This window comes from Lepisosteus oculatus, chromosome 2 (assembly GCF_040954835.1).
Source record: "Lepisosteus oculatus isolate fLepOcu1 chromosome 2, fLepOcu1.hap2, whole genome shotgun sequence".
Classification (NCBI taxonomy): domain Eukaryota; kingdom Metazoa; phylum Chordata; class Actinopteri; order Semionotiformes; family Lepisosteidae; genus Lepisosteus; species Lepisosteus oculatus.
Genome location: NC_090697.1, coordinates 49,396,849 through 49,541,027, shown reverse-complemented (window position 1 = coordinate 49,541,027; position 144,179 = coordinate 49,396,849). Strand labels below are relative to the sequence as shown.

The 144,179-nt window shown below is 36.2% G+C and overlaps 2 protein-coding genes and 2 non-coding genes across 28 annotated transcripts; 1 reads left to right on the top strand and 3 right to left on the bottom strand.

The window, feature by feature from the left end:
• Window positions 1–39,825: 39,825 nt before the first annotated feature.
• Window positions 39,826–133,823, top strand: eya4 (EYA transcriptional coactivator and phosphatase 4). 25 transcript variants are annotated; one of them, XM_015347406.2, is made up of 20 exons: window positions 39,826–40,187; window positions 45,030–45,107; window positions 78,334–78,383; window positions 83,169–83,290; window positions 90,984–91,067; window positions 92,450–92,542; window positions 101,380–101,446; window positions 104,632–104,774; window positions 104,891–105,034; window positions 105,396–105,478; window positions 106,107–106,287; window positions 109,545–109,681; window positions 110,771–110,854; window positions 119,435–119,524; window positions 121,685–121,743; window positions 122,080–122,240; window positions 122,842–122,956; window positions 123,287–123,408; window positions 126,483–126,583; window positions 130,160–133,823. In XM_015347406.2, the coding sequence occupies exons 2-20, from the start codon at window positions 45,075–45,077 to the stop codon at window positions 130,238–130,240; spliced, it is 1,950 nt and encodes a 649-aa protein (XP_015202892.1). In that variant the 5' UTR covers window positions 39,826–40,187; window positions 45,030–45,074; the 3' UTR covers window positions 130,241–133,823. The 25 variants fall into 25 exon arrangements, with proteins under 25 accessions (XP_015202892.1, XP_015202924.1, XP_015202931.1 ...); XM_015347411.2 differs by lacking the exon at window positions 39,826–40,187 and adding an exon at window positions 41,246–41,352; XM_015347438.2 differs by lacking the exon at window positions 78,334–78,383.
• A 1,475-nt stretch (window positions 133,824–135,298) lies between these two features.
• Window positions 135,299–138,993, bottom strand: rps12 (ribosomal protein S12). Its single transcript, XM_006625834.3, has 6 exons — window positions 138,936–138,993; window positions 138,764–138,810; window positions 138,215–138,331; window positions 137,544–137,646; window positions 136,510–136,611; window positions 135,299–135,390 (listed from the first exon to the last, which is right to left on the bottom strand). The coding sequence occupies exons 2-6, from the start codon at window positions 138,775–138,777 to the stop codon at window positions 135,328–135,330; spliced, it is 399 nt and encodes a 132-aa protein (XP_006625897.1). The 5' UTR covers window positions 138,778–138,810; window positions 138,936–138,993; the 3' UTR covers window positions 135,299–135,327.
• LOC138226834 (small nucleolar RNA SNORD100) lies at window positions 137,906–137,988 on the bottom strand. The gene has a single exon (XR_011184714.1). It is a non-coding gene; the product is annotated as a small nucleolar RNA SNORD100 (small nucleolar RNA).
• Window positions 138,432–138,505, bottom strand: LOC138226779 (small nucleolar RNA SNORD101). Its single transcript, XR_011184687.1, has one exon. It is a non-coding gene; the product is annotated as a small nucleolar RNA SNORD101 (small nucleolar RNA).
• Window positions 138,994–144,179: the final 5,186 nt, after the last annotated feature.

Here is a 144,179-nt window from a genome sequence, read left to right as displayed (position 1 = left end):
AACCAATTGGTAGAATAGGAGGATCCTTATGCGGAACTGTGAATCCCACAGAATGTACAATAGAACAGGCAAATTCCAAAAGACGAAATCCAGGGGCTTGGTCAATTAGGGAGGCAATGAACCCGGTAACCAGGGAAATCCAATAGACAATCCAAAGACAAAATCCAAAAGGCATGGTCAAAAGGCAGGAGCAAAGATTTGGTACCTAGAAATCAATCAAAAGGCTTAGAATTGCGCACAAGAGAATTCTACTGGAGGCTTCTCAATAGTGAGCATGGGTTGCTGTGTGAGGGAACTTTAAATACTGAAGGAAAAGGGATGTGTTTGGATAATTGTTCTGAGAGTGAGAAATGTGATGGGTTAAATTAGGAATGAGATTGTGAAACAGTGGGTATGCAAGGGAGTTTGCAAGGGAGAGTGTGGGGCATGACAAGTAGGCTTGTTTTCTTTTTCCGTTACATCCCTCAGCCTGATGCATCTTCTATTTGGTCATTAGGGCCGAAGATTTTTCACCAGGGTTGCTCTTATTTTTCTCCTCATGAGGAGCTCCTGTAGTGGCACATAGTGATGACCTATACCACATGAGGGTGAGCAAAGGGTCATCCTGTATAAGGATCCTCTTTGTAATCTGTACTGCCCTCTCGGCTTGACCATTACTTCAAGGGTTGTGAAGGTTGGATGTATTATGTTTAAATTGCCACTTTCTCACCGGTTCCTTAAATTCAGTGCTGGAGAGCTGGGGCCCATTGTCACTCACAACCTCCTCTGAAATCCCAAATATAACAAAAGTTATTATTAAATTCAGGGCTACTTGTGTGGTTGAGGTTGAGGCTAAATGTAATATCTCAATGAACCTTGAGTAATAATCTGATATAACTAGTTAGTTCTGTTGGTTATTTTCACAGAGATCCATTGCAATTCTCTTCCAGGGCCAGTCAGGGTGTGGAGTGGAGGTTAAAGGCTCCTTTTCTTGTGCCCTTTTCAGCTCACAACATGACTGACATGATATGACTTTGTTCTTGATCTCTGATAAAATACCTGGTCACCATTCTGAGGCATTGAGCCTTTCTGTGCACTTAGTCAGTCCTAGGTGCCCATCATGTATCCTTTCTAAAGGTGTGCTCTCAAGGTTTGCAGTATTCTGCTTCCCGTAATGACTATGTCGTTGTTCTCTGACAGCTCAGTTCTCATCAGGAAGAACTCTCTGACTGAGACTGGGGTTTTACTCATGTGCTCCGGCCACCCAGACCTGGTTAACCTAATCATGGCCTCTAGCTGTCATCTGCTGCTGTGGCTGCTCTAGTACAGTCCTACTGCAGATTTGCAAGCATGCCCTACATGCTTGCAAAGTAACAGTACCACAGCTGCTGGCGTCTACTGAAATTGCTGTGCCTCTGTTGAAATCATAGTAGGTGAGAGCTGGTGCCTTTATCAACAGCTCATTGAGGTGCTTGAATTTTGCCTGCTGGGTATGGACCCATGTCCATGCAAGTTTGTTCTTCAGGAGCTGGAAAAGTGATTGGCTCACTGTGGAAAAGTTAGGGTTATACTTCCCCTGGTAATTCACCATACCTTAAACTCTCTTCAGTTCTTGGAGGTTTTCGGATGGGTATAGTTGCTTGATCGCCTCCTTTTTGTCTGGATCTGGTCATACCCCCTAACTGGTCAATCAACTGGCCCAGGAAGTGAAGCTGTCTCTGTCAGATAACACAGTTCTCTTTTTCTGTTTAAGGCCAGTTGACTGAATCTTTTGCCGGACCCTTTTGAGACGTATGTCGTGCTCCTCCATGGTGCTCCCATATACCAGGATGCTGTCCATGAACACTGCCACTCCAACCAGACCTTGCAGTGTCTCTGCCGTTTTTCTTTGAAAGGCTTCCAGGGTGCTCGTTATTCCAGATGGCAACCTCCAGAAACAACATCTCACAAATGGGATAATAAATGTGGTCATTTACTATACTACTCTTGGGGTGCAGTGGTATCTGTCAGAAACCACATGCAGCATCCAATGAAGAGAATACAGTAGCTCCACTTAGCTTGGCAATGATCTCCTCGGCAGTGGGAAGAATAACTTTTACCTTCTTGTCAGCCTTTTTTAAAATTTTCAAGTCTACACAAATTCATACATTCCTAATTTTTTTTAGAACAGACACTATGGGTGCACACCAATCTGTTGGCTGTGTCACTCGTGAAATTATGCCATTGTCCTCCATCCTGCAGAGCTTCTCTTTAACCTTTTGCAATAGCGGTGAGGGAACTCGGCGCGCTGTGTGTGCTGCATAGGGTTTTGCCTGATCTTTTAACATTAATTTTCATGGGCTCTGTTTTGAGTGTACCATGCGCTCCGAATGCATGGTCCTCTTCAACCCTTTTCACAAGGCCGTTTCAGCTGCTGCAGAATCTGAGTACATTGTTCATGCTGCGTCTCTGAATAATGGTGCTCTTTCTTGTGAAGGAGTTATGATTATGAGTTATGATTATCTTTGTACTGTGTGCGGACCTGGAATTTCCCTAAGTGATCTTCTGCAGAGTTCTCTCTGGATGTTGACAATCTCTTCGCTCTTTATGCTAGCATCAGACCCTTTCAGATTAAATCTCACTGGAGTGACACCAATGAAAAGCTGTAACTGTCCATCTCTTTTCACTCCAGTCTGAATTGCACGCTGGCCCCAGGAAGTATGTAGCCTGTTCTACAAATTCTATGACTTTGCTCACCGTTTTCCTGTGACACATTCTAGCCCAATGCCCAATTTCATTACATTTGTTGCAAGTTTGTCATATTTCCTTTTGTTTCGTTTGATTTCTGTTGTAATTCTTTTATCTTTTGGCTTCACAGGCCATTTTTTACTTTTCTTTTGCATGGCCATGCAATTTCATCTGCAGCACCAAAAGCTTCCCCTTGCAGGTAAACATGATATGTGACCTCCTCCGATTGCTAAACTGTCTGTATTGCTTGAGCCAAAGTTGGATTAAATGTAATTGCAAGATAGCTCTTTAATCTAAATGTCCACTACAATGTGATCATGGATATTCTCATCCTAACTCTCCCCCATTGTGCAGGTATCAGCACAGAAATGAAGAAGCACTTTGATGAAAGCAGGCACGTTCATGGATTACATTTTGTTTCAAATTTTCATAGCGCTACACCAAAGTCCTCTTTCTAACTGTCCTCAGCAAGTGTGAAAGATTTGAAAATATTCTGTGCCTCTTGTTTAGTAGCAGTTCTGAATTTCACAAAGCGCAGTTTCCAAACCATACAGTTCTGACCATTTATCAAAAGGAAAGCTGAGAGGTGAGTTAAATCTCACCATGTTTTTTTTTACTTTCTAAGTAGAAGGTCATGCACAATTCTGACTCCTGACTTACTTTTGACACCATATAATGTTAAAAAAATGGATGTCTAGTCGGAGAAATTAATCTTAACCTTAATTTTATTGAACTGTACAAAAGAAATCCAAACTAACCATTTGGGTACCCCTTAGTTACTATTAGTTACAATTGGTTATTACAGCAAACAGTGTTGTAACTAAAACACAATACTACTGTTGTACCATTACATGTCAAGCAGTATTCAAAAATGAGATTGGTTCAAACTGTTTTTCAGATTGTTTTAGGTATCCACTATTGTGTCCATTGTGAATAATCAACTGAAATCAAATCAAATTAAAGTTTATTTATCCAATGCACAACAATACAGCGTGCAGCAATAGTTGCTGGCAATGAAATGTCTTTTCCGCAAGCTCACAAAAATCACAAGAATAAAAAAATCACAAAAACACAAAAATCACAAAATTGAGGTTATGAAAATAAGGTTACATAATAATAGATGTAATAGAAATTGAATAAAACTCAATATGAGTAGAGCTGCTATGTGTCCATGGTGTATGCAATATATACAAGTAGTGCAGTTATGCTGAATACAGTGAAGACTGTGTGTCCATGTAGCCATTACAGGTGATTTGCTAAAGGAGCTGTAGGTTGGCTATTTAGCAGTCTTATTGCCTGGAGGTAGAAGCTGTTCCATGGTTTGTTGGACTTGAACCGAATGCTTCGGTACCATTTACCAGACAGTAGGAGGGAAAACAGTTTGTGACTGGGATGACTGGGGTCCTTGAGAATGGACTTGGCCTTCTTCAGACATGTTCAGACATCAGAATAACACAGGATTACAGAATATAAGTATATAACATTTAATAGATATAATATCATATCATGCTTTTACTGACATTAAATTCAGAAGCAGTTGAAGTCCATACTTGACTACTGACTTTTTAAAATAAATATAGTTCAGACCCAAACAAAAACCTTATTTGCTGTGACAGTGCATGTTGTTTTACATCCTATAACGTATAATGAACTCATCACAATTTCTGTATTCCACCATCTCTGTTGTAATGTCAGTACAAATAATGTAACAAATATGGAGTTCGACATTCAAGGACCTTTATTGTACATCAATTATAGCAGATTTTATGTTCTGTTCCCAGTGCCTGTTTGCTTGTTTCCCACCTGTGTCTGTAACAGAGTAGATACAGGCGAGTGTGGTCATGGATCATGCATGAAGGAGAGAGCACGTTAATGTAAGGACCCCTGTGAGCCTGATGGACATCTGCCAAGTCTCTGTTATACAGGCTCCCCCAGAGGAAAGATTTTTAACAGCAGTTTTTATCTTCAGTTGCTCCAGAGGTGGTGTGTGCAGGTGCTCTTTCTTGCTGAGCTCAGTAATATCTTTCCCTTTCTTACCAGCAAATAAATCTGGCACACTATGCTACGTTAACTCAGGGCTGTGTCTTAAAGTGTTTCTGTCTTAAAAACCCACTGAAACTGTGACAGTGGAATAGGAGAAGAAGCCAACTCTGAGTATTGTACATTATGATGGCTGTGAGAATGTTCTGATGGTGTCGCTGCATTGATGCTCCACAAGGAGACAGCAAGGCTCTCACCACATCTGTCAAAGTTTCAACACCTTTAAAAATTCAAATCACTCCTGAACAATTGTCTTTTATCTTTCTGTAATGTCACCAAAGGAAATTTTTGGGGTCTAAAAGTCAAGTAAACATAGCAGGCTGAACACCAACGTTCCCCAAACGTGTTAGGCCCAAGCAAGGTTTCCTTCTCACTTTCTGAAAGATGTGTAATAAGTTTCAAGTTGGGATTCTATAAAAAAAATATTTGTCAAGTCAGAAATTCAGCTCGCTGGCCTATCACAAAAAACAAAATCGGTGCCAATGAGGGCTTTGTGTTAACCAGATGTTTCCTCCTTGTACCCAGTGAAAACCAACCACTAAAAGGTTTTCAGTCTATAAGAGAATCAAACCTTTGATTCAGTGAAGACCAGCTAATGTTTTTTTTTAATCAAGGAATTTTATCATTTTAGTTTGGAAATATAAAAAAAAACTTCTGCATCGGTAAGAAAAAGTGTGTGAAATATGATGCTGTGACTGATATGTTTAACTAGTGTTTCAGTGTAATTTTTCATCCTGTTGATCTCTGACCTTTGAATTGATTAATCTATTAGAACTAATTTCATGGGCAACAAGTACAAGAAAGCGAAGAAGTACTTTGGCACACACAAATAGATACATTTGTCTCTATCCTTTAATGAATGCTGAAAGCATAACCACAAGCTGAAATATTTTATTTTTGTCACTTGAATTAAAAGCAAATCTAGTAGCATACAAATGTCTTTTGAAATTTTGCTGCAGCAAAAAAATATTTTTAGAGCACCCTTTTACCCACATTGGTTTTTCTTGGTGCTTTACTGAATGCAAAAACTGATAATAAATAAAACATTAAATTAAAAGGCTGCAACAGTAATAATACAGCAGTTTGTTGTAAAAATCAAGCCATGCAACACCAAAAATGATAAAAATAGGCAAATCATTTATTGACTAATTTTATTGACGAGGTCAGTACTGTATATTACCCATACTGTATGTTTGAGTTTTAACCAGTGAAAGGAAAGAAGTATGATAAGGTATATGGGACTTTTTTAAAAAGGAACTGTTGTTGGTATTCTCTTCAAACCTGATATAAATGCAATATATAAAATTAAGTATAAGTTCTGGAGGAGGAGAAAATTATAATCTAACCCACTTAGGCTACCTATGCAATAAATAACTCGCCTGCTAAGCGCCCCCTTTCACTCAGCCACAGCACTGTTACACCATTACACTCCACCACCACCTCCAAAGCACAGCTCTGGCCCTGAGTTTGACACACTGTTTGAGTACTGTTATTGGAAGCAATTGAAAAAAAACACAAGTTCCCAGAGGAACTTTACCCCACTGTCACGATTGTAGTCCCTCCCCCTTAAGGGCGCTCCGGCTCTTCCACTTCGGACTTGATTTTGTGCACCTGCCCCCTGTTCCAGCCTCCTTCCAGCCCACCTTAAAAGCCAGACGCCCACTCTGTTCCGGGCTCTGCTCTGGTTTCCGTACCAGGTGAGTCCGGGACCTGGAAGCGCCTGGCCCTGTTAAGGTTTCCTGTTTCTGTTTCTGTTTCTGTTTCTGTTTCTGTTCCGGTCCCGACCCGGTTCCTGTTTTTATCCTGTTCGTCTTGGATGGACCGCCCGGCTTTGGACTTTTGCTCCGTCGTGGATTTCCCTTTTTGATTCCTCTCTGGATTGTTCGCCTTTACCACACCTCCCCCGACCACCAGCACACCATGGACACGCCATCCTGTCTTCATTCCTGACTCCCGCATGCTCTTTCCCCTGTGTTTTCCCCACTCTACCCCGGATCATGTCGTCTGCATAGGGTCCAGAAAGAACATCCACATATTGAATGTTGAAAACTGTTGATTCTTATCATCTCAAGTGAATCAAGAAAGTCAATGTCATGACAGTATACTGTATAACCTGTGTCACCAAGCTTGCCTTCTGTCAAAACTCTCAAACAGAGAACAAATGGAACAGATTCAAGGCAGAGATTTTGTTATTCTAGAGCTATATCTTATATTTTTGCCTGTAGTGGGCAATAGCTGTGAACAAATTTAAAATTGTATAGTTATTTGTACATTTTGGGCTTACATGGACACTTTTTGTTCCTTGGCTACCAAGGTATCTATGTAAACGGCTTTGCAAATTATTCATCCCATTCCAACAATGTTGCAATTGGTTCAATTACAAAGCTGTAATTGCCCCTAAAAGTGCTTTTCCCAAGTATTAACTTGGGGGTGAAATTTCTTTGCGTATAAAACTAAATGTTCGTTCTGACATTTAGTTTTATTAATCCATAAAAGTGTACATTTTGAGTGTTAAAATAAAAATAAAAATATGAATGCTAAAAATGTAAAAAATACCATCATTTATAATTCAACAAAATGAGAGATCATCATTCACCCTGAGCATGCTTCTCCCAAAAAAATGTATGCTTATGCCAGATTTTTGAGGCAATCTATAATCAGCATAATGCAATGGCCTGCTGTATTTCGGGATCTTAACCCAAATGAGCAAATGTGAAATGAGATGGTCGTCTTCAACAGCATCTACCACCAAAAAAATCACTTTTCTGGAAGCTTGTTTATGATATTTAACGGTGAAACATCCTTGTGATGTGTACAGTATGTAAGATCCCTGCCACTGTACTTTATGCTGTAGCTACAGTATACGCTCATACTGTACCTGTACATCCTAATGAAGAACAAATTAGGTATCAAACATCTACACATACAGATCACATACAAGGTACAGAATCTGAAAGTACCAGAAACTTTTATGAAGAAGATGGCAAGATAATTATCTAAAATAACTAGAGGAATAAGTTCTTTATCCTGCTTGGTCCTATCTAATGTTTATCTTAAAGATTCCATTTCCAAGTAGCTTCACGCACCCTGGGTGCTAAAAAACATTATCATGAGCTGATGCATTTTCTATTAAAAAAATTGATGTGTCTGTCTATAATGGTACAGTATACAAGCTTATTAAGGCCATCAGTCGAAAATACAGACTACACCTAACAAGATTTTGTTGTGTACATAATATTGTTGTGCTGCAGCTTAGTGCTGCTTTCCCATAAGTCCAATTGACACACCACTACTAAGGCAAAGGTTAATACTACATAAATGTTTCTGGTTTGAATACAGTATGATTTGAGTAAATTTATTTGCATTGTTGCACAGGAGCTAAGGTGGTGACTTGAATGAGTTATATCAGGAAGACCATTAATGAAATTAAACATCAACAACTCAATACATTTTAAGTGAATTCGGTCCCCTTGTGTACCCTTTTTATTGCATTATTAAAAACGTATAAAACTATTGTCACCTTTTCATATTACATATTTTAAAAATAAGGATATTTTTTCTTAGCCAGCCATCATGGAGTCACTGAAACCTCCCTACTTCAGACTGTGTGATTCGTACCTTTTGTTTTCAGTACTAATGCAATCCGTTTTGAAGGAACTGCCTTCTGAATCCTTAAACGGAAAGTTAAATAAAGACTTTTTTGGACACTTGCCCCATGCTGGGATCTACCCACTCAAGAGCACAGGAAGATTGATGGCTGGACATGTGGAGAGAGCTGCCTCTGATTGAAATCAGACAACTGCAAGCTGTGCAGGGAATCCACGGGAAACCATTGCAACCACAGCAGCCTGGCCTCCATATTCTTGGACAGGGGCTAAGAGTTTCTGCAGTCTCAACTGCAGGTCAGAGGGTAATGAGGCAATATGATTTATCACCCCTTTCTAAAGCAGTCCTAAAGCACCTCTGCATTTTATATACAGTATGCTTGCAAAATATTACTACTGCATTTGAATCATAATGTGCTGCAGTGTGTGCAATACAGAACGTGAATTTACGTAATTTAAAAGAGATGATTGACTATCCTATCCTATTCTACATTCCTAAATAAGAAGTCTTTTTCTTCTGTTTTTGCATAAATACTTCTGCACTTTTGAGAAGGAGGTCACCTTTGTTATCATTTGCTGTGCTAATTTATACTTGCTTAGTGTGGTGCTTAAAGGGGAACTGCAACACATATTCTACATTTCGGGCATTGATGAGTGTATTTCACATCACAATTAAAAAATAAATGTACACAGTAACAAGTAAAACCTCCAATTAACATTACAAAATAGATTAAATTTTCAGGTATGCTCAGCACCACATTATGAGATGAAGAACGAGGCAACAAAACACTCTAAATAAGCAGGTTTGTACAGTAAATATGTTTCTTTTAGTCAAATAGAAATCTCTGGATTTCGAGACGGATTTGGCAACCAATACAATTTACTTGTTAACTTTGCATGCAGATCACATTGCAACATGTCTGCTGTGAAATATCTGCTGCACAACCTGTACTTATTTGGTATCTATTATTAGTCATTACAGTGACTAGTGAGCAGGAAGGGTCATTCACGTTGCAATTTGTGGGAACTCTTACTATCACTCGTGGTCAGGGCTTTTTGACAACATGACAACTTACGATACCTTCACAAAGTTCACGATTTGGGTGCAATTTACAATTTGAAAAAAAATTTCTATACCATTAATTAATTTATTTTGTTACTGAGATGCAATAACCAATCTGTGAAACTGGGACTGTACCGTAGTCCCTCTTTAAATTCTCAGTATTATGGTAGATAAACTAGACTTTGTGACTTCTTAACAATGTTTCATCATTCTGAACCATAAAATAATTATTGCAAATATGTGAAGAACATTACAATATTAAGATTGTTTGTACTAGTATTTCAAAAACCAATACATGTTTTTATCTGGATGTTATTTTTCATAGTTTTAGACTGTCAAAGATACTTTTGTTAGCCAATGACCCACATATATCAGGAAATACCAGTGCAATGTTTCTATCATCCAGACAGGATCCCTGAATTGCCTTTGTATGTTTGCTAAGCCACCAACTGAGATAATAGCCTCATCTTGACAGGCAGGAAGCATTAAATGGTGCTGAAATTGTCAGATGAATTATGATTTTGTAATACTACTGATTTGCCCTACAAATCCCCCCCACAAATCCAAAGACAAAGAGTGATCTCACTCAGACAAAACACTGGGAGCAAGTTTCAGCCACTGAAATAACAGGAAGACTGCTAAATTCAATTGGAACATAATTGTTTCATTTTTTAAAATGGAAAAACCTCATGTGAAGAATGTTAGCCTGTTATTTTGCACCCTTCCTACGTAGAGCAATGGAGAGTACAAACAGAGTTCAGTGTTGGTAACAATTGTGCAGCTATGTGCTCGCGCTGAAACATTTTTATTTCATTAGGGGTGTCAGTTTACAGCCATTAACTAAGCAGATTGACCGGGCCCAGAATGTCTTTTTGTACCTTATCGTTAAATCTCTCTTCCATTATTCAAGTCTTTGAAAAAAAAATCCCTTAACTGCATTATGTTTGTGGCTTGTCTCTGTCCTCTAGTCAGAACAGTCTGAAATGGGTTTTATTGGAAATCGTTATTCAAATTCCAGCACAGCAGAGAATATTGATCTCCTGAGTGTAATGCTTCCCAGACTGCTAAAATCTACTCACAGAGGGAAGCATGATGTCAGTGGCAGTTCCTTTTTTTCACCGGTTACGTTGGTGGTTTAATATCCTGAAAAGGCACTTAAACACTGACCTCTGCCTAACATCTGTCAAGACTTTTCCAGTTGAGTGATGTGTTACTCTGAGACCAGAAAGGCAGATGAGGCCTTCTCCACACAGAAGTGTCTCTGACACACTCTTGAGCTCTCAAATACCTTAAATCTCAAAGTACCCCACCCTTGTGCACACAGAGCAGCTGTTGCTCACGTAATTCACTGCTGCATTTTCCACACATGACAACAGAGACGGAAAACCCAATGGTGCTGAAGTCCTCATTTAAGGAGCTTTTGTTGTGTACAACACCCACAACTGGCGGTTACTTTCCCAGCCTAGATAAAATTCACTTCTTTCTACACATTGACTTCTGTGCAATTACCCAATCCACAAAACAAGGCTGATGGCTTTTATTTAAAAAAAAACACTATCTCTACTATTAGCTTTGATTCAGATTTACTTTTGCATTCAACGGCACTTTTAAGGTCAAAGCCCAAGTAATATTATAAAATGTAATATATTTTGTTTTTCAAACCTTCACAGAGAAGCTGATTGCAGCTGTACCTCTGCTCTGGCAATGACAATGGCAATAGTCCACAATGACACACACCTTGAATTGCTGTAAAGTAATTTTACATATAAAGAGGACAAATGCAGATTTAGAGAGTATTTTTCTAAAGAATGTTAAGGAAATCATTTTGTTTGCCACCCAAAAATCAACACTTTGTTGGTACATAAATGGCTACGTGATCATCTTACAAATGCAAACATCTCATACCTACTACATAAGTTTTAAAACTTTCACAGAAATTCACAATTTCTAAAAAATTCAAATTACTAAAATACCTGATCTAGTCATTATGAAGAGCAATATACTGTAGCAATGAAGTTCCTATTATCTCAGAGTAATATTACTATTAGAAACCCAGATTTAATCATCACACTTCTACCTCCAGTAAATCACTATGGTGTAAACTCACCAGAAATTATTGTGAGTATGACCCTTGGCATTGCGTTATGTAATATAACATACTGTATATATAGCATACCTGTACATTTTCAAACCACTTTATCCAATACATGGTCGCAGGGGAGATGCAGCTTATCCTGGCACACAATCCTGGAGGGGCACCAGTCCATCGCAGGGCACTAACAGACACAAACACACCAGAGCTAATTTTCCTGGAAGCCCATCAACTGATGTACAGTATGTCTTTGGATTGTGGAAGGAAAATTGAAACACACACAGGAAACCAGAACACAGGAAGAAAATACAAACTTCACACAGATAGCACCCCAGAAATTGAACCCAAGGCCCCAGTATTTTGAGAGAGCCCTGCTAATCGCTGTCCCACTGTGCCACCCTATTGTTACAGGCTGAAGTACTGTAGGAGGCAATGACTCGAGATAAAGTGTGTTATACACATGTACAGGTATAAACAATTCCAGCTTCAAAGCACAGTGGATGTTTTCAGAGATCAAAGCAATCATAACGTATATCTTGGTTAACCTTAATTAAATTTTGGGTAAATGATTAAGTGTCAATCAACAGTCCAGAATCTTGAATCTTGCTTAAACAGCTTGTTTTCTGTAGCAGTCACGGAACGTGGAGTTCCTGAGTGAAGAATCCCTCAGTTTAATACTGCCTCTCCTGCTAGTGGATGCATTTTAGAATAGGGAGATGGGTTCCCATTTATTTTGTGGCATCGGGTTAGTGAGATTTTTTAATGGAAGGTTGTATTGCTTTTACTTTAGAAAACAGCTCATCTCTTCTATGGGATCTGTGGGCATTACTTAAGAGTCAAATACTTGGTAGCAGCCTGGGGTTTTCTGGGTGGACTAGAGATAGGACTCTGAAATGTCTTGTCTGTAAACCTGTAAATACAGTGACTAGTATATGTTTATGTTTTGTGTAGTATTTATGTTGTGTTTAGTGTGATGTTTGTCAATGTCATTATTAATAAATATTTGTAGAACCAAGTGTGCCTGAATTATTATTATTTTCACCAAAACCGTGCCAGAGAACAATTAATTCTCATGTCTCTAACTATACCAACTGCTTGGGTATATTCTGGCAGAAATCACTTACAAGTTGGGGGTTATGATTATTTATTTTATTATTGACTAATCTGCTCCATCAATTCCTGATTTTCTTGATCTTCGTAACCCCCCATTTATAACAATATGATGTACTGTACATGAATGACAGTACATTACTTACAAGTCAAAGAAAATTTGTATAAGAGTATCAGTATTTTCCCATACTCAAGATAACATAGTGTACAATTACAGGATGTAATTCTTGATAAATAAATCTTTACTATCCCTGACCTAAGAGTTTTTCCAGTGGGCCAGGAGGGATCTTGAGACAGGCTCTATCATGCAGAATGCAGCACTGTAAAGTCCAGTTAAAGAACAAAGGTAAATTAAGATCCATCCAGGCACACATCCAACCAAATGTACAGTAATTGGCATTATTTTCTTCAGTCTTTTTTTTAACTGAAAAATCTCACTTTTGGAAAACGTATGGAAAACAAGCTGGGCATCTTGTTCTAAACTCTTTGCTGTGGCAAACCTAAATTAATTTAGCTGCAAAATTAAATTAATTACCTTAATAATTCACACAATTAGCTGAGTTGCAACAATAGTGGTTCAAATGGATTCAAAATAAATACACCTGTTTATGTAAAGCCCATCAGTCAGGTGGTGAATTTCAAGCAAAGATTGAACCATGAAGGAACTCTCAGAACAACTCAAGAGTAAAGTTGTATAAATGCACAGGTCAGGAGAAAGATAACAATATTTAAAGACCTTTAATACTGTATGTCTTTGAGCATAATGAACATGACCATCAAGAAGTGGAAGCCCAGAGGTTACCGAGACGTGACTGTCCTTCAAAAATGAACAGCCAATCAAAGAAGAAAACGGTGGGTTCAGTGACTCTAATGGGAGAATATGTCCATTGGTCAATCATATCCTGGTCAGTCCATAAAGGGGGCTAGTATGGACCTAAATAAAATAATCAAGTTCTACATGGGATTGACAACAAAACACCTACGTGATACTACAGACATGTGGCAAATTGATTTGTAGTCAGACGTGACAAAATTGGAACTTTTTGTCTAAATATACTGTAAAGCATTACATTTACATGGGAAAATCTAAGGTTACTGCTGGAAGAGGTGCTAGTGGGGCCAGCAGGGTGTGGTCCTGACTCTCTGTGGTCATTAAAAATACCAGGGTGTTTCTCGTAAAGAGTAGGAGTGTAATCCCGGCGTCCTGGCCAAATTTCCCATTGGCCCTTACCAATCATGGCCTCCTAATAATCCCCATCTATAAATTGGCTTCATTACTCTGCTCTCCTCCCCACTGATAGCTGATAGGTGAGCGTTCTGGCGCACTATGGCTGCCGTCGCATCATCCAGGTAGATGCTGCACATTGGTGGTGGTGGAAGGAAGTCCCCATTACCTGTAAAGTGCTTTGAGTGGAGTGTCCAGAAAAGCGCTATATAAGTGTAAGCAATTATTATTATTATCTGATGCAAACCCATTGTAGTGCATCACTCAGTCAACATCTTCACTGCTTCAAGTGTAGCGGCAATGCTTGTTAATAAGACAGAATTAAGTGTTGCGGTGCTTTCCCAAATGAGGCCCCATCTCTCTCTTCATCTCTGTGGTGCAGCCACAGAGAAGCTATTCATGCAGGCTGATTTAAAAATGTTTTCTTTTGATAAGGGACAGCTCCCAAATGGGGATGTACTTAGCTAAGCCTGGCTATCATGATCAATGGTCATCCATTAGCGCCTATCTGTCTAGGGAGTGCCAGATGGACATCTGTACTGCATTCCTAAGTGTCAGGAGTAAGTGACTCATATCTCACCTTGATCAACCAATCAGGGACTGGTAGGGCCGAGTAACCCACGTGGGACTCTGATGCCCATGGAACTTTCAGCCAATGAACGAGCTGAAATTCCTCCAGGTAAAAACAGGCAACACAGAGGGCCTGGGAGAATTCTGTGGACTTTTTGGGACAATTCTAAAGGGAATTCAAAGGAGAATTCCAGGGCAGGACGGCCCAGGAGCAGAAGGCTCCCAAGGGCAGGACATTCTCACAGTGCGCCTTTTGTCCATCCTGAGACTCAGCCCGGACAACCACGGAATGGCCAGTGTGTCCGAGTGCGAGAACTTTCCTTTTTTCTAAGAGTCGAGAGCGGAGGTTGCCAGAGAGTAACCAGAGGATCCACCCGAGGTTAGCATCCGCAGCAAGCCTCGTGAACAGGTCGGAACTGTGGACAGCTGAATCACTATTCAGAACTAGCGCTTCATCAGGAACGAACCGGTCTTCTTCCTGACCTGCTGGGACCCACAGTCATCTTTTCTCCTGTGCACAAACTGTGCTAGTTAAAGCCAACACTAACTAGCCAGTCAGTGAGCGTCAGCAGCGCACCGTCGCAAGCCACACAGCACAGCCTGCCACGGAGCCAGAGAGCACGCAGGAGATCGGAATCCCCAGAGATTGGATGAGTATTCAACTTCAATGCATTACAGCTCGAGAATTCAATTGTTATCCCAACCAGTTGATATCAATTTAATTCCTAAGAGTTATGTACTTGTTTTGAGTATCTAATGTAGGAGTTGTAACCAAGTTCAATTACGAAACGGTCTAAATGAATGATATACTGAACGTATGTCCTCTTGATATATGTAACTCTTTGTAACTGATTGAATATATATCTTTTGTATTCTGATAACCCTCTCGATAAGATCTGTTAGGTTTACATGCAAATTCTATGTATTAATAAATGTATCCTCGTGTATTAGTGTGTGTCCGTTGTTTGAGTTATATCGCATGGTTGGATTCTAAAGCCATCAAAAGAATCAATTTTGTGATTTACTGCTACAATTAATAATTGTCCCAGTAAATGCCCAAATCCTACAGAACTGGTGCCTTCAGAGAGCACACTACACAAGCATGATGGTGCCAACATTATGTTATTGTTCTGCTTCCCATCAGCTGGGACTGGGAAGCTTGTCAAGACAATGATAGGAAAATAAATGGAGCAAAGAACTGGCAAAGTTTAGATCTAAAAAGGTTGATAAAATTTCACCTTTCAACGGGAAGATGATCCAATTCACAGAGCCAGTACTGGTGTCCATAAGTGTTCCCCAAGTAACCTGCAAGAGCTTAAGCAAATCTGTCCAAGTCAAATAGGCAAGAATTGCACCAAGCCAGAGTTCAAAGTTGGTAAAGACTTACCCAGAAAAACATTGTGATTATCAGTGCTGCCAAAGGTACTTCCACTAAATATTGTGTTCATGGGTATGTATACTTTTGCAATCAACATTTTTCTTTATTTCTCTTTAGTTTTTTTTTAAACTCTTTCCCTTAGACGTCTTCAGTTGTAGCATTCAGGTTTCGAATAGAATGTCAAGTTTAAAAATATGTAATTGCACAAAATGTGACACCATAGGAAGTGTCAGAAATTATTGTCTGCAATTTGAGAATTAATCTGACGGTCCAAATATACCATATTTTATGCTCTATCTGTATCTATTACTGTTGTTTTCTCAAAAGAAAATCCAACACAACAGTTAAGAAAATCTTACCTTTCATTAAACTACAGTATGTAAACTACCCTCTAGTATTTATTTCCAAATAAATAATCCTCTAGTTTAGTTCACTTGAATTTTTCCATAACCTTAATGTAACAGAATGTAGACTAAAGATACTACCCCTGTTTTGAGTGACTGTTGGAAGAGTTTTGTTAATGGCCTCTGAATAGCATCTCTTGTTTCCTTAATTACAATTGATGGAATACCATCTGGGCAGTTTGTTACTCTTAAATGCTCCTAGTAGCTGTGGGACATCTCTCTTCTGTATTAATACTGTTTAATGTAGATCTTCCACAGCTTGTGGCATGTTTTTGATTCCTTCTTTGATAAATACTTCAGTGAAATATTAATTTAATACAACAGCAATTTGAATTACCTTGTTTAAAATTTTCCCATTGTAAGATACCTCAACCATTTATTCTTTTTTTTTTGCTATTGTAGTACTGAAATAACTTACACGTTTGAGAATAAAAACATCTTTCCAATTTGGCCTCTAATCAGATAATTACATACCAGGTTATTGAATTAACAAATTAAAAAAGATTCCTTTGAACTTCTTTCAAGTTTTCTGTCACAATTCATTTTTTGTGATTTTCCCCCAATATGTAGAATTCCCAACAGGACAAGTGGAGTACTAGACACAGGATATTTGATATACATTTGGTTCAAGACCTTGCAGTAACAAGCAATCTGACTCACTGTCCCATTTTAGCTTTACTACACACTTATTGGTTTGGGTGGTGTAACTGCTGACGTTGTGCCCAGTGGGATCAGACTATAAACCAAACTAAACTCATTTGTGTCTGTAGTTAAACAGAATCCAGTGCAGATGAAGTTTACTACTAAACTTACAGTGAAGAACAGGCCAATGAGCATGATACTCAGTAATGCCCAGTCTCCTATTTTACAAGTTCATTGGTAAAAAAGTCATAATTAAATAAAAAACAGTGCACGTTCCCATAGACATCTTACTTGTTACTGCTGAAAAAAACAAGGCTTTCATTAAAATTGGAAAATAAACAAAGGCACTTTGCCAACTCAAAAAATAAATTGGACACTATTTCTGTAAAAAGAAAAAACTGCAGAACTCCCTTAATAAACATCTTTCTTGCTATGAAGTCACTCCTTTGAAATTTTTCCCCTTGGGATTTGTGAAAAATGATGTACAATGGTTGCAAAATCCAGCCAGACTTTATATTTGTATATAATGATCTTTTGATTTTTGTTTTCAACTATGTATTTTGAGCCAAAAAAATGAGCACAAAAATAGCAAAAAATATCTGTCTTCCACATATACAAAATATATGTCTGCCACGTACCCAAAAATGTTTTATTATCTGAAGCACATTTCTCAATATAAAATGGATATAAAATCTCAATATAAAATCTGTTGTTGATCAGAAACTTAAAAAATCTGTTTTCTGAGGATATCAGTTTTATATGTAAATTCCATATAAAGATATATATCATATATCATATATCATATAAAATCTCATGTAAATCTTCAAACTGCACACTAAACCTACTGCAAAGTGATTTTTTTTTAGATTTTGAAAAATGTAGTAATACAGAAAGAATAACATATTATTAGGAAAGTGGCATAAGTATAATTAAATTCCTTGATAGTACAAGAAATATACTTTTTATGTGTTAAGATGAGTAAATTCTCATTCTACAGTAATCATTTGGCCTTCCAAGTTCATCATGACATTAAAAATTGTAAACAAAAACTAACTGTAAAAAAGTACTTGCACAAACGTAGTTTGAGATCATTTTACAAAACACTATACAAAGATAGACTTTTGTTCAGCAGCGAGAATATGAAATTGCTGGTAATGAGATGTTTACAGTATGTCTCCATTACTATTACTAATCATCATCATCATCATTATTATTTGAATGCCACTGCTAATACCACTAGTACTAAAATGTATGCTTTTATCACTACTGTTACTAATGCTACTAATAGAGTTTATAAGCAGAAGTTCAGGGGGAGATCAAGCTATAACGTTGTCTATTTCTGCTACCCTGTGCATAAAAATCTGCACACAAATGGCACATATTTCTTGCAACCTTGCTCCACCCCTTCTGCACCCTTGCTGCAGCTCCCTGGCTCATTCTCAGTTAGGCGTGGAGTTCACCTCATTCTCAGTTGGACATAGAGTTCACCTCATTCTCAGTTCTCACCTTGCTGTCAGGTTGCCATTTCCTCAGCCCAGTGAATTGTATAAATACACTTTACTTTTTTATCTAGAAATGTTGTTGCCTCGTTGCATCAATTAGAATTTAGTCAAACTACCGAACTGCTAATAATAATTACAGATCATAGTAATTAATGTCAGAATAATAACAGGGGTAGACACGGGGAAATGATAACCATATTGGTGGTATTAAAAATACTAAAAAGTAGAAAAAATTCACATGAATGTGCATTTGCATGCAAGACCGTTGTGCCAAGAAAATATTCATCACTATCTGATGTAGAAGCCAGGTGTGAAATCTTTATTGAAAGAACAATTTTTTAAGAACTTAATAAAGGTTACAAATGAGAGCAAGCCATTTTGCCCATCTAGCTTGTTAGATAGTTATGAGTTAATTGATCCAATGATCTGATCCAGCTTTTCCTTGAAGGAAGCCAGGGTATCAGATTTAACAGCATGGCTGAGCTGCTTGTTTGTACTTCTACAACCATTTAGGTACCTGTTTTCGGCCTTTCCACTTCCTTTTGGCCACTGAATAATTCCACTAGGTTGCTTTTGATGATTTGAGATACTTGTATCTGATCCCCTTATAGTGTTCAATCAAGTGTAAGCAAAACACATGAAGCTGCTCGACCTACAGAGAAGAAGTGGTTGTGCAGCCTAGTCCTCAAGTAAATGAAAGATACTTCGAGCATAAGGACACAATTAAATAACCACGTCCGTTTCAGGTTGATAAATTGTTTGTATGGCTTTTTGTGTTTTCATTTTCATAAAAATTCACTATTATATACAGAGATTTTTTAAATAAATCACCTATATTGTGATTTTTGTATGTTGTTTCTAGCTTTGTTATGTTTGACTGAATGTGACTCGACAGAAACTGTCAGATGCTTCACATTGGCTCTCTTTTTTATGACAACATTGAAAGGTTCTTGAAAGCTTCAGACTGGTACAAGAAGAACTACTAATGCATAGAAATTTACTAGTAGAAGAAAGTAGAGTGTGTTCGGTTTTCTTCTGTGGCCAGTTATGTGTCTGCATTCTTTCCACAAGGAAGGGAGCCTCAGGTCACTGTCATCACAGCTGTAACTGGTCTGGACAGCATAACTTCTAGTAATTAGCAAAGAACTCATGAACAAGAAGCTCTGTGTTGACATTATTTGTTGGCCACATGTGGAGATGATAAACTTGACCAGTGAGGACGATTAGGTTTAACCCTTGCCCTGCCATTCTAATTGCTTGTCATTAAGGTTCTGAGCTCATTGAGAAGGAAATGAAAAAGAAGCTTGTGGAGCACTTGTATCCCAAAATGCTACCATCCACAAACATGTACAATGACTTCTGTGTGGTGTGCAAGCTTAAATATAAACGTACAGTCCAGGAGTTGATTTGCTTATGTTTTAATGATGTTCAAAGTTCAAAATTCTTTACTTATTAAAATAATGCAGAATTTGATTTAACTTTAAGTGTGAAAACACTTATCATCTGGGTACTAAGTGGATATACAATGTGTTGAATGGACGTACTGTAGATAAGTATGAATAATAAGTTGCTCACATTGAAGATAAAGGACCAGACATATCTAAATTATTTCATTGCCATGGTGGTTTTTTAAACTTTTTTACATTTTGATTTTAGATACCACATAAAATACTCAGAAGTGAGTACCTGAGGGTAGACGATTAAATCAAAGCAGTTAGCTATGCTTGCAGTACTCTTCAGTTATATCTTATGTTCAGTAAGTAGCAATTGTAAAAAATGCTGTTTTTGCAGAAGTGCCCTGTGTCATATTCTTCATGTTCTGGAATACTTCAGTCATGGTGTCTACCATCAGAAGTTTCAGTTTCTATGTCCTCTGTTGGATGACGTGTAAACGCAGGAAGTGGGAAACACACAAAATCAATGTCAAATTGGAATAAGCATTTTCCATTTTGACCTCTTACCCAGGAACTGTCAGACCCTATTACAGCTCTCATATCTGACAGTCCAAAGGTTAAAAGACACTTTGATGTTTGTCTTTGTACTACTGTTACTTTTCAGGGTTTGGGAAAAACTGACAAAATTATGCTGACTTTGATGAGGAATACTATTTAATCTTAGAGGAGGGAAATAATAAAATTGAAAACATACCAAGTTCTGTTAAAATGACTTGGTATTTTTGTATCCTTTTGCAATGTCAAAAGACTGCCTTACTCTCTATTTCAATGTTGAGATGTCTGTGGTTGACCGGCTTTCAGGAAGTTAGCATTTTAGTCATATACACCAGTGAGAAGAGGAATGTCAGTCATTAAATTCTGATCAAAACAAGTCTTTTCAAAGGATTCTGGAGCAAAAACAATCAATTCTTATCACTCTTCATGTCATATAAAATTATTAAAGACACAGTTGAGAACTGTTTTAAAATAAAAGTATGTTTGTGAATGGTCATGCCTGAAGCTTACACATTTTTATTTCAAACAAGATTCAGCAAGAAAACAAGTTTTAAAAGTTTCTCTCATAGTAGTATTTTTGTCTAAACCATTCATTAAGTGCACACAGGCAGCACGACTAATGATTCAATCAATAATTAAGTCTTATGATTAGATTTAACCTGTCCATTCAAACACATTGTTTAGCTGATTCTTGATTCTTGAATTCTACACGACTTAAAGACTTGTAGTACAATCATTATCAGTTCACGGTTACTAATTATAAAAAATAAAGGTACAGAGGAGGAAAAACTCTGCTTGAACAAGTAAACTACATAAGTTCCTCATTATTTTATACTTTATACTGTATGTACTTAATCAATTAAATGATATTAACGATAAGTTTTTTCCTACATAACTGGGTCAAGTGAGAATTTCTAACTTAGTGCTTCATCCACTCTCCTTGTTAAAATGACAGTAACACAATCCAAAGGTCTGGGTATGGACAAAAAGGTGACCTACAAAGACTTGGATAAGTGAGATTTCCTTTTATACATTTCATGTAAGATTGATATACACTTCATTTTCCCCTTTGGTGTTCAATACTCTCAGACATGAATTACATGAATAGTTTTTAATTCAACTTTTATTACCAAGCTAAATTGAAAACTGTTGTTATTGGGGGTTGTATACATACTGGCTTATTAAACAAATCCTAATGAGGGAACATTCGTATTTTTCAAACTGTTAAAATACCCAGAGGACCGACAAAGTGGTCAATGGAAATGGCTAATGGAAATTTCACATCTGCATATTAGATCAGAGGCAACAGCCAGACCTTATAAGATGCTCTTGGAGCACTGGGGGACATTTGCTGGACCCAGGGGACCATTAGGAACAGGAGTTGTGTACATTATCTACAGAACTGTGATATACAGCAAGCAGTGTTTTCCTACTAGAGGGAAAATCACACTCCAGGCTTCTCAAACCCCTCACAAATCCTATTAGACACAAGAAAGTTGTTTCAGTGAAAGTCACAAACGCTTTGACCTTTACTCTTCAGAGCACTGTTATCAAAGCATAAATGTTATTTTTTATGTTTCCAGTGGTATGCCACACAAGTAGGCTGCTTTAGACCATCAGCTGGGTATAAGAAAGAAAAGTGGAAATTAACCTAGTTAGTAATGTCGTCTAAGCTGGTCCACATTTGGTAACTTTTTTATGTGCTTTTCAAAGCTCTATATTTATTCATTAATCAACCATTCAGGTGACTGGAACATGAATATACTGTACATCAACATACACAGTATAAATTAATAATAACGATAACAATAGTAATAATTTATATTAATAAATGCTAAAAATAATAATATAGTATAATTTAAGTATATAATTAATTATTTATAATGTTTATAAATAAGGAACAAGTAAAGGTTTATTCCATGCTGAAAAGAGAAGAAAAGAAACATGTTTTGGCTGTGGAGCCTTCTTCAGGTGTGAATAAACCTTTACTTGTTCCCATGCAGCCCACACATGCTACCTACTTGATGTTTAGAAATGTATAATAATTTATACATTTACAATAAAATAAACATATTTAGAAATCAAGAATATAATGCAGCAAAAATGACTAAATGACCAATGACGCACATTTTTATTATTATTACTCAGTCTTAGAAATGTGTTTATATGTTTGCATTCAATTACACAGACTGTCAGCTTTTTAATTTAAAAAGCATAATTGATCATTTAGAGTAACACCATAGATACAATAAGCTAAAGCTTTCAGTATATGGAACCTTCTGCAGTTTTAGATTAAATAGATTATATATTCAGCACTGGATCTGTATGATGTACTAAACCTGCAAGCAATTTTATCTTCATTATTTATTTGTAAATATTGTGCAAAAGCAGACTAAAAATGATGTCTTATTGAGGCTAATTGTGTTGTCTCAGCTGAGAGACTGGTGGAAACCAGCATGATAACTGTTTCATACATGGAACTTTAAAATTCTTAACTGAGCTTTGAAATTAACACAACCTTTCTCTTTCACCTTCAATTTACTGAAAACGAGAAATTCTTTAAACTAGTGGTGTGATTATGAAGTCATTATACAACATAAAACTGAAATGTTGTGTAGGTCACATACCCTAGAATATATCTCTAGAAATGTACTTTGATAAAATGTAATATATAACTGGAAAAAGTTTTTTTATGTTTTACATAAGGTTTAAATATATAAAATCATTTGTTTCAGGACATTTGAGACAAAAGCACTTCAGCTGTTATGTGTATGTACTGTATATATATACTGTATGAAACCATAAAACATTCAAATACAATACAGTAAAATTTTGAACTTCAGTAGTTTCATGTGAGCTCTGTTATAAAAGACATCTTTAACTAGTATTACTTCTAGGAAAGCAAAAAAAAAGAACAAATGCCTGGTAAACCAATTTATTGGCAGAAGTTTAAAAGCCCTGCCATACAACTCTGTTTTTTTTTCAATTTCATGAAAAGCATCTGCCTACAACATAATGTTTAAAGACATTGAACAGCATATCTTACATCATCTTCTAAGGGGACAAAAGGTTCAGAAATTCCTCTCTGAGCAAAACATTGCTAAGGGCTGGTAAAGTCATATAAATTTAGGGCCAGACATACAGTAACATTAAGCTGTACTTTGAGTGCTCCAGACTTCAAACGCCGCCTGCTTGGTCAAAGCCAGACAAGACAGGGTGCACACTAAAATTTGCCTGATCTGTATAATCGTTCCCTTTTCAGTAGAAAAAAATAATGTAAAATGAGACTTTGATATACACTTACAACATATAGCATTTACTGTATATATACAGATGTTATCAATATAACATATATTCTATATATATCTATCATATGCCAGCATTATACAATACATATATAATGTACTGTATACAGTACATATAAACCATTTACTGTATTTGTATAAAACTATAATGCAACGGTCTTTTTAATAAACCTTCACCCTGGATCATTCCAGATGATGCAGAGCCTCCTTCAAAAGGCAGTAGGGTGAGCACATAGACAGGTGTCTGCTACTGCTAATTGCTGGCAAGACTTTAAAATGACCTCAACTCTCCTACTAAACAGAAGCCCCAGGGACAGGACACCCCTTAACTGTGAAGGGGAGTAATTTTTAGAGGGTGTTATGAGCAGGAGGAGTGTTTTGTGTGCTGTGTTATGGTCATATGATGAGTTGTTTTTTTCTTTTTGTGCTTGTTCCAGCTTCTGTATTTTAAAGTTACCATTCTTTGTGCAGATCTGCTGGAAAGAGACACCTTTATTTTTTCCTTCTGATTTTATTAACTGTTCACTGTTTGTACATTTGTTATAAGTAAACTGTATGAGAGATCAGCTTGCTGATATGATTTACTCTGGTTCACTTTTGATTGATTTTTAACTTTCTTTGAGATATTTCTAAAAGACCTCTTGCAGGAGTGTTTCACAGCACTTATTTCACGCCCTTTCTTATTTTCTCTTAGAACTTTTAGTGTTCTATTTATTTTCTGGCTAATATGAAAGCTTTTTATAATTCCCAAATTTCTGTTAAAATATTAGATTTTGTTCCACGCCTGTTTTGCCTTTTGTTCAGTTTAATACCTTGCCAAAATCCCCTTTTGCATTTTCTTCATTGGTTGAGATGACATGAAAGTGATAAAATTATCTGCTTTCGAAATTGTTTGTCTAAATTAACTATCTTTCCTTAGCAATAATTTAGAATTCTATATCCCTGGATTACTTTTGTAGATGTAATTATCTAAATTATTTGAAATAACATGCCATTAATTATTAGAAACGTATGGTGACTACAGCTAGAACACACAATAGCCAGTATCCACTCATGCCAAATACAATGAAAGTCCATGTCTAAATAAACTAGCATAATTCCAAATAACCACAACCTCTTTGGATATTCAAAAACGGATCTACAGTACCAGGGTACTGTATGTGTTCTTCTCATGTCTCTTTTGTCGGATGTTCCATCCATTTTCATTGACCACTTTGTCCTTAGAGGACCACAGGGAGCTTAACCTTGGACATAATTTTCACATGTCCATTACACATGCAGAATAGCAAAACACACACCCAACTATACTGTATAATGAGGATAACATAGACTTTAGTTAAACAAAATAGAACATCTTTAGACTGAAAATGGAGTACCCAGAAAAAATCTGCAAATACACTACACAGAAAAAAACAAGAATTGAACCCAGGACAAATGAACTGTGAGGCAGGAACATACAGTAAAAACATATAACATAAAATGGTTAAAACCAAGAGGAAGCCTTTTGGTCCACCTAGCCTGTTTGGTAGTTAATATTTAATTGGTCCAAGAATCTCATCCAGTTGTTTCTTGAAAGAAGCCAGAAACATGGATAATTTGTTCCATACTCATGCAACTCTTTGAGTAAAGAAATGTATCGTGTTCTTGGTTTTAAATGCACTAAACACTAAATGCCATGCCACTGTGCCACCCAGTGTTTGTTTTATATTGTGGGCAAAACAGCAGCAAGTACAAAAACTGTCCTGTTGTATTCATCTTGAGGTCCAGAGAATTCTGCATTCTGGTTTTACTCAATGTAATCTATTCCCACACTCTCCAAAGTGTAAAGACTGCTGTAAAAAAATACCACAAACAGTGTGGCATATTGAAACAGTTTTCCCCTTTGAATCTCAGCAAAGAAAGTAGCAGGAGCTAATTGGTTATCGGCTTGTGTGACACGTTTCTTCTGTCACTCAACAACCTTAGGCCATGCTTCCAATAGTTAATCTACCGCCTTACTTGTGAGCAAAGCAGAAATCACTTGAAAATACCAGTTAGAAAAGTGTAATGTGAACTCGAGCCACTCTGCAGGACATTAGAAGAATTTACGATGTGCTAAATATTTCCTTTGTTCCTCCCTGTGGTAGCCTGCTGTAGCAATTAGAAAGCCACTGGCTGCATGTGTTCATTACAACTTTCTTTCACAGGGCATTTTTTTTTCTGTTTTCAAGGGAATGGTGTTTCCTTTGCAATGTGCTGTTTCAAACTGAGAAGCAGAACCATAGAACTGTTTCTCTCTATTGATCTCAGCTGCTTTTTTCCAAGCAGAAGATTCTCCTTCTTTCACTGAAGACCATAGGGTACAAAAACAATCTAAGTGTGGTAAACAATGTTAGATTAGCCTGATACAACAAATGCATATACAGTACAGTATAACACAACACCAGGTAATTACAGATTTCACGTTATTTTAAATATTGTTTAGTATAAATAATAGTTGAATAATACATATTCTGGACTCTTTTTTTTAACTAAAGGCAGACTTAACTTGAATGTAAAGTTGGTCTCTTCAAATCTCAAGTTGTAAGTTTCTATCTTTGAAGGTGAAGGCCCAAAGGTATCTGAATGCAAGGTCTGTAAAAACAGGGGAATTTCTGAGCTAGACAAAGCTAGACGAAGACCATTTTCTATTTGGGTAAGAAAGTGAATTGCCAGATAGATAGTTTTAGTCAATTATATACCTACAGTATCTCAAAAGGGCATAAAATTAAAATTGCATGTTAGGAATTTAATGTTAGGGTCTGTGTGTATAATCAAGACAGTTTGACCAACACTAATGACTAGTTTGCAGGTCAAAGTGTCACAAGCAGAGCAAAAAAAAAAAGTCAGTTGTAGACAGATAAGGCGATTACATTTAGATAACTATATGGAAAGTGCTGTTTCTCGTCTTAAAAAAACAACAACAATTATATGCACCAACATAGGACCAAATACTATCTAATACTGTTACAAGAATCGAATTGTCTTTAAGCCTTTGATCTGCAGTTTATGCAACACATGGAGAATCCTAGATGAACTCCAACAACCAAACTATATCTGTGATACCAGCTACAAACTAATGTGCCTGTTTGAAAAAACTAAGCGGCTGAAAGAACTCAAAGGGATACATGACACTGAAAAACTCGCCGAACCATTTGAAATCTCACTTAACAGACTGAAGAACAGGACCAAATCAGGGGTCTTCTCAGGAATCCTAATAGCCCCATGCAAAGCGGGACAAAGTGTTAATCCACATGGCTGCGGACATGGTGTGCTGAAGAAGGCTTCAGCTTTCTCTGCCACTGGAAAGCTTTCAAATGGAATGGATTGCATATAGGAAAGAGATGGGCATCCCTGACACAATGATCCAGAGATAACTTCAAAAGCAATTAACCTACCCACCCATTTTTTTAACCACCTCACTCCACACAGATACAGTAGGAATCGAACCAGCACTGGAAGATAATGCTAACCACTGCATCACCATGCTGCACAGCACTTAAGAAAACCCATACAAAGATAGATATACAGTGTCTATATATACAGTATACGCTGTATACAGCATATAGTCTATACTACATGGAGAGGTGAAGTTTAGATTAGGGTTTGACCACATCCTTAATGTTTGTTTAAATCTTCATTTAAGTAGTTCAGGTAAACTCTCTGATATAATGAGCTGGTCTCCTAGCTTTCACTACTACAGTATGTTAGTTCATCATTTACCTAATTCCCCAAGTACTTGTCCCTCCCACTCAGAGAAGGGCTCTCCTTCAGTGTATATAACTAACTGTTCCACCACTTCACAGGTCTCCTTTGCCTGTATTGAACTGAATGGTGACTAGAATACTCAGGATCTATACAATAAACTAATTAAGTGTCCTTAATACTGGTGGCTTCATAGTGCTACATACAGTAACAGTGCAACTACCCAAAGTATAGCTTTAAACCTCATTAATAGTATGAGCTGTCAAGGCATCAATGTCTGCTCAGAATGAACAGCACTTGGTGGTAAGAGCTCGAGACAGCTGACCCACTTCAACCAACCCACTCCTTTGTCACACAGTTGCACAAACTCCCATGGAAACTCCCAAACAAGTGGAGCCTTTTAGCAAAATGTGTCTTAATGTTTCTTAATTTCTGAGGCATGAAACCTGCACAAACACATGGATTCTTTCATAGAGTTTTATTATTAAATACTGTATACTTTTATGATCATTTAACAAGCAAATGTTGGATGCAGGATATGCAGTAAACGACAACAGTCTTTTTGCTTTGATCCCATTTCAACACATTCCCGGACGAATACGCTTAGGTATAATTTGGAATCCAGCTGATAGCTTTTTTAAAAGTCAGAACATAATCAAAGTAACAACAGTAACATGCGGTACTTCAGGTATGCCCTGAAGAAAAGAAAACTCAGTTTTCTGCTTCAGTTTTCACACATCATTAAAAGTGTTGCATCAATTTAAAGAATGTTATGTAAAGAAATTAAATAGGTAAATCAGGATGGCGTGGTGGTTAACACTACTACATCACTGCTGTGAGATCCAGGGTTCAGCAAGCTTAAGTGCTTTTTTGGTGTTTGTATGCTCTCTCTGTGTTTGAGTGGATTTACTTTGTTACAGTTCTCTGTACAGCTCTATAGTCCCTCATATATATAGTTAACATATCTTCCACTACTCTTCCCGTTTCTAGACATAAACCTATCCATTAACCATCCCCGACTCTCTACTTTAGTCTATTACAAACCCACGGATTCACACCACAAGCTCCCATATAGCTCCTGTACAACTCATTTCACCCCAAACACACTAAAAACTCTCTTTTCACAGTTCCTTTGGCTACGATGACTCGGCAGTGATGATATGGATTTCCAGAACCAAGCACTCAAAATGCACTCCTTTTTCATCAACAGAGGATTCCCCACCCATTTTATTGACAGGCCCTCATCCGAGCCAAAAACAGCCCCCGGACCATCAACTCGATCAGGAACCCCAGGCCTAAAAACCGCATTCCTTTGGTGCTTCCCTTCCACCCTAACACATTTCCTATCCCCAGGACCATTAACGACAACTCTTCCATCCTACAGGCTGATCCCTCCACTGGGGCCCTCTTTTCTGACCACCCCATAATCTCATATCTCTGACCACCTAATCTGCATAACCTTTTTGTTCACAGCTCCCTTGACCACCCTCAACAATCATCCACACCAGACACTTTCCACTGCAACAGAACTCACTGCATCTACGTTAGGGAAACCGGAAGGAGACTAGGAGACTGCTTCAGACAACATGTTAGGGCTGTGAAGATTAAAGATTTCTCCAAGCCCATAGTTTCTAATTTCACCTCAGACAGCCATGATCACACTGATCTCTCTGTCTGGATTCTCAAAGAAGGGTTTCTTAACTCCCATAGCAGAAAGACATCAGAAAGAAAAATTATGCTGAATAAACCTTCCCCCTTCTCTCAATGACAGACTTGTTTTTGTGTAATCTTCTCTATTCACATGCAGGTTTCACCCCTCTCTTCACCTCTCCTGAGTGGCCTCTCTGCCTCTCCCCTGCTTCTGCCTCCTCCACTCTCCCAGCTTTTGTTCTCCTAGGGTATATAATCTTTGCTGTCTGCCCTGTTTTTATCACACCCGAAGAAGTCTTCACAGCCTAAACATTATGTTTTCTTTCTTCTCTTTTCAGCATGGAATGCCTATGCAGCTACCCACCTGAACTACATGTGTAAATAGTGTTCTGTTCTTCAGGTGGAATTTACAAAACAAATGTCATATACTGTACTCTCACACTAATCATAATTAGGAATGTTCAATGACCCCACTTCAATCTGATAAAAAATATGAATTTCCTAATGAAGAAAAGATATTATCAGAAAACTCAAAAAGAAGGTACTGTTTTTAATCTTGTTAATTGTTGGTTTCTGGTAAGTAATTGATCCAGCCTTTTCTTTAAAGAAGCCTGGGTATCAGCTTCAGCCACATGATTGGAGAGCTCGTTCTGATCACCCACAACTCTTTGTGTAAAATCATAGCCTCTTGTTCTCTACTTAAAGGCACTTCCTCAATATACATTCCACTTGTGCCCTCAGACAGCCCTCTGTGTTGATTCTAAAGATGTTAATTGGACTTTCTTTGTAAGTACCTTTGAGGATTTTGAATATTCTTGTCTTTTGAAAACAAAACAAAGTTCAGTCCTTTAAGCTTGTCAGCATAGGACATTCCTTTATAAACAGGCCAAATAATTGCTTTTGTATGCTTTTTGTAACATAATGTTCAATATACTAAATGAGGTCTTACTTGTGCAATGTATCATTGTAATATAGCATCCCTTAATTTACCTTCAGTGTCTCAAAAACTAAATACACATAAAAAATAGAATCACAACTTTAATCGAATGAAAAGAAGAAAGAAATCTGTAGGTAAAATGATGAATATATTTTGGCCAAAACCACTGTTCCATCTGAGTTAGTTAAAAATGATTAAGCCCATAGCAACAACCTTTAATAAAAGCTATTGCATTTCCATTTGGAAAAGAAATTGAACTGGACTGGAAAAGGAAAGCAGTAGTGACTTAGAGAGAGATTGTAGTAATAATAATAAATCACTTCTTAAATTCCTTAATGTCACATGCCTACTGTGGTACAAATGACTTGGCCCATCTTACCCTGATTATTTTTATACTTTGTTTGACAGACACTTCTGGAAACGTCTTCTTGTTTTACGCCGTCAGCACAGCTCCCAGGCAAAAGTTCCTTACATATCTATAAATACTGCTAAGCTAAATGGCATTTACTCACCCCTCTATAAGAATCATGGGGTCTGACTTGGCAATATACTGTATTTTTCAAGCAACAGCTGTCTTAAAAAATAGATCCACCTGGCCCTGCCTTCCAAAAATTTTGGAGAAAAAAAAACTTTCTGATGAGTTCTCACTAATTAGACGAAAGACAAATGTCAACAATTGAAAGATCCTTTCGTTCCTACAGACTGACATTTCCACCCCTAGTTTAATTGCTTGTGTAGGCCTTAAGCGTGAGGTTCTTTTTTTAAGTTCTCTGCACTCACTGCCAAATACTAGCATGGGCATGCTGTGAGAGATTGTTGGATCAACAGCAGCCCTAGCTATTTTGAGCTCTGTCACAGCTTGAAGTTTTAATATATTTGAGAGACCTGTCAGTCATCTCACTAAAGTTTTTGTTTCAGGACGAAAGATTCAAGAGTGTCTTTTGTACCTGACACAGAAGTTATAGGCCCAAGGAGTAGAACTGTGGCATGCATCTCATAACCGCTGTCACTCATACTGTACATCTTCCACATCAGCTAGTGAACATACACTTACAAAGGGTTAAACTTGGACAACAGGAACTATACTTATGTGTGAATATGCATAAATGTATTCATTTAAAAACTACAAGAAAGTTTTTGTGTTTGGCTGAAACATTCATTCCCTACGTTGTTGACTTTATTGTCATTGTTGTTGTTGTTGTTGTTTATTCACCTGGCTTATGCCTTTCTCCAAGACAACTTTCAGCAATGCTATTAGTAATTAGCAAGTGCATTTCAAATTAATCTTCCTCATCACATTTTCATTAAATGCAAAAGAACTCCCGAGTATTGTATTGAACTGCTCTTTTTCTAATATGAGATTGAGATAATTGCATTTCTGCTATAAATGTGGTTCCATTCCTACAATTATGTCAGCATTTACATGTGACATAACCCCTCTTCCTTCCAACAACACCCCCTCATGCCTGGCAATGTAATTTTAGGTAAAACCTACACGGGGAAATATAACACATTTTTGAAATACTGTATAAAGGGAACATAGAAAAAAACAGAGCATATGCAGGACATCCTCCAAGGACAAGATGTGGTCACACTATGAAGAAATTAGACTATAGTGACTGCTTCCTAAGATGACACTAATCCTGTCATTATTGTCCATAGAATGAATGTAGATTTGGGTAAAATACAAAGGAATCACATGATTTGTTGAGGTAATTCACCAAGATCACCAGATGGATCTTGAATTGCTAATAATCTCTACATGTAGTGTAGCTGTTTCTGGACCAGTAACATCACTTTTCTTGATATTGCAGCGGCTGCTGTTATAATGCAGCACCTGTACTATCATGAAAGCTGCTATTGTTCATGTTTTTAGTTTTTGCATTATTTCTGGTACATTCCTCAACACTGCTTCGTTGTCTTCTGTCTACGTAGTAAATTTAGTCTGCATCTCTTGTCAATTGTTGATTGAATTCATAACATTTCATGGCCTTGCCACTTTTATTATTATCTTAAATTATTTATTAATCACGGGAAAAAAAAGGGGTACATAGAATTTGATTAATTATATTTGAATAGTGCCATGGTTGCACAGTTTTAAGCATTGCTTCCTCACTATACAGGTGCCCTGGGTTCAATTCCCTAACTGCTACTGTACCTGTATGGAGTTTGTATTTTCTCCCCATGTTCATGTGGGTTTTCTCCAAGTGGTCTGTTTTCCTCCCACAGTCCAAAGTAGGTTAATTAGCTTCTGGGAAAATTGGCCCTGGTGTGTGAATGTTTGTGCCTTGTCATTGACTGGCATTTTACCCAGGGTTTATCCTGCCTTGTGCCCATGAATAGTCTCTGGCTCCCCTGAAATCCTGTATTGGATAAAGTGGTTAGAAAATGGATGAATACAAATATTTGGGTTTCTTGTTTATTGAGAGGCAATTCAACATTGGACATTGTTTGTAGTTTTAGTCTGAAAAGAACACTTTGCAACTAGTACAGGTATATTCAGTTACAAAGCAGCAATGTACAGAGCTCATATGGGTTTTTCCAGTTGTGTTATACTGTACTAAATGTATAATGGCACTTCAAACAATATGGTTACAAAACAAATTATGTTTACTGTGTTTGTCTTAAATAATAAATAATTATGATCCCTGTGTAAAATAGTTTAGGTTAGAAATGTAAACTACAAGCGTCATGGGATCATGATATTTGGCAAAACATATTCATGCTGAGTTACTTGGCGTGAATATCAGCAAACCCATATATAATGAAAGCCAGAGAAAGCTGAAGAGATAAAAATGAAAGGCAGAATAAAAAACAATATTTGACCAGCAATTGATTGGAAAATCCAGAGAACATTCAAGAAGTGAACATTCATAGAAGTTAATATGAACTGATATTCTGGGATGACGTCATTGAGCCCAATTTCTTATTTGTCTCCTCTAAACAGACTGAAAAAATGATTATTGATTATACTGCATATTGCATATGAAAATTGGAAGATTAATTAAAGATGAATGCAAAACTATTTACTGTGTAATTACTTACAATAAATACTTTCTAACTGCTTATGCATCATTTCCTTTTGTTTGCATCTCTGTGTTGTATGATGTGAGTCTTAAATGACTAAGCAACAGGGGGATGTCTCTTCTAATGCCTCACTTAATTTCCTCTCAATTTAATCAGGATTCATTACCTTCGTTATGCATTATTCTTAATGCCTACAAAATTCCCCTCTGTGGTACTTTATTCACTGCTAGCCTACAAGATTGAGTGTGAATTCCCAATCAAGATAATCTGCTATACCACTATTTGCCTGATTTATACAAAAGGCAGAGAAGTCAATCATTGCGTCCTGAGGACATGTGCAGCCCAGCTGACCACAGTGTTTACGGACATCTTTAACTTCTCCCTGTCACAGTCCATGGTCCCCACCTGCTTTAAAAAAAACACTATTGTTCCAACCCCCAAAAAGACAAAAGTGACATGCCTGAATGATTACTGCCTAGTAGCATTAACATCTGTGGTGATGAAATGCCTGGAGAAGCTGGTGTTGTCACACATCAACTCCTCCATCACAGAGTCCCTGGACCCCTTGCAGTTCGCCTACCAGAACAACAGATCAGTGGATGATGCTGTCTCCCTGGCTCTGCATATAGCCTTGGAACACCTGGACACTAAGAACTCGCATGTGAGAATGCTGTTTGTGGACTACAGTTCAGCATTCAATTCCATCATACCCAGTCAACTGGTGACAAAGCTCAGGGGATTAGGTCTGTGCAACTCTGTCTGCAACTGGCTGCTGGACTTTCTTATCGAGAGACCACAGGTGGTGCGGATAGGCAATAACACATCAACACCACTCACCCTGAGCCCTGGAACCCCACAAGGCTGCTGTCTGAGTCCAAGGTTGTACTCACTATTTACTCACGACTGCACAGCAAGACACAGCAACAACCGCATCATTAAGTTTGCCGATGACACCACTATAATAGGACTGATCAGTGATGATGATGAGTCCACTTACAGGGATGAAGTTGTACAGCTGCTTAGGTGGTGTCATAGCAATAACCTGGACTTGAACATAAAGAAAACGAAAGAGCTAATAGTGGACTTTCGAAGGCCATACACTCACTGCCCACTCAGTATTGATGGAACGGAAGTGGAAACAGTCACCAGCTTTAGGTTTTTGGGAGTTCACATCTCTAAAGATCTAATCTGGACTGTGAACACTGACTCTATCATGAAGAAGGCTCAGCTGCGCCTTTATTTCTTGAGGTGCCTCAAGCGATGGGGGATACCAATACATGTGTTGGTGAACTTCTATCACTGCACCATCGAGAGCGTCCTCACCAACGGGATCACCGTGTGGTATGGCAACACCTCTTCGCGAGAAAGAAAGGCACTGCAGAGAATGGTCAATATGGCCCAGAACATCATCGGCTGCGGTCTCACCGAGATTAAACAGCTCTATGAGGACTGCTCCCGTGGTAGAATTCTGGCCATCACAGAGGACAGTCACCACCCCGGGCATGAGCTCTTCACCCCCACTGCCCTCAGGAAAGAGATATAAGAGCATACGGACACTTACCACTAGATTCTTCAATAGCTTCTATCCACAAGCAGTGAGACTGGCAAACACATTTAGCCATCCCCCTCGGACCACACCTACACCATCACCATCTACCTCTACCTCTTTATGATTTCTCATCTATTGCACATCTCCAGTCATTGTTTACACGTCTGTATTGTTTACATTCAAACTGTCTACATGTTTACTTGCACATTACTTGTCTATTGTTTGTTTGTACATTGTCTTGATGCACTGTTTGCACTTTGTCTTGTTTTTTACACTTGTTTTACAATCGAGAGACTTTCTGTAAGTAAGAATTCCATTGTACTAGTACCGGTTACATATGGCAATAAAGTTCAAGTTCAAGTTCAAGTTCATATTAACATCTTTAGCTTAAAAAGAATTGGGCAGTTAAGTGTCTGGGTAATTATGTGGTTTCACGTGATGTAGAAAAGATTTCAAAACCTTGTTCAATACAGTGAGTTTGACACTGTGAACTAATGTCCTGTGAATACAATTATAAAAATGTTCAAATGTTATTAATTAAGCCACATTCACTCATTAAATAAAAAAAACATATGATTTGAGGCATCCATCATATATACAATGTACAGTATATGATCAAACGCAGTCTTAAACATAACTGTACTGTATTATGATCGGGGGATAACAAGCTTAAAACCCTCATCTGGTCCAAAGTCTACTAGGCGACATCCATACCGCAAAATGGAGACATTTCAGATACATTTGGGTTTCACTGTTTTGAATAGGAAAAATTTGGCTTATATTTGAGAACATTCCAATGAGCACACAATGTGCCCAGGAGAACTTTAAACAAAGCCCATAAAAGCCAAAAACATCATGTGATTTGTAAACCAAGGTGAACAACTAGTGTCACAGCTTTTAATCAGTTATAAGATACAACAAAAAAACTTCCCACAAAACTGCACTTATACATAACAACATCAGTTTAATATTTCAGTAAAAAATACAATAACAAAATAACAGTTTACTCAGTAAAATGTACTTTCCTTCAAAACTGCAGTATCTATATTTGTCTACATAACACAGAACATGCCTACAAAGTAAATAAACTCAACTCTTTGGTTAGATTAGGTCACAAGGTGCATATTGTATATTTGTATGCACTTTTACTTTTTATTTTAAGCGTACATATTATAAACTGCCTGTCTATTGATTAAAGGGGGACGTAGTATGATTTCACGTTTTCTGTTATTTTACAGTATTGACATATTTATTTTCAAACTGAATGTGATCTTATATATTTTAAACTATTATATATTTCTCCCAGAAAAGTGAGCTACAATGCAGCAGAAAATGTTACAAAACAATAGAATTTCTAACCCTTTTCTAACTTTCTCTGTGTTTTTCTTTTAAAATACATAAGTGGATATAATGATATCTTAAAAGCCTATTTGAATAACCTCCACTATGCTTTGTTTTAGTTAAGTGAAATGTTACAGTATGTGCAAGCTCTAAGCTGTTTCTTAAAAGTATGTGTGAATCTGTACTGTACGAGTCTTTCTCAACTCTTGGTTTAACTTTTGTTTTAAAGTTGACAGATTCTGCAGAATGTCTTCCCCTTTTAAAGACAATTAAGACATCCAAATGAATTTCCAAAATATATCTATCAATCATAGTTGCTTTTAAGGGAAATACTTCAGCATTCAGGCACATTTTAAAAGCCAGTCTGTTGGTTGTCAGTACTTCAATTTTATGCAGCCTTGTGTCTATTAGAATGTCATTTTACATTTCCAGCTATACTAACAAAAAGCTAGTAAGAAAGGATTTTTTATTCAATCATGGAGTCTTCTAAATTGTTTTTCGCAACTTAAAGATTTTCTTAGTTGTTTATTCGTTGCAAACATTTCATTGTTTGAGTTGTTCTTGCAGACAAAAATATGTACTAGAAATGAGCAAACATCATGAATGTCTTGTTTTATGTCATTGAAACTAGACATTGGAACCATTCATTACTGCACATTCATTTTGTACTTGTTTATTACAGTTAGAGGATGTGCTTATTGGAAACAGGCTAACAGGAAGATATGGGAAAGTTAAAGAGTAACTCCACTTTTCCCTATAACCATCGATAAGAAAATGTAAAAATAATGAGCTAGTTACACAGTAAGGCTATACACATACTGTAGATATAAAAACATGGCGCTATTGAAAATATCATCTGTTGTGCATTTCCTAACAAATTAACAATGAACTTTAAATTAGCCTTGTCAAATTCAGTTAGGTCAGTAAGTTAAGGATTAGTGCTAATCAAGCTTTGTGAAACCAGTCCTTGAGTCCTTGAGTGTTTTTTCTCTTTTGATGGAATAAATAGTTATAGTAGGAAATAATAATTTACACTAGGGAGAAAGAAACAAAGATGCTTATAATGAATAGATTTTGGTTGACTTCTTTTATAAACTTGAATAAATATCTTCAGCAGAATTTAATTATCTTTCCTGAAAGTGTTGTCTGCTAAAATAGTGGTTCCATTTTATTGATTTTTGTTAACCATGGAGTGGCTGTAATCATATTTTTTGTATATTAATATTTGATTTTTAAATAAATTAACATCACCCATATGTACTTTCTGGTTGTCATAAAAGACTAAACTTTAGTGTTGAGCTCAGCCTCAAACAATAAAATAAAAAACATTACATTGACTCATTCCATATGCCTATTTGAATTATTATTCCAATAACAATACACTTTTAGTGTTTATCTGTAAATATAGATGCTAAACGTTAACATACGGTCGTGTTTAACACATTAGAATGAGCTTATTTACAAGATGCCTTAACTGATGTCGTTTTAAGAGAAGTTTGGAAGAGTCTCTGCTGGGAATGTATACAGATCACTAAAAGTGTAAATATTTTCTCAAAGAAAGTGTGGAATGCCAAGACATTGTGCTTTTGAATACACTCATTTAGAGAAAAATATGCTTACAGTAAAACTTTGATCAAAGAAAGTCTTGAGAACTTTCAGGGCATTACAAAACAACTTTCATTGTCTTAATCAGAACAACAGGTTTGCGAGTAAATATAATTGTTCCAATAGAAAAATAAATGTTCAAATTTACAATCATGGTTATAACTTGCTCTAAATCAAATATAATGCCAACAATAATAATAAACAAGTGATAGTATCATCCTAACAAAGTATGAACTACAGTATATATCTTAAGGCATACTTTTTAATGGCGACATGTGGCTGCAGATTTACGTTCAAAATACAAGATTCAAAACAACATGAAAGTATGACTTGGCCAGTTTATGGATTTATTTTCCAGGTTCAGCTTTGTATCGACTCAATTGCATTCACCACACGATGTATGCAATTTGTCACTGGAGGTCATTGAATGAAAGCACTAGGAAGTGGGAAGGAAAAGGACGTTTTCTGGATACAGCACAGATAGACACAGCCCGACAGGTTTTCTCACAGGGGATGATAATGAACTTTAAGAGGAAATTTCATTACAGCTCAGGATCAGCCTTAATGAACATGACATTTGTTTCCCTATACATACAAGTGTATACATTCCTCCATTTTCAATAGCTGCTTAGTCCAATATAGGTTCACAGTCACAGGCGTACATGCAGTTTAAAATATATTGGTTTGTCCAACCTTGGTACTTGAGTGAAACAATCCAGCAGGCTTTGTACAGTAGATCCCCCTTAAATATGCCATTTCTAAACCCAACCTTCCTTTGATCACTTAAGCAAGTTATTAGTTCAATTCAGTAGTTAAACTAATTTGAAATAAAAGCAAGAATCAATAACCATTAAGGAAAACTGTTGGCCTTTCCTGACTTTATTGAACTAATTAGTTACTATATTAATGAAAACACACAGGTGTTCCAGGTTTGTACAAATGGATGATGCTGTATAAGGGTGACCTGACAAATCTGCTGGATGTCAGCTCTTCAGGACCAAGATTGGCCACACCTGTTACATATGTTACAGGTTCTTTTAAGGTTTTTTTAGTGACATGATCCCATAGGAACCTGGACAGCATCAAATTCTTCCCTGATGGGAAATCTCAAGTCTTTGGCATACAAGAATTCACCGCTGTCAGGAGTTGTGCTGTGTGGCTCTGAGGGCAGCGAATTCTCGTAAAACAGATGATCAAATCTCTACAGAGGCAGAAATGCACACTGTACATATCTAAGGTATAAGGTGTAAAACACTTTCAGCTTTTAGAACAATCTTGTCAAGAACAACCCCTGATCACTACAAGACAGCACACAAATCAGGGCCAGAGGGCATACTGTACTTGCAGATACAGTTTATTAAGGACAAGTGTAGGAGAAGGCCTGTTTTGTCCAGATAGAGGTGGTTGTATGGAGCAAATTATTAGACAATGATATACTGATTTTCTAGCATCATCAAAAACATAATGTGAGGCCATCCTTGAAAGAATAATTTTGTTACTAGTCTGTCTTATTCAGAAATGTTCATATTAAGTGCTGTCATAAACTCTGCTTATATTATATTTTTGGCATAGGGTTGCAAAAGGTTTAATGACTTACAAATATTGGTTTCAAGATTATGCACCAAATTTAATTTTAGGCTTATTTGCTGGAAATGTTTATTTTAAATAATCCTATGTGTAAATTACAGGGTGGCAACATTGATGCCTTGCAAAGCTGAGGCCTATCTGTGTGGAGTTTGCATGTTTTTGTTGTGTTCACATACAGTAGGATACCTCTGAGTGTACTGGCTTGCTCCCACAGTTCAAAGATATAGTGGTAGGCTCATTGGCTTTTGGGAAAATTAATCCTGATATGAGTGTGTGTGTGTGTGTGTGTTTGTGCCAGTGTGTGACCTCTGATGGACTGCTGTCCCATTAGGGTGTGTCCTGTTTTGCAACTGTGGCCTGCTAGAATAGATTTTGGCATCCCCTGTGTAAAGCAGTTAGTAAGTGGATAGATGTGTGAACTATACATTACAGTGTAAACCATAGGTATAAAACAAAGGTTATTGTGATTAATAATATATTTTTTCTAAGGCACATTTATCTACAATGTGTGCAGCAGCAATGGTGAAAGATGCAATGCATTCTCACTTGTCATTGTGTCACTTGAGGACGAAGTCCAAAAAAGTCCTGCTTGCCTAGCTGAGCCACCTTGCCTAAGCATGAGTGAAATTGCGGGGTCTGGATTAAAGCATGAAACAAAATAATCAGAACAAGCTCTGCAGTTCCTTTCGACCTAACTATTAATAAGAAATTAATTTTGGAATCCCGCTCCTCTCCCCTGCCGTATCCCACTTAACGTTTTGAGTTCCTGCCAAGTGGGCTCCACATGGCAGCTGCCGCGCATGCGTCTAGGTCTGTGGCTGAAGTTGGTTACTCGCGCCAGGGCTTTAATAATGAAGTGAGGGGTGTTAATACTGTATTTTGTAAAGCCTCTAACTTTTAAGAAGGGGACGAAGTCGTTCAAAAATACGTAATAGCAGTTGTTTTGCTCCCTTTTTTTCTCCACGCCATTATTTTTGTTGTTGTTTTTGTCCGGTATCTGTTGAGGTTAAGTAGCGGAGAACATCTGTTGTGAACTGACAGCGTAAGGAAAAATACAGCTGCTATAATTTAAGATCGCAAACCAATATGCATGTGTGTACATTTTTGATGGAGTAAATATATGAAGATAAGCAGAAACTAAGACGTTTCTCTGAAGATCTAAAGCATCCTTGGCAGGGTACGTATATCTCAACGTATTGCCGTTGCATTAAAATATTATTACATGTGTTTGTTTTTGGCTGAATTCTGAAAATGCCAAAAAAGATACAGCAGATGAAATGGGTGCAGTTCAGTTGAAGTGTAGATATCGGCTGGTGATAAAGCAAAATGATGACTGTGTGCGAGTCACTGTGAGTAGTTCATAATCGATTTAAAGGGAGAGCAAAGCTACTGTCTCAAACGCTGGAAACCTGCGTGTAGCCCGAGGGCTTACGAGCTCGCTTTATTCAGGTACTTCGGTCCGGAATCGGGTCATTTTTTGTGTTTTTTAAGCCGACTTTTAGTTGTTGGGGGAGGGGGTGATGTAGGTCAGGGTATCATCAACAGTTCCTCTTCTCCCACCATTATTATTATTTATAGGTGTATATTATAAATATAAATAACAGTATGTATTCAAAGCTTTTAAGTGTCGCTCATTGCAAGTAAAGTTAAATAGCTACGGGTAGTTATCTAAATTATGGACTTATTTAACATTTGCTTCTTAACGGTTTGTCTAACGTTGTTTACCGGCAACGGTATTGGGCAGTAATAATGGTCGTGGCCTCCGTGTTGATGTCTTGTCTGTATTTAAATTCGTTTAAATATATATTTTTTTTCAGCTTTCATAAGTAGTGCAGCGCACCGATAGCATAATTAGCTAATTTAATTCGCGTCTGTGCACTGGAAGTGTGGGAAGGCACCTAGTTTAAATTTGCTACATACACGAGAGCAAAAGTCCATATTTGTTTGTTTTCAGCAGGTACTTTTATTTTTCTTTTAAAATACGGTATCTTGTTCTGAGACTAAATCAGATCCACGTGGAGTCTGTGTTTATATTTGAGATGTTGAAGGAAATAGGATTCTCTTCCTGACACTAGGATCCCTCCGTTGAAGCCCAATGGGCTCTTGGCTATTAGCCTGTCTTTCCTGGTGACTTTACAGACACTTAGAAAATCTGATACCTTAGAAAACATAACGGTTGGATTTCACATTAAGGACTCATGCTTAACGGTTAATTTCTTCACAACATAAGTTTTAAGGGAAGTCGGGCAGCATGATTGTGCGAAGATGCGAGACTCAGTGGATATGCTTTTGCTAGGGGAAAGTGGCAACTGTCGCAGAAGTTGTCTTTTAAATACATCTAGGTAAACATTGCGTAAAAATATATCATTGCTGTGGTCGTTAACTTTAAAGTTCTAGATATGTAGCTGTCATTGAATTAAGCGCTTAGTCCAGAGCGGCTTTGTCATCGTATATTATTTCCTAGGAGTAGCATGTAAAAGATGCTTGAATGATATTTGAATATAATATCCTTATCTTGAAAATGTTCCTTGCGTCTGAGGAATTTATGGCACATTATGTGTCCGATGCCTTATGAAGGTCAAAATCCTTCGTTGTGCTTTTAAATAGGAAATTTGATTATATTTTCCTGCTTTCCGTTTTTATGTTACAGTAGTGCTTTTACCTAACATTCTTGATTTTTAAAACTTAATTACTGATTTTCTTAATTTACAAAGCTTGGACACTGTTTTATTTTCGAAAACGGGACTGTGAAACCGTGTCATTTTAACTTTGCAACATTTGTGTAACCACAGTTACGCTGAGATTACTAGTTTAGAAAAATAATTTCCGTCTTGAGTTCTTAAATTTGTTTTGTCTTGAATTTTAAGTGTTAAATATTTGTAAAGTTTTTTAATTGTCTTTGTTTAAAAGTTTAAACACTACTCATAATAAATTATGAATTGTATATCATGTAAATTTTTATTAAAGTTATATGAAATCCTATGTTATAAAGCTAAACGACAGAATGTTAATAAGTCTTGTCTTAACGGTAAGTGCTTCATAATGAATAAATACATTGTACATTTGGAAGTGTTTGGTATTTTTTACATGTATATACTGTCGAATGACTTGTTTATTGAATATGAAAATATACATCATTTCATGTTATTCTAGATATAAAAATACAATGCGCAGTTGTTCAATAGAACATTCTACAATTAAGATTTTACTGATAAAGAAATGTTGTTATTACATATCTGTTTCATCGGTGCAATCAATATACATGTATTAGCAAATAATTCACTAGGAACTTATATGAAAACAGAAATGTTAAAAAAAAATTTTACGGCAAATGCACCGTAGTATTTAATAAAGTGCTGTTCTTAGTGTTTCAGGAATAGAATGTGTTTATTTTACATAGTTCTGACAGCTGTTCTCATTTCGTAGGACTGCTAGAGTACTTAAAACCTAAGTTTAGGATTTGCCATGATAGTAAATGCTTGAAATGTCTTCAAGGCAATAGTAATAAAATATTGGAGCGCGTTTACGATGAAGACTTATTTTGAAATCTAATTTAATATGGTTAACATAATCGAAAGTGGAAAAAACAATATAGTTTAATGTTTATTTTCGGGGTTTTTTTCCTGGCTACTTTTATTCAAATGTATTCAAATACTGTACGTATACTTTTGACAGCAGTGGGGTGTCTGCTTAGTGTTAAAAAAGACATTCGGGTTTTAACCTGACGTATGACACTATATCTATTTTTATATATGGTTGCTACCGGAGTTAGTGCCAATAGGAAATTTATCTTAGAGTAACCACTCTTTACTTCCACTAGCGGTTACTGAAAGGAAGGCGATAAAATTATTATTATGGATTATTGTTGACCTCAGTCTAGGATGTGTTATATTATTAAAAAACAAACAAAAAAGTTATGTGAGATAACCATGAGCAATTCAGGGTTTCCGTCATGGATCATAAATTGGAAATACGTATTGTGAAGTCTGGACAGAAGTGAAGAGTAAACGTCAATATCCAGGTGTCACTGAAAATTCTGAAAATCACAAACTCTTTTTATTATTATTACGAGATAATACAGTGAATGTTCTGTCCTTTGGATAGGTTACAGACAACTCAAGAGAAAATCAATTAATCATGTCTGACTTTGAGGGTGTAGCATTTCCTTGTCTTCAGTTTCAGATAAAAATGAGCTGAAAACCTTATGAAATAAAAATAGATCTTCCCTAGGATACAGTTCGAAGACGAGTAGTTTTTAAGGCATACTGATTAAAAGAAATAGAAAGCTGTATACACTGTGTCATTAATGCCTTTCATTATGGAAACATATTTGGCACAATCTTGTTTATTTTTAAAAATACTATGAATGACATGACATTGGTATGTAACTTGGTCTTGTTCATCATATATACATATATGATATTACATAAGGCTCAAATCTTAATACTTAAATTAAAGATTTAATATTATCTTTTCTAAACAGCAAAATGTTAACCTGTCACTGTACTGTACATCAACATGAGCAGGATCACACCTGTTATGAAACTGTGGCTGAAAATGAGTCTGGCTCTTTCTGTGTTGCCCAGAGTTCATAGGCAACCTATGTACAAAGGAAAGGCGCGTTAGAATCTGGGGCTATTTTTTTTGTTCAAATGGCCAAGATCTATTGGCACGGGGATTCATTTCATATTTCATCCAAAGCCGGCACAGTTGAGAATAATTTGTGAAGCAGTGTGGAGAAACCTGTATGGTTTTAGTCAATGCTGTAGTTAAAATGAGAGAAGCAGATAACTTCAGTTTAGTGAAGTCTCTTGACTTTAAATATATTTCTTATCTACAGTGGCCATAATAGGAATAACCAATAGTTCTTTTGTGAGTGATCATTCATATTTTGCTTTTTAAAAGGGAATTTTGAATGTCCATTTCCAGTTTTACTTTTCAGTTAATCTCTATCTGTTCCCCACTCATCAGTGAGAAAAACTAGTCGTACACGAGTTTCCCTCTTTGCCATCATCTTTGATTGTCTGTCTTTCCAATGCAATGAAGAACTTCAGTTTGAACCTTCTTTTAAGCTTCTGTTTTTATGATACACCAAATTGTTGTTCGAAATAAAAGTCAAGGCTTTGTTTCTGCTTACTGACAAATGCCAAGGCCTCTCGGTGATGCTGTTACTTTTGCCGTTGGGTGAAAACTCACAGCTAAAACACACATTAATTTCTCATCACATTTTCTAAAGTGTACCAGTAAGAGCCTAATATCATTTGTATTTTTTTATTCGTGGATTTCTCTTCCCATGTGTTCAGTCATTTCTGCATTTCTAACTTTCCATCTGACAAACAATATATTGTACGTCCGTGTAAGGTTTTTTTTTTGCATGATGTTTAAACAAAGTGGCTCCATTTGTTGCTAATCCAAATGCAAACACAAATTTGTGGAACTCTCAAATGAACACGGCTGAGTTTTAGCTTTCTCTACATTACATGCAGAAAGTAGAGTAATATGTTTTATAGGAGCAGGCATGATCTGTTGAAAGACCATCGTACAGTGTTTGCCCTTGCAAGACTGCAATAAGACATAACTGTAATAAACATTTCACAACTATAACACCAGTATTGCACTTCCTCATAGAAAGCTGTTTTAATTCAATATTTCACATCATTCTGAAGGCATGTACTGTACCTGACCTTAGAAAAAGACTGTGCTCAGGTAACTGAATGTGTTTTATTTACTTGTAAACTTTAAATGACATAATAGTCATAAGCCATACTGAAAGTACTGTAGTCAGTTTTCTCATAAAAGCTGGTAAGTTACTTTTTTAAACACCCCTATTAAACTGTTGTGAACTTCCTGTACATAATGTAACTTATATTGTGATCAGTTTCTTTAAAGATAGAATGAGGGTATATTAATCAGAGCAGTTAACTTGCATGTAATTCCAAGAACAAATGTTAATGCAGAGGGGAAACACCAGCCTTGTGTTTCCCAGCTGTTAATAGGAATTTTGTTTGCATTGTTGTAGATATTATAGTGCATCACACTGGAAGAGTACAGTAGCAGAAGCCCCATGGAAAGCTCACAAGATCTCAATGAACAATCGGTGAGTATAAATTGTCTCTGTTTATCTCCATATGTGTATGTGGTGGTACCTTATGTGATAAATATGATATGACATTTAATATGATAAGATGGCAGTGTTATTTATCAGACTGAGATGGGAACTGCAAAATATAAATAGTCTGAATGTGTTTTTTTAATTGAGGCATAATTATGGCAACATTGACAGCTACTGTAAGTGCATTTTACAACTACTATAAAATACAAATATGATAAAAATCACAATTATTCATTCTCCACTTCATGAAATAAAATTATCCAGCATTAAAAAGGAGCAAAAAGCAGTCCTGTAGCTTATGTACAGAGGCTATGTATGCAGAGGTTATTATACATTCTGGACAATACATTTTCTGTGTTTAATAATATGTTGGATTCCTAGATTCTGGGTGTCATATTTAATAAAACACATATTTTTATTTAATAAAATAATTATTTGGATTTGTACATCTTGATATATTTTATATGTAGATTTAAGATACTGGGTTTATTCAAAGTGAATCACAAAATGAGACAAAAATTAAATCAAACTGGATGTTTTCCCATTTCCAGTATATACAATAGGAATGAAAACACATTGTGCTAAAATTTTAGACCCCACCTTTTTCTGTATGATTAATACAACCCATGCATTTGATGAGTTTGTGATGCTTTTAATCACTAGTGTAAAAAACAAAGCATTGCAAACTCACTGAGATCTAGAGGAAAACTGTAGAAAAAAGTATTAAGATTGGACCCCTGAACTGCACTGTGCTCATTGTTTTGGTCTGAAGGCCACCCAAGCTTCAAAGTGTTTGGTGAGCAAAGTCAGTATAGCAGTGGCCATAATAAGAAGCAGATGTGGTTTAAAAAGCTTCTGCACAGTAGCCGCATGGCAATTTCAGGACTAACAAGCTCTCTCCTGGAAACGTTAGTGAACCTTGTATATTTCAGTCATTTTGTGATGATTTTGTATCACGTTAAAGTTGCAAAGATTTTTTAAATTGGAATGCATAAAATCCATACATGTATAGATTGATCCGCACTGTGAGATGTGACATTGTCGCTACTTGTGATACATTTCCAGAGACAGAGAACAAGGGAAGACAAGGGAAGACAAAGAGTTCTGATTGACTGCTCATTTCAAATGCAGTAGATTTGTACTTTCCTGTTAATTGCTTAGCAGCAGTACAAGTTTCCATTTAAAAATATTGGGCTTTTAAATACATCAGCTATGACTACTGTATAATTATGAATACTGCAGTATAAAGGGGGGGGCATCTTAAAAATAAAAAAAGATTTAGGATATTTAAGAGCTTATAAATGCGAACCTTTCTGCCATTATAATGTGGTTGTTAATAAAGCCTATGATGCTTGTTTTGAAAAGAATAAATCAATGGCCTGAATATTTGTTAGTTTATAGACACCCCGCTATTATAGACCCATTTTTGTTTGTTTAAAGATCAGCCTCTATTGTTAAGAAAATAATTTGGCTGCTAGCTCACTAGTTTCGTATTTCAAAGACGTTCGTAAAGAACAGGTGTAATTTCATCCTAGAGCCCTGTTTTATATAACAGCAAAGATTTTTCGTCCTAGCTATGCCAACCCAGAAAGTAACAATGGTTTTAAGTAGGGCAAGGACTATTAAATATGTTGTTTTTAAAGTTACTAAGGTGTAATGGGATAGGAGTGCAAGCCGATTCTGGCCAGGCTTAATATTTTAATTCTTAGACTTGAACGTAAACATAGTAAGTCCTGTGGATGTGTTTTTGCACAGTGTTTATTTTTTCAGTTAGTTGTTAGATTTAAATTCCCACACATCTTTAATTAATGACATGATAAACACAGCGTGGTTAATTTTGTATACTGTACCAATAGGATATGGTTTAATTAACAGGCTATTTCTGTTTGTTCTATCTTAGTACCTTCTCAAAAGATAAGCAAATTAAGGAGCATGTTTCAGAAACATTTGCCTGCTGATTTATTTAATTTTTCTTACTTTGTAATGTTCTAAATGGGGGAATAAAATCCCTAAAAATCTACACACAACCCATTAGTTACAGTAAGGTTTTGCTGATAGTACAAGCTGTTTCACATGTTCATGTTCATTGGAATTGACTGCGTGTTTTTTTCCTGTTTTATGTCTTTCTATTTGTTTGCTTTTTTTTTTCTTATCTCTACATGGCTTGTCCCAGCACAGTATAATTTTTGTTACAGTATTTGGAAGGGGTGTAGCAGGTGGAAATGGCAGTCTGTTCCCATGGACTATTTTTACTTTTCATAGCGCATTTGAATTTCTCTTTTGTAAGGGATGTGTCTTATTGCAGTGCTCTGGATGCTCGAAGAAGCACAAAAGGTATCTTGCTGCTAACAGTACTGTATATTGAGCTCCAAAGAAAATAATTAGAAAAGTGAAAGTTTAAAAAAGGTAGAAAATAAGTCTGTCATTGGCAAATGTAACTTAGACAGTGGTTTGAAGATGAAAGACCACAGTCATTTAGAAGAATAAACATGTTTTTTCCAGGGCTGCATAGTAAAACATTTTACAATCCAGAAAACCTTAGAACAACCTTGTTGATAGTAATTTTATTTGGTTTTTGGCACATTTGGCTTGCACATGTTCTACCTGTGCTTACCATTTTGGAAATTTAGACCCACTCAGTATTTTCAGAAAATTGCACTTTTGAGTGAAATGATAAGGCACAGGCTTCTGTAGGCTGGAATGGTGCTGTTGCGTTGAGAACTACATGGTATAATGACAGAGAACTATATGATGGGAACTGCAGAATTCTGGTGATTTTTTCAGTAGGGTGCTTTTATGTTCCTTAATTTCAACCACAATTTCCAGCTTTAATTTAACTCTAACATATCGATTTTATCAAACAATGGGAAACATACAATAAATCCATAAAAACTAGAGTTAGGTTATTTAGAAGAATAATAAGAACAGATAAACGAATGTTCAGTAACACAAATACATGTTAATGGGCCCAAGCCCAGAACCTAAACCCAGTCTATTACAAGATGATTCTACTGAATCTTATTCAGTTTATAATGTTTGATTGGCAGTGCAATTCATTGTCCACCTGAATTGTGACCGGAGTATACTTTATGTAAAATATTCCAATTTCATTCATAGAAAATATTTTAAAAATATTGCATAAAACAAATCTTAAGATATTTCTGTGAAGTTCTGTTGGAAAAATACAGAGGTTTTAGGAAAATAGCTGTTTGGACATTCAGTTTTAAACTGAATAAAGTATAAAGTAAAATCAGTTAAAAACTAAAGGCAAGTAATTGTGTCGCACAATACTTTGTTTATTCAGTTTGAGGAGAAGACTGAGTTATTGCATGCACATTTCTTTCTCTGAAATAAGAATTCTAGTATAAGTACAGTAATATTTAATTTCCTCATTTATTTTTCTTTTTCATTATAATGAAAAAAGCTGCTTAGTGTGAACACATTAATCCGGGCACTTGACTTTCTCACACTTACTTTTTTTCAAACTCTAACTGTTCGTAGTAATTGCTTGTTTTGCAATGCATACCAGCTGTAGTGCAGCTGTAAATGGAATACCAGTTACTGGCTAGTGTAATTTGATCAAGAATTAAATATCCTCTGATTTGACTCATATTTTTTTCAGTTTCTCACCCATGAATTTCAACTGTACTCAAACCTCGACACTTACTATTCTAGGAATAAAAGCAAAAACACACCAGCTTTGCAGCCATTATTGTGAAATGAGTTCTGGCTTGTAATCTTTTTTTAATGTCTTCCCTTCTCGTTTTTATGTTAAAAGAATGGATAGTAATGACAAATGGTGACAAAAAAATGGATTCTGAAGTAAAACTACCCTTTGAGGCTGACGGAACACTTGCACCGAGAATGCAATTCATAGGTCATAATACCGAGGATGCAAAACTCCATCTATCGATGATAGCCTTAATATTGCCTTAATATTCCCTGCTGGGACACATCGTGACATAAGTGTTAAAGATAATCATGGTCTGTCTTGTGAGAATGCATTCAGTAGAAGTACAAGGACAATATCTGAACAAAGGAGACATTTTTGAAAGTCTTGGGTTCCATCGTACTGTACCTGCCAGTCCCAGAGAGTCATCTTGGTCTCTCAGTGATCCAATCAGATGGGTTGGCATGACATGGAGCCCAGTCTGCCTGTAAGAAGAACCCTTCACTTCATTAGTCTATAATGAGACTGACAGCCACTATTGTAGGGCTTTTGTTTTTTTTATTCCAGTGACCTGTATTTACTTAATTATATTGATTTCCCTATAAATCTGAGCAGATTGTTAAGGCACTGGGTGAATCTTGCTTCAAGTATTAATAAAAGTAGTCCATTTGCTTTTTTAGATGCCTAGTCAAACGTCTGTTATATAAAGCTTCTTTCTTTCATATCTAATATACTGTAGGTGACACTATAACATTATTATAGTACAAATATATAGTATATAGTATATACTATATACTATATATAATGTATAATATAATATTATATAATATACTGTAATAGTATACAGTATAATACTATTACATATAATATTACATAAATAGTATATGTAATATATAGTATTGTAGTACAAATCAGCAATCAGATGAGTATGTTATCATTAAAGTATCAATAAACCTAGCAACTTCTAGCATAAACTCTTTGTTTCTGAACAGCATTTGTACCAGTTTTTCAAGCTTCAAATCTAGTCTTTCTAGATTTGCAATTTTTTTTTTGAAGTTACAAACACTACAAATATGTGATAATTCATATGTAGGCAGATAAGCATGACACACACCTTATCAATAATACAGCACATAGTAAATAAAATAGGTATAACATACTTAGCCCTAGAGTGCTTTAGTAAAAGTCTGTGAGCTGGAAGCACTAGAAGATGGACCAATTAGTATTTTTTGTGTTGATGGCCATAGTCTTACATAGCATATAATGTAAGGTGTATTTGAACTGAAACCATTTCAAACCATAGTCTCAGAGATAAACCTCCACTAAGAATTTGATTTTGACTCTAAAGATTGTGAATGCCGGTACTATAATTTGGACGTTAAGCTTTCAGTTCTAATCCACGCACTCTTAACAGCCAGGTTTGCTTAACAGAACATGGCTCTTTCATTCTCTGCTCAAATTGCCTACTTTTTTTTTGTTAGTGTTGAAAAAAAGAAGAATACTGGCGAATACACCAGCCCCTCTTGGGCAATGCAAGCTGCAGTGGTAGTGGAGCCAAGCAGGGCTCGCGTTTGAAGTTTGCAGTGTTTTGACTAAGCCGGGGAAGGTATATAGAGTGAAAGGAGGGAGGTGGGGGAGGTGATCTGTGACCTGGGAGGGCTGCACAGGGTTTTAATGTAATGCAAAAAAAATCTTTTAGCTTTTCCGTTGGTGCTGGAATGTACCCAGAGCACCAAATTGAGTGTTGCAGGTCTCTTTGCCAGGACCACAGACCGAGAGAGTCATGAAGGGTTTAGTGTAAAAAACCTAAGTTAATTTAAAACTGTTTAGGAACTGTATGCATAGTTTATATAATATATAAGGAGACATCGCTTGAGTACTGATTCCATTAAAACCAATGTTAGAAAATTGTTTAACAAAAATTGTTTTTTTATTGATTGTTCAGTAAAATTATTAGTAAGGGTGGCTAATTTATGATGATGGACATTTATATTTGTATCTTCCTTGCTCAAACTTTTACTTAATTTTTCTAAGTGAACTGGCATGGTGACAAGCATTTTGCATTTTTCCGATCCATGTATTCAGGATTTATGTATCTAACAACAGCAACCGTTTCATTTCCGACTTGCAAAACTATAAATATTGGTTTACTGCAGTTTCCTTTGCAGATGTTTATAGAATTTTTTTTCTTTACTGAATAATGATATTGTAAAATAGAAAATAGAAAACACCTACTTTATGTCACTGTGTCATAAAAATGACTGGAAGTCCTGTAAAAAAACTGTTTTTATTGCTGTGAAATTGCACATTCATTGTGGATTTTGGTTTTTGCAGTGTTTAAAACATACAGCCTTAGTAAAATGTTTTAGTAACTGTGGTGGAGATTTCCACCACATCAACTTTTTAGGAGAACAGTGGAAATATCCATAGTACCTAGAAGTCAAATGAGATGAGTCAAATGAAATGCACTGCTTTTATCTTGTTATTAGTATGTAGTGGGTCTCCCTGTTGTATAAGTAACCTTGCTTTCGCTAAGCAGCTGCATGTACATATCTACTGGACCACTAATAGACTGAGCCGAGAGAAACTCCCTTTTGTTCTACAGATAGAGCAAATATGCATGCACATCATCATTTTGATGGTTGGTGGACTTGTTGTACACCCAGTGACAGCTCTGTACTCGGATTCTGAAAGGTATCTTCAGTATGGGAGGTACTGCTCATTTCTTCTAGAGATCAATTCGTGTATGTGGCTGACAGGCTGCCCTTTCATATACAGTACCTTCCACTTATCCATATTTTATCAGTCATAGGCGAAAGATGTATTTCTCTATCTACAAGGTAAGAAATATGTGAATCCTGACTGTGATGAATATAGCATTTCCGAAGAATGCGACCTGTTTTGCTTTTGCTTATTGTGCACTTTTAGATAAAACGAAATCGCACCACTTTAAAATTTAATACCATTACATACCATACTGTGCCAAACGTACTAGTGATTGAACATAAAATGTAAGCTAAATCATTTCACTGCTTTAGAATTTGCAATGCATGGTTTAGATGACCTGATTTATTGTATTATTTATTGGAGATTGCATTAGCTTTAAAATGATTCATACAGAGAAGTGGGAAAGGTGATTTATATTTAAAAACCGATGCAGTGATACAATAAAATTAACCCATGAAATGTTCCCTTTGGAAGGATCTGTAGTAATAGAACATAAGATTCTGACATGTGCTATGTTTTCTCCTTCCACTGACCTTTTACCATTCTTTCTGTTGTGAAACTGCACTTGATTTATTTTTACTTTAAGGAACCTATTCTGAAAACTGTTTTCTTCTTTTTGGCAACATGTTCAGCTAGAGCGGAATAATAATTCATAATAATCCTAATAATAAATAAATTAAAATCACTGCTGACAGAGGCCACACACGGAGCAGAACCTCAAAGTTAAATTACAGCTAAACTGCAGCAGCAGAAGTGCTATTCACAAAAACACTGTTAAAAACCTGCTGAAATAATTGCTAAATCACTTCAGAAATTGTGGAGATGTACAGTAAGTACACAGAAAATGCACTGTCGTGTTTTTGTTCTTTTTTCAATAGGATGAACCTCTTAAGGACATTCATTTTATTCTTAAACCACCCCAGTGTACTTGGGTCTTGGGCTTCGATCTTTATCCTGCTAAAAAGATCTTTGCTATCAAACTTTCTGTCAATTTCTATCAGCTTACCTGGTGACGAGAAGATGAACAATAAGATAATGGTGCCACCATCCTGCTTGACAGTGGGGATGGTGTTGTCATGTGCATACAAGCTCTTTTAAATATTTTCTCCTGTCTCAGCCACTGAACTCTGTAACTTCTTCAACATTACCATTGGCCTCACAGTGGCATTCCCAAGCAGTTTCCTCTTTGCAGTTCCTGGTGTCTGCCACCTCTTAATGATCAGCCTCACCATGCGCAGAGAGATGTTAACTGTCTTTTAAATGTTTTATACTCTGACATGAGCCTTTAAACGACTTCATCCCTGTTTGTTTTGAAAATATTTTAGCCTTCACAGTTGAATCTCTGCTTGAAATTCACCCCCTGACTGGGAGGCCTGGGAGAGATTGGTGTATCTATTCTGAAACAATGGGAACCAATTTCATCGCACACAGACACAAACAGTAGCCACTCAACTAATTCTGTGGCTTGTTAAGGTGCTTTTGTTTACCTAAATTAATTTTAGGGTAGGATTTGAATTTTCATGCAAACATTACATTTTTTTTATATGAACTGTTTTCTTCTTTTTTTTTGCTTTGAATTGTGGGGAGTAGTATACTTACAAAACATATGAATATACTGCAACAATTAGAAGAAAGTAATTCATGTCTTCTTCATAATGTTCATAAGCTTTAAAGCAACAACATCTGGAAACTGTGCAAGGGTCTGAATACTTTTGCAAGGCAATGTTTATACATGTAGTATTATGCATTTGGTTCAATTATTGTATGTTCTGAATGAGCATTCCTTATGATAAAATCCAAGAATGAATAATCCATGTTTAGTTGTTGAAATACAAAGCTAATGTGTTCCACTAAATTTACAGACATATAATCAAAACAATACACAGGGCATTCATTATTTTCATGTTAATGAAGACCTGATTAAGAGATTAATCAGACTTTAACAAACCAAAGACAAAAATTGGGAAAACATTATGTAAAGTTATTAAATTCAACAAAGTTTTCACTTCACAAGAGGGTAAGTGGGAATTATATTCAATAAAAGCTGCATTTGTATTTTGCCAGTCCTGATTTATATATACATATAATGGAGAGTTTATTTAATAAAGCAATTACTTTTATTCTCTGAAGGAATAGGTTCTGAGTATGATTCAGTTAATGGCAGGTTTTTAAAGTAATTTGTTGAAATGTATTCAATTTGTTTGTGAACCTTCTCTAGGTGTAAATTGCTTTTTGTTGTATTATATTCGATTACAGGACAGTATACTTTCAGAGAATAAGACTAAATGTTTACCGTAACTAAGTTATTATGCAGCGATTACATTTGATGGAGAGCAAGTTGGTTTTTTTATGGAGTTCTAATTTGAAACACTTCACTTTATTTTAGGAAATGGTTCTCTGTATTTCTTTAACCACCTATTGCTTACTTGGCAACAGGAAGGAGCCCAGTACTAATATGATTTTTAGTAATGGTGGTGCATATGAGTTGGCTCTGATTGATAAGAAAGTTAAGCAAACTTGACAGGTTTCTGTGACACATGCAGTACTTGTGCCCAAATATTGCAGAGGCTGGAATCGTATTAACATTATGGAGTTCATCAATGAGCACATTTAACTTAAGGGGTTGAGCCCCTAGTGACATTATGATTGCTGTAATTTGGAAATTTTACTTGTGGGAAGACCTATGTTGAAAACAAATTTAGACTTGTAAATTGCCTTAATACAATTCTTATTTGCATGTCAGGATTTAAAATGAAGTATACAGAATGGGAAAGGTAACTTAGAAATGGCAGTTACCTAATAAATTAGGTAATACTTTAGACTGGGAGTTTCAAGTGTAATTTGTAGTTTCATATGGAAAGAAGAGACTTGCTACTAACTTAATGACAAGTCTGGTAGTACCTAGCTTCAACAAATGACAAATTGGTTGTGCATTGTCAGGTTATTTTAATTTATGAACACTTTATTGATGCATATTTAAGTGATAGTTGCTTGTTTGTCATGCACTTATAAACACTTAAATGTGTTTGCTTAAAAGGTGTCATACAGATGGCAGAGGGGTATCTGAATCTACATGGATATGCATGTTATTGACTTACAGTAAGTGTCCTGAAGCATTAAAAACAGTTAGGATCTTTACTGACATGTATGTATGTATTTTTCTACTTAATGGTTTACAGTATTTTATAGTGCTTTGAGATTATGCATCATGAAAAGTGCTATATACAATAAGGATTATTATTATAATGTCATCTTGCTGGGGCTACAGTTAGGTAGGTGGCAAGAGCAGCACAGCTCGTCAGTTTTAAAATGTGTTGATTTTCTGTCTCATTTCAGTAATTTAATTTCAATTAGGCCTTGCGTTTCCATTGATAATAAGATTGAAAAACAAAACCTTGCTCTTTAAATTCCTGAGGGTAATTCATATTGCTGGATGATAAAACTACAGTATATCCTGCCTTTACTATATCTCATGCTACAAAGCCTTACAGCAACCTCAGTGCTTTATTGTGAACAAATGAAGGTGAACTTTTCAACCATTTGTTTTTTCACATTTGCCTAACAGTCTTCTCCATTGTTCTCTTGAAGCCATTGTCTTCATGGTTTAATTTTTCTGAGAGTTTTTAACATTCATCTCAGCAGAGGGTAACAGATGAATCTGTAGCTCTGAAAGACCTGACTTCCATTTTACCTGAAACGACAGATTTCATTTTCACTGATATGTTTAAGTAATGTGTAGGCACTCACCCCAACATAGGTTATGCTGTATGACTGTGGGTTAGAGCTCAGGTCATGCCAGTCTCCAACTGTGCCAGTTGTTCACCCACGCTTTGGGAATCCCGGTCACAGTGGGCACAGAGTAGGATGGGGTTAGTAAAGCAGGACTCTCTCCGCTCCCAGCAACACCATGACCTCTGCAGCCTACTGGGTGCTTGCAGGCTAGTGGCGTGGTTGAGGAACATGCACCTCCCAATGGGTGCTGAGCCTCTGGTAAGGAAGAAAAAGAAAGTATGGATACATGATCATCATCATATTTCAGCACCTTCCTGGAAGCTTTTGTAAGCATTAGCCATTGTTATACAAAACAATCTGCTGGCATCATAATTAATAGCATTCTGTTGCCTGTGACTTCATCATGGTGGATTTCTCTAGATATACCTCATAACAAACTGACAACTGAGCAACGTCCAATCATATTTTGAGAGGTAAGTCATGTGAAATTACAAACGCAAAGAGCAAGAGGAAGAGCAATGGCCCTTTTCTACATTTTCTCTTTATGTTAGAAAGTCATAATGATCTTAATAATTATGGGTAAGTTATTTATATTCATAAAGAAATATACAGTAATTCTCCTATCGATTATTACTGGTATAAATGAAATATGCAAAAATGCAAAATGGTCACTGTCATCAAACTCGGCAGCAATATCAGGTGGCTGTGGACTTCATGGTCTTCTTTTTTAACCATGACTCTGGTAGAGTCATGTGACACAACAGGACGCTGACTGGATATTGCATGGAACTTGTCGCTTGGAATAGGATTGCTGTCTGCTTTGATGGATTGTGCTGTCAGCTGTTTACTTGAGCAATGACAGTAGATTCCTGGGTGTGTCATCCAGGGCAGTCTGTGTGGGATATTGTCGTATTGGATAGAAGTTTGCCGAGTAACTGCCTCAAGTATAAAGGGTCTAGCACAAGAATTCACTCTGGCTTCTAAAAGACTACTCTTTTTTTTTCAAAAATATCAGTATTTCAGTTTGAGCATCTGTTAAATGTACGCCCAGGTTAAATAAAAACTTTGTCTCGCATGCTTGTCAGAAATTTCAAACCGGTGCTTCTTCTTCCTACCCAATGGAAATGCTCCATCAGGTAGTAGGTTTGTAACTTCTAGCTAACAGGTGGGTTGAAGTCTGAGTTTAATTTGAGCCTTAGCCCACATCATTACGAGCTGTAGATTACTTTATTAACTCAGTAACACTTTGTTATACTGTGTACATGTTTTAGTTATTTACAGTATATTTCACCACAGCTCATATAATTATGTTTATAGAGATATTTATGATCATCGATCTTTCCTTACAAGCAAAATCTGAATTGTGTATGAATGCAAAGTTGATTATAATTCTAAGTTATCATAAAATTATAAGTTATAAGTTTATTTTGCAATCTGCCACAAAACACCAGAGAAGCTGGAATAGCTATTGAACTATACAACAACTAAATTACCTTCCTACTTTCCTGTGCTTTTGAAAATGTTTTTACTCAAAAAAGAAGCACAGAAAAAAAACAGTATAAAGCTCTATGTTGCAAAACTACCTTGCACAATATAAGTCTTCACTAACACATTGCTCTCTTGTTATGGATCAACTGAGCTTCAGAATAAAACAGGAATCACAAGAGATCAAGAAAACAGAGATCAGTGCATCTGCTTTATTTGAAAAAGAAGTGTTGTGTAAATTTAGTATAGAATAGTGGTTCCGTAAAAATATCATTATTTCAGTTTTCATTTAATAGCAGCACTGTTCACCATTCTAACTGGTGTTGTAAGAAAAGCAGGTTGCTTAACAGGAATGCAGGAATCTTTAGCTTGAAAAATTATTTGTATATAATTATTATTTGTATATATACAAGGTAAAAGTTGTACATATTTTTACATGTTCACATTATATATCTGAGGTACAATCTTCTTATTTGGCTTAATGCAGTATGTTTATGAAAATACCCAGGATGAAAAGTCAACATTATTTTGCCAACCATTTTAATTTTGCTCTGCCATGTTTTGTGTTGTAAAACACATCTACTCAGGCATTCTTGTGGTTAATTATCTTCTTGGATCTATTATAAAGGGGTGTAAGAAATTATTTCCACTACGGTACAAAAAAGGTTAGAATAGCATTTGAAAAACTCATGTTTTTTCACATAATAATGCTTGAAGAATTAAAGAAGATCTGAAAAATTATGAAGATGATAATGAAGATCACAATGTTTGAAGAATAAAATAATTAAATTTGGCAGAATTAATTAACTTAGTACTAGATTATCAAATCTGCTCTTCTCTATGACTGTATGCCATGCTCTAATGAGATGCTGTAGGTTTTACTGTGTAGAATGTAAACTGATACTACCTTGATGAAAATATTAGTCATTACGTGAAATGTTGGGTTCAACAAATCTTATTTTTTCATATCAGTATCACAGACTTGCATTTCATTTAATGAAAAGGAATGATGATTCATTCTCTTTGTTGTGCATGCTATCTGATACTGTGTGGAGGTGTCTTTCAGAACTGTGACTGCTGCCTTTTCAAGAGAAGGTGCACTTTGTGGAAGTATAGAGCAGATATGGCCATTGGCCTTTTCAAAAGCAGGACTCTGTGCCTTTGAAGTGTCAAAGATAAAGTCACACAGGAAGTATAGCAACAACTTCATAATTTAAATACTCTTCGTTAAATGTGTTAAAAATTATGTTTTTCATTAGCTAGTCTTACAAGTACATTATTTAATGTATAATGTATTCTTATGCTGCAGAATATTTGAATTTCAAAAGTACAAAAGTTACATAATTGATTTTTGTGACATTGGATGAAATGTTAAGATCATGTTAAACGCCATTGTTCACATTTCATTCTCCACAGTATTTAAATATGAATGGTACATTGACAGACTCATATCTAACTGCTGCTTATCTTCAGGAATTACATAATGTTGCATTTTTTCCAGCTCAATAAACATCTAAAATCAATGAGACAAAACCAATGTTGGATTTCATTTTATGTGCTTGCATGTATTATAAAGGAAAGAAAGAATTGTACATTTCACTGTGTGAATGACTGAACTAAGAATAACATTTTTTGTCTCTGACTGTGTTAAACTTTCTTCAACACAGTTTTTCTAAATTGATATAATAGAAATGATCACGATACATAAATCATATACAGTACAGTAAACACAAGAGAAAGATACAATACATTGTCTTGATTATTGTTTAAAGTTCGTAAATCATTTTTAACGTTTTTCATTTTGTGAAATGGATCTTTAACACTGTTCATGTGAAGATTTGTTTTTCTTTTCTTCTTTTAACATGTCTAGTATTTGCCTGTTTTTCTTCTAACACAGAGTCTTTGTTTTTTGTACTGTGATTAGATTTTGCTTCCCTTTTGAACTAAAAGGAGCAATACTTAAAAGCTTATTTTCAGAACACTACAAGCACTCGATTCTGACATGGGCCTCTTTTCTTGGAATCTTTGTTATGTTTTATAACTCTCTGTGAGGGGCATATAGGGCTAAAACATCCAGTCATTGCTTATTGAGAAATAGGAACATTATTTCTTGTCTCCTCTTTTCCTGGTGGATTTAATTTATGTTGCAGGTTTTTCCACCTCTTATGTTTATTTCTGCCATAATGTATGTGGTTGCAACACTGGGGCAGCCCCAGTATTTCCAAAATGTCAACTTGATGGGGAAGCATAGATTTCTTTCGAATTTAGAGGAGCACTCCTTGTGGCTTTGTTGAAGATATACAATAGAGTACGTCAGGAGCATAATAACTGCACTACTGCCTAATCCAAATTTCTGGACTACAAACATTTATTTACATTTATGTTATATTTAAATTTTTAATGACCACCAAAAGCATCTTCCACAAAGTATGAACACTTTTAACAAGCTAACTCACTATGCCTAATAAACAGAAATGAAGAATCTTTAGATATGCTCCATATATTTTGAATGTGTACCACAATTTATGTACCAAAAAACAGCAAAGTAAGGTATTCCTCGGGGGAACAAAGAGATACTTTGTGTTTAGTGTGAGTCAAAGATGACCTTTTCCAAGCAGTCACCTTTCTTGTTAATATGAAGGGAGAAGGTGCTAAATAATGCACATCCCACAGTCTGGACTGAAACCCCAAAAAGTCCGATGTCATCATCAGCATTATTTAAAAGATGGCACGCACGTTGACATCTGGGAGCCAATTCATCATTTAATTAAATTATCCTGTAATGAATATCTCCAGTAATGAGATTAATTTTAATTATTAATCAGGCGCTGACACAGGCACAAGACACCATGAATTAATAATGAGGGTTTTGTCTGTTCCATTCTAAGGAAGGACCTCCTTTAATGCAAGAGTGCTTTTTTATATAAAGTTACTTTGGGTTATTGAAGCTATAATCTATGTATCTGAATTGATTTTACTTCAGAATTATTAGAAAAGAAAGAAAAATAAACTCTTAATGCTGTTAGTGCTGCTGTTCATTATTGTGTTCGGATGTAGAGTAAGGCCTGGGTCATATTTCCATCTGTCAGAGAGAGACTCTTTCTTGTTAGCAGAGAACCTCAATGGAATATATGTTACTTTGCCCACAGAAGCCAAGTTGTCATGGAAACAGAGAGCTGAAAAAAATGAAAAGCAGAGTCAAAAACTTAAACTGACGAAAAAGCTATTTTTGTGTCTCTGCATGATTTTTGTGAACGTAACATTTGAAAATAATTCAGACAAAATGTAGTATACTGAAATTCTTTTCTCCTTCCTTTACAACACTTCTTCATACAGCTTGTACAATTACGGATGACTATTATTGCAGGAGTTTATAGGAATTCTCCTCAGATGAAGGAAAGCATAGGTTACACTCCAGACAGGGCTTTTATAGCTATGATCAGATTAGACTAACCAAGGGCAGAGGAGGCCAAATGGTTTACAATTAACAACATATGTTGAGGAATACGTTTCACAGCCAATCTAGAAGAAAAATCCTACATTTGTATCCATCAGTGAACTTTAACTTGTCAACTGAAATAAGGTATGGACCATAAATAGCAAACATGCAGTCATGCTCTCTATAAATGCTGAAAAAAAGTTGGACTGGCAACACATTTTTCAATATCCATTTTCTTTTAGTGTAATCCAAACAAGTAAATATATAACTGTTAGTAAAGTTGTAATTTACTAATCTGTACAAAAGTTTCCATTTAGAGCTTTTTATTATATACTGTACCTGTTATGCAGCTCTTCAGACATACTGTATGAATTTGATTATTCATTAACCAGTGAAAAATAATTTTTGAATGATAGGTGCAGATGTAACATAGGCGTGTAACAAAAATTGTGTGCAGGTCCATACGTATTCCTCTAAAGCGAAAGTTAAAATAATTTGTCCATAAGGATATACTGTAGCAAATAAGATGTGTTGCTGCTTTTCTGTATGACTGTTTTTATAAAGGTAAGCAGCTGTATGAAAAATTGGATCAATGTTGAAAATGTTATTTGCGTCATAGATGCAGTTTTCTGAGAACCAAACACAAAAATCAGACTTTGAAAAGCAATGTTATTTAAGAAGAAAATAAAAAAATACTAAGTGTAAGATATTGGTTTCATGCATTTGTCTTATTCTGTGAATGTAAGTAATTGTTCAAGACATGAAACTCAAAGCGGTGGAGTATTTGGGTTAAGTGTCCTGTCTTTCGCATTCTTCGTCTAGATGTTGCTCAGGCACGCATTGGTTTGCGCGAACTTCCTACTACGAAAATAAAAGGGAAATTTTTTGTAAAGAATAATAGTGGGGATAGTTTTACACCACCATAGGCATGTTCAAATGCAGGGGGTGTAACAATGTATTTTACATGAAAGGAAGCAGATTAAATTACCTTGCTGACAACAATTAAAACAAATGATGCTGAAGGCACAGGATGAGGTGGTAAATAGGACTAAGCGATTGCACAAGAACATTCTTGGCAAAAAGTTGGAGGGGTTATGATTGCAGTGAAGCTAAAAATGGGGAAATTACCTGCAAAGCAAAAGAAGGTTATGCCTATAATGATGACTGGATCTAATCACGTTTTGTTAGTGTAGGGCTGTCTTTCAAAATGTAATCATTTGAAACTTTTAATATGAATTAAGTTTGCTCTGCAGTGTTTTTAATCATTAAAAATATTAAACATGTACTGATATTATTTAATTTAGTCTTTTCTTTTAAGCTTTCTAATGAAAACTGTCCAAAAAAGTATTTCAATAAAATATTTAATGCTGTGCTTTCCTTTCTTGGCAAATTTGTGCCCATGGTTTACCTTACGAATATTAAGGTTATAAGAAACAGGGATGTACTGTACTCAGCCGTTTGGTCGCTTCATACTCGTCTGGTTGTTGGTAGTTTATTGATACAAGAACTTTATTATGTATGGTATTTGAGTTCACCAACAAATCACAGCCTTATGGAAGTTTATTTCACACTGTATATGTTTCCCAGATTATATTTCCTTTCGTTCCTTGTCAGTCTCTTGATGGAGTGTGTAGAGCACACTCTTAAACAAAACCAAATAGCCTACATTTGCTGCAACCAAAAAGAAAAATAACTGTGGAAATAAAACAAAGACAGAAAGCATTTTGCTTTCATTTGTTTCATCATGCTCATGGTCAGAGTCTGAAGAGGGTTCATATAAAGTGGAACGTTTCCAAACTAAACACCACACATCTAAAACTGGGAATATGATTTTGGCTTCATGGAAGTGAATTCCATTAATGTTTTTGCCTGTATTCCATTAGGCCTCTGGCCTCTGCTTTAAGTCTTGGCCAGTGATGCTGTTTACCTTTGAGAAATTCAATAAGAAAGACGGAGGTTCTGCTGTTAATACTTTTTCAGCCCTAATTGTTTGTTGATTTAGAGACAGTTGTGCCATTCTTCCTGTTTTGCCCTGCACAGTCCTTACAATTCTTGAATTTTTTAATACAACCATTTGACAGAAGGTGTGCAAGTTTTTTTTTTATATCCCACAAATTAATTCACTTTATTATGGTTCATTTATTTGTCTGATGCTTGCATCCAAAGTGACTTACAGTACATATGTATACATTTATATATGCATACATGAGTACACATTTTCCTGAAACAATTTAAGCGAAGCACCATGCTCAGAATTACAACAGCAGTGCCTCACTTGGGATTGGGTTTTAACCCACAACCTTTCAGTTATGAGGCCAGAATTCCATTACTCCACACTGCTGTATCTAATGAAGTAGGATACTTGGAATACCAATAGTATGTCTGATTTTTAAGTACCATTCTAACATATTATTGCTATAGCTTTCAACAGACTTCTTACAGAGTATAAATATTTTAATAAAGATTTTCGTAAGGCACTTAGGTTTTTGTACTACTTGGGAAGCTCGTACATCTGTCATCCTCATAGATTTACATGAAAATTTTAAATGAAATTTGATTCCATTAGGAATATTTTTTCTTGAAAAGCGGCTTTGCACTTAAAAGGGGGGAGAGACCATTTCAATGAATAGGCTTGCACAGCCTTTTTTTTTTGTCCAGGAACTAAAAAAAAAAAGGTTTCACTGACCTTCTGTACTGCGTTTAATGTCTCAAGTAACATGCAAATTATAACTTTGTTAAAACACCCAGATTCAAGAACATCAGAAGGTATTGTTTAAAAATATAATAGAATTGTTTCTCCTGATTTTTCTTACTTAAGGAAGGCATTTCTGTGCTGTCAATCCAGATCAGAAATCTAGTTGGTATTAAAAAGTGAAAGATTTTCATGATATTTGCATGATATTAAGATTTGTTCAGTATGCGGGGGGGGGTAACAAGTATAACAAGAGTTTTTACGGAATAGCGAAAGCTGCAGGAATATAGTAATTACCACACAGAGTCTGCGTAGCTAAACTACGGTTCTTAAGCCTAGACAACTGCATGAAGCACCTGTTTTACACGGAAATGAAGGATCTGAAAAAAAAAAATTATAATATAATGGGGGTGTTCTTTATAAAGGAAGTAATTTGGTTCTCAATGATCCTGTAAGACAAAAATGTGTTTTGCCCATGTTGGTCAATCTTAAATTGAAACGTTTTTTCCTCTTCTCTTTATTAAATGAATAGAGTGCACAGAAAATATATACTTTGGTATAACCTTGCATTAGAGACATAATATATAAGGAAAGCATTGCTAGCAGTGTAAAGCGACACTGAACATTTTGGTTATTTGACAGATATGTACAGTGTGTTTAGGTTTTCAGTATTAACGTGCACACAAAAATGAAGCCCCTCTAATTGTTTATTCTGTTCTTTACCTTTCATATCAGTTGTTTATCGGTAGAGAAAGAAAATATAAACGTTTGAAATTACAGTATCTAAAATATAATGGTCATTATTTTGGGCTGCTGGAATATTTTATTTCAGTACTTTCTTATTAGGTGTTCATTTTAAAGTTAATGTTTCTGGAACAGCACATTTGACTTAAATGTGGTTATAAATAATAAAGTTGTGTGTTCCTAACTTTGGGGAAACCTCGAAAGCATCCTGTATACAAATCTTTAAATTAGCTTTTTTTCTCTTAAAAGTTAATAGAACTAAGTTTTTACTTTGGAAAAATGCCATATATGGAGGTTTTCTTCCGTTTTTCCTGTTTTCAGATGGAAATTGCAAAAGTATGTACAACAAAACCTTGTCAGGGATATTGGTCTTTGGATGGTTTCCATTTCTCTTAAAAAAGCTGAAACAGAGCACTGTAATAATGTAAATTACAGGGTGTTTCAAAGTCACTTAGCCTGACCAGTTCGCATGTACCAGAGGGAAAGTTATTTGCTGTAGAGCTTTAAAACTTGGCAAGAGGAAACAGCAAGGGACAGGGAAGTACTGGAATAGTTGGCATCATACATGAGGGGTTCTACCATTTCATGTCTGTCCACTCGGCTACCTTCTTCTCCTTTATAGCTGCTTCCTGCCAAGTTTCATTGCTCCGTGTCAGACACTTTTTTTTTCTCAGAATAGCTGAGGTAACTTCTGAAGTAAGTACCCAGTATATTTATATGTTACATGCTTTGTTCTAACATGTTTCACAAGAGCAGAGAGCTTTTGCGTATCTCCTCATGTTTTTGCCAACGGATATAAAAAAATCGCTTTCGTACAGGGTTTGTTTGGTTCATTTTCTTTGCTGATTATTTTACTTATCATGTTTTGGTATAAGTGTTCATCCTTTTAGTGTGCATAACCTTTGTTTATGCCTGTAAAGGTAAAATACCAATTTTAATAATTTCAACACTCACATTCATATGTCTAGATGATGTGTGTTTGTTTTGGTAGGAATGGAACAATAAGATTGGCTGCCAACACAGCTATCATGTTAAGTACTGTACTAAGCTGGGTAACCACTCTTGCAGAGAAGCCCATTGTTTGTGGTGATAAAGAAAGGATAAGTAACACCGTGATACATTCTCAATTTGTTATTGAGGCTTCAAACTCCCTAGTATTTAATGTTTATAATTACATGCAAGTACTCACATAACTGTGTGGTGCAGGCCTTTATATAATATACTGGTCTATATACACAAAAGTCAAAGGTCTTGTGACAGAAGCATAGCAGGGAGAAATCTGTAGTTCAGTTGTTGGGAAGGTTCTTCTTGTTAGGTTGAGCAGTATGTTAAATTAGGTTTGGTTGGGATGATTAAATTGTGTTAATGACTAGGCTGGTACAATTAAGCAATTTCTGAGTTGTTGATGATGATGGTCGTTAGTCCAGCTTTACAGAAACAAATACTGTATTTGGTTATTGTGTTATTTTTTAAAATGTGTTTTACATTTTAAAAAATGAACCTTATACTCTCAGTTGGCATTCCTTGCAGTAAGTTATTTTGAGAGGTCAAAACTGGCTTGCAGTTTCATATAACTCCCATGTAAAGATAATGATCATATTTAAACATTTGGTTGAAAGTAGTTAGGTCATTTCTTTGTCTTTGTTAAGTACTTTTATGAATTAGAATATATTAAAGGGAATCTGTGTGTATCATTGTAGGATGCAGAGTTGTTTTGTACAGAGTGTTTACATACATTATTTCCTTAAATGAAAACCTTTAACATTTTGTAACAATTTAGCCACTGAGTAGACACATTCAGTGTACAATCTGTTGCAGGTGACCCTAATTAATTTATGTTAAGTCTTAAATTAAACAGCATTGCCTTAAGAGGTCTTGCTTCTTTATATTGTGTTACACTGTGACTAAATTAAAGCTATAGTTTGTGAAGAGGGCCGTCTCGTAAATTTATTGAGTCTGCATCATTTTTATGCCCAGGGTGTTTTCTAATTCCTCCCTGGTGCCTTCTCTATTGCTGAGAAAATATTTTGGTGTGGATGTTTATTAATGACCCTTGCAGCCTTCAAGATCCCATCTAATAATAAAGTGCTTGAGTTGTCAAGTGATGCCGTAAATGTCCTAATCTACACTGACAAGGGTTTCTCACCCGAATCATCAATCACATTTTATTAGCATTAATACAGACAGGACACAATTTGTCATTTAAATGGCGCAGTGGTGACAAAAACTGGTGCCGGCTATTTGTTGCAGGTGTAACTTTCACTCAAAGATGGTCTGATTGACACTTAATTGCTCGTACAGAGAAAGAGTGCCATCTTCAGTTCCACTTCTGCCTAAAATTATAACCCACACAGTCTGTTCTTGTCTCAGTCTTGTACTGTTCAACTTAGAGTCCCTCAGAGACCTTGCTTTCAGTTACTTCAGTGCCGGTCAGCTCCCCAGCTGCGGCGTGATACACTTTCCTTCTGCTTTGCTACTATCTTTTGTTTTATAACTGATAAGCAATATAAATGGTTTTTGTCGAAAGAAAATGGCATTACGTTTTGGGGAATGGCCAATGAGAAAATGTTTAGATAGTTTAGATCAATATAGGCTGTGTAACTGAATCACCAGTTACGACCAGAACGCATGAAGTGCAATGCGAGGAAGAATGTTTCTGGCTATAGTATCTGTTACCGACAAAACTATCCTAAACTTTTTTATATTTGCATTATATTGAAAGAATGGAACATACAGTATGTATGTATTTTCGAATGATATACGGTCTTAAACGTTTGTCTTATAATTGGTTACACTGGAAGGTATTTATAGTATAGCATAGGGTAAAGTTTTCCTTATAATTAGAATTAAGTACAAGTTCCACTCGGACCAATGGAATTAAGTACAGCTGTGGTTGAGATTGTGTTAGTCCACTTAATTTACACATAGGAAAGCCTAAGTAAGTTCCTTTAGTATGGTATACGGCAGTGATATCTTTTTTAAAAAAAAAACATGTTGCAAGAATATCAATTATACCACACTCATATCTATATCTAGTCCATCAGATAAATGCATAATTCTGTTTTCATGCAGGCTTATACCAATTATTGCATTCTATTTTTTTCATTTACTCTGTTGCGTTATAATAGACTAATTAAATTCTGAATTTGTTTCACTCTTTGAAGGACATCAAAGCACAAGTTGCTTTTATGAAAGTCAATTTCATGGTGAGTTCAAATGTGGTAACAAAGTTCATTCTAATTATGTAATCTCTTCTGCAAGCTTAGTTGACTGCTGCAGTTCTTGTGTCTTTGGGAAGCTCTCTTTTTTTGAACATGTAAAGGCTGTGATCTCTGTGTAATTTGCCAGCTGTGTGTTGTTTTATAATTAAACTTGTTATCTTACATCTTGATTACATTCATAAGTGCTGTTTTCACATTTCTCTGCCATGTTGCAGTTACTAAACAAAAACAGCTTGTACAGTTCTGTTTAATTTCTGTCAGTTAATTTCTGTACGTATTGCTGCCTCTTACTTTTAAGACCACAGATGATCACCACATGTTTCATATGTGTTTTTAATTAAAGTGCTAGATTAACAACAGTCTCACAGGCTAATTGCATGAGGTTCATACTGCACACTCAAAACAGAAAAAGAAAATAATGCATTCATTACATTTTAAAAATATTTAAAATAATTTTGGTTGTAAATTTTCATTCATACTGAAAGAAGGAAAGAATTGCTTATACTGTATACCTTGTATCCCCATAGTATAAATTGAGGGTTACCGTATGTTTGTGCAGTCTTCTAACCTGTAAGAGCAACTTGCTTAATGTCATTCTAATGTCATGGAACTACTTGATCATTTCGGGAAGCTGTCCTGCGCACAGTGAATTCAAATGTATCATTTCCATAGCTTTACTCATGAAACTTTTCAAGCCACAGAGGATTTTCTTTAAGAATGTCCTCAGTCAATTGCCAAAATTATGAATATTTTCATCATCTTTTTTAGAGATTTTTAAAAGCTAAGGAAGAAACAATGACAGTTTGCTATTCAGGTTTCTGTAACTGATTAGGCCTGTAATCTATAGTCTAGAAGGCAGCTCTGCATCTTGGAAGATTGAGTCATTTTTGCAGTTGTGCAAATTTTCAATTTAATTTAGTTGAGACCAAGAAAAAAAGAGAATAAAATGGTAGACTTATTTATGTAACTTCATTATTTATATTGTTTTTATATTCACAATCCTGGGTCGTACAAAGTGGATAAATAGTGTTATAAGTTAAAGGAAGATTTGTTTCTTTTCTTTTATTTGGTTTCATTGTTTTACTTAAGTAATTTTAATGTTAATCTCACCATTTTAAGAATTATTGTTTCACAACAGATGTAAACTGTCATTTTAATCCTAAAAAAGGGATAATGATAATTGTTTTAGAAAACCGCTATTTCTACCAAACATAAAGGAAAGGAGAAACAACTTTCTTTTGTAAGATTATCGTAATTTCTCATAATTTCAGAAAGCTTTTTTCGTTTTTTGCTCCCAAACAGGATCTTTGTTTTCACATCTCTTCTTTTTTAGGGGTTTATTCCCAGCTGAGTGGAGTCTTGTTATAGGAAAAAAAAGTGGGCTCGAGGGGTTTCAGTCCCTGGATCGTAATGGTTTGTTTAGTTTAGCCTTGATTGAACAAGCCTCGCCAGAATATTGTGTTTCGCATATACTAAAGTACTGTATATCAAAACACATCCTTTTTAAAACATGCTTCGGTGGTACAACCTGCATTTTATTTTCTATATTATATGTTATCTGTAGGATTTTTTTTGTTCCTTTTATTGAGTTCTGTATGTTTTGTCATTTAAGCTAAATAAGCTATAATAAAATAAAGCTTTATTTGTTTTCTCGAACTAGACTGTTCACACCTGTTTTTTATGAAAAATGAGTTGTATTTTAAGTGCATTATAGCTGCACTCGTCCACAAGAAATAAAAGAAAGGTGAACAGAAAATCTCCCCAGGATGATCCTATTGCACGGAGCTTTGAGTTACTCTTGGATTTCAGAGCATTGTGGTGAATTCTCAGTTCTTAGTGGGCTCGCACATGCGTCAGCCAGTGACAGCAGGCTAGCTGGAGCTGGGGAGGAGGAGGAGAAGGAGGAGGCTCGACTAAAAGAGCCCTGGGATAAATGCGACACATTAGATACCCACTGAAAGACAGGAGCTGTTGACGGGGTGACCTCTGAATGCAAGTCATCTTGCTATAAACAGAAAGGTGTGGAAAGCCATTGGTCCGAGTGGAACTTGTTTACTAACCTCCCCTCCTGGTTTACTTAAATAAACTTTCATGAGCTGGAAGTGCTTCTGCTGGGGCTGTTGTAGCGGGTGCTGCTGCCGCCGCCGCCGCCGCCACCGGACGCTGTGACAGTTGCGAACAGAGAGAAGGGTTTGAGCGCTACCTGACGCCGAGCAAAACACTGGCCGAGGAAAGAGGCTGGGCTTGTGGCACGCTTCAAAAATCAACTTGGAGGACTTCTAGCACTTTTTGTAGCTGCTGCATATCCCTTCAGAAAATACAAACTCTGTTTAAAGGATATTTGTTTTTCTGCCACTACATGCTGGAACAGTAAAGGTGAGGTGGTGCTTTTTTTATTACTGAATTTACTGATAAAGCCCTTCTTGTATAAAGCAGGGAACTTAGGTAAGTTTTTTTGTTTGACTGGAAAGGAAGAACACAATATTGTTTTGTTTGCTGTGGTGGTGAAAAGTCTGGAGATCTATAATTTCCTATTTTTTGAGATAGCTGTCTTGTGGCTTTAACGGCATTTAAAAGCAGGATAATATTTCTAGGTAGCATTGTTTTCAGTCATATAGCAAAGGTTTGTCCTAGTGGTTCACTGTGAATTTATAGTGAGTTTCATTATTATATAATTTGTTAATGTGTAATCGAATGTATATATTTGATGGCAATTGGTTGTTTGCTAATTGATTAATTTTATTTACTGTATTACAAATCGTGCCGTAATGCTAGTGTCAGTTAATGTTGATGTTCAGAGATGCATTCTGTAGAAGAAAAATTAGTGGAAATGATATTAAAGGGGCAATCATTTTCAAGGACCACAAATGGCAAAAAATAAAAAGAACCTGACTTTAGTCCCTAAAAACTCAACAGAGGCATCTTCTAGTCTTATAGTAAGAAAAATATCAATTTACTTCATAATAGTCCTGTTGTTATACATTACTCTACTATTTTCATGTCTGCTTTTGAAATTTCTTAATTAAGAATTCTTCTTTGCAGTATCTTACCTTTGCACAAAAACATTTAGCAAACACAAATTAACACAAATGAACGCAAAAACATTGCTAATGAATAAATGCATGTGAAGAATACTTATAAGTCAAAACCATTATTTATTCCATTGTCCACTATTTGTGACTTCATCATCGAGGATTTAAATGTGAATTTTTTAAATTATTATTGAAAATTCTATCCAATAGGTGCCAACTTTAATTGAACAACAGCTTAATAAGCATCTATTACCAGCTTGTTTTTCGATAAATAAATATTTCTCACTATGTTATTAAACTTTATAGACATTAAGCTCTTAAATCTATTTTATTAAAAATAATAAAATAGAGTAGAGTAATTTTTGTAATTAACTTTTAAAATACAGTAAAGTTTCACATCCTTTCATGTCACATTAATAAAAATACATTTTTTAGTTCAATAATCTCTGATACATGTGGACATCTGTTACAGTCAGAGGTAAAGGGAGACTTTTAACAGACACTGGAATATATTTTTGGTGAGTTTACCAGTGGCACAATGGCAGCTAAACATATGAAGCGTATTGCTGTAGTTCAAGGCACTTGTATAAGTCGGCTTGGGTATGGACTTACTAAATGTCTGTTTGACAGAAGCCAATAGAGATACTGTTGTAAAAACCGTATGTCTTTAAACAGAATTCGGGGTATACAGCATTACATAATTCAAAGGGTAATTTCACTATCCTTGCCTCTCTAGATGTGAAGGTGGAAAACATGCTGACTATGGCAAGAATCTGCATTGTTTTAGGTGCTCGAGCTAGTGTGAAAAATGATTACCCTTAACGAGAGTCTGTTACGTTTCTGTGTCCTGTCTGTTGTCTAAAAGGTCAGGTTTTAGGCTTTTCTTTTTCACAGCTAAATTCAGTACTTTTTCCTTTTACTCATCCATTCATACATTGGGTGTTTCCTCGTATTATTTCTAACACGTATAAATAAAATAAATATAAATGGCTGGTTATATAAGTATAAAAATAATAATCAATGTGAAGTTAAATTATACCTGGATAGGTAGATGAATCAATATTTATAAATCATATTGCTTTATTTATTGTTTTTATGGCTCTGACTGTTCTTTAATAAGAGACTGGTGTTTAATATTTTATTTTACAATAAAAAGAACTGTTGTTATTTTAGAATAAATTAATTAATTCAATTAATCCTAGTCACTTATTGCAGATGTAAATTTTTACAGGGCTCTTCTTTAGTGTCCGGGTAAGTTGCTAAAAGTAGCAAAATATTAAGTGCTTTTTTATTTCAGTTTCTAAATTCACAATCTGCAGTCCAAACTTCAAAGCTGTGCAGCTGGAATTTGACTGATACAATTTCTGACAAACTAAACAGCTTTTAAATTTTGTACTTAACCAGATCTGCATTACATCATTGCTGAAATTTAAGGAAGCAAAATGTTTTATGTTGTGCAATAAACTGTGACGCTGTGCCTTCGGTGCGTATATGCTGTACTGCTGGCTGAGCAGCTAGCAGACTGTTCCACTTGAGCTGCTACGCAGCTATAGGACGCTGTAGTCTGTCGTCCAATGTGCAGTTTATTAAAGTGTAACTCTAGCCTTACACTTTGCTATAGGGAAATGATACTGGGATGTCTGTTGAGAAGGCACTGCAGCTGCCTGTGAAATAATGGGGAAGCCAGAATGACTTCATATCAGAGTGCTGAGTGGGATTTGATCAATTGTATGCACTTCAAGGAAGAATGGAGTCAGATAATAATGGAAGGAGGATTCTGTGTGGTATGTCATTTGTGTATGTCATTTGCTTTCAGTTAAGCACCTTGTTTTTTTTTTCCGTGTAAGGCAACTGTTTAATTAAATTTGATTGTATGTTCTCTTCAGATTTGTATTCCCTTATAACCTAATTTTATACATTTGTTTTTCAAAGTTGATCATAAGTAGTGAGCATTTGTGCTTCAGACTATAACAATTATAAATGTGTTTTACACACTTAAGAATGTGTTATTATAATTATGCAGAATCAAATTAAAAGTTATATAGTTATAAATTATGATGTTCACTTCAAATCCATATGAAGTTCTAATAATCACTCTATGAATTCTATATAGAATGCTTAAGAATATTTTAATCATATAAAACATGTTGTATTAGCCAAATTCTGTTAAAAAGTAATAACAGATGTGTAATGCATTATACACAAAAGTACTTTAAACAATTAAATAAATATTAAAGAACCTACTGGATATTCAAAACAGTTAATTGCCTAGACAGGAATAAATGTCTTACGCCTCCGGCATTTATTCTTGATTTGAAACTAGGGTACTCAATGTACAATACAAATATTTCCATCTAATAGTTTTATATTGTTTATTTAACTTTTCGTTTGAAAAATAACACTACACTTAACAGCAGTAGTCAAACGCCTAATTGCAGCTAGTCTCCTGTGAATAAAAACTAAACTGAAGATGTAGAACAGCTTAATGAAAAGCCCAACTACTTTGATTGGCCTGTTTTTGTATTTTGAAATAACAGAAGTACAGAACTCCCAGATAATACCATTAAATACATCAGGGTTTACCTATTATCAGCATTCATGTGTGTTACACTTATCTTTTTAATCACGTTTTGTTTTTAAAAAATCCTTCTTCAAATGTGTGCATAGATATTTTGGTTTCCTTTTTTTAGCTGTCAGTGCTACTGAATGCAAGCAGCTTTTATTCAAGCATTTAGAAAGCTGAGTGACAGCTTGTTTAACAGTAAATCAGATACTAATCTGTGCCTCTGGCAAAAAATATAAAGAACTGGATTAGAAGAATAGTGGAGCACTGGGTACAAGGATGACCGCTGGGTTTTGCAGGTCAAAGTTAATGGAGCCGCCTTCTTAACCTTGTGGCCAGAACATTCCAGGAGCTCTCCTGTGATGGGACAGGGGGGCTCGCACGCCCGATATCAGAGGAAGGAAATCTGGAGCTCACTTAAACTTCAGGGCCTGAGGATGATGGTACACCGAGATAGCTGGGCTCCATAAAAATCTTCTGTCCTTATGAGAGGAGCCCTGGTGATGTGTAGAAGTGAAAAACAATGGAAAAAAAAACTGAAGTGATTTTTAAAATTAAAGCCATTATGTTGACAACTACTTCAGTTACTATATTCATTTTAAAACTGTCGCCTTAAATAAAACGGTATCAACAAATTTAATTTAACCGAGTAATTTACCATCATTATTATAGTTTGTATCTTGAGGTCTTTCATTTTCTTTATGTTATCTCTCGTTGATCATACACAGTGAAGTGAAACTGAAATGTGCTTCAAGCACCGCTCGTCTTTGTTTCACATTTATGATAGCTGTTACAAACTGATAACTTGCACTGTACATCTTTGCCTAGTTCTTTTCTCCTAAAAATCCAATCATACTTAACTGACGAAGAAATGAAACAATATCCTTGGCTGCATGTTTTCATTTTTAGGCATCGTTTTTTATTGTTTACTTAAAGTTTAAGAGCTCTTTCTTATTACGACTTGTTGAATTTAGGCAGCAGCAAAGATTTAGCGATGAAAATATTGCAAGTGGCAGGTCATAGACGTTCACTGGCAGTGCAGTTTAAATGGTTTTGAAATTGTGAGATTTAATCTTATCAAATTTATTTTGCTTTTAACATGTCCTGACAAAGATTTCAGAAATATACCCTTGCTGTGACAGCCTTGTATGTTTTCTTTTCCTCCAGACTATAACAGAAGTTGTAGGGGTTTCGCTGATTTCGTTCTGAGACTGAGAGAGCGAACAGGGTCTGCGCACGAGGGAAAGAGTTAAACAAGATCAAAGAGATGTGTTTGACAATTCATACGGCTGTATCTTGTTGAGACAGACTTGTGAGGGATTCTAAAGCCTGCACTGATAATGATATAAGTGACAAGCTTGTAAAATTTCAAAAAAGCATGAAACACCTACATAAAAGTACTGTTTGTAATTTGAGCTTTAGCGGGGCATCATGTGACCCACGCCCTGACACTTTAACAGTTAAGTACTGCTTCTGATGTGGTCCCAGTAGGGCGATTGTAATCAAAAACACAACTGCACAAAGAGGCGAAAAATCACTTTCAAACCAGCCATCCCTCTTTAAACTCCATATTGCACTGCACATTTTTGAAGCTTTCTGTGTAGATGCTGGCTGGTTAAAGCCATGCACACAAGGATTATTTTGAAGAGCGTGTTTAAGATTTGTATTTACAGCAAAGACGCCGCTAAGAAACATTCTGGAACTCATAAACTGAGCTGTAAAGTTTCACTGAATTGTTCTAACAATGACTGCTGTTTTCATCATGTGAATTTGAAACCCCAAAGATACAAAAGACACCAACCGTACACCATTATGCCTCTGCCAGACTCAAAATTTCAGAGGTAATCCTGCTGGAAACAATTTGCAGATCACTCTGCCTGAATTTACACACTACCAAGAGCACACTATATATTTAATTAGAAAACACCCTATGATTCAACTATTGTTATATTCAGAGAGATTTTTTTCCAACATCAAAAATAGTTTAACATGTAAAAATCATTGATGTTAAAAGACTATTTCGCCAGGTATTTTTACTGCCTTTCAGAGTGGGCTGTGATTGTATTCTTTATTTTGGAGAAAACATAAGCTGCTTTTCTAATTTCTCAAGTAAATAAAGACCGCTGTACCATATTGGAATGTGGTGGTTTAATCGTATGTTGATTGAAAATGCAGTACACGTGTTCAACGCGAAAAGGGTTTGTTTGCGTAGCTATTACACACCAGCTGCGTAAATTTTCAAACCTGTTGAAGATTTACTGTTATAATTAGGTGCTCAAAAATAGAGCAGGAATTTTAATAAGTACCTGCTGTCACCCCTCAGCATATGGTTAATCAAATGCTCTGCCTGAAAGCCGTTGCCTGGCGCAGAGCAAGAACACGGGACAGATGTACAGTTTGTGTGGGGGGTAAAGTTCTTTAAGGGCCATGTGCAGGAGCAGTTTTGATACAGGCATGGCCAAAAGGTTTAAATGATCTTTATGATTCACTATTTTAATATACTTTTCATGGGGGGAAAACAAACAAACAAACAAACATGATACACCAGACACAATGTTTTTTTGCAACCAGTGCAGAAGACACAACACAACACAACAATCGAGTCAAACATAAGGTGAAACTGAGTGAATCATTTTGTTTTCTTATTTGAGTTTGGTAGATTAACAAGCTAATCTTGGATTTTTGGGATGAGAAAAATAATATTTGATGTGCAGTAGTGTATAAGTCTGCTGCAGAGGGATACTATGTGCCTAAGAGGATTTTACAAGGCTTTCTGGGAGCTTCAGTTTTTCTTTCTTAATGCTTTTCTTCATTTTGTATAAGAGAATGCCAGGTATTTTTCTGGTACTGTAACCACATGAAAAAAGGCTGTGTATTGATGCAGCAACACTGAAAGAACCAGAATGAAATGTCGATGATATAGGTTCTCATTGTCTCAGCTCAGTGAGTGCACTTAACCCGGCTGTAAGCTGATCTAGGCCCTCACAAGCTCAGTGGTTTTTGACCTGGCTGTGCAAGGCTACCAATCCTGTGTGGGAACCCACAAGGATCACCACAGTGCCCTTCATGGTTCCACTGGTAGATGTGGCAAAATTGGTTGGGTTTGTTTTGCCTAGCTGGGATACTGCATCCACTGCTGAGAAATTGCCAAGTAAGGCAATTGGCAGAGATTAACTACTGTATTTGATGTTGTTTTTTATTCTGCAGGTAGACAGCAGTTAATTGTTCTTGTAGAATAAAAATATCTTCTGCTACACTGTGATTAATTATTCTTAACCCTTCCATGTGAGCCTTTGCAGCAGTGGTGGGAAATAAGAGGTTGGTTGTGTAAATGATTTTACAGTATTTAATGGATTTCATACAACAGTAACAGTGTTAATACAGGTCTCACAGGAAGATGCATTTATTTTCAAATTTGAATTTGCTGGAGTTATCTTGTAATATGTACAGTAAATTCGAACTGCTGGAAAATGCATTTTTTGTATCGCACACTTTTAGTTCAAAACTTATGAAAATGAAATCTTTTCTGCCTCTCTCTATAAATTTTCCTGTGGTTTTTCAGTCTTCTGTGGTTTTAAAATGGGTTATATATAATGTGAGCGCACATATTTCTTCTGCTTTCTTCAAATTTGGCACAGAAAACAAGTGTTTCGATTGTTTTTGAAATAACCAACTCTGATTTTCAAGCTTTAGGCGATGGAAAGAATACAACTATGTGTGCACCAATCAGTATAGAAAATTAGACCTCCTGTAGCAGTGATCCCTCTGAACTGTTTCTGGCACTGAAAATGATGGCCTCACCATAAGAATAGGAAGTTATCACTAGGGGCGCTTTGTAGCCTTGCTCTGCTGAGGTTTGCTTGTACAGCATACAGTACAGTACATGCATAACACTAAAAATGTGTTTTAAATTAGAAGCAAAAAGTTAAACATCTACCCCCCCCCTCCCCAAATAGTCATATGAAGATTTTAATAATTATACACACAAATAAGGAAAGGACTTTGGATTGTAGATATCGGTCGTATTCCATCCAAAGGCTGAAATCAGTAAAACTTGTAATCATCAAAAGGAGGCACTTTGAAACAGCTGATGTGAATTTAAAACCCAGCTGTAACAAACTCCCTACAAAGCAGGAGTGAACCCCTGCCTGTCACTGCTGGTGTGATGGAAAGACTATGAGATGTTTTTTGTTTTGTTTTTATTAAGCAGTGATGTAATGTGGTTTCTGTAGGGTATTCCTTGATGGAGGGCCCTCTGTAATAATGCCAACAGACGAGGACCTTAAAACTGCCACAGTTAAAGTACGTTAATCAAGATGATGACAGAAGCTTAAAGAAAGTAGTATCACTTCACATCCGCTTGGAAGTGGACTTTTAGTCACATTATGCCCATCTGTGGAAAGCATATCCAGACATTTAGTTGTCTGAAACTGCACAAGCATACCTCTGCATATTGGTGGACAGAGAAGACGTATTTATTTTTTTTAAGAGGTCTGGTAAACTAAAGTACAAGTAACTTTAACTGTATCCAAAATCACACTTAAACTCTGCAAAATGCCAGAATAATATTACTGTTTGTAGGTGGTGTTGAAGGCTATTTTACTTTACTTTTCTTAATTTTTACCTTGCATATGCAGTATGGGGCCTGATGATCCTATAGCTGTTCAAGCAAAGACTTGACCGAGGATCCCTTAAAACAAGAAGGGCTCAGTTGTGCTGCCAGAGGTCAGGAGAGACAATTTGGAAAAAAGTTGAAGATGGCATGTGATTTGCATCTTATTTCCTTGCTAGTTTTCAATCCCTCTAAATGCCAGGAAACGAGTGAAGAGCAAAACGAAAACCTTAGTTTGAGTAAGGTGAGCAATACTATGAAAAGAGATGAACCGGTGTCAGAACGCGGTATAGAGTATTATTTCTTATCATTCCCACATTTATTATGGCCTTGTAATTTGACTCAAGCAAAATTAGATTAAAACATAGTTCAGACAGAATAAACAGTGTAGTGAATACTTCCAAATGCCACAGATCATAAGAACATGTACGGTATTTCTTAAACACCATAATTGTTGAGAGGACTTGTTAGTCTGCATTACTTTGAGTTTCATCAGTGCTCAGTCTCTTTATAACCCTGTAATCTTGGTTGAAGCGAAGATTAATTAATTAAACCTAGACTTGGTTTAATTTTGTTTTCAATCCTAACATTGTCTCAGTACAGATTCAAAACATGACCTTGTACTGTAGGTGGGTTGTGTAGCAGCAGTATTGATATTTGTTTATTAAAAAGCAGTAAAAGTAGATACTTAACATTTAATCATGTTAATGAGTACAAAGAGACAAGGTTGTTAATTATGTGAACTGCTATCCCTTTTGTGTTTTTGGTCTCTGAGGTGCAGTAGCATCATGTGACAAATGATTTTCTTGGGAAATTGCTTTTTATCACAAGACATATTTCAGGTCATTTACAAGCTTTCTTTAATGTTTTCAGCTTAGAAAGAGCTGGTACCACGTCCCAAAGCCCCCTTATTTCACAGACTTAAAGGAGGAAATGGAGGCTGTAGAAATTTGGGTTCATAAATGCACTTTTTTGAATGGAGAACAGCAGCTTGTAGGGCCCAGCTCTTTGGTGTCTTTGTTCTTTTTCCCATGCTGATAGAGCCAGAGTATTTTACATGCTAATGGGTCTGTGGAAGTGCATTTGGCTGCTGTTCATGGAGACAATAATGGAAGGTACTGTTCAGTGAGTTCACACTGCTACTGCAAAGTATTGGGAAGTGTTTTATAAAGATCATGGCATGTTGAACTGGATACATATGAAGGACTGCACGAGTGGTGTGTCTGGACTCGGCTAGAAGAAGTCATTTTCAATATTTTTTGTTTTCTTTTGTTGTTTTTTTCCCCCATCACAGGTAAAGAAAACGCACAACGAATCACATGTTTCAGAGCCTTCCAATACCAGGTAACTAATATTGTCATACTACATTGGCATGCAAACAGAATAAATGAAGGGGCATTCTGTTGTGAAACCCCTAGCAAAAAGAGGAAATTCATAATTTTCATTTATTATTTTAGTTGCTGCTTATTGGCCGAATTCCAGCAATAACAGCTATGAAAGTAATTATAGCCTCCCGAGATGTCTGTATGTGGCTTCCAACCTGTATTTAGACTCCAGTTTTTGTTATTGTTTTACTTTGTAATTTGGCTTAAGAACCTTTATTGGAGAAACTGTTTATATATATATATTTAGCCCCTTCTGTTTATCAACTTACTCTCAAATATGCTAAAAAGGAGAATATTTCTATGGTGGTTTTGTAAACCATTGACATTTTAATAAGAAATCCCCCATTTCAATTAATAATGTCTAAGACAATGTGCATCCATTGGGCATGTACCTTTATGCCCATTATAACCACATTCTTATTTCGGAAAACGTTTAATTTCTAAATTGTAGTACTATGCAGAAAATGGGAGCCTAACAGTTGACTGAAACTGGGTGCTGAAGCATTTTTAAGCATTTTTGCGATTAAGTAAGTGTCTCCTCTGGCTTGAGTTTTTTGTTTAATATCCTTTGTTTATTCAGTAGGTTCTCATGTGTTGCTTTTGGATTCCAGTGCATTATAATAAATGTGGATGGAATGAGTTTTGTACAGTGGGAACTTTGTCAGGAGAATTCTTGGAGTGCCATTTATGTATCGGCAAATTCTTTGTCTTGCTTCACCCTCTTTCCTCTTTAGGGAAAAATTTTGGTTGTAAATGTGACGGGTAAGTTTGTTGAGGCAGAGATAACTAACCTCTATCATATGGAATATTAAATACTCCCTGCGCACGCACACAATTTCCTAATAAAGAAAAAAGCAAGTTACACTAAGTTTTAATATATACTAGCCATGACAGACTGCTGTAACAGATTGTTAATCTAAAAATAAAACATAACAGAATACAATCAAAGCCAAATTTAGTATTTTTTAATCTGTTCAGAAAACTGAACTAGAGAATTATTGAAATACAAGGCTGTTTTACTGCCTTGCATATTTTTACAGATTTACATATTTAATGAGGGTGATAAGATATTGAATATAAGTATATAACATGCTACAGAATTGTATAGATAAATCTATCTGTTTTCCATCAATGCTAGCTGGAGTCTTATTTACTATATGTCAATGCTAAATCTGGCAGTCGTGAACAAAAGTAGATTTTTATTTCTAATGACATTTCTGATGACTTTCGTAAGTCATATGAAAGCAGCCATATCACCCTGCAACTCACAACTAGCAACCCACTGAAGCTAAGCAGCTGTGAGCCTGGTCAGTACCTGGATAGGAGACCTCCTGGGAAAAACTAAGGTTGCTGCTGGAAGAGGTCTTATGAGTCCAACAGGGGGTGCTCACCCTGTGGTCTGTGTGGGTCCTAATGCTCCAGTGTAGTGACTGTATACTGTAAAAAGGTGTTGTCCTTTGGATGAGACATAAATTTGAGGTCCTGACTCTCCATGGTCATTAAAAATCACAGGGCGTTTCTTGAAAAGAGTATGGGTGTAACCCTGGTTTTTCCCATTGGCCCTTACTACTCATTGCCTCCTTATAATCCCCATCTGTGAATTGGCTTCATTACTCTGTTCTCCTCGCATCATCCAGGTGGGGCTACACCCATTACCTGTAAAGTGCTTTGAATGGAGTGTCCAGAAAAGTGCTATATAAGTATTAGTAATTATTATTAGTTATAAGATTATGAAATGCTATTCCAGTATCGCTGGGTTCCCTCTACCATTTTGTTCTGTCAGATTCAGGTTTTCATTCTTTACAAGGATTATACTGTAGAGTTAGTGCCTCAGTCATGATCAAGTTATTCAACAAGCATAACATCCAAAATGTCTGCATTTGGAAGAAAAATCATAAATCATAAAGGAAGATTCCATTCTGTATTTTATATTTTCAGATTTATCTTATTTTTCAAGCAAATCAATTGAAAAACAAAAACTTACAAAAATCATGATTCCAGCTTTAAAAGATCCTTATATACGCCAATCTAAAAATCAGTAGTTATGTTCAAATCCATAGAACGTGAACTGAATGTAAACCAAGGTGTGATTGGAATACCAGATTATACCAATCTGGAATACCAGATTATGAATATACAAAAAATTTTTTAGTGCAAATTCTTACTGTCTTCTCACCCAATACATTGTACATCAACAGCCAATAATTACCTAATTTTCACTTAAATGACATCCTGATATCATTATAATCCTGATAATTTGGTAGAAATAAAAATTAAGGGATAATTTTCCAGTAAGTAAACATGTTAAACTTAAACAAGTAGAGTTTTTTTAAATTTATCACCTGTAATTCTTTGGGAAAAATACAATTGAAATTGAAAAAAGGAACCTTGGAGATGAACCTGTTTCATTTCCTGGTGTGGAAGCTAGATATTGCTGAAATCCTTTCTGGGGAATACATAGCTTTCATTTGCCAAAATATTTTGCATACTACTGTAAAATTGTAATAAACATTGTGGTCCAGCCAGTGAACATACTTCTTCATTTTTTTAATTTGTGACAATGTCAGATATTAATAATACAATTAATTTAGACATGCTGAACTTTGTGAAATAGCTTATATAATCAATATTTTATAATCATAATAAACATGTATTAGTTTCTCATAAAAATGTTTTCTCAAAAATATTAATAGTCTGTGTTCTTCAGACCTTTGTATCGGTTTACATCCCTCATTTAATATTCTTGCACATTCATTAAAAATGGGAAGTACAATTTCTGAAGGAATTAAAATTTTGTTTAGATTGTACACCTCTTATTTTATTTTCTACTTTATTATTGTCACCGCCATTCACTTATACTGTTCCTTGGAACAGAATTTAGAAAGATTTAAGGGACTCCTGTTACCTTTCAAACTGTTTTAACTTTTTACTCTCCAATACTTTTACTTATACTTGCCTTTTCTACCAGCATGTGAACTGAAGTCAGCGGTCAAGATGCTATCAGTTTGTTAATTCATAATCAACGGTCTTTATATCTACCTGGTTTAAACTGACATCTGACACAGCTGTGATCTACAGGCCTTTGCTTTAAGTTTTGTTTGATCTGTCAACCCCTTTACCAGTAAGACTGCCATTCAAGCACGTCGCATCAGAAGAGCCATCTAGAAGCTTCGAAGTGTGACCTCTACTTCTTTTTCTGTAAATGTAATAATGGAATAAGAACCAGAAAAAAAGGCTTTGCAACACAAAGAGCATTGTCTCGTTGTCTAGACAGAACAGATTAAGTTACCTCACACTGATAAGAACTGTTACCATCTGACACTCTCGTACGGTGGTTGTAGTTCATTTGCGTGTTTATAAATTATTTGTACTCCAACCTTCTGCTTCATTTTTCAAAAAATTAAAGTTGATAAGCAAGGTCTCTGGAAACATTCTCCACAAGTTGAGATCTTCATGAAGTTAAACTTTTTTCATTGTCAAAAAAGAATGGAAAGTGGCTGTATTACACCAACATGTTATACTGTATTGCTGCAACATTAATATGCATAGTTCTCAAATGTATCAACATGTGATTGTAGCTTGATTCATGTGTGCGACTCACATTTTGTTATTGATAAACAGAAAATGTATCCACATTTTTATAATGTACAAAGTTTTCATCACACGGTTAAAAAAATAATATAAGATTGTTTTGATTTTTTTGGAAAAATAGCATTGAATGAAAAACATATGTTCCATTAATCCTAAATGTCTACATTTCTGTGATCAGCTGCTGTTCCCTCACATATTGAACAAGAGGTTAATAAGTTTTCGTCTTGATTTTATTAGACATTCTGTAACCTAAATTATCCTATTGATTTGAGAAGCTGGCTTCACCGTGACCTTGTCTATGTCTTTGTAAATTTCCATTTTTTTTATTCTCAGATTTAAACATATTTTTTAATTAAACAATTCTGGGAACAATTGTATTTAAATACACATTAGAGTGATATGTCTGAGAGTTACACAAGTATCATTGGTCAGACTTGAACTATAGACAAACAAAAGAAAGCAGCTCTTCCATCCATCCATTTTCTAACCCCTCCATCCAGTTCAGGGTTAGGAGCTGGAGCCTATCCCAGCAAGCAGCAGGTGCAAGGCAGGATACACCCTTGCAAGGAAGCCAGTCCATCACAGGGCACACAGAGACATAGACGCCAGGGCCAGTTTTCTCTGAGCCAATTAATGTACCAGTATATCTTTAGACTGTGAGAGCAAACAACAGCAATCCCAACCACTGTGTCATTTAACTGCGCAGGAAAGCAGCCTTAGTTTTTATAGACATGATCACATATTGATAATGAATTTATAAAATGTGTTTTAAAATATTTGCAACAAATGTACAGTAGTGTATTAATTTACTTTATGCATAATTTAAATTGGAAATTTACATTTTCTTGACACTATTGTAGTGTAAACACAGCAAAAATGAAACTGTAATCTTTATGAATTTATATACAGTAGGTTTGCTGGAAATAGTGTTTTAGTGGATAGGGGATTTCATTTATAGAAAGCAGCTCAAAGCTCTTATTGAAACAGAGTTTGTGAAGCCTGGAAAATGCAAGTGAGCAGATACTGTAGCTGCTCTTGCTTTATGGCAAGTCTACAGTAATCATGCATGTGCTATGCCTTAAAACTTTATCTTAAAAGTATATGTGTATAGAATGCTAGGTTGTTGAAGGTTGACCTAGGTTTTGTCTTTCAGGTCTATGGAAATGCAGGACTTAGCCAGTCCTCATAATCGAGTAGGCAGCAGTGACACTCCTGGCTCCAAACTGGACAAGTCGAACCTCAGTAATTCTTCAGTTACATCCAATGGAACGGGAGGTAAGAAAGTCATTGTTGTTTTTTATATGTGCGTAATTATCTTAGTCTTTGTGTAAACGATTTTTAATTACTTTGCATCTTTCAGTAATTCATCATTCTGTGTCCACTTACCATGTTTTTCATTAGATAAAAGCTTTTCTCGTTTCCAACTGCTTTCCATTTGCCTGGCAGTGATACACCATAGAAATATAAATCTTACAAGATCACAATGGGAATTGCTCTGGGTTGGGTCCTAATAGACCATCAGACTTGTGTATTGGACGTCTAGCACCCAAGTCTTTGAAGAAGCACTGGCACTATATTATGGCCTCATTTTCGTAGGAAAAAAACAACACTTGGAGTAAAATGTTTGAAAATTTATATAAACAGTGCATGCAGCCCTTAGATTTTCTTAAAACCACTCGGCAGCCTTTGTCAGATTTTGATTCTATGCCCAGATTTAACTGGAAACTATTTCCATCAAAAACTATATTAAAGCATCAAACGTCTGTAATATGTCAACACCAAAGTGCTCTTTCCTTTTATACTTTTTGTGCTGACACAAAAAATGAAATTATTATTCTTAAGTTAAACCATTTTAGTTTTTTTTTATTTTATAGAAATACTGCACAGTAAGATTTTCAGGATGACAAAAATATTTTAGTTCACTTTGTAAATGTATTTCATGTGCATGTGTATTGTAGGGCTATATATGATTAACTTAGGCAATTTGATTTATTATTTAAATAAAATAAATTAGTTATATTAATATCAATATTAGTACGATTGCCATGCAACAGTATAGTTTCATCTTATTATTATTGGCAGGTGACTATGCTTAGGATTTTTTTTTATTTGTAAATATCTTAATGATGTAACTGTGTTTCTAATGCAAACAGCATTTATAATAGGAGACAATGCCTAACAACCACAATACACATTAAAGAACTGTACATTAGAGAAGAGAAAATTATTTTAACAGAGCTTTGTTTGAAGGCATACAGTGACAGTGCCAAGACAACTACGTATTCAGAATTCTTTTACTAAAAGATCATCAAATGTATTTCCAAGTCAACATTTTTGATTTTATAGCTTTGCCAATCAATTTAACATTTTGGTTTTTGGATTGTTACTTTTTTCTGTGCTTTTTTAGCAGTACTTCTTATTCCATGAAATATTATATCTTGCTACATTTATTATTCTGTCTATCTGTTATTCTGTAGTTAAGGCTTTAGTCTATAGAGAGAAAAGTGGAACAAAATTAGATATTGTCCAGTTTTATACATACTGTAAGTACATGCCAAGCATAATATAATTTAAACACAAGATTGATCTACAAAGCTGAGAAGTGATTCTGAGCATTTAATCAAATTTGGATTTTTAAATTTTTAACTTAAAAACAATATCACTTTCAGAAGATTAATACATGGCAACAATTGTATTATTAATTCATAAACCTTTCACCATCTGTATGTCACTCAGCAGCGGTTTTGATTTCCCTGGGTAATGCATGAGTTGGGTAACACAGGAACTTTAGTCCCTCAGAACCCTCAAACAATACAAGCAAATAAACCCAATTGGTGTGGCTTTTTTCATGTCTTTGTCAAATAAATACAACAGCTAAGCACAGCAGTAGCACTGATGTTTCAGTTCTAAATGCAATCCTATGAAAAGTTACTGCATTGCTTCAGAGTTGGTTTGCATATTTTTCAATTAACTGCCCCTTCAAATGTTTAAATTTGATGGGCAATGGGATTAGAATAGAATGTACTAATTGCAAGGTGAAATATTCTGACATTTTCTCTGAATTCTATGTCTGTTTTTTTAGCACCAGCTATAGTCTGTTGTTAATTTTTCCCAATTCACTATAGTCTCAGACATCATGCTGTGTGTGATAAGGCTGAATGTTACATTGCTTTTCTGAACAAATCAAACACTCGTTTACTGATTGTGTAGTTGTTACGAGCAGTCAAAGTTAGAAATAACATATAGCAACATATACACCAATTAAATCACAAAAACTTTTTATTTAATATTTAGTTATAATTTATAATGCCAAGCACACTTTGAGCATTTCTTTTCTTGATAAATGCGTCATGCTGTTTCAATACTCTTCCCTGTACCTAAGGTATCATATTATTTCAAGAGGGTTTTTTGCAATTCATAAAAGAGATACTCTTCAAATCACAAAGCTATTCATATTTGCTTAATGGTAGAATATTGAAGGAGTTTCATGGAGGTTACTGTGTACTTGATCTTAAAGGGACCAGACTGTCTGTGTTTTGTGGTTTCACCATTACAATGGACACAAAAACACGTATTTACTGACAGTTTACTGTAAGATAACTGTTGCTCCATTTTCTTTGTTAAGAGAATTACATTTTCCTTTCTGTTTTAGGTGGTATACAGTGCCTTGCAAAACTATTTACTTTGCTGCAAAATGTCCATATGTTGGTGCACTTTGAGCTTATGATCATTTCAAGTTCAAACAGAACTTTATACTGTATATAGAATCTACACAGTCACTTGAAACTGATTACACTCAAAATGCTGATACTGTATAAACTCAGATTTAAATTGTTTTCAAAAAAATTTAGAAGATTCTCAGTTGAGTAAGTATTCAACACCTCTGATCTCTGAGGGTAATCAAAGTGGTCTCACTTGACTTCAAAGTAAATGCATCTGTGTCTGTAAGTTCTTACAGATCGACATTGAATTTCAAACCACTGCTCCCACAGCTATACAGTTAATCAAATCAACCGTGAAGACCATGACCATGAAGTTTTCTAACCAAATCTGAGATGAAATTTTGAAGAGGCACAAATCACAAAAGGCTACATACAGTACTCCTCTGAGTTAAGTAGTGGAATGTACTTTGTACCACTCAGATCCTACCAAGATCAGAAGATCCCAGTCCAGAGAGCTGGTTTTGAAATAGACACTTCAACAGGACAGTGACCTGAAGCACAAGAAGAGACTGAATGTCCTTGAGTGACCCAATCCTATCATAAATCCAATAGATACTCTCTGGCAAGGTTTGAAGATTGAAATCCATCATTGACCCTTCAATGAATTGTAGCAGTTTTTCCAGGATGAATGGACAAATGTACAGCACCCAGCTGTTCGGAGCTAGTTTGACCAAACCAGAAATACCAACAGCAGTCATTTCCACCACAGGTTCTTCCATAAAATATGTCCCCTTATAGCACAATAAAAGGCATATTAAAGATGAAACTACATTAAGTTTTTAAATGGAAAAATACATAGTTTTATATAATAAATAGTATTTTGAACTCTTCTGCATCTTGTCATTGTGTGAAGATGCCTAGTGTTTGAATCTTTCTAAAGCATTTTTAGAAGGCAACCCCAATGGTCACATGGCGCATTCTAATCAGATACCTACTCATAACTGATCAATACCTAGTGTGTCCATCATCAAGTCAAAGACAAGTATACAAACGTCATGGCACGGACTCATTATGTTGTACATGGACTATAGGGCTGTTTTTACAACAATCTGTAACGAAACTACCAGTAGTATTTTTAATTTTAAATAGTAAAATAAAAGTTGTTCTTGAAACTCCAGGATAAATGTGAACCTTTTATGGATGGATCCATTCTTTTATTTAGAACAGAAATTGTAAAAATAATATTTTTCCTTTAATAAACCCCAGTTGACTTCATAAGCATACTTCCGTTTATCTACTACTGTAATATTTCAAAGCTAAAAGTATTATAAGTCAAATGTACAGTATATGCATGTTCAGTATATTTTCTCTTAGGTTTGATTTAAAATTTGATTAAAGTGTTTCTATCCTCAGTGCAATCAATCACACGATCCACAACACTAGGGACCTATGATGGAACCATGTAATTATTGACAACACATAAGCATATTTTGTTTTTTACTTCAGTGGCTGTAATCATCAGTAATTGAATGCAGGTATCTAGCCTTTGTTCTGCCCTTATAGTTTAAAATTACATTCCTAAATGAGAAGTTTGGAATGTTAACCTTGCACCGACATATATATGGCTGTTCAATCATACATTCCTAAGGCAATTACATTTGTCTCACAATTCTTAGATTAAAAATGACCATGCATAAAGCACCTTGAACATGAAATTATTATTATTATTCAATTTTTCAAGCTGTATAAAGTATAAATATGGGCTCTATGTCAATGTTCAGTAATCAAGAGATAATACATTTTAATTTGGTGTTTAAAGGTATGCTAGATTAGAGAAAAAAGGTTTACCAACATTTCAAAATTATGCACATTCTGTACTTGCATAGTAGTTTGCATTTCCTTTTATAATTGTGTTATTGAAAAGAAGTTCAGGTGGAAGTCTAACTCTAATCTCGCACTTCCACTTCCCTGGTTTATGGTCGAGCATCTGGCCCACCACACCTACAGCCCTAGCCCATTTTGTTTTTTTTGTCTCACATCTGTGCAGTCCTTCTGTTTGCTGTCCCCGGAGGAGCCCTCGGTCACTCAATCCCGCTCCACCTCACGGGTGCAAGCATCAGACTATACCACATCCGGGTATCCTTATCCATCCTCACATTATCCCTAGCGCCAGCAGCCTTGGCTGATAGAGCATTGGGTTCCCCCACACACACTACCCCAACCTTTGGTTGGCGTCCAAGTGGTCAGTGTCAGCCCTCAGCTCTTCAGCTCTTCTCCCTCCCAAAGCTTCCAGCCACATATTTGCTGATATTCCTACACCTTTTGGGGGTTCAACTGACATTTTCATCCATTCTATCTAGCGAACTTCAGTTAGCAGTAACTTTCCTCTTGTTTTTGCGGTGTTTTCTGCTTCTCACTACAGAGTTCTAAACTCAAGCCAGTACAGATAGGGCTGCTACCCACTAATACTACCACCTGTTCACTGACTGACATGTATCATACTCGCTTGTCATGGATAACATATCAGAATCTAGTTGATCAATGAAGCATATGTCTGCATCATACGCGCTTCTCATTTGTTCCATGCTACACTCGCCTTCTTCTTAGTTCTGGCAAAAGTATAGCTAAACCAACTTGCTCTTAGCTTAGTGTTCGAAATCTGCATCTATGTTTTGGGATTCTTGTGGGGGCATTTGACAGCGGTGATCTCTGACTAGCACTGTCACTTCCTCAGCCAGGCGAGTTAAATAGTATTAAGCATGCTATCCCTTTATATCTGTCAGGTTGTGTTCGTCATTATCTATTATTAGAATTTGACCGAACAACGGAAATCTGTTTATCCTTTTTGAAAAATATACTGTACTGTAGTACCTCATGTAAAGAGAAAACACTATTAACAAGAAAAGTAAAAAGTATGCAAGGCAAGTTAAGAAATACTGTATGTAAAATAAATATAAAAATAAACAAAATAGGCATAAATATTTTCTCTAGTTTATACATTCAGTAATTAAGTTTAAATCCTAAATAAGTAGAGGCCTAAATGGATTAAATTTGCTTTATTGGCTTTATTGGTTTAACTTACCGGACTGAGGAATTGACAATCTGTCCATAAGGCTGTCAGAATGACCTCCCGTTTCAATGATTTGAGCAAGGGAGGTGCTTCAGCAGTGAAGATAAGGTGGAGGGAGGGATGTAAAATGAAGCATGTGCAAGTGAGTAAGAAAGAAAAGTAGAACATTTTTAAAAAGTTGGCAGAAATGTGCAAGATTGCATTTTGACCCACACCCGTATTTTCATTTTAAAACTCACAACACAACTTACTGTAAATGTTTAGGAGTAGTGTTTTGTAATTTTATAGATGAATAGTTTGGTAGATGTAATTTAGAGCTGTGATTGTGCACAGCGGCATTATAAATTTAAAAATGATCTAGCAAGCACATTGACAGTATTTTTCTTGAAAGTAAAACAATTCTGTCATTCTTACCATACACACACAGTTTGATATGTGAAACCGTATCCCGCCCCCTGATCTCACCCCCCTTCCAAAAAAATTTGAATCTGCAAGTAGTAGTCTGTACACTAAGTAATCAAATTCATTGTCGTTGGTAAAAAGAAAATTAGAATATCTCACTTTGCAATTAGAATAGACTAAAGCAAAATTGATTGGAAAACATGCATTGAAACTCTTCAGCAACACTTTTTACACCTTTATAGTTCTGTATTTGGAACCAAAGACATTAGTATTACTGCTGTGCTTAGTTGTTGCTGTACTCCTGTAGTATTTATTTGTCAAAGCAATGAGGCAAGTCACATCAGGTGGGTTTATTTGCTTGCATTGTTTTGAGGTTTTGAGGGACTACAGTTCCCATGTTACCTGACCTGTACACATGCCGTTCTTAACCAGTGAAATAAAATCACTTCAAGGGTGAGGGCAGACCACGCTCACAGGCAAAACTGCTGCTGAGTGACATGCAGATGGTGAAAAGTTTATGGATTAATAATACACTGTTTGCCATTTCTTCATCTTCTGAAAGTGGTACAGTATGTGTTTTTAAATTTAAAAATCATTTTTTTATCAAATATATTTAATATCCTTCTTTCAAAATTTTATGTTTACAATGTACTGTATGTGTTTGGACAGTCATCTGTCTAGTTAACTATCTATTTTTTATCTATAACTTGTATTGAAAAGCAGTTAATAAAAATATATGTATCTCTTTTTACTATATTCCATAACAGCGGGTTGCACAAACCCCCTGCTGATTTATGTGGACTACCACCAGTTCTACTGATTTACTGCTGACTAATGTTAATGTCCTTCAGGACCAGCTCCAGGAAGATAAAACCTAAAGAGTATTTTACTGGCTTAAGCCATAACTATAAATATTACAGCGAAGTGCAGTCTTTAGAAACATATATCTAACAAGATGTTATGGGAGATTATTTGGATGGATGGTTGCCACAGTATATCCATGAACCGCAGTAGCTTGACTTGATATTTTCCATTAAATATTTGTAATAATACTTTATATATTATACCACATTATGCGGTGTATATGTTTAACCACATTTTATATAACAATTGGCATTATCCAATTATCTGTAATGAGTCACACACATAAAATGACAAAAAACGTTTTTTAAAACTAAGCAATATGATTTTGTGCAGCCCGATTTTCTTCATTTTAATTTAAATTAAATGTTGCTTTTGAACAGATGTTCAGAAAGAGGTCAAATTCTAAACTTCCACTTTTCCACACTTCATAAATATCTCACCTGCTGAGCACCTCTTTGTGGTTCTTTCTCGCACCCCTTCTTCACCCCTTCAGCAGCTCCCTGGCTCATTCCTCGTGAGGAGAGGGGGGGTCATGTCAGCCTCGTCCCCAAGGGCAGGCTGCTGTTCCCTCAGCTAGGAGAGTTAAACTTTAAAACCTTTTAAACTTTGAGTACTTTTCACCTTTACTTCACATTAATTAAGGTTTGGCCAAACTTCTGAATAAGCTGTTCTGGCAGTGATTTTCTTTTTTGAAAAGGCTTTTACAACAGTAATTTTACTAGTATTCACCAAAGTATTTAAGTCGAGAACAAGCATCAGAATTGCTTGCAACCTTCTGTCACAAAAGACTTATTTTTCTGCTATTACTGAATAATATTCTATTAGATACTTTTTTCCCTTTCAAAACAATATTTGTGCTGGCTCATCCATGACGTTTTACAATAGTGATAACAGATTCCCACTACTAGACTGATTGAGCAGTTTGTAATGTTAATGCATAAATTAAATCACAATGTCCTTCCTCCTTCAGGCGAGAACATGACTATTCTTAACACAGCAGATTGGCTGCTGGGTTGCAGCACCCCTTCCTCTGCCTCAAGTATGAAAGACTATGGTATAGTCAGTGCATGAGTGTGACAGTGTGACTAAAGACTGCAGTGCTTTGTTATGACTTTGTGGGAGGTGTGGAGGAAAGGTTATGGTGAAATGAAGTATGAATATTGCTTTGGAGTTTTTATCTGCTTCTCCATTTTCTCTTTCATCTGATTACATATTTTTAAGAAAAAAAAGTAACCAGTAGTGAAGATTTATGACCTAGGTGTATGATCTTGGTTTTTAAATATCCAGTCAATTTCTTTCCATTGTTTAAATAATCATGTTTTCGGCATTTAGCAGTTATTGACAATTATTTATTTAAAAAAGGAGTTTTATAGGAATGTTTTCTTCCTATAAATTGTATCCTACTAGAATGTTTTATATACATCCTAGTATTTGAATTTAATAAATCTGACAGGACAGTTGGCAGTTTATTGTAATAAAATATATAATGTACACATTGACATTATAATTGCCTGACTTTCCTATTATTTGATCATGAACAATATTTACAGTCAAATCTGCCTGCTGTGTGATAGCGTGATAGCAAATGCTTTTTTATGATTTTAAAGAAATGTTTTGTATTCATTTGATATACTGTATTGTACTGGCATTGATTTTTCTTTCTAAAAAAATCAGTTTTAAATTATAATCTAATTAACTAAATTGTACACAATAAATACAAAATTAATATATGATAAAGTTAAGGAAACAAAGAATTTGGCCATTTGAAAAAAAATGTGTTTGCTGTAAATGAAGGACAAGCTAACTCTTCAGGGATATAGTTGCAAATGTTTTCATTATTTAATAATAAAATTATTATTTAATTATTTTAATAAAAAGTTCAATTCAGTGACCTTGCTCTCTGGAAGCTTTTGGACTACTTTCTTGAGGTTTTAGGGGTAGGTTTTCGATTAATTTGTGGAGTGTTGGCACATTACCAAACTGTAGACCAGATACAGTTGTTTTCTCCCCGTGAAAAAACAGAATGAAAATATTATTTAATTTTATTATTTAAGCAGAAGATCTATCAAATATCAGACACTGATTTCATCATGACTTTACTAGGCAATTATACAAAACCCAAGAGAACTTAATGCTTGTCATGAAAACCTTCTCATGGAATTCACAAAGAAACAGTAGGATATTGTGCAGTACTGCATTTAATCAGGTTATTCTAATAAAGTAGTCAAAACCCTCATTTAGATTTTTTTTACTGATATTTCATACTGTTTTACTGATGTTCGGTATATGTTTTTCTTCTAAATTCCTCCCAGAATTTCATTTTTGCTGCCACTCTATCAGTTGCCGTTTAGTCTCCGTTTGCCATGTTAGAACCTTTTCCAATGAGGTTGTGAGAAGAGAAAAATAAGTTTTATGTATGCCTGTTCTTCTATATAGTGTCTCTTCTTGCAGTCAAAACAGAGCCAATGAACAGCAGTGAAACTGCAACAACAACAGGAGATGGAGTACTTGACACATATGCTGGGTCAGGTAAGGCATTAACAGCGTGGCTGACATAGCTGCAGTGACCCACAGTTTTGCTGCTCTATCTGCACCTTCACATAAACACGGTGCTGAACGCAAGTATGTGTGACATCCGCAGATAAAGTCAGTCTCCTCCAGTGCACCCGATGAAAGCTGTGAACTCCGCCTCATTACTTTTAAACCCCACATCCCTGCCCTTGACCAGGGGTGGGTTTGAACTTGAACTGTCAGTGACTAAATTAAACATTTGCGGTTTAGGCACAGCTTGGGAACCGAACACACATAAAAGATATTCAGTTAAGCACTAAGAGTTTGTGTTTTCACCGTTTCACATTTTTTTAAAACCTGAAGCTCAAAATGGGGGAAAAACAGACAACATTTTTGTCTAAATGTATGACCTATTATTTTAAATAATCACGCCGACTCCCAGCAGTCATTTTCAGAAATATGTGAAAAATATCAAATGGGGTGGGATTTACCCGTGTCATTATTGCTGTATCTGGCAGATTTTTGTAGGCTGTGGTTTGTGCACATGGGTAAATACATTATAAAACACTAGAGAACACCTCCTCACCACAGTATCTACTCCAGATGAGAATTGATTTGGAAGGTGTTTGTAGTAAGGAGGGCCAAGTAGAGCAGTGCTTATATGTTTCTTACCATTTAGACAGTCATTATTTTTTTAATGCACAGGACATGTTGTAGCACAGACAGCTCATCTCTGATGCAGATATATAGTAGGTAGCGGAGTTCATTATTAAAAGTACACAAATTTTAACCGGGTAGATTTACAAAACATTTCTGGTTCACTGATACCATGCATTTAGTTTACTTTCCTATAGTTTCCAGGCACTTGTATCATGCTTTACCATACCTGTTTATGTTTTAGTAAAAGTTCACAGTAGTTTACTACATTTTACTCGAATGTGGCAAATCAATCTAAACTTTGAGGCAGGACTAGGTTTTGAAGTTGCCTTTAAATGAAAGTGAATTTGCAAGCTGTGCCCTGAACACTCAATAGTTACAATGAGTACTGCAAGGCTGCAATAATGAAGCACTTCTGCTCCACAGGAGCAGAGTCCTTGCCTTTTGAGATGGCCATCTTGGTTACCAGCTCAGTCCACCATTTTTATGCAGCATTAAATGATTCACTGTGTGGCTTGGTGCTGTGGGGTGCTGTGTCCACTGCTATTGTTGGATTTTCTGATGACACGGCTGCAGCTTGCTGGTGCTCAGTGCTGGTTGCTGTCTGCTGGATTGTCTTGCCCCATTTGTTCACTGTGAAACTGAACACTGAATAGTTTGATCACTTTCACAGTCTGAGAATTCTGCATATCTGTATCAGCACAGGGGCTCTGGTTGCTGTTCAGTCTATCATAGCTCTGAGGGCTAATCTTACACCCATTTTGACACGTTTTGTATGCCCATCTGTCATCCATGTGCCGTTGCTGTTATGTGCTGAAGCATTGACTACGGCAGTAGTGCATCACACATCAGCAAAGCAGTTCAGCAAAGAGCAAGACTAAGGGGAGCTTAAAAACACAAAAATCAGTAGATAAGACCATGTTTTATTTTTATTTCATATCATTTTACTATGTGGTCCCAATGGCCCTCTACCCTCCGAAGAGCTATCGGATGCTTGCAGAGGTGCAGGACGGCATGATTGCCAGTAGTTTTTATTGTGCTGTCATTGGAAGCCCTGCGGCTGAAGTGGATGATCAGTGATGAGGTCAAGGGCAAAGTAAACAAATCACGGCTCAGATCCCGTTTGTTCTCAGTGAAAGGTTTAGTTCAAGAACTGTCCCAAAGATGAACAGCTTAAAACTCATTGTTAAAGTGGAGAAATACAAACAGCTCCACAACCCCAGTAGTTCTTCACACAAGGAGATCACAAAACAGAAATGGTCTGGAATGCCATTTGTCATTTGGTGCCATTGGAGGTCAGTGATAGTATTGTACTTAATAAACTATGTGACAATAACATGTAGGGATTAAACTATAGATTCACAAAATAAACAATAATAATTCTTGAATGTATTTATACAGTTTTGGCACTGTGCTATATTGTTGACAAAAAAGAAAGAAATAACGAAAAAGGAGCTCATGTTTTGCTATTGGCTGAGAATTAGACTGCTTCAGCGATGCAACTACCAGTTGTACCCTAAATAACTAAATGCATACATATCGGAAACAGTATAGATTCAGATTCACTCCAGTAATAATGCTGTATTGTCCGATTGCTGTCCCCATTCAGCTGATGGCAATGGCTGTGATTTTGAATGTCTAAACTGTCTCCCCAAAACATGGACGTTTGCTAAAATCTCTACTCTCTGTTACTGCCGTTGGAAAAAGGTATACTGAAAATTGTGATTTAGATCATTGATTGCTTAAATGCTGGTCTAAATATAATGTCTGCCCAGAGTTAGTGTTTTACCACTAAAGGATCTCACCCATTGTTAACAGCTCTGGTTTATCATCCTCTTAAACTTTCTCTAACTAAGCTATCAGAGCAGCTAACTGTTTTTCCAAGCTATACAATTGTTTTACTTCTTGGCGATTTCAGTGTTCACATGGATTCTCCTACCTGCTGGATTACTGCAGATTTTGTAGCTGCATAGGATTGCTTTGGCTTTATTTAGCAGGTCAAAATTCCCACACATAAACATGGACATACAGTAGACTTAATCCTTTCTGATGGTGTTGACACTTCCAGCCTACAAGCACTTGAACTGTGGTCTTACTGGACCTGCTAGTCCCTTCATTGACCACTAAATGTGACCATGGCCTTCTCTAGATTCAATGTGATTAATTCAACTAGTGTGATGGAGGAGATGACATAAACCCTAATGTAGCTCAGTCTGTTTTGCTGTTTCTTTTCAGTGACTCTAAACGTCTTGTTACTTTTGCTCATTCTTTGCCCCAGTACACAAGTGAAACAGACAATATGTCTGCATTTCCTTTCTCTACTGAGCAATACTGAGCAATAACTTGTAAATGCAGTTATTTTACAACAAATATGTAATATTAATAGCCAGTTACTGACCACCTGTAGCAACCTTGACAACTATGCCCTGTCCTGCTTTCATAAATTAGTTTTTCTGTTAATGATGCCTATCTACCCTGATAGCTAAAATGAGACTTTCTAAACTGTCCCTATTCCTGCACCCCTTCCTCAAATGTACTGTAGCTCCTCAGTTTTTTGTCCATTTGTTTCTAACGTCATCAATGATTCCCCAAAATCTTGTTTTTGCTGAAAGTATGCTAAAAGTCTGCTTCTACCACATCTGTTATTAAAAAGAAAGCAAATGCATCACAACAAATATATTACTAATTTGCAGATCTGTTGTAATCGTAACTTGTCACTAATAAGCTCTTCAAACTTTTTCAGTCAGAGTTTAGGCAGACACAGCACAAAAGCAGGTCTCTTTAAAATAGTGTAAAATCTGACACAAGATCACTAAGTGACCTTTTCCTTATGAATTAAGTGCAGCTTTTGACTTTGTCAATCATGACATCCCACTGGTTCACATTATTCAGAAACCATAGCTCCAGTACTGTACTTCCTTTTGTTGATTTAACTCCTGTTTGACTGCCAGAAACCGATTCATAAATCCTGACTGTTTTGAATTTACCGAGTTCTTTGCTGGTACCCATAATTTTTTTAGCATTTATGTTACCTCTTGACTGAGGTACTAAAGTATGTTTTAGTATCAGTATGTCCAGAGGTCGGCAGCCTGTGCCCTGAATAAATGTACTCTGTATCAGAGCTTAACTCCCATCCTGTCCCTGATTTGCTAACTAATTGCACTGACTCTGTGAAATTTAGAGTTGAGTTTAAGGTTCTTCTGTCTGAGTTTGAGGAACATAATGGTCTAGCTCCAGGACCTAATAATATTAGTAATAGTAATAGTAATATACAGTATGAGTCCATTAGTCTTAGATCTTCTGATTCTGGCCTTCTTACGTAGACAAAGACCAGGCCACAACACAGGGTGCAGCATCACATCTCATGGGACTTATTGGCAAAAGCTATTGGAGACTCTCAATAATTGGCGACTCTAGACTATCAACATAATCTGTAATAAATAATCTTCGCAGATCTCCTTTCTTGCTCTTTGTGCTTCTGTTTTGTATTGTCTTTGTACAGAAATTTGGGGGTTTGTAAAAAGCATTAATAAATACATTATTTTTATAGCATTTGGAATGCCACCTTGCAGTAATTTTAAATACAGTTTAGCAAGGATTTAATAGTTAATTCATGTAATAAATTCTCCCATTTTAGGGGTAACTTTAAAATCTGTCCTATCTCAAAGCGTCAAGGGAATTATAGACGTATGTTTGCCTTAATTAGATAAGGGGATTATAGACCACATGTTTGTCCCAATAACATGTGAAATTTAAGACTTGGCTGCTGGATGAACCAATCGAATCTGAATATTTTAAATGTTCTTGGATTCCTGAAGATCATCAGTTATCAGGGAGCACAAATGTATATTTAATATTAGAAAAAAGCATTTTAAGAATGCATTGAAGAAAATGAAGACAGCATTTGCAGTTGACCTAAAAACTAATATACAGTACTACCTTCCAAAATATTTACAGTATACCAAGGTTCAACGTAGACATAGAGTTGATTTTGTTTTGTTTCACCCTGCCTTCAAACAAGTGAAGAAGCTGTCTTTGTAATGATTAAGACTTGGCACCTTACTGGAAAGGTTTTGGTGTGTAATCTCCACTTTTACGTTGACAGTATGCTTACAAAATACATCAAAAGAAGTAGATGTATGACTTTATCATAGTGCCATGGAACATATTGAATAGTAATGAAAAAAATGTTGTTTTTTTTAGAGGAAGAGAGTGTCTTTTGACCACCTGGTGTTACCAAGGCTCGTTTTCCAAAGACAGAACTGTTACAGATGTTGACAGATTTTCTGACTGAATTGCACAGTATCAAGACAGGCAGCATATTCCAGAGGCAATACTGTAAGATTGTATTAATAACAGATGAGTGTGTAACTGTACAGAATTTATTTTTCTAAGCCAGGGACCAGAGTTTTTTCTTAGTCATCTGAGTATAATTTTCTCTACATTCAAAATACCATTCATGTGGAAATTATGATTGATTTCTGTTTTCTTTTTTAATTGTTTTGTAGATTACCTTGTCCAGGCATTACTTATGTTATTCAGTTGGTCTTTTCATACTATCCCTTTGTACTTGAGCTTTGTCATGAAAGAAGAAAATTTTCCTTTCTGCATTATAAAGTCTAGAAAGCCCTGTACATGCTGAAGACCGCTAAGAGCCATTTAATTTAAAGGGATACAGCCTCATACAGAGACCAAAGATTTAACCTGGTCTTTTCACACATACTGAGTTTTCTCTAGGGTGCTTCTCTTCTCTCTAATAGAATTCATTGAGAGTTACTGTCTCAAATGTCATTTGTGAATCTTTTCACAGATGAGAAATATTTAAAAATAGGTACATTTTAAGTAATTGAATATTTGAATGCATTTAATTATATATTTTTATATTAATTTTTTGTTAAATGATGAGGGTAGGTTTGCCTTTGTAAGTCTTTAATTAAATATTGTAGTAAAATGTATATATAAGGCAAGTTCAAATGTGAACATACTGTATTTACATTTCAGTGGTAGATTTGAGCTAATGTAACAGTGGATGGTCGTGTACTGTACAGTTGTGTTAAAAAATCAGTTGAGATCTGTTATGTTTTGAATACAAAAAGATTGTTGTTTTCCTAAGTAATGAGATTGTCAGACATGTCTGCCTAAAAGATAGCCATGCACTTTAAACGTTTACCCCGTCCTATCATAAAACATTTCGTGCTCTTTTTTCATTCGTTTTCTACTATTAAATTTGATAGTTTTTTAATTTTTGTGTCACTGTAATGCAGAAACAAATCATTTATTAATGGTACAAACATAAAAATGTAGGTTTAAAATATATTCATTTTCAAAAGAGCATTTAAAGCTGAGAAAGGAAAAAACGTTTTTCAAGGGCAGTGGAAGTCTGAAACAAGAAGCCCAGTTTTGTTAAAGATGATAACCTGGTGTCTTCCAGGTAAAGATTGGATTAGACCCTAGGATCAGTCAGTTTCTAACAACCTTACAAGTTTCATGTTATTTTGTTGTTGTCTGTAAAGCATATTTGTCATATAGGTCTCGATTTTTAGCAGTCTTCTTGTTTTAAATCCCTGCAATGGAAACGTAGTGATATTGGATTAGAAAGCAGAGAGTTTACATCTTTGATGTCTGAACTTTGTAGAGCTAGGAAATCCTTTAGAATTACAGTCTTTCCAGCTGACTCCTGGGGAAAGAGAGGATCTGGGTAGATGATGTGATCTCAGGACATCCCTTAATATTCACTTCTATGCAAATGAGCGAATTTCGACAGTGGACTAATCTGTAATTTAGCCTTCTATATTAAGAACACAAGGGCAAATACGATTTATTTCAAAGTAATTTAATTTGAACAGTAGCTGAAGTAAGGGTAAACATTCTTTTATCAGTACCAGTTGTTTAGCATTTACTTTCGGAAAAACAGTTGCATTTTTAAATCTAAAACAAATATATGTGTCTACAAGGCTGATCTGGGTTAAATACTGTGGAAATAGTGGTTTCCACACTATCAAGCAAAAACTAAAATAGTGTTAGCTGGTTGCATCAGCTTTCATTAAAAAAAATTAAAAACCCAACAATGACACACGATCTATCAGACCCTCGATTTAAAAAATGCAGATGGGCTTAATGGCCTATCATTTGTAACTGTTCAAATGCAGAAGGTCCAATACTCATCTTTAATGGCTGTTAGTAGATTAAAAGAAGTGAAAATCACATGTAATGGTAAGCACATTTTTAATTCTGTTATTTGAACAGTTTTGTACAGTCTTCCCACTCCATGTAAAGAAAATAATGCATTTATTTTGTAATGGTTATTGAATCAAAACACTGTCTCACTCTTTACTTGTAATAATTTGAAATCTGTAAATTACAAATTGAGGAGATGGATTTGGTTACGAGGAGCTGGAGCACAGAGTTGACAGTTGACACAGATCAGTTGCCTGAGAACCGTTTCTAAGTTTGATATACATGGATCTAAAGTTCGATGGAGTTGTTTATTGTATCTACATTATTCCATCCTTTGCATTGATGTGTGCTTTATTCTCTTTATTTTCCATGTTAGAGTGCCAGTGTGTCATTTGTTTTACTATCTTGCATCGCTTTAACGGCCATCAGTGTTGATCGAACTCTAATGTTTCACAATCTCCTTAACTAGGTTTCATTTAAAAATTATACATGCAAGGCTGAGCCCAGGTGGGGCAAGTGTGTACCTGGATCTTTAATAAACTGCACACGTAACCTATCAGTCCTTCCTGACACTAATTTCTGGTGGTCTTTTGTGAAACTGGAAATTATACGGTTTTTCACACAAATCTGGTTTATACACCATTCTGCCACTCCACTTTTTAACCTTGCATCCTCTGGTCCATTCCCTAACATTTGCTCACACATTTGCTCAGCTGTATAAATAGTTCTTTAAATCATATCAGAAATCTAAATTAATAGTCATACATTATTGTGACTATTAATTGCAACATCAAATTTTGTTTAGAAAATCTAGTATTAGTAGTACATAGATATACAGCGTATCTTGAAAAAGATTGTGCCCCTCATTGTGTGGTGTCCTTTGTACCAAGATTTGTTGCCTACTATCACCAGACTGTTGGATGTGTGTCGTCATGTAAAGAGCCAAACACCCTTATTCTGAAAGATTGTCAGCAGATGCTTCTTAAAACAATGGCTTTTTCTTACAATACACAGCAGAATACAGTTTTCTATTTATCCCTATGATATGGAGATCAGTGTTATACAGAGAGCTGAAACTAATAATGCTGGAGATGAACCTGAAAACTATGAGTAATGGGGAAACCAGTACTGGCCGTTGGGTCTGCCGTTCAGCTTTAAATGAAAAACAACAAAAAAAGAATTGAAAAAATCACATTGCTCATAATTGCTTTATACATCTAGTTATATATCACTTGTAAAATTTGATAAAAAAAGAATTTGGCTTCCAATGGGATAATGAATAACGGAGGTATTGCAGGCTTTGAAGTAGCAGTGTGATTGATTAGGAGAGTGCAATTCCTGTGCTACATAATGTAGTTCTTTAATCTTTCAAACAGTGAATGAATAGCAGATGGGCTAATAAAGACACACTGTATCCTTGCCCAGTCTGGATCTGCTCTGATGGGACTGGTTCAACACTTTCAAGTTTGTAAAATTTGTATATGCTGTACATCCGTCTTAGTCAAGGCAAATGGCTGAAAGAGAAGGAAAGTATTCAAACTTTTGGATTTGTTCCAATTGGGCTAGGGCTTTATTGGAAAACCAAGTGTAAATATAATGTGCATAGAATCTTTCTGTACTGATAGGTAGGTAGCAACTGTAAAAAAAAAAAAAGAATTACTTTCCCAAATCCTTTCTCCATACTGTTCTGCAGCTGAACGAAGCATGCAACAGACAAGCAGAAAGTTGTGATATAAAGGTTCTATATCTTTTATGGGTGGTTTTAAAATTACAGACATGTTGTTGAACAGTGGCAGTCCTATCATAAAATATTATGCTCTCTTAGGATTCCAGAAAGGCTTCAAGACATTTGAAAAGTTTTATTTTTAACTGAACAATAATGAGTCTGGATGAAAGAAACAAAAGCATACATTGGTAAATGCTGATTGTTGGAATTGTACTTGTATTATTATATATTATTTTTATTATTTGCTTATTTTTCAGTGTGACTTACTTTTTTTACTGTGTTACTTTCTTTACAGTAATAACAAGCAGTGGTTACAGTCCCAGATCTGCACATCAATATTCTCCACCCATATACCCTTCCAAGTAAGTTAATCACTAACTGGTCTTCAGAATAAAATAATATATTTGTTTTCTCAGGGGTAAGTTAATAAATAAAGTGAATTTTACTGTTTCTGTTACTGATATTACACATGTGGAATATGCTTTTATTTTCTATGATACTGAAGTTGCTTTTAGGAGTTACTTTTTGAACACTGAGTCCCCAGCTTCCATCTGTGTGGCACGAGAAACCATGTTGTAAAGATGGCTGCTCCATTGCAAGAGCTTACCATTATAGAGCAGTGAGGAGACATCGGGATGTTGGTCGGTAGAGGGTATTTGTGTCCCACCCCTCTCTAGTGACTACACAGTATATTAAGAAATTATAAAAAGTGCATGAACACTTTGAAAAATGATGGATTCGTGTTTTCTCTGATCAAAGGCCTGAGCGACTAGTTTCTGGTGACACAGGAAACAGTGTTACCACTGCTGATGCGCAAAGACAAGTATGTCAGTAACAACATAGCTGCCATAGTTGGTGCCAGCATGGTACATTGAACACCAGAATTCACACATGTCTGGGTGTTCCTGGAGTATGGTCTAGGTGGATGCCAGAAATGCTTACTGAGCAACACAAAAAGACGTGACTTCTCTAGTCATGTCATTTTTCTGTCGCTGTCACAGCCACTGATACAAGCAGAAGCATTTGCTCATTATTACAAAACTAGAATTAAACACCTGAAATACATCATGTCAAGTGCCCAGGAAATTAAGATGAATGAATTCTCATCACTGGCTCATTCTGTAACATGACACTGCAAGCATGCAAAAGTTACAATAAAGTACCTGGTTGGTTTTGAACTGTTCCTCACTCATCCGACTGTCGGGACCTCTCACAATTACATTTTAGATAGATACTTTATTGATCCCATGAAGGAAATTGCATGCAAATATGTGCCGCCCAATGAAGAAAGCTCTCAGAGGGCAGGAGTCACACATAGAAACAAAATGGAAATCCATCCATCCATCCATTTTCACTCCGCTTTTCCTGGTGATGGTCGCGGCTGCAGCAAGCTGAGTAGATCAGCCCAGACTTCCCTGTCCCCAGCAACAGATTCCATCTCTTCCTGGGGGATCCCCAGGTGATCCCAGGCCAGCCGAGAGATATAATCCCTCCAGTGTGTCCTGGGTCTGCCAGGGGGTCTCGAGCCCAGTGGGACGTGCCCAGAACAGCTCCAGCTGAAGCCATCTGGGGGGCATCCTAATGAGATATCCAATTCTCTCTATCTGGAGGAGCAGCAACTCTACTCTGAGGCTCTGATTGCCGAGCACCCTGTCACCCAGCCCAGCAGCCCTGCGGAGAAACCTCATTTCTGCCGCTTGTATCCGAGATCTCGTTCTTTCAGTCATTACCCACAGCTCATGACCATAGGTGAGGACAGGGACGTAGATCGACCCGTAAACCGAGAGCTTTGTCTTTTAACTCAACTCCTGCCATCCGGTCTTTTCTGGGAGGGAACCATGACCTCAGTCTTGGAGGTGCTGATTCTCGTCCCAGCCACTTCACACTCAGCAGCGAATCACTCAAGTGCAAGCCGTCGATCACAGTCAGATGTTGCCAAAAGAACAACATCATCTGCAAATAGCAGATTTCAGTCTACATGTGTTTTGGGGATTTGGAGAAGGCATATGACCGCGTCTCTCGGTATGTGATGTGGGAGGAGCTTCAGGAATATGGGGTATCGGGACCGCTTTTGCGTGTTATTTTTGCGCAGTGAGAGCTGTGTCCGAATTCTTGGCATTAAGTCAAATTTGTTCACTGTGGGCATCGGACTCTGTCAGGGTTGCGTCTGGTCACCACACCTGTTTGTGGTGTTCATGGACAGGATATCAAAGCGTAGCCAAGGATGTCAGGGTGTCCAGTTGGGGGGACTAAGGGTGGCATCTCTGCTATTTGCAGATGATGTCCTTTTGGCATCATCTGACTGTGACCTTCGGTGTGCACTTGGAAATACATGTAAAACCAAAAAGAGAAGACACCTCTTTATGCATAGGGTTGTGGAGGTATTGGACAAGCTCCCCAGCCAACAGTTGGATGAAATTGGATGAGATGAAACCAATGAGAAATTGGTCCTTTGATTGATAAGCTGCTAACTACCAGATTATCTTGTTACCTGTTCTTATGTTATTTTCTTCTTACGAGCATTATTTCAATGACAACAACAAGGTCCAAGTATCAGAGCAGGATGTGCTCACCATTAGACCATCATCATTTTATTATGAGGGCAGCCACAGGTGGCGACAGAAATGTGTGGATGTACATGAAGTTGAAAATTTGAACAGTCTTCCCTATCTTTGAAGGGGATGAGGCACTTTATTAGTTGATTTACCAAATATAGAGTAAAATATAAACATGCTAAATATTGTAATAAGAAAAATTAAAATTAAAATTAAATTTTCACACATAGGTTCATTTTTAGTTTAATACCTGCCTGTAAAACCTTAACACATTTAGATAGTTCAGGTGGGTAGCTGCGTCAGCATGTGTAGGCTGCAAAGGAACAAGTAATAGGTTAATTCCATGCTAAAAAGAGAAGAAAGGAAATGCAACGTTTCGGCTGTGGAGCCTTTTTCTATACCAAATGCAAAGAAGGCTCCACAGCTGAAATATTGTGTTTTCTTTCTTCTCTTTTCATCATGGAATAAACCTATTACACATTTAGATATATCGCAAAGAGAAGATCATAAAACGCATGTTTTAAGACTTGATTGGGATCAAAACGCAATATAAAATACAAAACTGTCTTGTCATTTTCATGTCCTTTCCTCCATGACAGATTCCTTCATTTTAATATGAAATCTTGCTTTATCTCAGCATTATCATCAAGTCTGCAGAATCATCAGAAATGCCTGTAGGAAAGAGTATTTGCAAATTTAAATTGTGTGTGGTTTTTAAATGAAAAAAAAAAACCTTCCCCAAAAATTCTGAAATCAAGCAAGCTTTTTAGTCTGTCCTGATGTTCAAACATGATCACTCAACACAGAGCGTTAACGATGTGTACCCGAATCCTGCCAGGAATGAATTTTAATGGAAAACAGATATATTTGCGTTAGAAGATAATCTGTTTTTCTGTCACTGCAGGCTTTTGATTTGGCTTTCAGATTGCTGGCAAGCCCTTCCCCACCCTGGTCTTTAGTCTGGCATGACCGCGTTGTTCTTGCTCCTGCAGGCCATACCCTCACATTCTGTCAACACCGGCAGCTCAGTCAATGACAGCCTATGCGGGGCAGACCCAGTACACTGGAATGCAGCAGCCAGCGGTGTACACTGCTTACTCTCAGCCAGGGCAGCCTTACGGACTCTCCACGTATGGTATGTTTTGGCACGTTGGTGTGGGGTATTTTTGAATGTGCTCATTTATATTGTGATTTCTTCTCCACTTGAGGTAACTATCTAAGAGTCAGTTAATTCATTGATTTCTTATGCAGATTTGGGTGTAATGTTGCCAGGCATCAAGACTGAAGGAGGGCTCTCTCAGACACAGTCACCTTTACAGACAGGATGTCTTAGCTACAGCCCAGGGTTCACTACTCCTCAGCCAGGCCAAACACCTTATTCCTATCAGATGCCAGGTCAGTAGCGTTCTTTGAAAACTGTCTCAGTTTGTTCCGCCCCTGAAAAACACAAGTAGATCCAGGATGCTCGTGTTTGCTCCCAAAATAAAACAATTTAACGAAGTCTGTGATAACGTGAGTCTGTCCTGTGAGGACTCAAGGAAGCCAAACCACGTCCACTGATGGAGGTGAGTTGGTTTAAAAAGACATATTTAAGCTTTTACAGAAATGAATCAGTGTAAAATGGGACTAAAACTTGAAATGTGAGAGGACATAGTAAGTCTGCAAATGCACACAGAAGGCTGTATAATTTCTGAATATTTTAATTCCGTGTTCATGCATCTCAGAGTATTAACAGCCCTGTTCCTTTCTGTCCCAGGTTCCAGTTTCACACCTTCATCTGGCATTTATGCAAGCAACAATTCTGTGTCTAATTCAGCTAACTTCAGTAGTTCACAACAGGTACTTAATATTAGTTTTGTTTTCTAATTTTGGCCGACCTTTCAAAAAGTTCATGTTTTTGAATACACCGAGTCTTTTATTTGCATGAATTCATACTGGGACGTCAAGCAATAGTTCAGTTGCATTAACAATTTAGTGTCACACTCGATAGGGAAGTACAGTACATTAAATCAATTTTATCATAAAATTGTTTCTGGTCACTTGCTTTTTTATGTAAAGTTAATCCTTAAATAATCTAATGCTGAATTTCATCTTGCTTTTAAGCATGCTGTTCAATTCAAGTTATTTAGCTTAAAACCACCCGACCTCCCAAAAAATAATTGCAGACATTAAAGAGACTTTTATTGTTTTAATTCCCTCTCCTGGAGATAGTTCAGTGACAGTTTTATGGAATGCTAATAAAATAGAAGCATCATGGCACATTCAATAAAAACCAGGTTAAGAACCTAAATTGTTATTTAAAAAAGCTTTTGTTTAAACTTTTCTTCAAAGACCAAGGACATTTGATGTTATCCAGGAGACCTTTTTTCTCACAGATGACTAATTCACTGCTGTCTTTTTAAAGCATTTGTATAAAGTACGATTGTAAGGCTTGTTTTACTGAAAAGAATGATCACTGCTGTTTCAGGATTATCCTTCCTACACAGCTTTTGGCCAAAACCAATACACCCAGTACTATTCAACCTCAAGCTATGGTGCTTACATGACCTCCAACAGTACAGCCGACGGAACAACTTCGGCCTCGTCCACGTATCAGCTGCAGGACCCTCCCCCGGCTCTCACAGGTCAGGCTGCTGAACTTCACACAAGTAAGCCCCCTCGTTCAGTGTGTCTCTGCTGTCCCAGTGTCCCTGACTGCTGTCACAGACCCAAAGAGACACCTCCGTCATCTGTGGTCTAAGGTTTAACATTGTCATTTCCTTACCTTGTTGTCCATCAGGCTTCCTGTCTTCAACCCATGGTGCAGCTACGCTTTCCATCATCAACTTTGCTTTTCAAATTTAGCAACACCTTCATTTTTGGCTTCAGTAAAAGATAGTGAGGCACATGTAACAGGATATAATGTATATTAAAGGGCCTGGACGTTAGTGAGGATAAAAAGAGCAGAAGGTGTTGTGGTACGTAAACAAAATAGAAGTTTACAATATAGTTCCTAACTGTGTTGAAATGATATGCAATACGACCATTTTCTCATTGCTTTATCCAATTTAGAATCAAGCTTGGAGTCCATCACAGGGCAGACACATGGAGAAACACACACATTCTCACCAGGGCCAGTTTTCCTATAAGCCAGTATGTCTTTGGACTGCGGGAGGAAACTGGAGCACCAAGCAAAAACCTATACAAACACCACAGAGGTATTATCCTGGGTCAGAAATTGAACCCAGGGCTCTAACCACTGCACCACTGTGTCATCCATGTTATATAATATCACATAATATTTAGCAGAGGTGCACAGTCAATTTGGTCAGTTTTTTTAAGTGTTTCACTGAGGTGCATTTGAAAACTGTATTTTAAAAATCTTTTCACTTACTTTTCTTTTGTCTTTCTTGACTGCACTTTTATCAGTATACTTTTGTAGACCGATTTCACCATAACCCCTTACAGGATGACCTCACAGAGCTTGGAGACAGAGAAATATGTCTGAATATTCATTCATTTGAAGCCACCAGGTTTCATCTAAGCTGGTGGATTTTGCTGAAGTGGCATACAGGCCATCTGTGGGTTGGGGTCTTAATGTGTAGTGCCTCCCTTGGTATTCTGGGATCACACAGGTCTGTTTGGTACTCACTGTCTACTGTTGACAGCCAGGCTTTTAGCACCATTGACAGTTTTCTGGATGATTTTGCATATGTCCACAAACAGATGTTTACATCTGTTTACATGTTTACATCTGTTTCTCGTATTCTGACCATTTACAGAAGAAGCAAAGGTAAACAGAATGTTTTAAAGATTCTGGCTGTTCTAAAGTTTTCTTGCTGTTCCTGTGCGTGTGCTGGATACACTGATTTGGTTAAGTTGTTGTGAAAGGAGTTTTATATAAACATGTTACAGTCATTTAAGTATACAGTAAGCCCCACTCTTGTAACAAGAAACAAAAACTATTTTTCATGCTTTCACGGTGATGCAATATTAAAATTGCATATTTCACTTTTCCAGAGCCAGTGGAGTGGAATGCATCATGTTAGGGATATTCCTGACTGGACATGACTTTGGGCTAAGAAAAATAAATGAATCGCTTTCAAAATATATGCTTTAATAATTGCTGTACCCTTCAGTCCATATCAAGTATAAGTATAAAACAGACTGATCTGGGAGAGCAATCAATAGATAGAGACAAGATGGTGCAAAGTGATGTGTGATTGGTAATACATTGAATATCAGAATATTGTGAAACTAAATCAGTAGCCTTTTTAAAATGTAACCATGCAAATATATGAGGTTTAGATACTAGTAAATATATATAAGATAAGATCACTTTATTGGCCATATACAATTTCTTGTAATAGGAATTTGTCAGAATATAGAGCTTTTATGTTCAGAGTTCAGAAGAGTTTATATTTTACAATTACTCAAGGACCTAAAATCTTTCATTACTGCTGAAACAAAACAAGAACAACTAAGATGCAGACATATAAAAAAGTCAGAATCATAGAATTTCATATAGTCATGTCTGAGCTCTTATAATTTTTTGGGATATGTACAAAAACACTATATATGGATAATTTGTCTTAAAAGATACATAGACATTTGTTTTTGTCTTAGTTACAGTAAAATGTATTTTTGGGTTTATCCTAACTAATCCTAAGACATTTTAATGTGAAATGAATTAGAGTATGGTTCATTCTGATTGGAACATTTGGAACACACATCTACCCAGATTTTTGTAATTTACTTATTTAAAGAATGTCCAAAAAATACAGAACAATTTTTATGAATGAAAATCCTTCACAACTCCCGAAGCCCAGAGCCACGGATCACCACAGCTCCCACCTGCCCCCTCAATCCCCATCACCCCTCAAGTTGCCGCTTTTTTCAATATCCTTTATTTATGTTAAGTTGGAGACCTGTGATTGGAGGTATTTCAAGTCTAGTATCAAAGTCTTACACAGGAACTGGAACATTCCTGGATGTAATAGTTCTTTTTTTTCCAGTTTTCCTTGGCAGGCTTTCAGAATTCTGATTAAGGAAGCTTATCATTCTTTTCCAATCACAGACACTTTAGTTCTTTTTCCACTCTACGGCTCAGCCATTTTTCCTGATTGAGACATAACAACATGTGATCTAAAGAACTGCAGTCTGTTTCCAGTTACCCGGCTGCGCAAATTGCTGTTAAACATATCGAAGGGGTTCGGAAGTTGACCAAGAGAGCACAGGAAAATTAAAAAAAAAAATCAGTAGAAGAGTAACTGGTGTAAAAAGTGTAGAAATGTTATCTTGATGTAGTCAAGAATGGGTCAACAGTAAAGGCACAGTGAAGTTTAAAAGAGAGGGGTCACTGGGCCATGGGGATCCCAAATACATTTTCTAAAGTATATTACAATTTGGTTTCCTGTTTTCATCCTCCTCTAGTTACAGTTTTCTGAGCTTCAGCATTAATGTCTATTTATTGAAAGTGATTCAATAAATCATTTTCTTTTTAGTTGTACTGACATAGTGTACACAGCAAACAATTAGGTCATAATCCTTTGTAAAAAACATTTATGTAACTTGGTGATCCCTCATTAAGCTTTCATAACAGTATTAAAATGGTGCAGTGTGGTGATATGTCTTTAAAATTGGACAGGTTCAAGAAAAGCAATGTTCATGGAGTACTGTACATGCAGACTTAACATTTCCTCATTTTTTATAAGGATGTCTTAATTTATCAAACATGGGGGATCCTAGCTCATTCTCTATGTATTCCAACAGAAGATTCTGATATGGTGCAAACATAATGAATTCGAGCATTTGTATTCATGTTTTTTCATGTTTTTGAGTTTGTCAATTAAGGTCGCTCTCCATAGTTTTTCAGAACAATTTGCAACATAGTTTGTTTTTGTCTTCTGAACGACTTGTGTCACAGGGGATTTTGATACAGTACAGAGCCCCTCAACACCAATCAAAGACCTGGACGACAGAACGTGCAGGAGCTCGGGGTCAAAGGCACGAGGAAGGGGTAGGAAGAACAATCCATCACCCCCACCTGACAGCGATTTGGAGGTGAATTTACTCTGAAAATAACAAGATTCATTCAACATTAATCTCATCCAATCAACGCATAAAGGTTTTGATGATAGGATTTTGTAGATGTATTTTCAAAACAGAAGTCTTTATTGACAAAGAATGTGTAAGCACACATACAGTAGACACGTACGCCCAGTACATGAAATTGAATAAGTGCGTCTGGAGTCATTCTTGAGGTCTTGATTTCCCCACGTTCCCCTTTGACTGGTGTTGAAGTCATTTGCTAAGAAATGTATTCTTCCTTCACACCTTCCATATCCTGAGAGCTGAAATTGACCATTTCTCATGCTCACCATTATTTACAGTAAGGTTTCCCTATTATATGGTTTTGCAAACAGATCTTGCAATCAAAGTGGCTGCTGTTTTACTCGCTGTCAAGTCAAGTGGTGTGGTGGGGGAATTTGTCCTATTGTTCTTTCACACTGGAGTACTTAGGGTATTCTGGCTATTTGTCTTTTGTAGTCTGAGACTTTTAGCAGACTCCACGTCTGATTATAGAAATCTGGCACACTGTCTCTGGGTGACTGAGTAACTTTTTAGGCAGCCCTGAGAGCAGAGGCAATCAGGTTCATGGATAACTCCTTGAAGTATGCCGACCCGCTGGCGGGGGCTTTTCAGAGTCCCCCTAAAAAATAAACCTAAAAAGGGCTTTTGTTAAAAGACTAAAACATCCATCAATGGCTTGAAACTATGTAAAAGCATCTATAAGTACTTCTGCCTTTTTCACTTCACGCTTTGGTTCACTTCATGAGTTTAGGACATTCCTCTAAGCTTGTAGAGTTTTCCTTCTGAAATACAGATCATGTTTATAATACAATTAATGATTACTTATATTTATATAAGTATGTAATGCTTCCATTTGTGTTGGTAATATAGCACACACTAACTAATCGTCTCTGAATTGATTTAATTAGCTTCCACTAGGTAAATGAGCAAGACAGAGTAAAGTGTTTTTTATGTAACCTTCGTCATTTTCTTCTTTTATTGCTGAAGATTCCTTTTCTGAAGTTTAACATTTGTAGTGACAACAATTATTAATCTGTTTCTCCTTTCTTTTTTTTTTAGCGAGTGTTTGTGTGGGATTTAGATGAAACTATCATCATATTTCATTCACTTCTTACTGGATCTTATGCACAGAAGTATGGTAAGGTAAGAATGGTAGTCTTATATCACTTTATGTCTTTTTTTCTGTGACTCATGAATCATTCTCGGACAAAAATGGCTAGTATCTTTTTTTTTTCAAAAGCCTTACATTTTTCAGTGTCGACGTGCTTTTACACAGTTGTGACGTATTTCTGGCAGCAAGCAAAGCATATGGCAGCCAAGTTTGTGACATTATATTCCTTTTTTCCAAGTTGAAAGAGACTACTTTGAGTTGACAGCCTTGAAAGATTAATGACAGGTCATGGCTGTGCTTCGATGTTATAAACTACCTCAAAACCAAGACACTAAATAAATCAAGCAGACAAAGTTATTTTCACTTATGACTACCAGAGTTCTTTTATTTATTTGGATTCTAAACCCTCCAGTTCGCTGCGTGGAAGGATTGTCCATGTGTGCTGGCAACACAGAGTGAAGTGCTTATTTCTCTGGAACAGTTTTTCTGAAATAACTTTAAACCCCGTAGGAATAATATATGTACACTTGGGGAATCTGCTGAATGAGCATGACCCTGACCTTCTATCTCAGTGTTTTTTTTTCCATGTTTGTTCTGGTAATAATTTCTTCAGCAAACAAAAACTGAATGGCTTCTTTCAAACTATAACAAGTCTTAATGATTAGTAAGGGTGTGCTAATTAGATGTGGATTAAATGCTACTCAGACCTGAACACACGGGAGCTTGCTTTTGTGCTGGCCTTTCTTGACCATCGGTGAAAAACAGAGTTTGTGTTTCTCTTTTGTCTAGTGTGAGAATTCTGCAACAGGATTATTTGTTTATTTACCTTTGGCACACACAAATTTTGGGGAAGGAGTAGTGTGCAATTTCCTTTATGCCAAGGCAATATAGAGTATGAGAAAGATCGAAGAGCTTAAGTTCTTACTTTTTTTTAACTACACAGAGATGCAGCGATTCAATAATAAGATCAGTCAGATGCTTGGATGTGAGGTAGAATTTAAATTAAGTCAGTCATGTTAAAATGATAATATGCATGAGTCATTATTATGTGATGAGCCAACATCTTTATCTAGGAAAAGGTTTATTTTATTAGACCATATTTGGAATGTTGTGTTCACTTTTGGTTTCCGTACTACCAGAAAGATATTGCTGCTCTTGAGGTACTACAAAGGAGCTGTGAGGATGTACTGTAAGGTGTGAGATTCAAACCATTGCCTTCGATAGATATATAGTAGCTATAGCCAGCAGCTATATCACCCTGCAATTCACAACTGGTAACTCATTGAAACTCCGCAGGTGTAAGCTTGGCCAGTACCTGGATCGACAACCTCCTGGGGAAAACTAAGGTTGCCGCAGGAAAAGGTGTTAGTGGGCCAGTAGGGGGTGCTCACAATGAATTCTGGGTTACTAATTCCCAGTATAATGACAGGGACACTATATTGTAAAAAAGCACCGTCCTTTGGATGAGACATAAAACCGAGGTCTTGACTCTCTGTGGTCATTAAAAATGCAGGGCTGCAGCACCGAGGAAAGTGACTGTACTGATTCCTGGTCTGAAGGGATTGTCATAGACTAAGCAAACCAATTTTTTTTAGCCTGGAAAAAGAAGAAGATTATATGGCGGCTTGATTGAGCTATTCAAAATCCTGAAAGGCATCGACCAAGTCGACTCAGGGGACTTCAAGATCAGAGGCAATGCAAGGACCCAAGAGAAAACTAAGTTTACGAGCATCAAAGACAGAAAACAGGAGGCTTTTCTTTAGACAGAGGATTGTGGAAGTCTGAAATCAATTCCTTAGTCATGTGGTTGAAGGTGACTCCGTGGGAACCCTAAAGAAATGTATTGATGGAATTTTTGGATCATTAAACTACTAGCAACCAAACGAGCAAATGAACCAAACTGTTTATAACTTCTCTTATGTTCTTGTTTTGGAGAAAAGGTTTATTTAGGCTTTATTTCAAAGTTGTTGTTGTTGTTGTATGCACTGTAGCACATAAGCTGTTTCTGGACAGACTTCTTAGATAAAAAAATAAATTACTAAAAGGCATAAGGATTTCTATCAGATTTATGGTCATAGTGCTTTACTAATGGGAGGCTAACTATTCATTTTAAAATGAATCACAATTTTAATTCATGTAATTAATAGATAAACTCATTACATCCTATTTAAATCTCATTTTTGCTACACAATGATGAAAATAATTTCAGCAGAAATGACATACGATTTTAAAGAAGGTAGAATTTCTATGAAAAGGTGGTATAGACTGCGTCGATGTATAGTATGGTATTGCTACCGTAAGTGCAGCTAACAGCTTTATCCTCTCTAACAGCTTAACTCTCCACGTTCATTCTTTTTTTTAAATGTTTAATCACTTATTAATTGTACATTTACATTCTAGAAATGTTTTGTAATCTCTCACCTATTCTGAAACATTTGGAAATGACCTTTTTTAAAAACAAATAGAATTACCAATTGTCTTTGTGGATAATTTGCTGATTTGGAAGTGTGAGACCTGAGACCAAGCACAGAGGAGACTGAGGAAGTGAAGGCACACTCCCCTGACCTGCACACCTTTGAGACACTTCTCTTTTAACACGACTCCAGCACCAGAGACCCCTACTGGAGATTCAGTGCTGACTGGAGGAGAGTGACCCAGTCTTGAACCCCTGATCTTAGAACTCAACCACACCTTCACCATTTGAGCTTTTCTCAAAAGAGTTTTGAATATTGATGTACTTTTTAACATAAAATACTTTAAAAGGAATGTATCTAGCTTCTGATGCTAAAATTGCTCATTGTAACATTTGTTACAATACACTACAGTTCACCCTCTTACTAAACTATAGTATATTGTTATTTTGTTTGTTATTATACATACTGTAGCAACAGACAGGTTACTGTTGTAGTTAGGAAGTCTGAAAACATTCAGAGAAATGAAAGAGGGTGAAACTCAATATTTGATAATAATTGTCACCTGGGATCTTAATTCTTTACCAACTGGTTTTATTGTAAACAATAGGGAAGAAAAAAATTTTACTCAGAAAATTGTTTCAAAAATAAAATCTGTATCTTTATAATTTTATTATTTTCATTCAGTAAAGCTGTGTTCTGTACAATGTGGTATCTTACTTGTGGGAAATATTCTTACTTTATTTTAACTTTTGTTTTATTTATCTCTGTTGACCTTAGCTGAATTTTATTCTACAAAAGACATTAGAAAGACAGAAAGGGGACATTTGGAAGCTTCAGACATTGATAAGATGTATATTTCTAACACTTCTATAATTTCACTTCATTTACGTTTGTGCAAAAATATCACCAAATGGGAACATGTGCAAATTATTGTTATTTCAGGAAAAGAAATCAAGTTGATATTGACTGTCCTGGGATTTTAATGCTGAAGTTCTAATTGGCATTTTACTTTGCACTGTTTTCTTTAAATGCTTTATTTTATTTTATGTTGTAGTTTGGCCAAAATATGTGATTTGTAAAACTCAGTGGTCATATTTACAGGTGTTAAGTACTGCATCCGATTCACAGGTTAATGCCATTCAGCTAAATGATTGTTTTTGTCATTGATGTTTGCCTAAGCAGATATACCTACAGTTAGGACTTGAGCTTAGATTTTTTTTAAATTTGTTTTCCACTCCTGGTTTATGAGTTTGGAAGTATTACACTTTGCCTGTCAACTTGCTGGTCTGTAATCATGCCAGGTGTACAGTACAGTACTGCAGAAACAAGATAGCTCTTGCCTGGTTACTAGGAACACTACATATTTATTTGTTGATTTATATTTGTACTAATTTTCTGCATAGTGGAACTATGCTTAGAAAACGTTCCTTACATACTAAGCTAAAAATGTTCATGCCTTTGCCAGTTTATTTTTAGCTGACATGGTATTACATCCTAAGCAAAATAATGAACATTATGAAATGGGAGAAGGAAATATCTCATTCTCGTAATTGCTCATAGCCTAAAAAATGTCATGATTAATTTCAACAGAAGATCATTAAAAATATTATAAAAGTACACTAGGTCATGGTAATTTGGCTTCTGATTCATAGGGCTACTAGAGACTGTGTCTTGGGAACTTCTTTCACAATATCTATTAAAACAGGAATCTGTTGTAATCCTCTTATCTAAATCTTGCACTTGACCCAAAGGTTATTATAAACATTTTCATTATAATGTGACCACCAGTACTGGATACTTTGTCTGTATAAACTTCCACAGACATATGAGCAGGCCTCTGGTGTTAGATTTGGTGAACACTGGACCTCGGTCAACTCTGTCTGGAATCAAGGACATTTTTGGTAGTTACATGGTTTTACTTTTACATAATTCACATTACCTGTTCTTGTCAGAGGTGAATAGTGCCACAGATAAAAGCTGCCAGTTTATTAATAAAGATTGTTACTGTTTTTCACATTTGAAATTGCCAACTGTCGGTTTCATCAAGTTATATTTTTGCAGGGTGTCTTTTCACGCTGTGGTCTATGAACAGACAAGCAGTACATATAAACAGTTCATGTATGTGTACAGCTTTCAGGCCTTTTGACACATTAACCTAAACTGTGAAATATATTTTAACATAAATAAAAACAAGATTTTGTGGAAGAAAAGGTGACTGAAAAAGGTCAATACTGGAAATCCGTCTAGAGTAGGTCTTGCAGCCTGTGCTTGTGGCATAAGCTCTATGTTGCTGCGACCTATTACCAGGAATAAACAGCTTGCGGATTACAGATGGAGTTTAGATTCAGGTCAAACATGCATTTTAACGGCACGTTCCTCCTACGGTGATTATTGATGAACTCATCGCCCCCTAGTACTGATAGTTAATTCATTTTTGGCATTTGACTGCTACTGGGGTAGCTTAGTGACTTCATTGCTACACACTGGATTAAAAAAGTGCTTAAAATGGCAGATGAGCTCATCAGGGGTGTCAGCTTGTCACACTTGAAAACATGAACAACTCACATTTTCTGTTAAGGAAAGTACAGGATCAGCCAAGACAATAAACTTGCAAAGCAAAGTATGTCCAAGAGTCCAAGAAAACGATATCACCACCCTCTTCTTAGTTGTTAATATAGGTCAAAAGGAGCAATATGACACAACAAGTTAGAATTTTTTTCTTGTTACTGTAGTGTTTTGTTCATCTGACAAAAACACATTTTCAGAAAAAGTGCAGACTGCTTTCATTTTTAATTCACAACCGGACCCATTTAGTCTCTTGTTTCAGCCAGTTTGAAAAATTCAGCATTGAAAATTAATTTTGCCTTATTTAGCATGATTGTTTTTTAAACGTCCACATCCACTTTAATATATTTCCAAATCCAGCAAGTAATTTTCATTTTTTTAACAACCTAACCAAGTTTACCCATGTGTTTATTGTTTATTCACTGTGTTGGAGTTGTAAGCCAGGAGAAAGTGAAGGTGTAGCACCTTCATACACTTATACTTGTGTATAATGTGCTGTGTGGAACTAAAACCTAACTTTTAAAAACGTAATCCCGGGTCCTGTTTCTTTTCACACCTTCACTTGTTTCCCTCTTTCTGCCCTTAAGAAATATAGTGACAGCTGTTTCTATTCACAGCATGGGTGAGCTCTTCTAGTCTATTTATGCCATCGCTATGGTGACCACCACCATCAAGTTCTAATAGGTTTCTTTGGTATGTACTCCCAAATTATTTTAATCTGGGCTGTTCACGTTTTGCACACTTAGAAATTTCATGTGCTTCATTAGTCATAAGATGATATGAAAACATGCGTAAGTAAATGATGTGCAAAAGAAGAACTCTTAAGAAGATAGAAGAAGCTTAATTAACTCAATTAATTATAACAGCCATAAATGGAGCAAATGCTGTTATAAGACAAGTCATGCAATATTAGTTTCACTTAAAATCCATTAGTTTGAGCTTTTCACAACTTTTCACTTGGCACAAGACAAAATGTGGACTTCGGGCTTTAAAGAGCACAGTTTTACATTGATCAAAGCCTTGCATACAAGGGCTAAGTTTTATTTTAAAATAATGTTTTTACATCTGAAGTTTGATCTGAAATCTTAAAAAGATACTGTATATACTCTTATATTTTTCATAATATATATACAATTTTTTTCTGTGTTAAATGTCTTTACATTATTTTTTCAAATATATTACTCATAATGACTATCCATGCAAATAAATGCATTATACAGGGATGTAAAGAAAATTATAGGATTTTATTTCTGACTATATCTTTTATACTCATCCTTATTTTATACTCTTTACTCTCAATCAAATTAATAATCAGCAATAAACCATATCACTAAATGAATTGCCCACACATATATAACAGAGTCTTCTAGAATGACTTGACAAATAAATCCTAAGGGAAGAACACCATAAAAATGTGTTGGAACTTATAGCTTTTGTTGTGTTTTTAAATGCTGTTCCCGAAAAAGAAATTGAAAGTGACTTAAACATAAACCCATTTGTTTGAAAACTTGCTTGAAGCCTCAGAACACCAGAAAGGCAATAGAGCTTTTCTATTCTGGGTCTCTGACTATTGCAGCAAATCATGAGGCGAGGCATCTGACCTGTTGTGACCTATCGCAGATGATGGTTTTTGCAGCTGAGCACCAGTTGGCATGCAGAATTTTCTGAAATGCTGAACCCTTAAATAAGGGTTTGTTGATGTGACAGGACATGTGTGAGCTGTCTGTCATCATCTGCTTAGATTATTGGTACATACCAGTGCTACCATTGGCAATATTGTTTGAGTTAAATGTCTGCATTAGGTATAATAAATGGATTTCCATTAAGAAAGGGATTGGTGCTAAAACACCATACTTGTAATTTAATATTTTAACCTATTTAACTGGCCGTCTGCAGCTGTCTCTGGAGTTTTACATTTTCTTTTCAAAATGATCTTGTGCAGGTTTGGATATTCAGTGCAAAGCTGTTTTATTTGAGCTTGTCTTAAACATGCTGTCAGAGCACACAATACTGATACGTATGCATGAGCCATAGCAGGATGCTTGATTTGTCGGAGGTGACAGTAGCTTTTTAACAACTTTAATGTGACAATTTAATTACAGTTTCTTAGTACAACATTAAGACTTGTGGCAGTTTAATTGCAATTTCTTACTGCAGCATTACAATTTGTGTATTTGACAGTTTAATCACAGTTTTTTAGTAAAGCATTCACTAAAGAAGGAATTCTGGTCTCTGGTCTTCATGTCCATGAAATGTCCATGTCATATACTGCATGATATGACAAATATAAAACACTGCCGCTGCCAAAATATTACCTGTCTATGTTTTACATTGTCTATATTATAGACTGGTTCTACAGTGTGCTTTTTATTCGATTCGAGTCAATTATTTGCTTAAACTTAAAGTGTAGTACAGGACATACTTCAAATTCATTACAATAATCTATAATGGCAGGTTTTATGACTAATTCATAAAAATGTACAAATAACCTAACACATAATATAGTAGTCTATATAATTTTATGTAAAATATTGTACTGTTGTTTAAGCATGGTTGAAAATAGCATTTAAAAAAAATATTTAGATTAGTGTATGTGTAGTGTAGTGTAGTGTAATGCATATTTATTCTCACATCAAAAACAAGAAAAGGCAAACTTTGTTTCTGACAAACTCATTAACAGATTTCCTTTTTCTTTACAGATTTTATCTATTTACATATGCGCACAAATACTCTGGGCTTTTAGACTTTGTACACTATTGCCAGAGCAAAGTTTCATTAGAATACAGTGGAAATAAGGGTTTTAACAGCTTCAGTAAAACATTTATATAAGTATTGAACAGACGTGTAGCTGACATTGATTTTCCTGTTTTGAAATGTTATCTTGAGTTTTCAAAGTAGTGTCATACTGGAAAAGCTGTTGATGCTTACAGTTATCATTGTATTATTTAAAACATGTAAGCTGTAGCTCATTACAAAGTGTTCACGTTGATTCACCTTCTAGAAATCCTACAACAAAATGCTTTCTCACAGATTTATGGAACAGCTATACAGTATATGATATGCACATACAGTACCATACATATCTGTCCTGCATAGACGTTTCAGGCAATTCTGTCTTAATAATGTCTTCAGTCTGCTTAGAGGTATATCTATTAAATTAATGTTTAAATGTGGGACACCGGTGAGTTTCTGAGTTGTTTTGTGGGATACAAATATTATGCGTTTCAAAGGGAACTAAATGCCAGCTTGATCCTTTATGCGAAAATGTTTATTATTTAGAAGAATGAAAAAAAGTATATTTTCAGTTTGTTTATGATGCAAAAGCATTTTGATTTTAATTCATGCAGCGCAGTGTATTGGACAAAATTACTTTGCAGGGATGTGACAGTTCTGAAATATGTGTCAGGCAAGCACATATTAAAAATATTAAAATCCTTATGACTGAGGAAATAAAATGTTATTGTAAGAGTTACTGTATATATGATTATATACAATGGACTGGTGTCCTGTCCAGGGTGTATCCTGCCTTGTACCCATGGCTTGCTGAGATACTGCAGGCTCTGTAACCCTGAATTGGAAGAAGCAGCCAGAAAATGAATAGAAGATATAAGTTTATATATTATTATTTTTTAGGATCCTCCTATGGCTGTGACCCTTGGCTTACGGATGGAAGAAATGATCTTCAACCTGGCTGACACACACTTATTTTTTAATGACTTAGAGGTAGGAACTCTGATTCTGTTATTTGCTTTCCAGCCTATTAGAAATTTCTAATTGTTTTCCTGGTTATTCAGGAGTTTTGAAATGCTTTCTCCTTCTGTGAAATGTAAACACATACTTTGTGACCCTGTTAGATTACTACTACTAGTTCTATTAAAAATAACAAAAGGGGCATTGAAACAGTATATTACCGAAAGACCGCATTAGTAATATCTCCTTCTGTCATAATAATTAAATATTTAATAATGAATTGTGGCAGCGAAATGATTTCATAATTAGTCACCACGAGACATTTCACCCATTTTGGACACACGAAATAAAGCATCAAAGAGTGAGATTTTTAAACTGCACCATTTTTAAAGTGCATAAAAAAGTGCAAAAATAGGTGTTAATAGACTGTACGCCTTACAATTACACAAGAGATAGGAGAAATAGTTTTAATACAAGTTTATTCACCACAGTTTTAATTTTCAGCAGCAAAAATACATTTTTGCTCATTCAGTTCTTTCTCATATCATTTTTCTGTTCCGTGAAATGGAATGTCAACAAAAAGTCATTTGTTGCTTAATTTGAACTTGGCTTAGAATATCTTTCAGTGACGTGTTAAAATGATATATTTCGGTTTTACCGGATTCTAATAATTCATACAATATACAACAATACAACCATATGCTCTTTTCACACATCTACTAAATAAGAAAATACAGTATTAAAGTGCTCTTTTTGAATCATTTACTTACCAAAACACCATTCATTTGCTCAACTGATGAAAATGTCTTGAGAAAGGAAAATATTTTTTTTTATTTCAACAATGCAATTCAATATTTTAAGTGCTCCTTTGAAGTGTGTTTTCTGATTTCTTTGGGTGCTGAAAAGGAGCCCTGAATTCCAACACATCTGTACTTCACTGGCACTTCCACCTACAGTACTTGAAATATTTTCTGAAAGTATCACAGCACACAGAACATATTCCTGCACACTAGTCCATTAAATTAGTTTGGACTTTAAGGCCATTCAATTACTTACTGTAGCTCAAAATTTCAGATTGGTTACATCACCTTTCTGCATCTGGAGCTGTTACTGTTTCACCTTGCAGAGTGATTTGTACACCTCTTTCCTTTCATTGTGCAATGTGTGGTAATTTGGGCTCTTAACTGACTGGGTACTAGTCTAGAGATCCTGAAACCAGGCATGGTTGTTCACAGAAATACATCTGGTGCTCTAAACATCAGTGAGTTTGGTAGCCTGATTTCTGTGAAATGTAATGTTGACATTGCAGGTATTGTTAATTATTTATTTCATTCAAATCTGTATTGTTTTAAATTACAGACATAAAGTTATATGATCCCTATATTAGCACCTGGGTGATATTAATGGATGGTCTGCTGTCATTCTTAAGATTTTTTTTATTCTCTTATATTGTTTCTGTCTGAAGTACAACACATTGTTAGACCTTTATCATTGTTCCTCTGCCAAGAAACTCTCCAAGTACAGTACCTCTCTGCTACTTATACTTCTGCAAGGCTTTCTGAACAATAGCCAGTGCCTGGCTGTCATTCTTTTCATGAATACCTCATCACTGCATGCCTGTGTAAATGAAACATGACCAGTCAAGGATATTGAATATTGCCCTTATTTAAAGATTAGCTGAGTGTGATACAGGAGCAAAAACAAAACCTTCGTTTACAAACCAGACTGCACTTCGTGTTCCAGTGTGTTGACTGAAACATTCAAAGACGGTTTTATAAAATCTATATTGTTGTTGCCACTCATTTCATTTTGTCATTGCTGTTCATTTTGTGATATGAAAGTAAATGAGTGAAATTCTTTTATATATAAAAACCTTTTTTTTCAAAGATCTACCAAGTTAGTTTCTACCAAGTATCTATTAAGCTCTACTAGCAAGCTTAGCTGAAAAGTGGATTTCTGGTAAGATGTGTTCCTGCCTGTGCTTGGTCTGTTCATATTGCCAGCAGCAGTGCTCTGTCTTGGTGTGCTTCTACTGCCCCTGTCTGGTCCAGTACCAGCATGTGTAGAGTAGCACAAAGTGTTTGGGTAAGTCAGTTCAGTCACAGGTCATTTCAGTTATTCAGACAAGATATTAGTCAAATTTAAATTCCAAGCTCGTGAGATAAGGGAATCACCAATTTGTACCTTTTGTAGGAATGTGATCAAGTTCACATAGATGATGTTTCATCTGATGACAATGGACAAGACTTAAGGTAAGACTATGTTACTGTAGCATGTCTGCTTATGTACTGTTGTTACTCTACTATGACATTAATAAAAGGTGTAGCCTATTGATTACAATAGAAAAAAAAATAAAAAAGAAATGTGTTCATGTATTCTGTGTGCTTTAAGAACATAATTTTTACTGGAAATAGCCTAAATGAAACGAATGTCTTTGAAAATACCCATGTACTTTACATACCAGTGTATCAATTTAAAAGCTGCAAAGAATTCCCTTGAATTACAATTTTTAGTTCATAGGAAAGAGAGTGATATAGATACATTAAACCTAACAACATTAAAATAAAATATATCATTATTATTGACAGTACTTACAGTTTTGCAACTGATGGCTTCCATGCAGCTGCAACAAGTGCAAACCTCTGTCTGGCCACAGGAGTGAGAGGAGGGGTGGACTGGATGAGGAAGTTGGCATTTCGCTACCGAAGAGTAAAAGAGTTGTATAGCACATACAAAAACAATGTTGGGGGTAAGCCTGTGTGTTTGTTGTAGCAACAATGGAGAAATGAAATCCTCATAGCTGTGCCTTTTAAAGAATCAGTATTAATTGGGGTTGACTTTGTCCTAATATTCTGTTATTTGGGCCACTGGCTTAGTATTGTGGTTTTGGCTTTAAGTTGCAGTGCTAGCTTTGGTCAGGGCATAGTTCTGAGAGTTCAACTCTTCTTTTAGGGGAAAGCACAGGGGACCATTTATTGTCACTCCATATCTATATATAATGCTGTGTCTTGTATTTTAGCAATGATAAGCCACAGAGAGGTCCTTCAGATATACAGTATGCATTTATATCCAGTATGAATTTTTAAGATGAACAATTCAGATGTGTGAGTCATGACCCATTACAAAACCAGATTTTAAAAACTTGTATTACAAATATGCAGTTTGCACAATGTCAAAACATTAGATATTTTCTCTATTCTGAGTTCTTCAGTAACTGTACCAGGTTCCTTATCTTCTAAAGTAATGCAATTTCTTATGTACTCCAAGGATTGAAGCTGGAGAGTTACCATTGTGCCTGCTAGCCTTGTAAATGACTCCCTTGTATCGTGCTGTATTTTTCACATTTGAAGGACTGCTTGGACCTGCCAAAAGAGATGCATGGCTGCAGTTAAGAGCTGAGGTGGAAGCTCTAACAGATTCCTGGCTGACTAACGCACTTAAATCATTGTCTATCATCAGCTCAAGGTAAAACCTCAAATTAACTGTGCCTACATTAATTACGCAGACAGATTAAAACTGAAAAGATAAACATATCTAAAGAACTCTTAAAATATTTCACTTTGGAAAATACTTCCTTGAAGGCGTATGATAAAGTAAAACCTGATAAAGTAAAAAAAAACACTTGAAATGATTACATAGTGTGTTTTTCCGTTTCCCTCCTTTTTAAACTGATAGATGGGTTATGACCAACACCTTGAATATATTAATAATAATGCCAGGTAAATTAAAATGTTCTGTTTTTAGGGAGACTCACCTCTGTAAAATAAGTAATTAATATCTCTTATTTGTTTCCAGAAGTAACTGTGTGAACGTACTGGTAACAACGACGCAACTTATACCAGCACTTGCAAAAGTACTTTTATATAGTCTAGGTGCTGTGTTTCCCATTGAAAACATTTATAGTGCTACAAAAATAGGTAAGAAGTTTATTTTGTTTTATGGGTTTTTATGTTTAGGCTTCACAATGTTTTTCTCTGACGTTATTCAGCACAATGATTTCTAGTCGTATTCCTAGAAGAGAAATGTCTTTAAATGAAACCATTGGCTGGAGTTCAGTCATTATGTGGTTGGCCTATATAAATGTCTCTCAATTTAATGCAAGACATATTCTTTAGTTGATTCAGTAATGTAATAAAATATATTATTAAAGAAGTACATGGGGCATGTTTTAAGTAGACCATTTTTCTCTTTACTCACAAATTGTCTTAGTGTCCTTTTATTCTTAGGAGATGGTTCCAGGCCGACATTTTACAAATACTGTGGCTTGCAAAAGCATTCAGACAGTTGCACAGTTTTCACAATTTGCTGCTTTAAAGCTTGCAATCATGACACGGTAAAGTAGAAATTAATATTTGTTATATACACAACGTACTCCACGCATTTAAAGCAAAAAATAAAAAGAAATAATATGGAAGAGAACTGGAATAGTTATGATTGCTTAAGTGTTCAAATAGTTTTCTGTGGGAAATCTAAATTCATGCAAAAAATCAACATGCACTAAATTACCTTAATGAGCTACACGATTCGTTGCAAAGCCTGTGTTTCCTAATAGTAGTTAGCATGATTTCAGTATAAATACCCCTTTCTCTGTAAGATCCCTCAGGCAGGTAGGGAATTTCAAGCAAAGATTCACCCATTAAGATCAACATGCTCTCAGAACAACTGTACATGAATACATGAATAACATTGTATAATGGCACAGATCAGGAAAAGGTTATAAAACATTTCACAGACCCTTTCTCTTTGAGAATGGTGAAGTTGATCACCCAGACACTGTATAGAACAGGATATCTTTCAAAACTGAAAATTGTCCACACAGCATAAATAGGCTTGTATTGAAAATCCAGCATCAAAGCACCTTCAGTAGGTGAGGCAATCACTTTTGTGGTCAGACAAAATGCAACTGTAGCTTTCTAGTATAAATACAAAGCGTTTAGGGTTGCAATGGCTCTGTGGCTAAGGATCTGCGCCGGTTTGTATCCCGCGCCTGGCAGAGGAATCCTACTCCATTGGGCCCCTGAGCAAGGCCCTTAACCCCAACTGCTCCTGGGGCGCCATATAAATGACTGACCCTGTGCTCTGACCCCAAGCTTCTCTCCCTGTCTTGTGTGTCTCATGGAGAGCAAGTTGGGGTATGTGAAAAGACTATTTCCTCATGCAAGAAATTGTATTTGACTATTAAAGTGATCTTCTTCTTCTTCTTCTTCTTCTTCTTCTTCTTCTTCTTCTTCTTCTTATTATTATTATTATTATTATTATTATTATTATTATTATTATTGCTTCAAATCCAACATAGAGCATCCCTCAGTCAACGCTATTCCTACTGTTCCTATTATTGTTAAGCAGTATTGTTATAGTCCTGCTTCTCATCAGCAGAGACTTGGACATCTGTCAGGACTTACACAGAAATAACAAAAAGATAGAGGGAGCAATGAACTGGCAAATCTTAGAGGAAGACCTGTTTCAGACCTAAAATTGGAACAGAAATTCACATGTCAGTAGGACAGTGATCCAGAGTTCAAATGGTCATAAAAAGGTCAAAGCTACACTGCTTAGACATAACAAAGTGGATGTCCTTGACTGGCCCAGTCAAAATTCTGACATGAAATCTATGGTGAATCTATGAAAAGGCTGAAAAACTGCTGTACATACTGTAGGCAATCCCCAAGCAACTGCCAAAAAAGACAGGCATAAATTGTACCAAGCTGATGCGCAATGTTGGTAGAGGATTTCCTAAAAATCATGAACATGAATATTGGTCTGTAGTTTTTGGTAACATTTATTGTAATTTTTCTTACCCTTACAAGTCTTCAATTTGAGTATTCATGTTTTGAAGAAAATATTAAATTTATAAGAGGTTTATGGACCATTTTGCAATGTCACAAAATGGGACACCATAGGAAATGCCTGAATACTTTTGCAAAGTATTTTACATCCTGTATGCAATTACACAATGTTTTGTTAATAGCAGTTCAGGACAGCAGGCATATGGGAAAGGTTGATTGCCAGCATATTCACACTTAATATTAATTTTGTAAATTTTCCAGCCCAACAACATCTGGCCCATATACCACCTAAAATAGAAAATTAATATCACAGACTAACAAGCCAGGCACATCTTTGTAGAGAATACAGTAGGTTTGAAGTCATCCATTGTACAGTATACAGAACATTTTGTACAACCCCAAATAGTTTAAGCTCGTACTAAGAACCAATATATTTAATTTGAAACATGTAGTCCAAAAATAGAGGCACATACCCATATGTGCATTTACCAACACAACAGGCATTATAAACACAAATGATTCTATTCTTTTCAATTATTAATTTACTGCCTCTCATTATTAAAGTGTCTCTGAGGTGTTTAAGTATCACCATGCACAAGTTCCATTTCAAATCAATCTAAATCAAGTAGAGCAACCATTTTCAAGTCATGGATGGATGGGATAATTCTTCAGAGAAAAGAGCTGGATTTTGTCACAATTCATGTTAAATCATTAGATTTGATTAATACTGTAACATTGATTTTTTTGAGAATCTAATCTTTGAACAGAAATGAAACTTAAATGTAACTATTTTCTTAGCTGCAGGGGGCCATACTCTTTGAAGCAGGGTTTCTTTTCTATCTGTCTTTATATTGTGCCCATTTTGTCATAAAGTTTCAAACATGAACACAAGGTAAGGTCCTAAGTGTTAAGCAAGACACACAGACTTACATATTGGCCCAGCTCTTTTCTTGATCACATGTAAATATGTTTTTCTCATCACCCTAAGTGTTATGTGAATATTGCCCTTGTCTTCCTTCATGTCAGCCTGTGCAGATGAAAGGTTAAGTGGTGCATTGTTTTTCAGGAAAAGAAAGCTGTTTTGAGCGTATAGTGTCCAGGTTTGGCACTAACATTACATATGTTGTCATTGGAGATGGGCGAGATGAAGAGCATGCAGCCAGCCAGGTAAAGTCAATCTGAACTCTGCCTTGTTTATCTTCCAGGAAAAGAGAGTTGCTTTGAGCGCATAATGCAAAGGTTTGGCAGAAAAGTAGTGTATGTTGTTATTGGGGATGGTGTAGAAGAGGAACAGGCAGCAAAAAAGGTAACGTCTTCGGTGAACGTTGGTGTATCATTTAGACTGGCCAGCTTCTCTTTCTTTGCTGTAGTTTACAATTTGCTATTAAAATAAATCAATACAGAATGTGGGAATAGATTTACCAGGGCGCCTTATAATGTGCTAATAACCATGTATATTAAAAGAATAACATATTTCTCAGCTCATCAAATTACTTGCTTGCCACCCTAATAGGTGGCTTCTGTAAATTTTATTTTACCCTTCTACATACAGTACCAATCTATAATATCCAGTCTTAATTATATTCTTCACATTAAGCAAAATATTCTGAGCTTAAAAACCCAGGGAGTGCCATTGGGAGCCTACCATACATACAGTAGAAAGTATTTTCAGGGCTTCTGTAAGAGGAAATATTCAGGGAAACATAGTTAGAAAATTGAGATGTTTCATTTAGTAGATCTAAAGTCTAAGGTCTTTTAGTTTAAAATAACCCTTTCCTTTGTTAAGCATCTCAGTTATATTTATGAAGAAAGATTGAAAAAAAGTTCAGCTAGGAAAGTTCTCATAATTTTCCTCATGGAGAATTCTGACTTTTTTTTGTTTTTGCATGGCACTTGGTTTAATAACCTTGGTAAATCTGACCCATAGTGCCTGTAGTGTGAGACTCATTGCTTACTGCTATGTTCTGGTGTGGCTTTTCCTATCCTGTTCTGTGTGTGCCAGCGGAAAATATTTGTGTAATGACTTCTGCTATCATGTAATGACACCCTCACATTATTATATTCAGATGACCTGGATCATAAATAAACACACTTTTCTACATTACATAATTGTGTTAAGAAGGCTGATATCGACAACCTGGGCATTTTGGAAAATCCACAACAGTCAACCTCACTGTGCCATGCAACCTCTCACAACCAGATTCATTGATTTACATTTACAGTTTATACAGTATATGGTAGTACTGATGTTCTCAGTGTTTGAGTAATTATTTTCAATATACAGTGTTTTTCATGACAGCCAAGGAGTTTCTTTCTGTATAAAATAGTTTATTACTCTTTAATTCGAATTTCCAGTGCAACAGAAGTGCTTCAGATGTGTTTAAAAATATGATGCTGTGATTCATTCAGGGGTTAATGAATGAACAGAATAATCCAGTGACTAAGCCACCAGCATTGGACTGACAGCTCCCAGAAACAAAATGTCTTTATTCTACATCAACGCTCTGCATATAAACTTCATAATTAGCATTTAAATCAGTCACACACAGGGGCGTGGAAACTCTGGGGCTCTGAGATAAACTCTGGACCCAGGGTGGTGTCTGTGTGGAGTTTGGATGTCCTCCCCATGTCGGTGTGAGTGTCCTTCAGGTGCTCCGGTTTCCTCCACTGTTGGAAGGAGCTGGAACTGGTCGTCTAATTGGCTTCTGCAAAAAAGGAAAGAGTGTGTGAATGTCTGTGTGTGTCCTGTCCAGGGTTAGGATCCCACTTTGCACCAGTTGTGTGGATAAAGGGGTTGCAGGAAATGGATGGATGGTTTAATCACACAATTACACATTTCACCCAACTATCTTCTTCAGTGCTAATCCACTACAAAATCCTAGGTCCTTTTATTATACTATTTATTCTAATTACATTTCCTGTGAATGTTTAGAAATAGCAGCACACTCTAATTTGCAATCATCCTCGGTGTTAATTTAAACACCAATGCAAAAAAACAAAGTATTCCAAATTCTAAAATACTAGGGTTACAACACAATCGATTTCATCACAAATTAATTTTAATACACGAGTAGTCCATGATAATAACTAAAATTCTTGTAAACATAATAGCACTTGCCCTGCATTGGATTAGCTCATTATATTAAAGTACAGTACATAAAGTAAGTTCCTCATGAAGTCCCCTGATGTCTGACAATAAGCTTATCTCTGTAATAGTCAATTAGACTGCTTTCTCTGGGAGACGCATTTACATGTACTACCGCCCCTGCTACACCACGATACACAATGAGTATGGAAAAGGAAATGTAGCACAGAATCACAACTTGATTTGATCACTAACTGGGGACGATTGTGATTGTGAAAGCATAAAGAAATCATTGAACAAAGACAAATACCTACAGTATATGCTTGGCTTTTTAACAAGAAAATGAAGAACATTTTATCAAAGCTGGATTGTGAAACCCTCTTCACAAATGTATAATTTGTCAAACTGCTAAATTTAATTACATATTGTCATTCTTAATTTTTAGATCGATAGACTGTGGATAACTGCATCTAATGAGAATTTTGACTCATTTTAAAATTTCACTTTGCTAGTTATATAATTGGACCAATGAATGTGTGTCATACAATATCTCTGAGGAAGAGAACATTTATAGAAATGTGTAAGCTTGCATGTGATTCTCTTCTTGTTATATCATTTTAAAGATTAATTTTAATCCAATAATGAGATCTGGAATCCAGTGCTGATGGATTGGCTTGTGCACTCTTTATTTCTTCTAGTTATCCTGTAGTTAGTATTTTATGAAAATAGTTCAGGTGGGTAGCTGTGTCAGCATGCGAAGATTGCAAAGAAACAAGTAATAGGTTTATTCCATGCTGGAAAAAAAGAAGAAAGAAAACACGTTTCGGCCGTGGAGAAGGCTAAAGGAGGGCCCTGAAGAAAGCTCCACAGCCGAAATGTTGTGTTTTCTTTCTTCTTTTTTTCAGCATGGAATAAACCTACTTTATGAAAATACCTAGTAGGTATGAGTCAGGAGTCACTTTTACATTTTAAGGTAAACGGAGGAGGACACACTGGGAAGTACAGTAAAACGGATTTGCGCATTTGTTGTTAACAACTCATAGACTTTTTAGAATATATCTTGTGCTGCAGCGGCTCACAAGGAATTTAGCATTAATGAAGGAGTAATTTATTAAATAAAGCACTAAATGTCTGTGTGACCTACAGTAGAATTAATTTATTATGTATAAATTAAAATAACCTATATCGAATGCTGGTCAGTTTTACTCAATTTTACATAAATGTGAGAAGAGGGTTCCTGAAGATATGTACTGTAGCTTCTGGCATTTTGCCACAAAGGTGTAGTGAGAAAAAAAATAAAAAGCAAAAACCAGGCAGGCCTTGAATGTGCATTTTTGTTCCGTTTCAATTTTAGATTTTTTTTTTCAGCGTAGGCAATTTCACAAGCTAATCACACTGAAAAGAAAGATTAAAGATTTTTTCCTTAAACCTTTTTTAAAGGTTTTAAAGTTCATTTGTCACAATATGAATAATATGAAGTAAGATGAAAGCACACCATGAATTTGCAGACTGTTTCCACTGGATACACTGACCCTGCAGGTTGAAGTGCACATTTGGTTGTGATTCCGTTCCTTTTTTCATGTGTGCAGGGTGGCAGTGCATTTAGTTTAGAATATTGCATGTATTTATTTTCAAAGCTGTTACGGACACACGCACAAAACCAGACTATCTTGCATGACACAACGGTGTGGGATTTAGATTTCTATTATTTGTCTGTTACAGAACGTATCCCGGGTAGGTATGGTCTCACAATAAAATGCGCTCTTTGTCAATTCTTAACCTTTGTTTCCAACACAGCACAACATGCCTTTCTGGAGGATATCAAGTCACTCAGACCTGCTGGCCTTGCACCAAGCACTGGAACTGGAGTACTTGTAATCATATCGTAACGCTGGAAGTCCTTTTTTTTATATTTAAAACAAAGTACACTGCAATTTGTTTTGTCTGTGATTTTGAACCTCTGGCTTTAAACTATGAATTGTCTTAAGAAGACAAGGACTCTTCTAAAAAAAAACAGGAGCATGGACTGCCAGATGAAATCCTGTTGTATATCAGATCTGTACGAGGTCTTACATTAATACATGATTTTTTTTTCTAAAGCATAGATGTGAAGGACAGTGCTGGTACACCCCAGATAAAACAAAGGTTTCCGATTCCTCAGTGGACAGTTTTGAAGTGACGGACTTCTTTGTTCTTTTACATTGACTGGACAGTGATTCACACTCCTCAAGATGGAATGTATCAACATTTTACATGAAACATATACCTACCTATCCCAGCAAAACTGGCAATAGAAATGCACTCCAAATATGACGACAATCAAACCTAGAACTAAAATTTGTGTAAATTATTTTACAGTTACTAGTTTAATGGGAAGTGATGTTTGTGAAAGAAAAAAACTGAATATGATCATCTTTTTGTAAGTTTTGGCGAGCAGAATGTGCATAATGAGTTGTTGTGCCTTAAAAAGAAAGTGTTTGTGTGTTACATTGTAATTTTGTTTAAAGAAAAAAAAATGTAGATAAAACTGTTTGTGATAATTTTTGACAAGACCAAATTTCAAAAGCATCAGATTTACAATTCTGATTTCAAAGCAGCATAAGCATCAGTTGGAGCAAAATAGCAAATAAAGGACAGTTTTGTGTTTTATTTGAATGTCAACTAATATGTCCTCCCTTTGAAATGTGGAAGTATTTACCAAGAGTATGTTCAGTATGCTACTTAAAGGTGATCTTGAATTGCGCCAAACTGCTTAGAGAATACTAAGGTGTGGATATAGATTTGTATCGAATCTTGTTTTAATCGGTTTCCATGCAAAATATAAATTAGTTAAAACATCTATACTGAGCATCAAAAGACACGTCTATCAACAGTAAATTCACACAGTAATTGTAAGGAAATGACTTTTTTGAGTAGCAGGTGTACTCGTATTCTATTGAACAGGCATGACATAGGTTGAGATATTTTTGCTTATTAACATTTGTCATCAACAGGGGGCTTCTACTGTAAATGTCACAGATTAGTAGCATGTGTGGCCACCATTGAAAGCAATTCCAGCTGTACACCTGTGACATGCTTTGAACCAGGCGGCAAATGCTGTCTTGTGGGATTCTGTCCCCTTCCTCTCTTACAGCCTGGACTAGCATGTGCCTGTTTCACTGGACTCTGAGCTCTGGATCCCACGCTTTTCCCCTGATCGCCCCACAGATCTTCATCTGGGATTGAAGTGTGGCGAGCAGGACTTCCACAGCATACTGTAACTCCCATTCTCGTCTCATAAGAATGCTGTTTATTGCTCGAGCAGCGTGAGGCTGGATGCAGTCCTTTGAGAGTGCTGTCGCATCTTGATGAGCCCAAAGGAAAGGCAGCGAGTAAGATTATAGAACCTGATCAGTATAGTCTCTAATGAGTACTTGGCTCCACTGCAGGGTTCTCGTGACGCGTGGCTCACACCACCTTATTCTGCTGTGTCTGTGAACACAGTTGAGAGAGCTGTCCCCCTGTGTGGTCACCTGGCCTGCAAGCCTCCTCCTCACAGCTGAGTTGCTGATCTGCAAGTGTGTGTAGCCGGTCATTTGTGATGTAGTGGAACCTGTAGCGTTAAAAGGATCAGAGAGATAGAACCGTTTCAATCTGTGTGAGTTGCTGTGACTCTTTCTGGTCTTGAACTGTATAAGACTGGAATGTCTTGCCAGATTAGAAATTGCTGTCTGTGAATGCCCCAGCTGGCAAGGAGCTACTGTATGTGCTGACCAAGCCCAAAATATCGAAAGCTTGAAGGTATTGTATTGTTGATAAGTAGGGCATATCAGTTCCTAAAGTGAAGCAAGTGTATTACTGTTGGTCATGATTATGAATGATCAATTAATCACAATGACACCAAAAACGTATGATTGATATCCAAAATACTTCATTTTTCTAAAACATGGGTTCATTTTTCTGATGCTCAGCATGTTCCAATACAATAAGTGAAAGTCACTGAGTTCAGAATCCTTTATCTATCATTTTTGCTGATATCCCTAATTTGCCTTCATTCAATGTCTGCATTAGATTTTGGAGATCATAAATGTGTCTCAAATTCAACCAAATTGAGGCCTGTGGGATTTTGTATATTTTAATGTATGCCTTTCGGTTGTTCTTCACTGGATTGACATAATTTTTGTGGTAATAATGCAATCAGAAAAAATGTGCAGGGTTTTAAATTTAATCCCCACCACAGCATTGTATCATTAGTATTTCCTCCTTGGATCTATTAATTTGACATCTTTGTATCTGGAAATTGAAAATACAGTAAAACCTCGGTTTGCGAGTTCTATATTTGCGATTTTGCCTATTTGCACAAAAAGTTTAGTGACCCTCTTTTCTGCATTTGCGGACTAAATATGCTCATTCAAATCTACTGTGCAGTAGATTAAATGGGCACCCACTTATACAGTATGCAGCATGTTCATCTCAAGGATCTACAGTACATGACCTGACCTGCATCAGTCTCTGTCAGAAAGATAGCTTGGTTAAAAGTTGTCAGGGGTTAGCAGAGCATCAGCAGTTATACTTTATTTAGTTTCCTTCAGGAAAGCATTAGATGTGTGTTGTATGTTGACAATGTTAATGTTATCAGTCACACCTGTATGTGACTCAGTGTTGTGCTGCAAAATTAAACATTAAATTAAAAAAAAAACCTTATCATCAGTCAGTTCTCGTGTCTCATGGAAAAGGATTAAAAAAATTTAGAAGTAAGAATCTCAGGAGCAGGAGAATGCTTTGGTTGAGTACACTTAATTTAGTGTTCTGCAATAAATTTTATTATGGAACAGTAGTGCCACATTTATAATAGTAATAAAAACAAGAGGTGAAAAGATAAGAAAATGTGCAGTACTAAGAATGAAGGAGAACCTCTAACACAGTGAAAGCTATAATACCATAACAGTGATCTAATTTATTTGCATATGCATTAACTTGCATTATGGGAAGAATTACATATATTATTAAAAATACAATGACACTATTTCTGAAACAGTTAAGTTATAACCATAAAATTACTCCAGTAGTGCTTGTTGTAAGAGCTGTGGAACCACACCCCATTTTCCCCATAAGGTATCAAGTGCCACATTCTTTAAGTGGCCAGTCACCGAGACTTCTAGGTAACTAATCCTCGCAAATACCAAGGTTTTACTGTAACAATAAAGGGCATCCATATGGGATACAGATGCATGTCTGTGGAGCATTAACAGAAGACATCTGACATCAGAGGCACAGGCATCTGAAGGCCACTTTTGCCGATCTTCATGGGCATATAAACTCCAATGAAAAGTAATGATCTTCCACCACCTCTGGAAGCAGAATAACCAGACCCTCGTGGGAGCATTACACCAAGAAATATACAGTGTGATCCACATCAGATTTATCAGAATGAAATGTGATGTATCTTTTAATATGGAATGATTAAAAAATATCACAAATACTCGTTTGTTTATACAGTGGCACACAGTGAACCTGTGTACCTACAGAGCATTCCATAGGAGATAGACCTTTTCTTCATGGACTTCCCAGATATAATCTTCTGTACATAAATGTGACCTAAAGCATAATAATCCAAGTATATTGGTTACTGAATCACATATACAGGTTTTAATGCCATTTTAAGGTGAGTGTATGTTCTATATTTTACCTCATGTGGTAGTGCTTTACAAATCCTAAATCCTATGTTAATCCCAACATTAATAATCACCGAGTCCCCCATACAGGGTTGCAGCAAGACCAAGCGTAACACAGCAGGCAATGGATGCACGGTAGGATAAGCCCTAGGTAGTACTCCAGTTCATCAGAGGACACAGACACCATGGACAATATAGATGCCATTTAACCTAGAAAGGTTACCGATTTGTGTGAGGAAAGCAAAGGACCCATGGAGAGTCTACATGTGTGGTCATGAAATAAGAGCCCCAGACCAGATGCAAACTTAAATCCCCAATAAGTCACCATGCTCATCCTAATGTTCCTAATGTAGTATTTCTCAAAATACTCAACTATTAAGACCACTTAACATCACAGCCAAGAGCAGTCACCAAAGGATTTGTACATGGCATGACATGTCTTTAACATAACATACAACCCCATATGATCCAATATACCATTTCTCTTTTAAGATGTTTCATTACAGATTCTCTAAGGCTATTAGTACTCTTAACAGACCACCGTAAAAAAACAAAGATGAATTCAGCCTGTGCAGCAGATTTGCTGCCCAGATCAATACAAAAATCATATTATTCCACAACCATAACCGACTTGCATCAGTCTTGTGTATTACTGGGGTATCACAAATCAAGTATTGATGAAAAGGGCAGCAAACCTTAGGCTTAGCAAAAAGTGGCAAACTAGGCTATACCCAATTTAACCTTTTCTGTTAAAGGCCACACATGGAAGTATGGTACAGATATATTTAGATACACAAAATGGAAAAACACCAGCTGACATTAATTGTACCAAGTGTAGTGAAACATTTGGAATTCTGCACTGTGAACAGTGAATGGATGAACAGATAGATAAAATCCCAAACACAGAACTTCTTCTGTAAACTGAAGGTTTTGTATGTATAGTTACAAGTTTTTCAAACCTCAGTTTTATCATTTAGGAAGATTTCAGTGGTGTGGTAAATCACAGCTAATTTTACACCCATTTACAGATTAAGGTAGAGCCCTAAGCATATTGGCTTTAACTCAAGTGCCAATTTAAAATCGTGTAAATCCTCTTGGACAACAACTAAAATAAAACCCGCGGTAAAATGTAAACTGCAGTAATAATGCAGCAGGAAACCAAATCAACTACTATGCAAGTGTCAAGGTTAAAACCCGCAAATCAATATAGATCAAATGATCTCAAATGTATCTTCTTTTGTGTTTACTAGACCTTTTCAAGTTAAAGAAATAAACAAGTCCATTTCTGTTTCAGGCAACTTTATTCACACTTCATTTCTTGGCCTTAAAGTATTCTTCAATTACATCCTTGGCTTGAGACTCCTTGCCATAATCCTACAAGAGAAACATTTTGAACTCTTAATTTGTGCAGTTCTTCAAGCAAAAAAAAAAAGAACACACTTTAATAGTCACAAATTTAATTACTAAAAACAGGAGCAAGGTCTGAGAAATACGACTGGTTCATTTGAAGCACAATTTCACTTCTAAAGAGTTTTATAACATCTACTGATGTTTTACAAAATTGAGGAAAGGTTTATCAAATCAAAAGCTTTAACACATACTCAGAACACTTTCAGATGTATTTAAATTCTACCTAACCTGCAATAGATATTTAAAACAAGAACGCTACACAACTTTATGCTCTACTTATAGGGGGTTCAGGAAATAGTGGGCTACACTGCAGTTACCAGGATCTCTCCAGGTAACATGCAGAGGTGCAGCTCACAGCACAGTTCCAATGCACAGGAATTTGGGGTTGAAGTTTAATACTGAAAAGTTACATCTGCCATGCTAACTGTATCTTAACACAGTAGATGTTAGTGCTCTAGATGTTTGTAACAGAATTCAAGAATGCCTTTTTAGAAGCTCACACTAAAAAAAAAATCAAATCCAATATAGGTATGCATAGTTGCAATCTCAAACTTTCGTAAGTAAAAAACTCTAGAATATGAAAGCGTGCTTAATCGGACCATAATAATGGATGAACAATCTACTTTATCACTGTTCCTTCCACAATACAACTAGTCATCACCCCCCTTCAGAGATGAATAAAATTCTACCTAATGGAGGTGTAATGAATACAGTAACATGACAAATGACTAACATTTATCTGTTGCCATTATTAGGGACCTCAAAAACAACAAACCGTTTCTGAGGCTCGTAATGTGGCAATTTCTTTTAGCCAGAAGTATCACAGCTGCCTGGCATGATGGGCTCAGGCACCTGCATTCGCTTGGCTCTCTCCTAGCCACTGACCAGACCACACTGTTCTATTACACAGCTGGAAATAAAGGAGCAAATTTAAGTGTCTAGCCCTGGAAGGCTGGTGAGCCTGCATGTTTGCTGCCTTAACTTGACCAATTGACAGCTTCTCCCAATGACCTTGAAAACCCACAGCCAGACCGCCTCCCCAGGACCAGGGCTGTTCACCTCCGACCTCAGCTGAAGACTCACCTTGATGACAACGCAACTGCAGCCAACAACCTTGCGAGGCTTGCCCTCTCTGTCGATTTTGCAGAGGCCTACCCATTCACCGAGCTTCTTGTTGTCATCAACCTGAAAGGAGCAAGAACAACAGTTCCAGTTATCACTATACTCCACCTTCCCAAAAAGCACCCCGAGAAATGACTAACACACGGAATTCCACGAAGGGAGCCACACTATCATGGATACAGTACAGTAATTGTCACTGCCAAACCCCGAACAGCCCAGCCAATGTGTAACTAGAAGCTACATCAAAAATTAATTTATGATTCTAAAAGCACCATTGTTAAAATAGGCAATACATTTCCGTTTATTTGAAAAACAGTGCAACAGCTGAAGAACTGAACTGCATGCTTTCAGTATATCAAATACAAGATATTAAGGACAACAGTACTAATTAAATCAAGGAAACAAGGCTTTAACATCCTAAATCACATCCTAACGTACATTAAAAGGTTTAAAACATTCTTTTCAAATCTCAAAAAAAATCCAATGAGTCAGATGGGTCAAACCACCTTCTCTTTGCAATCACTTATGTTCACAGGTGTTAGCCGACACTTTTAGGGGGTGTTGCTTGGCAGCATTACTTGACAGCATTTATTCTGTAATAAACTACCTGTAACCTCACAGGTTCAACTTCCGGTCACACTTTATACAGAATAAATTAGAGCAACCGTAACTTGACTGGACCTAAATTTACCATAAATTCTGATCTTTGTAGAACATTACTACAGCATCTATACAAAATAGTGATGAGATTTAGCAGTGATGAGGCTAACTAACCTCTTCCCATCACTGCATTACATTATGGACGCTTAAGATTTTACCAGACCGTTAGCTCATTAATAACTAACGATCACAGTTATACAATCGCCTCCCCTTGACCATCAACTCTACTTGAACCAGTGTATTCAGCAAATCGGTGTCACTTTTCACAAGATGCCGCGCTAGCACAAACGGCTCTGCCTCAGTACTCCTCCCCAGCAGGCAAGGCCGAACGGTACCTTGATCAGGTTGATCTGGTGCTCGGCGCACAGGGCCTCCACAAGCTTCACGTACATGGGCTCATCGCAGTTGCCGGCGAGAACGCAGAGGTGGGCCTGGCGCCTGCACGGGAGAGAAAGTACAAGCTGCTTTCATCACAGGAGAGGAGCAGCTAGCGCAAGCGGAGGGGAACATGGGGAGTGAAACACGAACGCGCCAATCCCACTCTCAAGCCAACAGGTTTTAGACTTGTGTCAGAACTTGGAAAGCCCAATAAAGTTGTACTGCAGCGCCAATACAGGATCTGGAAAGCTGCCTAAGGCCGCTATCGCTTAAACTGAAGACGAACTCCCAGAAAACACTCACGTACCGGGTGGTTAACTGCATCTCAGACAAAATTGGGTAACGATGGCTTTCCTCCTCACAGAATTCAGTAGAGGGAGCCAAATCATCATCAAAGATGCAACAACCATCTGTCTAGACACCTGAGCCTGGTCTACAGAAACATCGGCGCTAAATCTGAATCGATCCACCTCAACAATTTCGATTAGCCGAATTTAAGGATCAAATTTTTAATCAAAAAAGAGAACCTACTAAAACAGCTATTGCATATTCTGTACATGAATAATCTCAGTCTAGGTCGGCCTCAAATGAAGAACTCTCTTTGTACTGCGGACCGGGGAAGACTTACTTGTCCAGCGCCTTTGCGGCTTCGCGGATCCCGCGGGCTAAGCCATCATGGATGAGTGCGGTCTTGAGCACTTCCTGGAGAGCGGTGTTAACATCCATCACACCTCCAGCAGCAATGCTTTACCCCCGGGGGTGAAGGAGAAGGAAACAGGTCACCATGACTTGAACTGCACAAGACAGTCGCCGGGACCGCGCAGAACACGTGTGCACAGCTACTGGCGTGTCAGAAAGGGGATTTCACTCATGATTGCGAGTGAAGGGGTATCCGACTAAAGAAAAATAATCATCACACACGAGCCGTAGCTTCAGTAAAACCCCTATTCCTGACTTCAGACGCTTTAACATCCAGACGTGCTGTTACAGGCAAAGTTCATGAACCGCAGATCTATGGTACTTCTGAAGTCCTGGGGACTTTCGATTTACGCTTCTACCCAGTTAACACCACCTGAAGCTTTCAATTACACAGGTAAATATTTAAAATATAAATTAAAAACCCGACTAAATCTAAACTGGGGACTTGCCCAGAAAGTGAAATTTATAGTGAACTTACCCTTCCTCGGCCATTGTAGATTAACGGTGGATGTTGGACCTAAATTACTGCAATATAAGAATACACCGGTGCATCTGTTATTGCCCATGTTCGATGGAAAATTGTTCCGATGTTAAAAGAAAGGATGCTTTAGATTTTTATATGGATATCGAACAGACGCACAAAAACTCACCCTCACCTCCTCTCTGACAGCGGAAAAAGAGGGCGTCACATTTCGACGTCATTAGCTTAAACCCTCAGTCTGGAAGGACCTCAACAGGGCAAGTGCTTAAGGTGTCCACTTTATTGCCGGAAATTTAGAACTAAAAAATAAGCAATTATAACTATATTAAATAGATTCTCCACTGCTGTGTGCTCACCTTTAGAAAGCACATAAAATATTTAGGATAAAAAATGACGATGTTATGAACAGTAAGAATTTATCAGTTGAGTAAAATCAACTGACCGAAACCGTTTCAGTTATATTTTTATTAACACTAAAAGCTGTACCTTCTTTAAGTAAATTGTAGGTTTGCTGCATATACTGGATGGTATCATGAATTGTAACTATTTCCAGGTCGTAATGTTACCTACCACCAGCTACTACTGTGAAGGGTATAAATATATATCCACTTATGCCAGTAGGTGGCGGGATAGTTCTGCACTAAAAAAGTTTTAGGAGTTGTAAAATAAAACTTTTCACACCATTTATTTAGTCATTCTGACATTCTTAGTGTATATCCCTAAACCATACAAATAATATCACTGTCAAGCATATATTATCTTAAAACTATTATACCTAAGTAAATAACACTCAGAGTTGCAAGGTTCTTCAAATATATTATAAAATACCTAAATATATTTAAAGGCAAAACATGAATTTGATCTTCATGAAGCAGGGGAAATGCAAATCTGTGTCGAGGGAGGTGTTGTCATTCAATACTGCCAGTCTCAGGAGTGTCACTTATGGATTTAAAGACCATAACCTCAATTATGTGGAGTTTGTATGCTCCCGCGGTCCAAAGAGATGCTAATGGGTTAATTAATTTCTGAGCAAATTTGGCCTGGTGTGAATGTGTCTGTGTGTACCCTGTGATGGACTGGTGTCCTGTCCAAGGTGTATTCTGTCTTGTGCCCGTTGCTTCCTGGGTTAAACCCAGCCAACCTACATCTATTTTCTACTCCTGTTTCACCAGTATAGGACCCCCCTGCAGCCCTTTACTGGAAAAGCAGAGTAGCAAATGGATGAAATGATGTAATAACTGTAATGAACTCTCTATGCACTGGACTAGTTTTAATAAGTCTGAAGTGAGGCAATAACCACTGAAACATTTTTTGATTTAATAGGAGAAAAAGAGTTATGTTTTAATGACAAAACCTAAATGGTACATATTAACAGTTCCAAGATAAGCTTGGCTGCTACAGGCTGGTTTTTGGCTGATGAGACCATCAACAGAGGGCAAAACAATGACCTCCAAGTGTTACTTCTGTTGCCTTTTCTGTATGACTTTTCATAGACAATGAACTTTCATAGTAAGTCGTAACCCTATTGAAAAAAACAGCTCATATTGTCTAAATCTTTTTACTATGGCACAACTAGCAAAAGGGGCTTCATTTATATTGCAGAACATATAAGATCACCGCACACTCAGTAGTGATGTATTAAAATTAAGGCTTCAGTAAGAACAAAACTACTTATGTAGTATGAAGTCCCTCTAAATCTTGAAAGAATTCTTTAGATTTAGAATTCTTTAATGCTGCCCAGAAATTTGGTTTTAATACAGCAAAAGAAAAAAGATGGAGCAAACATACAACACATGCAATATTTAATGAAAAGATGAAAAGTCAAGCAACACACATACGCATAAACATTAACCTTGCATGGAACAAACAGAATTGTAGAAGAAATGCTCATGGGAAGCTAAATCACTGAAGGGGGAAAAGTTCAAAGTTTGTATTACAGTGTGAAAGAAGCAGGCAGCATTTTCCTGGAGGGAGGAGCTAAAAAAGATTATGAGCTGGAATCGAAGGGTCTGAAATAATCTTATAAGCACGACTGGAGGTTTGCCTTGTGTAAAGGATTGAAATGGAAGGAAATTCACAGCCTATTATTTTTGAGGCTTTGGACACAATCCTTTCGAGTTTTCCTTTTGTAAAACTGTCCAAATAGTAATCTTTGATTTAAGCTGTCGCAGTACTTTAAAGTATGGCTGGGTAAAAAGTGTTGATTCACTTAGTGGTTTTTTTCGGTTGCTGTGCCTTCTCAACTAGATGATCTGTGTTGGTGCTCCATTTAAGATTGGCGCTTACAGTATGTATGGAATTTGTAGTCAGTATAGCATGAGAAGTTCTACAGTATGTTCTGGACATGATTTCTCTATTTTTTTATGCATTGAGCTGAATGTCATCAGAACACTGCTTTGTTGCCCAGTCAATCACCTTTTGGTATCGAGCCTCATTATTATCAGAGCTAAGGCCAACAACAGCAGTATCATCTGCATAGGTAAAAATATTACGGGGTCTACCCAAGATGTGAATTTGAACAGGATATAAAAAGTGAAAAAAAACACAGCCTTTGGGAGTACCTGTGCTAAAAGTCAGAGGGCAAAATGTCCTGTTATTCACATTGACTGTATTAAGGCAGGAGATCTTTGAAGACTTATTTAAACAGTTATTAGAGTGGATACTTTGAAACCATGAGGCACTTTCAGCATAAGTGAAGTATTATAAATATCAAACCTGAAAAAGGCTCCACAGCCAAAACATTGTGTCTTCTTCTTCTCTTTTCAGGATGGAATAAACCTATTATTTGTTCCTATTAGAAATATCGCTGAACACAGGAGCTAGTTGGTTGGTACAGTGGCTGAGGGTGCAGCTGACAGACTGTCTGGACCTGTGGATTTTCTTCAATTTTGTTTTTTTGAAAGTTTGAAAGTTGCTCTTATTTTTTCCCCAATGTGAGTGGAGAGGAGACTGTCTCAGATGGTAAAGAAGGAGTCTTCCAATCAAGTTTCTCAGAGCAACCCACCTGATCAATTTCTAAGGAAAATTGTGTCTGAATTAATTTACAATTCTCAGTCAAAATATTGCAAAAATGTAACTGCCTGGAGAGAGTATTGGTGAAAGAATTGTAATTGAAAGTGCAATGTTTTTTTCTTTAGATGCACAGCTGATACCCATCTCCCTACAGTTGTTAGGAAACCAAGCTTTAAGTACTGATATACAGTATATATCTCTTCTGCGGTTTGTATGGTCTATATGCAAACTAGTCTCAATAATTTAAAATCTGTGGGGGGAAAAAATATTTCAGTGAGTTGGTTAATATTTTTATTAGGATTAGGAATCTTTCAACCATATCTGTAACTTGTCTCAGTCTTTTAATTTCAGGTCATTTGAAATTGAAAGACTGAGTGGTATGTAAACATGTAAATCATAATAAACATACAAATCACCAGTTACAATACGATTGTACAGAGGACTTCCATTAAACTGCCTGTTTAATAAGCAGCAGAAAACAATGGATGTGCTGGTACCCTCAGTTAGAGAACATCTGAAGGCTGGAGGAAAAGCACAACCAGATATACAGTAAATACCCAAAAAATCACCCAGAAAGTAATTCTCTCCTCTTCTCTTGGTGAAATATTTTGAAGAAAAGTAAAACGAACAAAATTAGCAGATTTGTTGCATGTGTGCTCTTCTTTCATGTTTCAGCCTTGAAAGTTTCATTGTTGTCTAGAGAGAATTATTTCTTTAAAAATATGCAGCATCATTTTCTGGGAAATCCTCAGAAACTAGATTCACAGTACCTGTGGAAAGGACCTTGCGTTCACTTTTAAAGATTGAAATGATTAATGTCGTTATACACTATATTAATGCAATTTCATCTTCGATTGTTTTTAAGTTACACATTATTATTAACATTTTAGTTTTAATAAGAAATTATGAAAATTAAGGAACAAGTAATAGGTTTATTCCATGCTGAAAAGAGAAGAAAGAAAACACAATGTTTCAGCTGTGGAGCCTTCTTAGGGGTGTGATCTAAGCCTATTACTCGTTCCTTTGCAGCCTACGCACGCTGACGCGGCTACCCACCTGAACTACTTATGAAAATTAAGCCTACAAAGAAGTAGGAATTAAAAAAATAAGCGAAGTTGTCAGTGAGCAGCGGCAATAATTATGAACCAAGTACTGTATACCGTACATTGAAGGAAGTCAAAGACTTGCTGTATTTTATCAATGTTTTAGTATAAACAAATGCATACAAATAAACCAAGTAAACCACTAGGCCTGGTAAAAGTACATGGGTGTTACTGGAACGATAAAGTGCAAACATGACAGGAATTATTTCATGGGCATGATGAATGACATTCTGCAGTTAACTGTTTTTAAATCCACAGTATTGTAAAAAAAAACACTAAAACGGTGTTTATTTACTTCAGTTAACAATATAACCTAAAACAGTATTAACAGTCTCTTTCTTGGTCATATTAAATAAGAGAAACATAAGCCTGTCACAATGTTATAAAGTAGATTACAGTTCCTTTTTTCTGAATCACTGCAATAGTTTATTTGACTGGCACTGGTGTTTACAAAGACAACATGTGGGTACAGACTAGCATCTCAAGGTCAAGCCCTTCCTGTATGAAATACAATCCAAAGGGAGTTCTAGCTACCAGCAGGCCGATACGCCTCTCTCACAAAGTGCAGTTTGAAGAGCAGTCCTCTCCTCAAAAGAGTTCACTATCAACAAGCAAACCTCCTGCCCACAACACTGCACAATACGACAGCACTGATCCAGTCTGTGCAGCAGCTGCCTAGTCAGACAGTGACACAGCCTAGGTTTCAACCTGAAACCCTCAAGGCTCAATGCTAGGACAGATCCTGCCCCCTCATCAAAAAGACCTTTATTGTATAAAATACCCATAAGCCTGACAGGATTTTAACTTGTCTGTGGGTACAGTGGCTATCAAAAGCATTCACCTGCCATTGGACTTTTTCACGTTATTATGTTACAATATGGAATCATTAAGTATCTGATTGGGTGCCTCTAACAAATATTGACTCAAATACTGTGACAGAAAAGTCCAAGGGGGGGTGAATACTTTCGAGAGCTATGTGTTTGTTCATTTGATTTGACAGAGATAATTTGGGCTTTAAGGGAAGATCCAGGAGAAAACAAAAGTGTAACAGTCTGTACCAAACTATAGACCAGAACACATTATGGACTGGTTAGAATATGGGAAAAGTAGTCTCATAAATCCACAGGCCGCAATTATTCCACCTTCATAAATTAAATCTCGAGTCCCCTTCCTCAATTATTAAATACTGTTACACTGTTACGCTTCGACTAGCTAGTAGGGGGTATACAGTATAAAGGCATATATATAATAAATAAACAAGACAGGTTTCTCAATGAAATATTAGTAGTGTTACTTTG

Bases quoted from the DNA above. Each gene is read 5' to 3' on its own strand.
- eya4 (XM_015347333.2), top strand. From the start codon at position 41,276: ATGCGAGACTCAGTGGATATGCTTTTGCTAGGGGAAAGTGGCAACTGT. The intron at 121,744-122,079 runs GTAAGACTATGT...TATTATTGACAG, and splicing joins GACAATGGACAAGACTTAAG to TACTTACAGTTTTGCAACTG. The intron at 123,409-126,482 runs GTAAGAAGTTTA...TTTATCTTCCAG, and splicing joins TTATAGTGCTACAAAAATAG to GAAAAGAGAGTTGCTTTGAG.
- rps12 (XM_006625834.3), bottom strand. The intron at 136,612-137,543 runs GTACCGTTCGGC...TGCTCCTTTCAG, and splicing joins ACCAGATCAACCTGATCAAG to GTTGATGACAACAAGAAGCT. The intron at 135,391-136,509 runs GTGAGTCTTCAG...TTTCTCTTGTAG, and splicing joins GCAGTTGCGTTGTCATCAAG to GATTATGGCAAGGAGTCTCA.